We start from the raw sequence: 144,179 nt of genomic DNA on the forward strand, positions 1-144,179 counted from the left end.
CATAGGCTCAGGAGAGTGTACCTGGGGAGAGACGGATTTCTGAAAAGTAGGAGCTAGACGTGGAAACCTCCTCTCACGGGTGACCTCTTTGGCACGCTCCTGGAACCGTAGGTCAATCCGGGTGGCAAGAGTTATTAGGTCATCGAGAGTGGTAGGAATGTCCCGACCGGCAAGTTCATCTTTAATACGGCCGGACAGACCCTCCCAGAAGACGGATACCAGAGCGTCGTTATCCCAGGCCAGCTCCGAGGCAAGGGTACGGAACCGTATGGCATATTGGCCCACGGTGAGACTTCCCTGATGGAGACGTAGCAGAGATGTTGCGGATGAGGTCTTCCGTCCGGGTTCGTCGAAGACTTTCCGGAAAGCCATGAGAAAGGCAGGCAAGTTGGACACCAGGGGGTCTCCTCTCTCCCATAGAGGATTTAGCCAGGCCAGGGCCTCCCCGGTGAGATGGGACATGATGAAGGCAATTTTGGCCCGGTCGGAGTTAAACTGGTGGGACAGGAGTTCAAAGTGCAGGGTGCACTGATTTATGAAGCCCCGAGCCTGGGTGGAGTCGCCTCCGAAGCGAGGAGGTGCAGAAAGCCGGGGTCCGGGGTAGGATACCATGGTATTGGTGGTGGTTGCTGGTGGAGCAGTCAGAGTGTCCAGACGAGAATTGACATTCCGCAGGTGACCCAGGATGGACTCCTGTTGGGACCTCTGACGGGACAGTTCATGACAGAGGTCCGAGAGCGAGGGAGCTTGGGTGCCACCGGGTTCCATGGCCCGAGCAAACTGTAACGGGTCTGGGAGGCGGAACCTCTGAGCTACTATACAAGGGGGCGGTCCTTGTAAGGGAGCGGGTGGCGACCAGGCAGGCAGTCACAGCAGGTGACCGGGACAGTCTCTAGAAGAACGGGCAGGAGGTCACGGCAAGTGACCGGGGCAGTCTCTGGGTGAACGGGCAGATGGTCACGGCAAGTGACCGGGGCAGTCTCTGGGTGAACGGGCAGATGGTCACGGCAAGTGACCGGGGCAGTCTCTGGTTGAACGGGCAGATGGTCACGGCAAGTGACTGGGGCAGTCTCTGGGTGAACGGGCAGATGGTCACGGCAAGTGACCGGGGCAGTCTCTGGGTAAAGGGTTGGTACGACCTGTGGCGGCTGATGGTAGACGTGAGCTCCCAGGTGAGCAGGCGAGAGTCTCTGGATAAACGGGTGGTCACAGCATGTGACGGCGGAGCTCCCAGGAAGACCAACAGACAGGCGGCAGATAAGCGCTCCCAGGTGAGCGGGCAGAAGTCTCTGGACAGGCGGGTGGTCACAGCACGTGACGGCAGAGCCTCCAGGTAGGCTAGCAGACTGGCAACAGATGAGCGCTCCCAGGTGAGCGGGCAGGAGTCACTGGACAGGCGGGTGGTCACAGCACGTGACGGCAGAGCCTCCAGATAGGCTAGCAGACAGGTAGCTGGTGTGTGCTCCCAGGTGAGCGGGCAAGCTGGTCCATAGACAGACTGACAGGAGTTGGAAGGCAGACCGTCGGACCTCAGGCAAGCAGGCAGGTGGCTGATGTGCGCTCCCAGGCGAGCGGGCAGGCTGGTCCTTAGACAGACTGACAGGAGTAGTAAGGCAGACCGTCGGACCTCAGACTAGCAGGCAGGTAGCAGATAATCAAGCAGGAATCTGGCAGGTAACTGGCAACGGGACCTGAGGGCTGAAGCAGAGTAGAACAGTGCAACAACATTGCTCGGGCACCTCCATTTTGGAGGAGGTGCCTTATATATGGTAAAGTCCTCCGGCCATTGGCCGGGGACTCCTTAGGACGGCGCGCGCGGCCCCTTTAAGAGGGAGGAAGCGCGCGCCCTAAGCACAGTGGCAGGGAAGGAGCGCGCGCTGCCAGCAGAGCGGGAGGAGGACGCCAGGCTCGGAGCAGAGAGGTGAGGGGAACAGCGTCCCTGCCTAGCAGAGGGCAGGGACGCCGACGCTACACAGGCCTGTGTCTAGTGTCTCTGAGGGGGCAGCAGCCGCCTACAGGCCTGTGTCTAGTGTCTCTGAGGGGGCAGCAGCCGCCTACAGGCCTGTGTCTAGTGTCTCTGAGGGGGCAGCAGCTGCCTACAGGCCTGTGTCTAGTGTCTCTGAGGGGGCAGCAGCTGCCTACAGGCCTGTGTCTAGTGTCTCTGAGGGGGCAGAAGCCGCCTACAGGCCTGTGTCTACTGTCTCTGAGGGGGCAGCAGCCGCCTACAGGCCTGTGTCTAGTGTCTCTGAGGGGGCAGCAGCCGCCTACAGGCCTGTGTCTGGTGTCTCTGAGGGGGCAGCAGCCGCCTACAGGCCTGTGTCTACTGTCTCTGAGGGGGCAGCAGCCGCCTACAGGCCTGTGTCTAGTGTCTCTGAGGGGGCAGCAGCCGCCTACAGGCCTGTGTCTGGTGTCTCTGAGGGGGCAGCAGCCGCCTACAGGCCTGTGTCTAGTGTCTCTGAGGGGGCAGCAGCAGCCTACAGGCCTGTGTCTAGTGTCTCTGAGGGGGCAGCAGCCGCCTACAGGCCTGTGTCTAGTGTCTCTGAGGGGGCAGCAGCCGCCTACAGACCTGTGTCTAGTGTCTCTGAGGGGGCAGCAGCCGCCTACAGGCCTGTGTCTAGTGTCTCTGAGGGGGCAGCAGCCGCCTACAGGCCTGTGTCTAGTGTCTCTGAGGGGGCAGCAGCCGCCTACAGGCCTGTGTCTAGTGTCTCTGAGGTGGCAGCAGCCGCCTACAGGCCTGTGTCTAGTGTCTCTGAGGGGGCAGCAGCCGCCTACAGGCCTGTGTCTAGTGTCTCTGAGGGGGCAGCAGCTGCCTACAGGCCTGTGTCTAGTGTCTCTGAGGGGGCAGCAGCTGCCTACAGGCCTGTGTCTAGTGTCTCTGAGGGGGCAGCAGCCGCCTACAGGCCTGTGTCTAGTGTCTCTGAGGGGGCAGCAGCAGCCTACAGGCCTGTGTCTAGTGTCTCTGAGGGGGCAGCAGCCGCCTACAGGCCTGTGTCTAGTGTCTCTGAGGGGGCAGCAGCCGCCTACAGGCCTGTGTCTAGTGTCTCTGAGGGGGCAGCAGCCGCCTACAGGCCTGTGTCTAGTGTCTCTGAGGGGGCAGCAGCCGCCTACAGGCCTGTGTCTAGTGTCTCTGAGGGGGCAGCAGCCGCCTACAGGCCTGTGTCTAGTGTCTCTGAGAGGGCAGCAGCCGCCTACAGGCCTGTGTCTAGTGTCTCTGAGTGGGCAGCAGCCGCCTACAGGCCTGTGTCTAGTGTCTCTGAGGGGGCAGCAGCCGCCTACAGGCCTGTGTCTTATGTCTATTTGGGGCAGCAGCCGCCTACAGGCCTGTGTCTAGTGTCTCTGAGGGGGCAGCAGCTGCCTACAGGCCTGTGTCTAGTGTCTCTGAGGGGGCAGCAGCCGCCTACAGGCCTGTGTCTAGTGTCTCTGAGGGGGCAGCAGCCGCCTACAGGCCTGTGTCTAGTGTCTCTGAGGGGGCAGCAGCCGCCTACAGGCCTGTGTCTAGTGTCTCTGAGGGGGCAGCAGCCGCCTACAGGCTTGTGTCTAGTGTCTCTGAGGGGGCAGCAGCCGCCTACAGGCCTGTGTCTAGTGTCTCTGAGGAGGCAGCAGCCGCCTACAGGCCTGTGTCTAGTGTCTATGGGGGGCAGCAGCCGCCTACAGGCCTGTGTCTAGTGTCTCTGAGGGGGAAGAAGCCGCCTACAGGCCTGTGTCTAGTGTCTCTGAGGGGGCAGCAGCCGCCTACAGGCCTGTGTCTAGTGTCTCTAGGGGGGCAGCAGCAGCCTACAGGCCTGTGTCTAGTGTCTCTGAGGGGGCAGCAGCCGCCTACAGGCCTGTGTCTAGTGTCTCTGATGGGACAGCAGCCGCCTACAGGCCTGTGTCTAGTGTCTCTGAGGGGGCAGCAGCCGCCTACAGGCCTGTGTCTAGTGTCTCTGAGGGGACAGCAGCTGCCTACAGGCCTGTGTCTAGTGTCTCTGAGGGGGCAGCAGCCGCCTACAGGCCTGTGTCTAGTGTCTCTGAGGGGGCAGCAGCCGCCTACAGGCCTGTGTCTAGTGTCTCTGAGGGGGCAGCAGCCGTCTACAGGCCTGTGTCTAGTGTCTCTGAGGGGGCAGCAGCCACCTACAGGCCTGTGTCTAGTGTCTCTGAGGGGGCAGCAGCTGCCTACAGGCCTGTGTCTAGTGTCTCTGAGGGGGCAGCAGCCGCCTACAGGCCTGTGTCTAGTGTCTCTGAGGGGGCAGCAGCCGCCTACAGGCCTGTGTCTAGTGTCTCTGAGGGGGCAGCAGCCGCCTACAGGCCTGTGTCTAGTGTCTCTGAGGGGGCAGCAGCAGCCGCCTACAGGCCTGTGTCTAGTGTCTCTGAGGGGGCAGCAGCCGCCTACAGGCCTGTGTCTAGTGTCTCTGAGGGGGCAGCAGCCGGCTACAGGCCTGTGTCTAGTGTCTCTGAGGGGGCAACAGCTGCCTACAGGCCTGTGTCTAGTGTCTCTGAGTGGGCAACAGCTGCCTACAGGCCTGTGTCTAGTGTCTCTGAGGGGGCAGCAGCTGCCTACAGGCCTGTGTCTAGTGTCTCTGAGGGGGCAGCAGCAGTCTACAGGCCTGTGTCTAGTGTCTCTGAGGGGGCAGCAGCCGCCTACAGGCCTGTGTCTAGTGTCTCTGAGGGGGCAGCAGCCGCCTACAGGCCTGTGTCTAGTGTCTCTGAGGGGGCAGCAGCCGCCTACAGGCCTGTGTCTAGTGTCTCTGAGGGGGCAGCAGCAGCCTACAGGCCTGTGTCTAGTGTCTCTGAGGGGGCAGCAGCTGCCTACAGGCCTGTGTCTAGTGTCTCTGAGGGGGCAGCAGCCGCCTACAGGCCTGTGTCTACTGTCTCTGAGGGGGCAGCAGCCGCCTACAGGCCTGTGTCTAGTGTCTCTGAGGGGGCAGCAGCCGCCTACAGGCCTGTGTCTGGTGTCTCTGAGGGGGCAGCAGCCGCCTACAGGCCTGTGTCTAGTGTCTCTGAGGGGGCAGCAGCAGCCTACAGGCCTGTGTCTAGTGTCTCTGAGGGGGCAGCAGCCGCCTACAGGCCTGTGTCTAGTGTCTCTGAGGGGGCAGCAGCCGCCTACAGACCTGTGTCTAGTGTCTCTGAGGGGGCAGCAGCCACCTACAGGCCTGTGTCTAGTGTCTCTGAGGGGGCAGCAGCCGCCTACAGGCCTGTGTCTAGTGTCTCTGAGGGGGCAGCAGCCGCCTACAGGCCTGTGTCTAGTGTCTCTGAGGTGGCAGCAGCCGCCTACAGGCCTGTGTCTAGTGTCTCTGAGGGGGCAGCAGCCGCCTACAGGCCTGTGTCTAGTGTCTCTGAGGGGGCAGCAGCTGCCTACAGGCCTGTGTCTAGTGTCTCTGAGGGGGCAGCAGCTGCCTACAGGCCTGTGTCTAGTGTCTCTGAGGGGGCAGCAGCCGCCTACAGGCCTGTGTCGAGTGTCTCTGAGGGGGCAGCAGCAGCCTACAGGCCTGTGTCTAGTGTCTCTGAGGGGGCAGCAGCCGCCTACAGGCCTGTGTCTAGTGTCTCTGAGGGGGCAGCAGCTGCCTACAGGCCTTTGTCTAGTGTCTCTGAGGGGGCAGCAGCCGCCTACAGGCCTGTGTCTAGTGTCTCTGAGGGGGCAGCAGCCGCCTACAGGCCTGTGTCTAGTGTCTCTGAGGGGGCAGCAGCCGCCTACAGGCCTGTGTCTAGTGTCTCTGAGGGGGCAGCAGCCGCATTCTGCCACCCCTTTCAGACAGCTCCAACAAGCGCCTGGGGCAAGATGCTCATCTCACCTCATGACAGAAGCAGCCCTGGTTGACATATAGAGAATGAGTAGAAGGAATGATGGCGCAGAGAACCAGTACAGTACAGACACACCTTCTCATTTAAAGATTTTCCTGTATTTTCATGACTTTGAAAATTGTACATTCACACTGAAGGCATCAAAACTATGAATTACCACATGTGGAATTATATACTTAACAAAAAAGTGTGAAACAACTGAAAATATGTCTTATATTCTAGGGTCTTCAAAGTGGCCACCTTTTGCTCTGATGACTGCTTTGCACACTCTTGGCATTCTCTTGATCAGCTTCAAGAGGTAGTCACCGGAAATGCAATTCAGCATCGGTACCCGACAATTTAGAATAGAAGGAATAGAGAATCATACATAGATTAGATAGATAGAAACATGTCAGTCACATATATATGAAGTACAGTGACAGTGTTGGTTACTGTACTTGTCATTTAGTGTTAAAATAAAGGATTTATTTAAAAAAAAATTGGCGTGGGGTTCCCCGTAATTTTAGTCTCTAGCGGAGGTTAAGCAGACGGCTGGGGCAGATGTTTGAAGCCTGGGAAGGGGGTAATACCCACAGAGCTTCCCAGGCTACTAATATCAGCCCCCAGCTGAATACCTAGCCTTTACTAGCTATTAAAATGGGGGACCCCCCCCAAAAAATGACGTGGGGTCCCCCCTAATTTAATAGCTAGCAAAGTCTAGGCAGACAGCTGGGTGCTGATATTAATAGCCCAGGAAGGGTGCCATGAATATTGGCCCCCTCCCAGGCTAGAAACACCAGCCGTCAGCCACCTCAGAAATGCATGAGGTGAGCCGAGTTCATTGGACATGAACTCGGCTCATCTGGATGCCGTCACTGCGCTTCTCAGTGTCTGTGGGATGACAGGCTGGATGGTGGCGTTCTGCTGCGGTCCAGCCTGTCATCTCGATGTAGCAGAGCTGAAGCTGTCGTGGGAACCATGGAAAGGTAAGGATGAGGTTGCTTTATTATTTTTCTTTTATTGCAGGAGATCGTTGGCTTCAGCTGGAATGGGCGTGATGGTAAGTATGGTTTAATTTAGAACAATAAAGAATTGTGTGTTTATTTCAATTAAAGGACTTTTTTCTGGGTGTTTGTGTTTTTTTTAAATACTTTACTAGAAAATCATGGTGGTCATGTCTAATATTGGCGTGACCCCATGAATTTCAGGCTTAGGGCCAGCTGATAATACCAAGCTTGCCCTAACCCCTTTATTACCCAGTGAGCCACCGCACCAGGGCCCTAGATGAGCTGGGTACAGCGCCAGAAGATGGCGCTTCTATGAACGCGCCATTTTCTGGGGTGACTGCGGACTGCAATTTGCAGCGGGGGTGGCCCAGAAATCTTGGGCCTCCCAGCGCTGCGGATTCCAGCCCCCAGCTGCCTAGTTGTACCTGGCTGGACACAAAAACAGGGCGAAGCCCCACGTCAATTTTTTTTAAATTATTTCATGAAATAATTTAGAAAAAAAGGGCTTCCCTATATTGTTGTGTCCGGCCAGGTACAAATAGGCAGCTGGCAGTTGGGGGCAGCCCGTTCCTGCCTGCTGTACCTGGCTGGCATACAAAAATATGGCAAAGCCCACGTCAAAATTTTTGGGAGAAAATAATTAAAAAATAAATAACAATTTAGGGACTGCATCTTTATTAATCCCTCAAGTGTCATTTACTGTTAAAATAAAGGATTTATTAAAAATAAAATTGGCGTGGGATCCCCCATAATTTTAGTCTCTAGCGGAGGTTAAGCAGACGGCTGGGGCAGATGTTTGAAGCCTGGGAAGGGGGTAATACCCACGGAGCTTCCCAGGCTACTAATATCAGCCCCCAGCTGAATACCTAGCCTTTACTAGCTATTAAAATGGGAGACCCCCCAAAAAAATGACGTGGGGTCCCCCCTATTTTAATAGCTAGCAAAGGCTAGGCAGACAGCTGGGGGCTGATATTAATAGCCCAGGAAGGGTGCCATGAATATTGGCCCCCTCCCAGGCTTTAAACACCAGGCGTCAGCCGCCCCAGAAATGGCGCATCCATAGGATGCGCCAATTCTGGCACTTAGCCTCGCTCTTCCACGCTGCCCTGGTGCGGTGGCAGGGGGTAATAGTGGTGGGGTTCATGTCAGCGCCAGCTGCCATGAAGCCCAGGTTAGTAATGATGGGCGTCTATAAGACACCCCCATTACTAACCTACAAAGTGTTAAAAATAAAAAACTCACACTACACCCAGAAAAAAATAATTTATTTGAAATAAAACACACCATTTTATTTAATTCTTAGTTTACTAAAAAAAAAATAGTTACCTGTCCACGTTCCTGCGCTGATCTCCCATGCACAGCTGTCACATCTGGAGATGGTGACAGCTGTGCATGGCTGCTGTAAGCTCACACTGCCGGGAACACGTCCGCTCCCGGCAGCGGGAGCCCCTGACTGAGGTCACCGGAGTGCATTCAGTCAGCGCTGCTCCGGAGACCTCCTTTACGGCACTGCTGTACCGTGGGAATTTCTCACGATACAGCAGGGCCGTAAAGGAGCTGACCGGAGCAGCGCTGCCTGAACTCCGGCGAACCCGCTTATGCAATGACCGGGGCTGCTTTACGGCCCTGTCATTCTAGCGGCGGCAGCGGTTCAGAGCGGTCACATTCTATGTGGCTGCTCTAAACTGGAGATCATCGTGGGACACTCGTGGACTACTATGGAGGGGTAAGGATAAGGTTGTGGTTTATTATTTTATATTTTATTACAGGAGATCGATGGCTTCGGGGAATTAGGTGTCTAGGTGAGCATAGGTGTAGTTTTTTATTTTTTACTTTATTTTAGTTGGCGATCGGCGGGGACAGGTAATGTATGAACTAATTTATTGTAGGCAACCACTGGCCACCAATGACATGTATTTAAAATTTATTGGGGACACAGTAGGGCAATTTAAATAGCAGGATCAGGCTGATGGGAACTACTGCTCCCATCGAGCTGATCCTGCTGGCAGGAGTGGACGGGGGACAGACATAGGCCGATGGGAGTAGTAGTGTCACATCGGCCTATGTCTGCCTGCACGCGCACACCCGCAGACATCGCACAGACACCGCACACACTCGCAGACATCGCACAGACACCGCACACACCCGCAGACATCGCACAGACACCGCGCACACCCGCACACACTCGCAGACATCGCACAGACACCGCGCACACCCGCACACACTCGCAGACATCGCACAGACACCGCGCACACCTGCACACACTCACAGACATCGCACAGACACCGCGCACACCCGCACACACTCGCAGACACCGCGTTCACCCGCAGACATCGCACAGACACCACGCACACACCGCGCACACCCGCACACACTCGCACAGACACCGCGCACATCCGCACACACTCGCAGACATCGCACAGACAGCGCGCACACCCGCACACATCGCACAGACACCCACACACACCAATCATGACGGGCTGATGGTCTGGGAGGTGAGGCTGCCCTGTGCGGCCGTGGGAAAGTTCATGTGAGTTCATGCAATGCAGTCAAGCATGAACTCACATGAACCCTCTGAGGGCACCGCGGCTACTTCAATGAACAGCTGATCGGCATCACCTGATACCTCAGCTGTTCAGTTGAAATAACCGGCGGGAAAGCGCAGCACAGAACGGGAAAGCCGGCGGTGAAGTCTTTTCACTGCCGGCTTCCCCGCCCGGGTCCTTCGCTCCCCGCTCCTTGGTGCTGCACTCCCCGCCCGGTCCTAACTTATGATCGGGATGGGAGGTGGCGAGGGGAGCGGAGGATCGGGGTGGGAGGCTGCGGGGAAGCAGTATGGGGCTGTGTGATTGTTTAAAAGCCGGCGGCTTTTTACCGCCCACCAGCTTTTAACCCCTTAAGCCCCGCGGGTGGTTTGCACGTTAATGACCGGGCCAATTTTTACAATTCTGACCACTGTCACTTTATGAGGTAATTACTCTGGAACGCTTCAACGGATCCCCCTGATTCTGAGACTGTTTTTTCGTGACATATTGTACTTCATGATTGTGGAAAAATTTCTTCGATATCACTTGCGTTTATTTGTGAAAAAAACGGAAATTTGGCAAAAATTTTGAAAATTTTGCAATTTTCAAAATTTGAATTTTTAAGCCCTGAAATCAGAGCGATATGTCACACAAAAGAGTTAATAAATAACATTTCCCACATGTCTACTTTACATCAGCACAATTTTGGAACCAAATTTTTTTTTTGTTAGGGAGCTATAAGGGTTAAAAGTTGACCAGCGATTTCTCATTTTTCCAACAAAATTTACAAAACCATTTTTTTAGGGACCACATCACATTTGAAGTCACTTTGAGGGGTCTTTATGACAGAAAATACCCAAAAGTGACACCATTCTAAAAACTGCACCCCTCAAGGAGCTCAAAACCACATTCAAGAACTTTATTAACTCTTCAGGTGCTTCACAGGAATTTTTTGAATGTGGAAGAAAAAAATGAACATTTAACTTTTTTCACAAAAATGTTACTTTAGACCCAATTTTTTTTATTTTCACAGGGGTAACAAGAAAAAATGGACCCCAAAATTTGTTGTGCAATTTCCCCTGGGCACGCAGATACCCAATATTTGGGGAAAAAACACTGTTTGGGCGCACGGCAGGGCTCGGAAGGGAAGGAGCGCCATTTGACTTTTTGATTGTAAAATTTGCTTGAATAATTAGCGGACGCCATGTTGTGTTTGGAGAGTCCCTGTGTGCCCAAACTTTGGAGCTCCCCCACAAGTGACCCCATTTTGGAAACTAGACCCCCCAAGGCACCTTTCTAGATGCATAGTGAGCACTTGGAACCCCCAGGTGCTTCACAAATTGAGTCGTAAAAATGAAAAATTGAAAAGAAAAACAATTTTTCATTTTTATGAATCAATTTGTGAAGCACCTGGGGTTCCAAATGCTCACTATGCATCTAGATAGGTGCCTTGGGGGGTCTAGTTTCCAAAATGGGGTCACTTGTGGGGGAGCTCCAATGTTTGGGCACACAGGGACTCTCCAAATGCAACATGATATCCGCTAACAAATTGAATGGAAAATCGGCTCAAATTGTTAGCGGACACCACATTGCGTTTGGAGAGTCCCTCTGTGCCCAAACTTTGGAGCTCCACCACAAGTGACCCCATTTTGGAAACTAGACCCCCCAAGGCAGCTTTCTAGATGCATAGTGAGCACTTGGAACCCCCACGTGCTTCACAAATTGATTCGTAAAAATGAAAAATTGAAAAAAAAAACACTTTTTCATTTTTATGAATCAATTTGTGAAGCACCTGGGGTTCCAAGTGCTCACTATGCATCTAGATAGGTGCCTTGGGGGGTCTAGTTTCCAAAATGGGGTCACTTGTGGGGGAGCTCCAATGTTTGGGCACACAGGGACTCTCCAAATGCAACATGATATCCGCTAACAAATTGAATGGAAAATCGTCTCAAATTGTTAGCGGACACCACATTGCGTTTGGAGAGCCCCTCTGTGCCCAAACTTTGGAGCTCCCCCACAAGTGACCCCATTTTGGAAACTAGACCCCCCAAGGCACCTTTCTAGATGCATAGTGAGCACTTGGAACCCCAAGGTGCTTCACAAATTGATTCGTAAAAATGAAAAAGTGAAAAAAAAAACACTTTTTCATTTTTATGAATCAATTTGTGAAGCACCTGGGGTTCCAAGTGCTCACTATGCATCTAGATAGGTGACTTGGGGGGTCTAGTTTCCAAAATGGGGTCACTTGTGGGGAGCTCCAATGTTTGGGCACACAGGGACTCTCCAAATGCAACATGATATCCGCTAACAAATTGAATGGAAAATCGTCTCAAATTGTTAGCGGACACCACATTGCGTTTGGAGAGCCCCTCTGTGCCCAAACTTTGGAGCTCCCCCACAAGTGACCCCATTTTGGAAACTAGACCCCCCAAGGCACCTTTCTAGATGCATAGTGAGCACTTGGAACCCCCAGGTGCTTCACAAATTGATTCGTAAAAATGAAAAAGTGAAAAAAAAACACTTTTTCATTTTTATGAATCAATTTGTGAAGCACCTGGGGTTCCAAGTGCTCACTATGCAACTAGATAGGTGCCTTGGGGGGTCTAGTTTCCAAAATGGGGTCACTTGTGGGGGAGCTCCAAAGTTTGGGCACACAGGGGCTCGCCAAACGCAACATGGTGTCGCCGATCACCTCCCCTTGCCCCCACAATGCCGCGGTTAATGTGCTGGGAGCGGTGCAGGACCGCTCCCTGCACATAGTATCGGGTGTCAGCTGTGACAATCAGCTGACACCCGGCGGCGATCGCGCCCGCACAGTCTGTGTGCGCGCGCGATCGCCATGACGTACTAATACGGGTCTGGCTTTTAAGTCCCAGGGCACAGACGCGTATTAGTACGTCAGATGTTGTTAAGGGGTTAAACAATCAGGAGAATTCTCTCACGCTGGGATGGCATTCTGATGACAGGCTGGATCTCAGCTGAGCGCTGCCATCCAGCTTGTCATCCTTCAGAGACACTGCAGAGCGCAGGCATTATGGGAACTTCCGATTCCGGTATTCGATATTGTAAAAGTATCGGAATTAAGTATCGGAATTCCGATACCGCGAATATCGGCCGATACCCGATATTTCATTATCGGAATGCTCAACACTACTAATTATATATCTCACGGATATCTATCATCTATCTCGATCTTTGCACATGTAACACCTAAATATCATTTCTATTCTGCGCTCTCTTCCGGCACGTGTCACACAGACGTGTGTGCGGATGTCACACTTTATGTCATCTGTGTGCAGGACGTACTGACGTCTGAGCTGCCGGCAAAAAACGGACATGTCCGGTCCGTGTGACCATGTGCGCAGCCTATAGATTATAATGGGTGTACGTGTGTGTCTCCGGTACGTGTGAAGGGGGCCTAAAGGGTATGAGCACTTCTAGTATGAATTACCAGTAGGGGGCGTGACCACTTAAAGTGTCTAGGGCAGCATGAATGCCAGATACGGCCCTGAGCACAGCCCTAATAAAGTCATTAGAGCTGCAGATAAAGGGGGCTCGATCACAGCTCTGGATAGTGGGTTGTATGAGCCGGAGGTTATGAACATGGATGACGATACTAATATATGCCGCACTCTAGATGGAGATCCTACTAATTCATACAATACCCCCTTACATTGTCTTTTGGAGGAGGGTTTGGTATCGGCTGTACTTAATGCCAAACAAATAGAACGATTAAAGGAAAATCACCCACAATGTCCAATATTTCATACATTACCGAAAACGCACAAAGAAGGAAACATCCATCAGTCTAGAGTTACATTCAATACTGGCTGCAGAGAAGATTCCTATAATATAGTGAATATTACCAGAAAACATTTACCTATGTTATACACCGACAAGGATCCAGCAACAAGAAAGACAACTGACACGTGGAGGACAAACACCAAAGGTTTCATTGAATGTGGGAGAAATAAATGTGGTTTGTGCAAGTCTGTGCACAAAGCAAAAATGTCTGCATCTACTAACCATAATAAACCCTATAATATCCGACATCTCATTAGTTGTAGCTCCACACGTCATTGACACCATACAATGTGAAGCTTGTCTGCTGCAATATGTGGGGGGCACGGTCAGACCCTTACGTCACCGCATTGGGGGACACGTTAGGGACGTTCTTGGCCCCACAACACGTAATACATCTGCAGCATCACAACATCTCATACAACACAATAGGGATTAATCACTTTACAGTTGTGGGTATTGAATATGTCACCAGACCAGCTAAGGGGGAGATTGGTATAAAAAGTACACCCCCGAGAAGCCTTGTGGATTCTGGAATTGGCCTCCAGATTCCCCAGTGATATGAAGCTTCGTTCAGACCTTGTATCCATTTACTGAATTGTGTTTTTTCCTCTTTTATAGTAATTATACATAATATACACATTATAGATGCAGACACTTCATTCTTCTATTGCACGGATGCTTCTTGTTGTGGACATATGATCATCCATAGGGGTAATGTAGACATACTTGCACATGTCCATTTGGGGCTGGGGGTCTCCGCTGTGCATTAGACCCTATGATGTGTATGAGAAGCCGGTTACTGGTGATTTATTATGTCATGAAGAAGAACTGAACACAAATACCAGGTAGAAACGCAGAGATGTTTCGCTCCTATCTGTTTTTTAATGTTTCTATGATTTTAATTTGATTTGTTCAATAAAAGTTTTTGGTTTTATTCACACTGGAAAACAAGTGCTGGATTATCAGTAACTTTCTTTGTCCCGTCCATTCCTTCCCAACTGTGATTTTTCATCCAAGCATTGAGAGATGAGCTGAAAGCAGACAATGTTTTCTATAGAGGAATGGCAGACATGGGTGTTGTCCACATAGAAAGCCTCTCCTAAATCCCATGCACAAAAAAGCCGCCCTACAATCTGCCAGGACACATGCGGAAACATATGAAGACTCCTGGGACTTTATACTCTGGAGTGATGAGACCAAGATAAAGGTTTTTTTTGGAACTGATGGCTTCAAAACTGTATGACATTGAAGAGGTGAGGAATACAATGAGAATGCATGGTGTCTACAGTGAGACCTGGTGGCCGTGTCCTTATGTGCGGCTGCATGAGGAGCTACATTTCATTGATGGTATCTTGAATTCACAGATGTTTTGCTCTGTAGTGACAGAAAAGATGCTGCCATCACTCTGTTCCCTTGGTAGGCCACTGTTGCATTTCTGAAGAACAGGGTGACAGTAATTCAGTGGCCAAGTGTCTCCTGATCTGAACCCAACCAAACACCTATGGGGGATTCTGAAGAGACAAGTTGTCATCGCTCCCTCCAGCATCCAGGCTCTAAGAGCTCGTTATCGAAAGAGAGATAAAAGATAGATGTAGTATTGTCACTAACTTGTTCATTCCAGGCCTAGAAAACTTGGTGCCGTCCTTTAAAATTATGGAGGCCATACAAAATAATAGATGTAGTAGCTTTTAATGTGGGGTGTACTCATTTTTGCATCAACTATATTGAGTAAAACTGAAGATTTTCTAATGAGTTATATTATTACCCTTACTTTCATGTTTTGATTACAAAAAAATGTTCTATGAAACTTAGTGTTGGCAAAATTGTAGGAATTGATCTTGTGTTCAGTGAGCTATTAAATAAAATCTTACTCATCAAAGGGGGTGTACTCATTTATGCTGAACAATGTTTATTAAACTTTATAAAACACAGTGAACATAATTACACTTTCTTTCCCATATGACTTCTCTCATGTTTTACAAGGTGTGATTTATGTATAAAAGATTTCCCACATTCTGAACATGAATACGGCTTCTCTCCTGTGTGACTTCTCTCATGCTGCACAAGATAAGTTTTTTTTGTAAAGCATTTCTCACAGAATGAACATGAATACGGCTTCTCTCCTGTATGAATTCTCTTATGAGCAGAAAGATTTGATTTATGTATAAAAGATTTCTCACATTCTGAACATGAATACGGCTTCTCTCCTGTGTGAATTCTGTGATGTATAACAAGCTCTGATTGATATATAAAAGATTTCCCACATTCTGAACATGAAAATGTGTTTTCTCCTGTATGAATTCTCTTATGTGCAGCAAGTTGATATTTATGTATAAAAGATTTCCCACATTCTGAACATGAATACGGCTGCTCTCCTGTGTGAGTTCTCTGATGTCTAACAAGATATGATTTCTCTGTAAAACATTTTCCACATTGTAAACATGAAAACGGTTTCTCCCCGGTGTGAATTCTTTGATGTAAAACCAGATCTGATTTACTTTTAAAACATTTCCCACATTCTGAACAAGAAAATGGCTTTACTCCTGTGTGAATTCTGTGATGTTTAACAAGATCTGATTTATAACTAAAACACTTCCCACATTCTGAGCATGAATATGGCGACTTTCCAGTATGAATGTTCTGATGTCTATTAAAATGCCCTTTAGCTGTGAAGGTCTTCCCACATAGTGAACACAAAAATGTTTTTTCTCCTGTGTGATTTCTCTGATGTGTAATAAGATTCCCTTTATTTGTAAAGCATTTCCCACATTCTGAACACGAATATGGCTTCTCTCCTGTGTGAATTCGCTGATGTGGAATAAGACTCCTTTTATCTGTAAAGGACTTCCCACATTCTGAACATGAATACGGCTTCTCTCCTGTGTGAATTCTCTGATGTATAATAAGACTCCCTTTAAATGTAAAGCATTTCCCACATTCCGAACATGAATATGGCTTTTCTCCTGTGTGAATTCTCTGATGTATAACAAGCTGTGATTTATCTGGAAAGCACCTTCTACATTGTAAACATGAAAAAGGTTTTTCTCCTGTGTGAATTCTTTGATGTTTAACAAGGACTGATTTACTTCTACAACATTTCCCACATTCCGAACATGAAAATGGCTTCTCTCCTGTATGAATTCTCTGATGTGTAATAAGATCCCCTTTATGTTTAAAGGACTTCCCACATTCCGAACATGAAAATGTTTTTTCTCCTGTGTGAATTCTCTCATGTATAATAAATTGTGATTTATATGTAAAGCAATTCCCACATTCTGAACAGGAGTATGGCTTCTCTCCTTTGTGTTTTCTGTGTGTTAAAAAATCTGAGCTTTTTGTAAATTTCTTGTCACACTGAAATCTTGAATCTACTTTGCCCCCTGGACTTTTGGTAATAATGCGAGATTGCTCAGGAGATGATTCCTCATGATTAGGAGGATTATAAGAAAGTGAAGTGCTGTGAAGTCCAGGAGGTGCAGGAAGGGTGATGAGGTTTTCTCCATTAGAGTGCTCCCAGATATCTTCTTTTTTATAATTTAGGGATGAACTGTTATTCTCACAAGGATTTCCTATTAGGATGAAAGGATAGATTAGATGTGAGTTTTTTCTTCAACACAAAAGAGATTTCTGAATGTATTTTCTGGATCTCACAATGAAGACCCTCGTCAGTGAAAGTACCGGTAATAAGGAGGACAACTACATGCCATAACATTAACACAATGACGGGTAAAGTGAATGACACTTATAAACTGGTGACATTGGCACAAGTCAGGGGTGGCAGAGATTAGACAGCAAATAGTTCTTTAAGTGGTAATTACTGATGACAGGTTCCCTTAATGTACCTCCAGTGCCATTTCACTCTCTCAAGCTTCATATCTTGCCCTCAGTATAGAAAAGTGTCCACATAATTAAAGAAGTTGTCAACTACTATTAAAAATGCCCCCAATGTAATTAACCCGTTGAGAGATTTCTTTTAATTACCTAGCTTTGTCTTTATTGGCTGTGAGCGGCGCTATCGCTGGCCACTCACCGGCATCACGCGACCCCCGGCCTCAGCCGGCTCTTGCTTCCCCTGATGTCACGTCAAGTGAGGCGTGACTCGGTGATGCGATCCCCGCGGTGGACGCCGGGCTGTGGGTGGGGTTTCCCCGCGCGTCACACCCAGCATCCACCGCGCACTTTCCCAATGAATGCAAGGTAATCGTGATTCACAAAATGTTATACAATTGAACGGTGAAGAAAAAAAAAAATTACATTTTTACCACTATAATGTTATTTTAGCCCCAGATTTTACATTTTCACAAGGGAAAATGGGTAAAAATGACCACATAATTTTATACAATTTCTGCTGAACGGGGCAATACCCCATATGTGTCTGTACAGTACTGCTTAGCCATACGGTGAGACTCGGGAGGGACAGAGCGCTATTTGACTCTTGGAGAACAAACTTAAGTAGAATAGTTTGCAGACTCCATATACAAAGCCCCTAAGTGGCAGAAGAGCAGAATCCCCCCTCAAGTGACACCAGTTTGGAAATTACACCCCTATGGAAATGTATCTACAGGTGTAGTGATGAATCTGACTCCATGGGTGCTTTCCAGAAACGAGCAGTAATGGATGTTGCGAAGTGAAAATGCAAATATTCCCTTATAGTGGCCAGTACATTGTAGTGTCCGGTACATTGCAGTGCCCTTACGTTGTAGCGCCCAGTACATGATTCCCAGCTAGTGCTTTCTGGAGAAATAAATTGGCTCTCCTCGCTACAGTAATGCCAAACATGTGGATGCTAACTGCACACGGTGGGGCCCAGGAGGAGGGGGCATTTGGATTTGGGAGCGCAGATGTCACTGGATTTCTTTAAGTGGGAGCCAAGTCACTTTTCCAGAGCCTTTGTGCTACCAGTAATATGGACACCCCCTATATTACTGTTTACAGATGATGAACCTGAGTGGGGACTTGTTTTTTGTGGGTTGAGCAGAAGCTCTTAATGGTGGCATTTTGGGGTACAGAACATTTTGGAGCATATTTATCCTGTGCTGTACGCTGAACACTTACAGTGGGTACGGAAAGTATTCAGACCCCTTTACATTTTTCACTCTTTGTTTCATTGCAGCCATTTGGTAAATTCTAAACAGTTCATTTATTTTTCTCATTAAAGTCCACTCTGCACCCCATCTTGACTGAAAAAAAGCAGAAATGCAGACAATTTTGCAGATTTATTAAAAAAGAAAAACTGAAATATCACATGGTCATAAGTATTCAGACCCTTTGCTCAGACACTCATATTTAAGTCACATGCTGTCCATTTCCTTGTGATCCTCCTTGAGATGGTTCTACTCCTTCATTGGAGTCCAGCTGTGTTTAATTAAACTGATAGGACTTGATTTGGAAAGGCACACACCTGTCTATATAAGACCTCACGGCTCACAGTGCATATCAGACCAAATGAGAATCATGAGCTCAAAGGAACTGCCCAAGGAGCTCAGAGACAGAATTGTGGCAAGGCACAGATGTGGCCAAGGTTATAAAAGAATTTCTGCATTATTGAATTGAAGGTTCCTAAGAGCACAGTGGCCTCCATAATCCTTAAATGGAAAAAGTTTGGGACCACCAGAAGTCTTCCTAGACCTGGCCGTCCAGCCAAACTGAACAATCATGGGAGAAGAGCCTTGGTGAGAGAGGTAAAGAAGAACCCCAAGATCACTGTGGCTGAGCTCCAGAGATGCAGTAGGGAGATGGGAGAAAGTTCCACAAAGTCAACGATCACTGCAGCCCTCCACCAGTCGGGCCTTTATGGCAGAGTGGCCAGATGGAAGCCTCTCTGTTATGTTCTGCTACCAAAGCTAAGGAAAGAGAGGAGATCTGTCCCTACTATAAGACTCAGCTGAATCCCTACGATGTAACAGGGAACCTGATCCTGCGATCAGACCTGCTAAAGTCCTAATCTAGTCTGTACGGAGACCTATAGATTTGGGGAGGGAATCCCTACAAGTACTAAGGACTGGGAGGAATATGGGACACCTCCTAACAGAAATAGTAGCAGAAAGACGAACAAACAAAATAGATAGAACATAGAGGTCCGTAGACCAAGCAAACTAACAGAGTTAGATACAGAGCACAGGCTAGCTAGAAAGTAGATATACAATGAAGTCCAGCAAAGCCAGAAGGGCGGAGCAGGATTAAATAGGCCAACAAGGTCATGTGACCAGCAAAGGAAAAAAAACCTAACAGCAAGGTTCTAACAGTACCCCCCCTTCTAAGAGGATCCTCCGGATCCCCTAGGACCAGGCTTATCAGGAAATCTCCTGTGAAACGCTCTGATAAGTCTGGACGCGGAAACATCATCTGACCTCACCCAAGAGTTATCCTCGGGTCCGAAACCTTTCCAGGCCACAAGATACTGCAAACTACCTCTATACCGTCTAGAGTCAAGGATGCGAGAAATTTCATATTCCCCGTCCTCCACCACCGGAGGAACAGAGGCAGAGGCGTCACCATCCGACACAACAGCTTTTTTTAACAGGGAGACATGAAAGACCGGATTAATTCTCCAGGAGGTAGGAACCTCCAACCTAACAGCAGATTGGTTGACAACCTGAAGCACCTTAAAGGGCCCTACAAACTTGGGACCCAATTTCTTAGAAGGAATCCTCAACCGCAGATTCCTAGAGGACAACCAAACCATGTCACCAACAGCGAACAAAACCTCCTGTCGTTTCCTATCAAAGTAGTCTTTAGATTTTCTGTTGGCCTCCTGAAGATTACCACGCACATCCGTCCAAACTCTTTCCAAATCACCGGAAAAATTCTCCTCCTCAGGCACGGCAGATCCCAACTTGGAGAACGACCCAAACGACGGATGTCTCCCAGAACAACAAAAAAAAGGCGAACAACCAGCAGAAGAAGATGTATGATTGTTCAGAGCAAATTCGGCAAGTGGCAGAAACTCAGACCACCCCTCTTGATTGTCTGCCACAAAACAACGCAAGAACTGCTCAACATCCTGGTTTTTCCTTTCTGTCTGGCCATTAGATTCAGGATGATATCCGGACGAAAACGACAAATGAATTCCCAACCTGTCACAAAAGGCACGCCAAAAACGAGCCACGAACTGAGGACCCCTATCAGAAACAATGTCAGTAGGAACGCCATGAAGTCTGACAATTTCCTTGACAAAGGCCTTAGCGAGAGTTTTAGCGCAGGGCAGTTTGACGAAGGGAACCAAGTGACACATCTTGCTAAAACGGTCCACGACCACCCAGATGACAGTAAAACCCTCAGAGGGGGGAAGGTCAGTTATAAAGTCCATAGCCAAATGTGTCCAAGGAGCACTGGGGACCTCCAAAGGACAAAGCAACCCCGCAGCAGGAGTATGTGAGGACTTAGATCTAGCACATATAGTACATTGGCGCACCCACTTAATGACTTCCTTCTGCCATCCAGGCCACCAAAAACTGCGACCCACCAGTCTCTTGGTCTCAGAGATTCCGGGATGACCTGCCAACCGAGATTCGTGACACTCAACAAACAAATCTCTCCTAAAGGTCCCAGGCACAAACAACCTCCCATGAGGAGTGTTAGATGGGGCATTCTCCTGAGCTTTAAGAATCTCATCTTCCAAAACGGAGTCTAAAGCAGCTATCACAACACCTTCTTGTAAAATGTTTTCCTCTTTCTCAGCACCGACTATGGGAGAAAAACTGCGAGACAAGGCATCCGCCTTAACATTCTTAGTACCAGGGATGTAAGTAACGGAGAAATTAAACCGCGAGAAAAACAGTGCCCACCTAGCCTGACGGGCATTCAGGCGCTTGGCAGCGTCAAGATATATCAGATTTTTATGATCCGTAAGAACCTGAACGGGAAATTCCGCACCTTCCAAGAAGTGGCGCCAGTGTTCAAATGCGAGTTTAATAGCCAATAATTCCCGATTACCAATATCGTAATTCAATTCAGTCTCCGAAAATTTTTTTGAAAAAAATGCACAGGGATGTAATCCATCCCCGTTATCCTGAGACAATACTGCGCCAACCCCCACAGAGGAAGCATCAACCTCAACCAAAAACGGCTTAGTCACATCAGGCTGCATAAGGATGGGAGCAGAGGTGAACCTCTCCTTGAGATACACAAAAGCTTCAATGGCCTCAGAAGACCACTGAACCGCATCAGCACCTTTCCTGGTGAGATCGGTCAGAGGTTTGACAATACTAGAAAAATTTTTTATGAATTTTCTATAGTAATTGGCGAAACCCAAAAACCTCTGTATCGATTTCAAACCAATAGGCCTAGGCCATTCCTGCACAGCCTGAACCTTAACCGGATCCATCTCAAAACCTTTGCTGGAGATAATGTAACCCAAAAAACTAATTCTCTGTACAGCGAACTCACATTTCTCCAGCTTAGCAAAAAGCGAATTGTCCATTAATAACTGTAATACCTCACGCACGCTCCGCCAATGAGACTCCAGATCTGGCGAATAAATCAAAATGTCATCCAAATACACAACCACATTTTTACCGATCAAAGGTCTAAGGATGTCATTAATCAGATTCTGAAAAAATGCAGGAGCATTAGTAAGACCAAAAGGCATAACCAGATTCTCAAAATGACCCACAGGAGTGTTAAAAGCAGTCTTCCATTCATCACCCTCCTTCATGCGCAACAGATTGTATGCCCCCTTAAGGTCAATTTTAGAGAACCACTTGGCCCCCAATAACTGGTTAAACAGATCAGGAATCAATGGCAGTGGGTAAGGATTGCGTACCGTAATTTTGTTAATCTCACGAAAATCTAGACAAGGACGTAAACCGCCGTCCTTTTTTTTTACAAAAAAAAATCCAACCGCCACAGGAGACTTAGAGGGCCTAATGTGACCGGCGGCCAAACTTGTCTGTATGTATTCCTCCAAAGCCTTCCTCTCAGGAATAGTAAGGTTAAATAAACGACTTTTAGGAAGAGTCGCTCCAGGGACAAATTCAATAGAACAATCATAGTCTCTATGGGGAGGCAAAACCTGCGATTCTTTCTCAGAAAAAACTCTCCAAAAATCCTGAATAGGAACAGGCAATTCTCCCCTATCCAAAGCTGCAATACGCCCGTTACAACACTTGTCATAACATTTATGGCTCCAGGATTTAATTTCACTGGTAGACCAATCCAGTACAGGATTGTGAAATTTTAACCAGGGCAAACCCAATATTACTGGAGAAGGCAAGTTATTCAACACTACCAAATCCAATTTCTCATGGTGAACACCATTAATAGTGAGAGGAAATTCACTGACCTTGAGAGTAATATTCTTCAAAGGGGAGCCATCCACAGAAACCACAGCAATGGGGGATGATAAAGGTTCAGGTTTTAAATTGAGTTTTTCCACGAATCCCCCATCAATAACATTCAGTGTAGACCCGCAATCAACAAACACCCGAAATTCCATTAATTTTTCCTGAGCAATCGTGGAAGCAGCTAAAAATATACCCTTGGAATTTAAACAGGCAATACGGGCGTGACTGACCATTTTTTTTTCTTTCTTCATACGAAGCTCACAGCCTTTAATCAAATGACCAGATTTCCCGCAATAGAAACACAAGCCTTCTGAAAAACGACGGTGTTTTTCTTGAGAGCGAGGTGCCACCGATCCAATCTCCATCGGTTCACCACTGTTAGTACACACATTATCATAACCAGAAACTGACATAGCAGAGGATTTGCTCTCATTAACCCTAGCACGCAGTCTTCTATCCACCCGTATAGCTAATTGCATAGCCTGTTGCAAATCCTCAGGTGTAGGATAAGCAATTAGCAGGTCTTTAACCTTTTCACTGAGCCCAGCAAGAAATAGACTTTTCAGAGCAGAATCGTTCCACCCTGTTTGAGTGGACCAACGACGAAAATGTGTACAATATTTTTCCATATTACCTGATCCTTGTTTTAAACGTCTCAACTCAGTCTCAGCTGATGCCACACGGTCAGGATCATCATATAATAGTCCTAAAGCAGAAAAAAAACTATCCACTGATCTGAAGCATGCATCACTAGGTTGCAAAGAAAAGGCCCACTCCTGAGGCTCTTTGCGCAAAAGTGACATTATGATCCCTACGCGCTGGGATTCATCCCCAGAGGACTTGGGTCTCAAACGAAAATACAATAAGCAAGCATTTTTAAATGAAAAAAATTCTCGATGTTCACCAAAAAATAAATCCGGCAAACATACCTTAGGCTCCAAGAAATATGCTCCAGGACAGTTACTCACGTGCTGACGGAGCTCGGCCACTTCCAGAGAGAGTCCCTGCAGGTGTTTAGCCAAATCCTGAACCGACACCATGATGGAACAAAAAAAATCTTTCCTTAGAGAATTTACAGGCTGGACTTACTGTTATGTTCTGCTACCAAAGCTAAGGAAAGAGAGGAGATCTGTCCCTACTATAAGACTCAGCTGAATCCCTACGATGTAACAGGGAACCTGATCCTGCGATCAGACCTGCTAAAGTCCTAATCTAGTCTGTACGGAGACCTATAGATTTGGGGAGGGAATCCCTACAAGTACTAAGGACTGGGAGGAATATGGGACACCTCCTAACAGAAATAGTAGCAGAAAGACGAACAAACAAAATAGATAGAACATAGAGGTCCGTAGACCAAGCAAACTAACAGAGTTAGATACAGAGCACAGGCTAGCTAGAAAGTAGATATACAATGAAGTCCAGCAAAGCCAGAAGGGCGGAGCAGGATTAAATAGGCCAACAAGGTCATGTGACCAGCAAAGGAAAAAAAACCTAACAGCAAGGTTCTAACACTCTCCTCAGTGCAAGACATATGAAAGCCCGCATAGAGTTTTCTCAAAACACATGAAGGACTCACAGACTATGAGAAATAAGATTCTCTGGTCTGATGAGACGAAGATAGAACTTTTTGGTGATCATTCTAAGCGGTATGTGTGGAGAAAACCAGGCACTGCTTATCACCTGCCCAATACAATCCCTACAGTGAAACATGGTGGTGGCAGCATCATGCTATGGGGGTATTTTTCAGCTGCAGGGACAGGATGACTGGTTGTAAATGAAGGAAACATGAATGCAGCCAAGCACAGAGATATCCTGGATGAAAACCTCTTACAAAGTGCTCTGGACCTCAGACTTGGCCGAAGGTTCACCTTCCAACAAGACAATGACCCTAAGCACACATGTAAAATGACAAAGGAGTGGCTTCAGAACAACTCTGTGACTATTCTTGACTGGCCCAGCCAGAGCCCTGACCTCTCTGGAGAGACCTGAAAATGTCTGTCCACCAACTTTCACCATCCAACCTGACGGAACTGGAGAGGATCTGCAAGGAAGAATGGCAGAGGATCCCCAAATCCAGGGGTGAAAAACTTGTTGCATCATTCCCAAGAAGACTCATGGCTGTACTAGCTCAAAAGGGGGCTTCTACTCAATACTGAGCAAAGGGTCTGAATACGTATGACCATGTGATATTTCAGTTTTTCTTTTTTAATAAATTTGCAAAAATTTCTACATTTCTTGTTTTTTTCAGTCAAGATGGGGTGCAGAGTGTACTATAATGAGAAAAAAATGACTTTTTACAATTTACAAAATGGCTGCAATGAAACAAAGAGTGAAAAATCTAAAGGGGTCTGAATACTTTCCGCACCCACTGTACATCGGGGTTTCCATCTAAATCTACAAAATACATGATTCAGATGACACCCCCGAGGGATCCATTCAGAATAATGAGGCAGCAGAGTTACACCGGACTCCGTCTAGCCTCTGGTCGACTGCGCTTTTATGCACGCTGAAAAAGATGGACATCACTGGATCATAGGCCAGACGGCGTCCACAGCGCCTCATTATACGGAATCTTCCCCCGGGGTTCTGTCCGAATCGCAAGCTCAGTCATTTATATGGCAGCATGAGACTTGTGTAAGAATAATATGAAAATAAAAGATGGAAGTAATATTAAAAAACACAATTAGGAAAATTAAAAATGTGCTTATTAAATCATTAAGAAGAGGTGTGAATGCGGCCCAGTTATTCATCGGTGCGCAACCGGACTCTGTACAAGAGCAGCCGCGCCATCACCGGACGCTTCTGCTGTGATGTGGACGGCGGATAAAGCTTCACTGCACCGGAGACTTCATACAATATCACACACCGGTCATCGTCAGGCACCGCTAATCATAGTCACATGCCAATCATCATCGTCACACGCCAGTCATCATCATCACACGCCGCTAATCATAGTCACATGCCAATCATCATCATCACACGCCAGTCATCATCATCACACGCCGCTAATCATAGTCACATGCCAATCGTCATCGTCATACGCCAGTCATCATCATCACACGCCGCTAATCATAGTCACATGCCAATCATCATCGTCATACGCCAGTCATCATCATCACACGCCGCTAATCATAGTCACATGCCAATCATCATCGTCATACGCCAGTCATCATCATCACACGCCGCTAATCATAGTCACATGCCAATCATCATCATCATACGCCAGTCATCATCATCACACGCCACTAATCATAGTCACATGCCAATCATCATCGTCATACGCCAGTCATCATCATCACACGCCGCTAATCATAGTCACATGCCAATCATCATCATCATACTCCAGTCATCATCATCACACGCCGCTAATCATAGTCACATGCCAATCGTCATCGTCATACGCCAGTCATCATCATCATCACACGCCGGTCATTATTACACACCTGTGGAAACATCTACAGGAATCTCCTCCTTCCCGTCACTCACACACGGCTGATCCCCCCTCGTCATCGCTTCTTCTTCTGTCTCGTCCTTCACTTTATTCTTAGTTGGATCTTCCTCCTGATATATCAGATGTAACAATCAGCACAATACAAGAAACCACCAAAATCTGTGACATCTATGACCTCGATCAGAAATGTCCCCCCATTTACAGATCCGGTACAGGGCTCAGCACCGTCTACCTGATGACTCTCCGGGATGTTGTGATTCTCCTCTGGACAGTCCTGGGGATACAGAGGACGGGGACATCTCTCTGGTGGATTTCTTTCCATGAGTCCATCTGTAGGAAACACACAGTGACAGAATACAGTGACATGTAAAAGTTTGGGCACCAATGGTCAAAATTACTGTTATTGTGAACAGTTAAGTTGAAGATGAAATAATCTCTAAAAGGCCTAAAGTTAAAGATGACATTTCCTTTGTATTTCAGGCAAAATAATAAACTATATATACAGTGGTGGCCAAAAGTATTGGCACCCCTGCAATTCTGTCAGATAATACTCAGTTTCTTCCTGAAAATGATTGCAATCACAAATTCTTTGGTATTATTATCTTCATTTAATTTGTCTTCAATGAAAAAACACAAAAAGAATTGTCCTAAAGCCAAATTGGATATAATTTCACACCAAACCTAAAAAAGGGGGTGGACAAAAGTATTGGCACCCTTTTAAAAATCCTGTGATGCTTCTGTAATTGGTGTAATTAACAGCACCTGTAACTTACCTGTGGCACCTAACAGGTGTTGGCAATAACTAAATCACACTTGCAGCCAGTTAACATGGATTAAAGTTGCCTCAACCTCTGTCCTGTGTCCTTGTGTGTACCACATTGAGCATGGAGAAAAGAAAGAAGACCAAAGAACTGTCTGAGGACTTGAGAAACCAAATTGTGAGGAAGCATGAGCAATCTCAAGGCTAAAAGTCCATCTCCAAAGACCTGAATGTTCCTGTGTCTTCCGTGCGCAGTGTCATCAAGAAGTGTAAAGCCCATGGCACTGTGGCTAACCTCCCTAGATGTGGATGGAAAAGAAAAATTGACGAGAGATTTCAACGCAAGATTGTGCGGATGGTGGATAAAGAACCTCGACTAACATCCAAACAAGTTCAAGCTGCCCTGCAGTCCGAGGGTACAACACTGTCAACACGTACTATCCGTCGGCGTCTGAATGAAAAGAGACTGTATGGTAGGATACCCAGGAAGACCCCACTTCTTACCCCGAGACATAAAAAAGCCAGGCTGGAGTTTGCCAAAACTTACCTGAGAAAGCCTAAAACGTTTTGGAAGAATGTTCTCTGGTCAGATGAGACAAAAGTAGAGCTTTTTGGGAAAAATCATCAACATAGAGTGTACAGGAAAAAAAAAGAGGTATTCAAAGAAAAGAACACGGTCCCTACAGTCAAACATGGCGGAGGTTCCCTGATGTTTTGGGGTTGCTTTGCTGCCTCTGGCACTGGACTGCTTGACCGTGTGCATGGCATTATGAAGTCTGAAGACTACCAACAAATTTTGCAGCATAATGTAGGGTCCAGTGTGAGAAAGCTGGGTCTCCCTTAGAGGTCATGGGTCTTCCAGCAGGACAATGACCCAAAACACACTTCCAAAAGCACTATAAAATGGTTTGAGAGTAAGCACTGGAGACTTCTAAGGTGGCCAGCAATGAGTCCAGACCTGAATCCCATAGAACACCCGTGGAGAGATCTCAAAATGGCAGATTGGAGAAGGCACCCTTCAAATATCAGGGATCTGGAGCAGTTTGCCAATGAAGAATGGTCTACAATTCCAGCAGAGCATTGTAAGAAACTCATTGATGGTTACCGGAAGCGGTTGTTCGCAGTTATTTTGGCTAAAGGTTGTGCAACCAAGTATTAGGCTGAGGGTGCCAATACTTTTGTCGGGCCCATTTTTGGAGTTTTGTGTGAAATGATCAATGATTTCATTTTTGCTTCATTCTCTTTTGTGTTTTTTTCACTGAAGACAAATTAAATGAAGATAATAAGACCAAAGAATTTGTGATTGCCATCATTTTCAGGAAGAAACTGAGTATTATCTGACAGAATTGCAGGGGTGCCAATACTTTTGGCCACCACTGTATTTTCATCTTTTATATTTAAAAAAAATTTCAATGAGGAAAAATGGTTAAATGCAAAAGTTTTGGCACCTGGCAAGGTTAGTACCCAGTATCGCCCCCTTTTGAAAGTATCACAGCTTGTAAATGCTTTTTGTAGCCAGACAATAGTCTTTCAATTCTTGTTTGAGGGATTTTCATCCTTTCTTCCTTGGAGGAATTCTTCCAGTTCTGTGAGATTCTTGGGTCGTCTTGCATCCTCAGCTATTTTGAGGTCTAGCCACAGATTTTCAATGATGTTCAGATCAGGGGACTATGAGGGCCATTGTAAAACCTTCAGCTTGTGCCTTTTGACGTGTGTTTAGTACCATTATCATTTGCCATCCTCTTTTTACCTTCAGCTTTTTTGCAGATGGTGTTATGTTTGTATCAAGAATTTGCTGAAATTTCATGGAATCCATTCTTCCCTCTACCCGTTCCCTGTGCCATTGGCTGCAACACAACCCAAAAGCATGATTGATCCACCACCATGCTTAATGGCTGGCGAGATGTTCTTTTACTAAAATTCTGTGCCCTTTTTTCTCCACACAACTTTGATCATTGCTCTATTTTAACCTCATCGGTCCACAAGACTTGTTTACAAAATGCATCAGACCTTCTTAGATGTACTTTTGCATACTTCTGACGCTGAATTTTATGGTGAGGTCGCAGGAGAGGTTTTCTTCTGATGACTGTTCGATGAAGGCCATATTTGTGCAGGTGTCTCTGAAGAGTACAACAATGTTCCACAACTACAGAGTCTGCTAAATCTTTCTGAAGGTCTTTTGCAGTCAGGCGGGGGTTCTGATTTGCCTCTCTAGCAATCCTACTGAAAATTTGCTTGGTCTTCCAGACCTTATCTTGACCTCCATTCTTTCTGTTAACTGCCATTTCTTTATTACATTTTGAACCAAGGAAAAGGCAACTTGAAAACGCTTTGCTCATAGCCTTCTCCTGCTTTGTGGGCCTCCACCATTTTTAGAGTGCTAGACAGCTGCTTAGAAAAAGCCATGGCTGCGGTTATTTTGGCACAATGTTAGAGTAAGCTGTGTTTTTATAAAGCTGGAAATTTGCATCACCTGGCCTTTCCTAACGATGATAGTGAACGAGCCATAACCCTAACAGGCTAAGTAAGATCTGAATCATTGGTCAAAGTTATCTGAGCACACAAATGTCCAAGGGTAACACAAAGGAAATGTGTCATCTTTAACTTTAGGTCTTTTAGAGATCATTTCATCTTCAACTTGCTTAACTGGTCACAATAACAGTAATTTTGACCAGGGGTGCCCAAACTTTTACATGCCACTGTAGATTGTATCATGTGATCATGAGATGATGGGAGTAGTAGTAGATGGCCACAGAACCGACATGACAGTCTGCCCTCCTCACCCTGATCGGCCCATATTGCGGTCGCCTCTTGTGCTCCATGTATAACCTCAACCTTAATATCAATCAGATCTTCACCCTAAAAATAAAAATGTAAGATGAGCTCAGGTCCCATTACTTCATGGTCAGATGTTGTGGGGACTTCAGTGTCATCTACCTGATGATCCTCCGGGATGTGGTGATTCTCCTCTGGATAGTCCTGCGGATTCAGAGGACGGGGACATCTCTCTGGTGGATTTCTCCTCCTGGATCCATCTGTGGAGACACACAGACTGAATACATGACCTGCCGTGTATCTGTCTATATATGAGACTCGTCTCTCAGAACCGGTAATTCTATGTTTATGTATCTGGGAATAAATTACATTGTTGTGGTCCTCACCACCGATACAGAGGTCCCAGCACATTGTGGCCTCAAGTATGAAGTGATAATCAGCGAGGCCAAAGCCTAATGCTCTCTGCTCTGCACTCGGAGGATGAGGATCCTGAGGAGAGGGACAGAGAAGACCCTCGTCAGTCAGATGGAGCAGCCGTACTAAGAAACACAACTTCTCCAAGATTCAGCTCCACCAGGGATGGAACCACAGAGGAGCTGGAGAAAGCTCCACATTTCTATCCATTGGTTTCCTCTCCTGATTTACTGTATGGAGATTGGGGGAAGGATGGTGACCATTTACCAGTGATTGTTTTTTTGAGAGCTCATGACGTCACCATGTGGACACGGCCTCCCTCCTGGACAGGATCCTCTGGGATCACTCAGAGGAGAGAACCTGATCTATTAAAAGACGAGTTACCGTGTTTTTCTTCTCCTTTAAATAGAGATAAATCTCAACATCCGCCTCGGTATAAACACTAAAATAGGCAGCAAGTTCTGCGTTTGTCTCTAAAGGATGGAAAAAAAAGGCACATGTACGACTAATGTACGAAGTCACCGTACCCGGAAGGACGGTGTTGTGGGGAGCACCCGGTACACAGCGGTTAGTACCCATCAATGTGTAGAAAGGACAACTAGAGAGCAGGCACCGGGGTCATGGGCGCTTACTGATGCACACGGGGAGCCAAGGAGAGATTGTCTGGTCAGACTCCACAGAAAAGCTCCATAATACATATTCTTCTAAACAAACATCCCTGTAAGGGAGACTTACAATTATTATTACCACCAGACCAGGATCTCAGATTGAAGTCCCCATTATTTTTGCTTTGTCTCCCAAAATGAGAACGAATGTTTTTTTTTAATAAAAATAAATCTATCTATCTACACACATATATATATTTATTATTTGGCATTTTCATGTCAGGATTTATCTCGCACGGTAAATGCCAAAAGAAAAAAACACATCAGAAACACCTCCCCAAAACTGCAATGAAAAAACAATGATCAAAAAAAGTCACCAATAAAAAGGTCAACGGCCATTCAAGAAGAGAAGCCCTCACACAGCTCCGATAACGGAAGATAAAGCGATGGGTGTCAGGAACAGTTCTGAAAATGGCAGCGACATCGTTCTTACCGCCCAATAAATGCTGAGAAACAAAACCCAAAAAGCCAGAAGCCCGACCACGACTGATGACGACATTGAACCGGCACCGATTCTGAGGGACGGACAAGCGACAGCGGATTAGGGGGAAAATCATCAGTAAATTAACCCCGACTCTGCTGAGTAACAATCCACGACAGACTCAGGAACCGAAAGATCTCACAGGAGAGAACGGACAGAAGCGCTGGGACATCTGCAGACAAAATGTGACCGATGCTCTAAGGAAGGGGAAAGATTCTGAGAGAAGCCGCCGAGGACGAAGACTCAAGACTGATGAAGACGACAGCGGAGAAACCGCGACTCACAGATCAGAAGAGAAGAATCAGGGAATGAAAGCTGTGAGAAAATGTAGAGAAAACCAGAGCAAGTCTGGAGAAAACTCATCTATTATAGGACGAGGCCGAGAGACGTCATCACATCCACCGGAGCCAACAAGAGTCTCCTCTCACCTGGTGATGTCAGAGGCCGGAGCTCCTCCATCATCACCTCCTGGTACCGATCCTGGTGTCCTTCTAGATACTCCCACTCCTCCATGGAGAGATAGACAGCGACGTCCTGACACCTTATAGGAGCCTGACAACAACGACACCGTCATCACCCAGAATCCTCCAGTGCTGCCCTGTATAATGTCCCAGCAGTCACCTCTCCGCTCATCACCCAGAATCCTCCAGTGCTGTCCTGTATAATGTCCCAGCAGTCACCTCTCCGCTCATCACCCAGAATCCTCCAGTGCTGTCCTGTATAATGTCCCAGCAGTCACCTCTCCGCTCATCACCCAGAATCCTACAGTGCTGTCCTGAATAATATCCCAGCACTCACCTCGCCGCTCATCACCCAGAATCCTCCAGTGCTGTCCTGTATAATGTCCCAGCACTCACCTCGCCGCTCATCACCCAGAATCCTCCAGTGCTGTCCTGTATAATGTCCCAGCAGTCATCTCTCCAGTCATCACCCAGAATCCTCCAGTGCTGTCCTGTATAATGTCCCAGCAGTCACCTCTCCGGTCATCACCCAAAATCCTCCAGTGCCGTCCTGTATAATGTCCCAGCAGTCACCTCTCCGCTCATCACCCAGAATGCTCCAGTGCTGTCCTGTATAATGTCCCAGCAGTCACCTCTCCGGTCATCACCCAAAATCCTCCAGTGCTGTCCTGTATAATGTCCCAGCAGTCACCTCTCCGCTCATCACCCAAAATCCTCCAGTGCCGTCCTGTATAATGTCCCAGCAGTCACCTCTCCGCTGATCACCCAGAATCCTCCAGTGCCGTCCTGTATAATGTCCCAGCAGTCACCTCTCCGGTCATGACCCAGAATCCTCCAGTGCTGTCCAGTGTAATGTCCCCGCAGTCACCTCTCCGGTCATCACCCAGAATCCTTCAGTGCCGTCCTGTATAATGTCCCAGCAGTCACCTCTCCGCTGATCACCCAGAATCCTCCAGTGCCGTCCTGTATAATGTCCCAGCAGTCACCTCTCCGGTCATCACCCAGAATCCTCCAGTGCCATCATGTATAATGTCCCAGCAGTCACCTCTCCAGTCATCACCCAGAATCCTCCAGTGCTGTCCTGTATAATGTCCCAGCAGTCACCTCTCCGGTCATCACCCAGAATCCTCCAGTGCTGTCCTGTATAATGTCCCAGCAGTCACCTCTCCGGTCATCACCCAGAATCCTCCAGTGCTGTCCTGTATAATATCCCAGCAGTCACCTCTCCACTCATCACCCAGAATCCTCCAGTGCTGTCCTGTATAATGTCCCAGCAGTCACCTTTCCACTCATCACCCAGAATCATCCAGTGCCGTCCTGTATAATGTCCCAGCAGTCACCTCTCCGCTCATCACCCAGAATCCTCCAGTGCTGTCCTGTATAATGTCCCAGCAGTCACCTTTCCACTCATCACCCAGAATCATCCAGTGCGGTCCTGTATAATGTCCCAGCAGTCACCTCTCCGCTCATCACCCAGAATCCTCCAGTGCTGTCCTGTATAATGTCCCAGCAGTCACCTTTCCACTCATCACCCAGAATCATCCAGTGCGGTCCTGTATAATGTCCCAGCAGTCACCTTTCCACTCATCACCCAGAATCCTCCAGTGCTGTCCTGTATAATGTCCCAGCAGTCACCTCTTCGGTCATCACCCAGAATCCTCCAGTGCGATCCTGTATAATGTCCCAGCAGTCACCTCTCCGGTCATCACTCAGAATCCTCCAGTGCCGTCCTGTATAATGTCCGAACCGTCACCTCTCCGCTGATCACCCAGAATCCTCCAGTGCCGTCCTGTATAATGTCCCAGCAGTCACCTCTCCGGTCATGACCCAGAATCCTCCAGTGCTGTCCAGTATAATGTCCCCGCAGTCACCTCTCCGGTCATCACCCAGAATCCTCCAGTGCCGTCCTGTATAATGTCCCAGCAGTCACCTCTCCGCTGATCACCCAGAATCCTCCAGTGCCGTCCTGTATAATGTCCCAGCAGTCACCTCTCCGCTGATCACCCAGAATCCTCCAGTGCCGTCCTGCATAATGTCCCAGCAGTCATCTCTCCGGTCATCACCCAGAATCCTTCAGTGCCGTCCTGTATAATGTCCCAGCAGTCACCTCTCCGCTGATCACCCAGAATTCCCCACTGCCGTCCTGTATAATGTCCCAGCAGTCACCTCTCCGCTGATCACCCAGAATCCTCCAGTGCTGTCCTGTATAATGTCCCAGCAGTCACCTCTTCGGTCATCACCCAGAATCCTCCAGTGCGATCCTGTATAATGTCCCAGCAGTCACCTCTCCGGTCATCACTCAGAATCCTCCAGTGCCGTCCTGTATAATGTCCGAACCGTCACCTCTCCGCTGATCACCCAGAATCGTCCAGTGCCGTCCTGTATAATGTCCCAGCAGTCACCTCTCCGGTCATGACCCAGAATCCTCCAGTGCTGTCCAGTATAATGTCCCCGCAGTCACCTCTCCGGTCATCACCCAGAATCCTCCAGTGCCGTCCTGTATAATGTCCCAGCAGTCACCTCTCCGCTGATCACCCAGAATCCTCCAGTGCCGTCCTGTATAATGTCCCAGCAGTCACCTCTCCGCTGATCACCCAGAATCCTCCAGTGCCGTCCTGCATAATGTCCCAGCAGTCATCTCTCCGGTCATCACCCAGAATCCTCCAGTGCCGTCCTGTATAATGTCCCAGCAGTCACCTCTCCGCTGATCACCCAGAATTCCCCACTGCCGTCCTGTATAATGTCCCAGCAGTCACCTCTCCGCTGATCACCCAGAATCCTCCAGTGCCATCCTGCATAATGTCCCAGCAGTCATCTCTCCGGTCATTACCCAGAATCCTCCAATTCTGTCCTGTATAATGTCCCAGCAGTCACCTCTCCGGTCATCACCCAGAATCCCCCAGTTCTGTTCTGTATAATGTCCCAACAGTCACCTCTCCGATCATGACCCAGAATCCTCCAGTGCTGTCCTGTATAATGTCCCAGCAGTCACCTCTCCGGTCATCACCAGAATCCTCCAGTGCCGTCCTGTATAATGTCCCAGCAGTCACCTCTCCGGTCATCACCCAGAATCCTCCAGTGCTGTCCTGTATAATGTCCCAGCAGTCACCTCTCCGGTCATCACCCAGAATCCTCCAGTGCTGTCCTGTATAATGTCCCAGCAGTCACCTCTCCGGTCATCACCAGAATCCTCCAGTGCTGTCCTGTATAATGTCCCAGCAGTCACCTCTCCGGTCATCACCAGAATCCTCCAGTGCTCTCCTGTATAATGTCCCAGCAGTCACCCAGAATCCTCCAGTGCTGTTCTGTATAATGTCCCAGCAGTCACCTCTTCGGTCATCACCCAGGATCCTCCAGTGCTGTCCTGTATAATGTCCCAGCAGTCACCTCTCCGGTCATCACCCAGAATCCTCTAGTGCTGTCCTGTATAATGTCCCAGCAGTCACCTCTCCGGTCATCACCCAGAATCCTCCAGTGCTGTTCTGTATAATGTCCCAGCAATCACCTCTCCGGTCATCACCCAGAATCCTCCAGTGCTGTCCTGTATAATGTCCCAGCAGTCACCTCTCCGGTCATCACCCAGAATCCTCCAGTGCCATCCTGTATAATGTCCCAGCAGTCACCTCTCCGCTCATCACCCAGAATCCTCCAGTGCTGTCCTGTATAATGTCCCAGCAGTCACCTCTCCGCTCATCACCCAGAATCCTCCAGTGCTGTCCTGTATAATGTCCCAGCAGTCACCTCTCCGCTCATCACCCAGAATCCTCCAGTGCTGTCCTGTATAATGTCCCAGCAGTCACCTCTCCGGTCATCACCCAGAATCCTCCAGTGCTGTCCTGTATAATGTCCCAGCAGTCACCTCTCCGGTCATCACCCAGAATCCTCCAGTGCTGTCCTGTATAATGTCCCAGCAGTCACCTCTCCGCTCAGCAGCTCAATCATCTTGTTGCTGAGCTCTAGGATCTTCTCCTTCCTCCTCTCATGTATCGGGGGGTGCGGGGGAGGCTCTGTGATGGGGCCCGGGCTCCGCCCTCCTGACTCCTGGAGATGGATGATGGGAGTCACACCCTCCCCCGGTGTCTTTCTCACTATTGTGTAATCCTGTGTATGAAGAGAGACACTTAGGGAGAAGAATTCCTTCCCGACTCCAGATCTGACAATCGGTAGAAATCCTGGGATCAATAACCGTCTCCAGTAATCTGGGGCCATAACCTGGAATATTATTACACTCAGGACAGACATCCAGGCCCCTCTACAGCTCTTATAGGGAATCCCCATGACAACTCCTCCTGGCAGAGAGCTGCACACAATCACTGCTCTTACAGTAAAGAATCCTTCTCTTCCTCTTCTGGATTTCCTCTTCCCGATGTCGGACTTGTTCCATAACACAATAAAGCTGATAGAAATGTAGAGGAGTTACCTCTCCGCTCAGCAGGGAGATGATCTCCAGGGTGAAGTGTAATAATCTTCTGGTGGTCTCGTCCTCGTCCATCCTCGGGGTCATTCAGGAGAAGGAGGGATGAGCACTGGATCAGCTGGAGGGATCTCGTCCTGCCGGCGTCTTCATCATAAAGGAGAAGATGGAGATCACAGGGGACGATATAACGACAATCACTGAATTCTGCACCAAATATCCGACATTTATCAGGAAGAATCTGGAGGAAAAGACACAAACTCCACCGCGGCCTCCTCCGCCGACCTGACCGCTCATTATCAGCCTTGTAGGAGGACGGTCACCGTGGTAACTACACAGCCAGCGGAGGACGGTCACCGTGGTAACTACACTGCTAGTGGAGGAAAGTCACTGTGGTAACTACACAGACAGCGGGGGACGGTCACCGTGGTAACTCCACCTCCAGCAGGGGTCGGTCACCGTGGTAACTCCACCTCCAGCGGGTGATGGTCACCGTGGTAACTCCACCTCCAGCGGAGGACGGTCACCGTGGTAACTCCACCTCCAGCGGGGGACGGTCACCGTGGTAACTCCACCTCCAGCGGGGGCGGTGAGGTGAGGAGGAGCCGCTGCACATCCCCCATACAACACTGAGGAGCCGCAGTCACATGGAGCAGGAGCCTCCACAGGAACAGCTCTGATCTCACCCCACACTCTCCTCTCACAGATTCACCACAAACCCTCCCTGTAATCTCACCGGAATGGCGGGAAGCGGAAACCTGCTGCTGGCTGATACCAGAGAGCAAGAGCTGCGCACAACCAGGACGGAGCTGCTGCACTGAGAGCTGGAGGCCCTGTGGTGACGTCACCGCCATGTGATCAGAGGGCGGAGCTCAGGACAGAAGTGTTGAAGGACCTGTGGTGACGTCAACGCCATGTGATCAAGGGGCGGAGCTCAGGAGAGAAGTGTTGAAGGACCTGTGGTGACGTCAACGCCATGTGATCAGGGGGCGGAGCTCAGGAAAGAAGTGGTGAAGGACCTGTGGTGACGTCTGCTGCAATATGTGGGGGGCACGGTCAGACCCTTACGTCACCGCATTGGGGGACACGTTAGGGACGTTCTTGGCCCCACAACACGTAATACATCTCCAGCATCACAACATCTCATACAACACAATAGGGATTAATCACTTTACAGTTGTGGGTATTGAATATGTCACCAGACCAGCTAAGGGGGAGATTGGTATAAAAGTACACCCCAGAGAAGCCTTGTGGATTCTGGAATTGGACTCCAGATTCCCCAGTGATATGAAGCTTCGTTCAGACCTTGTATCCATTTACTGAATTGTGTTTTTCCTCTTTTATAGTAATTATACATAATATACACATTATAGATGCAGACACTTCATTCTTCTATTGCACGGATGCTTCTTGTTGTGGACATATGATCGTCCATAGGGGTAATGTAGACATACTTGCACATGTCCATTTGGGGCTGGGGGTCTCCGCTGTGCATTAGACCCTATGATGTGTATGAGAAGCCGGTTACTGGTGATTTTTTGTTCCATGACTATGAATCAAACACATTTCAATCAGTCAAAATCTGCAGCAGAGACCCAGAAATTGATTTTCTGCAGGTGAATTTGGGTATGCCCATGATCAGGAGCCGCTGTGGGTTTGGAGCTGTGTATTTATGCAGAGTCAAACCCGCAGTGTTCAGATGTTACAGCTCAGTGGATGGGTTTTCTAGAAATCCTATTTCCACTATGTGTGCATCTGAGGCTGCGGATCACCCGCGGACACTGACATGCGGTGCGTTTTTCAGGACCGCAGCATGTCAAATTCTCCTGTGGAGTCGCTTGTCTCCGCAACATAAATTTTACCACTAGAATGTATTGTATTGTATTCAGTGAACACATGCGTATTTACCTGCGTTCAATAGAAGCAGTATTTTGCCACGTCCGGATCGTGGGCACATAGCCTTATATTTAAAAAAAAAATGTCGTGGGCTCCATTATTTTCATAATCAGCAAAGGGAAAGCCAACTACTGCGAGGTGATATTAGTAGCCGGGGAAGGGGCCATTAGCCAAAAATGTTTCCTGGCTATTAACAGCACACAGCTGATTGCTTAGCCTTTACTGGCTAGATTACATGGGGACCCCAGAAAAAAATTGACGTAGGGTCCCCTATAAAATCTAACCAGCAAAGGCTATACAGACATCTGCAGGTTCATACTAAAAGCCAGGGAAGGGGCCATGGATCCTGGCCCCCTCCGCGGCTAATAATATCAGCTCTTAGCTGCCCCAGAACTGGCGCGGTGTTCATGTCAGCCTTGTATTGACAGCTGCCATGAAGCCCAGGTTATAGACGCCCCCATTACTAACCCCGTAGTAATGTTTTTGTCATTTTTCATTAAAGACACAGCTAGAATAAAGTGTTTTATTGAAATAAAATTATAAACGGTTTTAATCTTTTATTTGAAAATAAAGAAAAACTATACTCACCTAACACCCAGTTCCTGAAGCCCTCGTCTCCTGTAAGAAACCAAAAATAACCATATCCCTTACCTGCCGTCATGACGTAATCCCAGTGTCCCACGGCAATCCGGTTAACTTCTACAGCATCCACATCAATCACTGATGTGACTGTTGTAGAAGACAGCTCTGTATACACCGACAGGGGTGTAATCACTGCTATCAGTGTACATCGCTGCGCTGCTGGGACTGAGTTCACTGGAGTTCATCAGCTGATAAGCCCAGGTGCCCTCATACACTGCATCAGTGTTGCGTGGGAAAATTCCCAAGCAGCACTGAAGCCGTATGTGAGGTCACCGGAGCTCGTCAGCTGATCTCAGCTGATGAACTCTCGTGAACTCAGTCCCAGAAGCACAGCGATGTACACTGCCGGGAGCGATTGTCGGGTGGCCGGGTTGCCGTGAGACATCGGGAGGATGGCGGACAGGTGAGAATACAGTGTTTTTATTTTAATATTGATTTTTTACTTTTTTTTTTTTTTTTTTTTTACATTGCGCACAGACGCTGGCTGAGGAGACTACTTCTCCCCTCAGCTGCGCCTGCTCCCACTGTTATCAGCGGGATCGGCCATCGGAAGATAGGAGGTGTAGTCTTCCGCGGTCCATTCTTTGTGCGGTTTTGCGGCGTTTTTGACTCATTGACTTGAATTGAGTCAGTCAAATATGCAGCAAATCCGCAGATATATTTATACCTGAAGTTTTTGTTGCGGATTTGACTGACTCAATTCAAGTCTATGGGTGAAAAACGCTGCAGAAACGCACAAAGAATTGACATGCTGCAGATTTAAACACAATGACAATCCGGTCAAGATAATTCCTGATCATGTGCACAGCACTTCAGGATTGTCATTGCATTAGCTGGCACACGGATTACCTAGCGTTTTTGGTGCATTTCCGAGCAGAAATAACGCAGCGAAAACACATCAAAAACGCACAGTGTGCACATTGCTTTTTAATGTTTCTGCGATTTTAATTTGTATGTTTCCATATAAGGTTTTGTTTTTATTCACACTGGAAAACAGGTGCTGGATTATCACTAACTTAATAAATCCCGTCCATTCCTTCCCAACTGTGATTTTCCCTCCGAGCACTTCCCACGGATCTCACCAATCACTGAGAGGTGAGCTGAAAGCAGACATATTTTTCTATAGAGGAATGGCAGACATGGGTGTTGTCCACATAGAAAGCCTCTCCTAAATCCCATACACAAAAAAGCCGCCCTACAATCTGCCAGGACACATGCGGAAACATATGAAGACTCCTGGGACTTTATACTCTGGAGTGATCAGACCAAGATAAATGTGTTTGGAACTGATGGCTTCAAAACTGTCTCAAAGGTGAGGAATACAATGAGAATGCATGGTGTCTACAGTGAGACCTGGTGGTGGCCGTGTCCTCATGTGGGGGCTGCATGAGCGCTGCTGGTGTCGGGGAGCTACAGGTCATTGATGACATCATTTATTCACAGATGCTCTGCTTTGTTACGCCCACTGGTGGCGCTAGTGGACTTCTGGATCCACCGGGCCGACCCTGGAGGGGCGTAACTAAGCAACTACTTTGGTGTTCACTGGAGCCTCTAGTGGTGAGGTCAGGCTTGTGCGGCAGGTAGCTGCCAAGTACAACTCCAGGGTGTTGTCCGGCAGTAGCTGCTGATCCCAGGGGTCAGGTTAGCTGACACTGATTACAGCTCCATTCAGACTCAGTAAATAATGTCCAGGATCACTGACACGGAGACTTAGGGGAATGTTCAGACACTCGATGCACTGTGACCAGGGGACTTCAGGAACAGGAATGGCCACACTAGGACCAGGGGACAACGTTCAGGGCTCTGGCAGAACCAGGACCATTTGACAAGGGTTCAGGCACTGACTGCTCCGGGACCAAGGGACGAGGGTACAGGCACTGGCCGCTCTGGAACCAGGGGATGAGGGTTCAGGCACTGGCCGCTACAGGACCACGGGACGAGGGTACCGGCACTGGTCTCTCCAGGTCCAGGGGATGAGGGTACCGGCACTGGTCTCTCCAGAACCAGGGGACAAGGGTAAAAGCATTGATCTCTCCAGGACCAAAGGACGATGGTACAGGCACCGGCCACTCCAGAACCAGGGAATGAGGGTTCAGGCACTGGCCGCTCCAGGACCAGGGGGCAAGGGTTCAGGCACTGGCTGCTCCAGGACCAGGGGACGAGGTTTTCGGCACGGGCTACTCTAGGACTAGGGATTCAGGTACAGGACTCAGGACCCTGGCCACGCCAAGACCAGGGGACCTCACAAGTCACAAGCGGTACACCTTAGTAAGGAGAGAGTGAGTCTTTTTATACCACATGCCTCCCAGCTATTGGTTGGGAGCCATCTTGCAGGTGTACTACTTATGCTAAATGCCTCTCAGCTACCAGTTGAGGCATTTAGCATAAGGCGCACGCTGCCCCTTTAAAAACAGGGAAACACGCGTGTACTAGACGCCGCCGGTAGCTGCAACGCAGTCACAGGAACAGAGGACAAGGAGAGCGCCAGGAACCACGCCTACGGCCGGAGCAGTGAGAAAGCGTCTTTGCATGGAGGGAGAAGGGGACACCATGCGAGGGCACCGGCATCAGCGTTACACTATAGTGGAAGAAAAGATGCTGCCATCACTCCATGCCCTTGATAGACCTGCACTTCTCCAACATGACAATGATCCAAAGCACACATCTAAGGCCACTGTTACATTTCTGAAGAACAGGGTGACAGTGATTCAGTGGCCAAGTGTCTCCTGATCTGAACCCAACCAAACACCTATGGGGAATTCTGAAGAGACAAGTTGTCATCGCTCCCTCCAGCATCCAGGCTCCAAGAGCTCGTTATTGAAAAAGAGAAAAACTATAGATGTTGTATTATGTTACTAATTTGTTCATTCTATGACTAGAAGGTTTGGTGCCGTCCTTAAAAAATCATGGAGGCCATACAAAATTCTAGATGTAGTAGCTTTTGATGTGGGGTGTACTCATTTTTGCACCAACTAATTTGAGTAAAACTGAAGATTTTGTAATGAGAGTTATATTATTACTTTCATGTTTTGATTACAAATAAAATGTTCAATGAAATTCAGTGTTGGCAAAATTTTAGAAATTTATTCAGGAAGATATTAAATAAAATCTTACTTATCAAAGGGGGTGTACTTATTTATGCTGAGCAATGTTTATTAAATTTATGAAACACAGTGAACATAATTACAGTTTCTTTCCTGTATGACTTTTCTCATGTTTTAAAAGATATGATTTATGTATAAAAGATTTCCCACTTTGTGAACATGAATACGGCTTCTCTCCTGTGTGACTTCTGTGATGTTTAACAAGATCCGATTTATATATAAAACATTTCCCACATTCTGAACATGAAAATGTGTTTTCTCCTGTATGAATTCTCTTATGTGCAGCAAGTTGATATTTATGTATAAAACATTTCCCACATTCTGAACATGAATACGGCTTCTCTACTGTGTGAGTTCTCAGATGTCTAAAAAGATCTGATTTACCTGTAAAGAATTTTCCACATTGTAAACATGAAAACGGTTTCTCCACGGTGTGAATTCTTTGATGTTCAATAAGATTTGATTTTTTTCTAAAACATTTCCCACCTTCCGAACATGAATATGGCTTCTCTCCTGTGTGGATTCTCTGATGTCTAATAAGACTCCCTTTAACTGCGAAGGACTTCTCACATAGTGAACATGAATACGGCTTCTCTCCTGTGTGGATTTTCTGATGAGTAACAAGATGTGATTTATCTGTAAAGAACCTTCCACATTCTAAACATGAAAAAGGTTTTTCTCCCGTGTGAATTCTTTGATGTTTAACAAGCTTTGATTTACTTCCAAAACATTTCCCACATTCTGAACATGCAAATGGCTTCTCTCCTGTATGAATTCTCTCATGTGTTGCAAGATTTGATTTATATATAAAACATTTCCAACATTCTGAACAGGAAAATGATTTTTCTCCTGTATGAATTTTCTCATGTGCAACAAGGACTGATTTATATATAAAAGATTTCCCACATTCTGAACATGAATATGGTTTCTCCCCGGTGTGAATTCTCTGATGTGTAACAAGATCTGATTTATATCTAAAGCATTTCTCACATTCTGAACATGAAAATGGCTTCTCTCCAGTATGAATGCTCTGATGTCTTCTAAGATGCCCCTTACCTGTGAAGGATTTCCCACATAGTGAACATGAATATGGATTCTCAACTGTGTGAGTTCTCTGATGTCTAATAAGACTACTTTTATATGTAAAACATTTCCCACATTCTGAACATGAATACAACTTCTCACCTGTATGAATTCTCTGATGTGTAATAAGATTCCCTTTATCTGTGTAGGATTTATCACATTCTGAACATGAAAATGGTTTTTCTCCTGTGTGAATTCTCTCATGTATAACAAATTGTGATTTATATGTAAAACATTTCCCACATTCTGAACAGCAGTATGGCTTGTCTCCTTTGTGTTTTCTTTGTGTCTGAGCTGAGCTTTTAGTAAGTTGCTTGTCACACTGAAATCTTGAATCCACTGTGTCACCTGGACTTTTGGTAACAATGTGAGATTGCTCAGGAGATGATTCCTCATGATCAGGAGGATTATAAGAAGGTGAAGTGCTGTGAAGTCCAGGAGGTGCAGGAAGGGTGATGAGGTTTCCTCCATTAGAGTGCTTCATGAGATCTTCTTTTTTACAATTTAGTGATGAACCGTTATTCTCACAAGGATTTCCTATCAGGATGAAAGATAAATTAGATGTGAGTTTTTTCTTCAACACAAAAGAGATTTCTGAATGTATTTTCTGGATCTCACAATGAAGACCCTCGTCAGTGAAAGTACCGGTAATAAGGAGGACAACTACATGCCATAACATTAACACAATGACGGGTAAAGAGAATGACACTTATAATCTGGTGACATTGGCACAAGTCAGGGGTGGCAGAGATTAGACAGCAAATAGACAGTTCTTAAGGGAACCTGTCATCAGTAATTACCCCCTTAACCCTTTCGCAACCCTGGGATTTTCCATTTTTGCGATTTCGTTTTTTCTCCCCTTGTTCCCAGAGCCATAGCGTTTTCATTTTTTGGTCAATATGGTCATGTGAAGGCTTATTTTTTGCGGGACGAGTTGTACTTTTCAACGCCATTACTAGTTTTACCATATCCTGTACGGGAAAATGGGAAAACAATTCCAAGTGCGGTGAAATTGCAAAAAAAGTGCAATACCACAGATGTTTTTTTTTTTTACCACGTTCACTGACTGCTAAAACTGACCTGCTATTCTTATTTTCCAGGTCATTACGAGTTCGTAGATACCAAACATGTATAGGTTCTTTTTTATTTAAGCAGTGAAAAAAAATTCCAAAGTTTGGTAAAAAAAAAAAATAATGGCGCCATTTTCCAAGTCCTGTAGCGTCTCCATTTTCTGGGATCTGGAGCCGGGCGAGGGCTTATTTTTTGTGCACCGAGCTGAAGTTTTTATTGATAACATTTTGGGGTAGATCCGATGTTTTGATCGCCCGTTATTGCATTTTATTTCAATTTTGCGGCGACAAAAAAACGAAATTCTGGCGTTTAGAATTGTTTTCTCGTTACGCCGTTTACCCATCGGATTAATTCTTCTTTTATATTGATCGGGCGATTCTGAACGCGGCGATACCAAATATGTGTATGTGTTTTTTTTTTTATTATTTTATTTTGAATGGGGCGAAAGGGGGGTGATTTACACTTTTATATTTTTTTAAATAATTTTTTAAAACATTTTTTTTACACTTTTTGCTTGTTTCTATAGTTTCCATAGGAGACTGGAAGCAGCAACTGTGCGATCGCCTCTGCTACATACAGGGGACGAGTGACGCGCTTCCGGCGCGGCGATGTTAAATGCCGCTGTCGGAGATTGACAGCGGCATTTAACTAGTTACCAGCCGCGGGTGGATCGCGATTCCACCTGCGGCTGTTGCGGGCGCCTGTCAGCTGTAATAATCAGCTGACATGTGCTGAACCGGGGGATTACAGCCTGTCCGTACTATTACATGTGAACAATGGTGCAGCGGTCTCAGCGGGCGCCAAAGGAATACTGGACAATTTAGTAGATAATAACTGACCTTTATTCTTCCTCCAATACCACTGCCACAACTCGTTTCCACGGTCTAAACCGTCTTCATCAGGGGTGGTAATTTGCATAATTTAGACCACGTGTTGTAATCAATTAACCCTTTCATTGCAAAACGCCATATAATGCATTCTTTACCAATTAACCTCTTATTTCCCCTTGAAACAACATTGTGCATTAAAAAATCCCTACATGGATTCATAAAATCACAATTCTTAATAAAAACTTCCTATTTATATTAAAAAAAAAAGAAATTTTTATTTTTATTTATTACCCACTGTTAAAATCATCCCGGGGACCTTCTTAGGGTGTCCTGACAGTGCTATGCTGCGATTTCCAGCCCCCAATTCAAAAGTTATGTTTCTTAAAGAGACAGTACACGTTCAAGAAATCCTTGTTCCCCCAAGATGTGGAATTTACAAAGAAATGAGATGAATATTCCACATCTTGTTCAATAGGATTTATGAAAATGTTAATTTGTAAGAGGGACACTCACTAGCTGTGATAGCCTTGGAGGGGGTTAAACGTCTTAGGGATAACCTGGAAACGTATTCCCCGTCCCCTGACTTCAAAGAATTTGATTTGGCATTAAAAGTCAAATTAAATAAATTTGAAGAAGATCTAATTAGAAAGAAAACTATGAAATTACGGAGGGATAGAAAGGAAAGGAGAAGTGAGTGTGAAAAAATGGATACCACCCCCCCAATGAATGCATCTGAGGGGGGATGAAGAGCACAATTAGATGTTGAAGGGAGGGATAAAAAAGGGAAAGGAGAAAAAATGGATAAACTCACCAATTCCAATAAAGAAAGGTCATTTACTCTCCTCACGACAGAGAGAGTATTATGAACAACATATGAATAAAATCACCAACAATCAGAAAAAGAAAAAAGAAATGAAATCAACAGCAAGTAACTAGTATGGCAAATGATTTCAATGTGAGAGCAGAGAATAGAACTAGCACTAATACATTTTCTCCAAATAAAGAGAGAAAAGCATGCGCACATGGAAAAATAGCAACACTGGACATGCAAGTAATAAAGAGAGAAAAGCATGCGCACATGGAAAAATAGCAACACTGGACATGCAAGTAATAAAGAGAGAAAAGCATGCGCACATGGAAAAATAGCAACACTGGACATGCAAGTAATAAAGAGAGAAAAGCATGCGCACATGGAAAAATAGCAACACTGGACATGCAAGTAATAAAGAGAGAAAAGCATGCGCACATGGAAAAATAGCAACACTGGACATGCAAGTAATAAAGAGAGAAAAGCATGCGCACATGGAAAAATAGCAACACTGGACATGCAAGTAATAAAGAGAGAAAAGCATGCGCACATGGAAAAATAGCAACACTGGACATGCAAGTAATAAAGAGAGAAAAGCATGCGCACATGGAAAAACAGCAACACTGGACATGCAAGTAATAAAGAGAGAAAAGCATGCGCACATGGAAAAATAGCAACACTGGACATGCAAGTAATAAAGAGAGAAAAGCATGCGCACATGGAAAAATAGCAACACAGGACATGCAAGTAATAAAGAGAGAAAAGCATGCGCACATGGAAAAATAGCAACACTGGACATGCAAGTAAAGAGAGAAAAGCATGCGCACATGGAAAAATAGCAACACTGGACATGCAAGTAATAAAGAGAGAAAAGCATGCGCACATGGAAAAATAGCAACACTGGACATGCAAGTAATAAAGAGAGAAAAGCATGCGCACATGGAAAAATAGCAACACTGGACATGCAAGTAGTAAAGAGAGAAAAGCATGCGCAGATGGAAAAATAGCAACACTGGACATGCAAGTAATAAAGAGAGAAAAGCATGCGCACATGGAAAAATAGCAACACTGGACATGCAAGTAATAAAGAGAGAAAAGCATGCGCACATGGAAAAATAGCAACACTGGACATGCAAGTAATAAAGAGAGAAACGGAGACTATTACCAGACACGAGGTGACTTCAACCCAAACAACGGGAATTCCAATTACAGATTCTCCCAGTGAAACATACATTTTAGAATTGGACACCAATACAGATAAAATTGAAAAAAAATATAGAAAATATAGATCAGAACATCGAAATATGTACACAGGAAATAATAATAAATGAAAAGGAAAATAGTGATATAGAAAACATGGATGAAAATGAGTATATAGACAGCTTCACAGGTATTACGGTTGGGGGTCAATTGGAAATTTTACCTGTAATCACAGAGACATCAAATGTAAATATGTATGCACCTCAAAAGGAAAGAAACTCCAATGAAGGTAACTTACCAAAATCTATTATCCAAACAAACCTGAAAGACTCAAAAATCACTAAATTTTTTCGGGTGGTCCCAGGGCGACACCCCAAAAGAAAAAGAGAACAAGAGGGTGTAGAGGTAGTGGAAGAACTAGAAGAAGAGAACCCCACGGCACAGAGCACCACTCTGAAAAAGACAAAATCAGGGTAAACCCCATAAGCATGATACAAATAGGGAATCCGGATGATCAGGATAGTGGAATATACAACTTATCGAGCTACACGCTTACTAATGATGAACGCTCCCTTCTAAGTAAGGGGCTCTCATTTTGCTCCACAGCAGAAATAGACACATTCTCGCTTTACCTTGACTTTAATGAGTTTTTTAGGAAACTCACGGTACAAAGACATTTCTTACTTGAAGAAAAAAAATGGTAAAAATGTTAAGAGGAAACCACCCCATGATGAACAAGAGACAGAAAAGGATAGAACCACGATAGATGAAATAGTACATGTAGAGATCAAACACCCAAATAAAAAATTTATCCTCTACACCAGGGTTCCCCAACTCCAGTCCTCAAGGCCCACCAACAGGTCATGTTTTCAGGATTTCCTTAGTATTGCACAGGTGATGGAATTATTGCCTGTGCAGGTGATGCAATTATCACCTGTGTAATACTAAGGAAATCCTGAAAACATGACCTGTTGGTGGGCCTTGAGGACTGGAGTTGGGGAATTCCAACAACTAATATTAAAGGAAGTAAGATCAATTCCCCGCATGAAAATGAGAGATAATTTGAAAATGGTCCTTTTGGATAGATCTTGGTTTGCGGAGGAGGGCATGAGAATATTGAGTGATACAGAATTTTATGAAAAATTGGAGGATGATCCTAATATAAGTATCTTTATAAAGTATAATCTTCTAATTAAGAAGGCTTATGAAAAGGGGATACTCAATAAAAAAGAAAATAACTTTTTAGATATTGCGCAATATAGAATACCTTTTTTCTATTTTCTGCCCAAACTGCATAAAGACCTAAAATATCCTCCTGGACGCCCAATAATATCAGGGATCCAATCCATTACAAGTAATCTATCGCATTATGTAGATTTATTTTTGCAGATATATGTGCTGAGATTAACATCATATCTAAAGGACTCGTCACAATTAATTAAAGAATTAAGGGCTCTACCACCCATGGAGGGATGCGTCTTCCTCTCTCTGGATGTAGTGGCCCTCTACAATAATATTTCACATATATTGGGAATAAAGGTCATCGAAGAAGTTTTAACTGGAGACACTAATATGCCTATAGACCAAAGAGAATTCATTCTGAGCGCAATAGCGTTCATATTGGAGAACAATGTGTTTTCTTTTGAGGATGGATTATATAAACAGATCAAGGGCTGCGCGATGGGGACGAGATTTGCACCAAGCTATGCCAATCTGTTTATGGGTGCGGTGGAATTCGTCCTCATCGCGCAGCTGTACTTTTCTATAGGCGCTTTATAGATGATTTATTCATTATATGGCACGGATCAATGGAGGAGGCATTGAGCTTTGCGGACAAACTAAATATCAATGATTGGGGGATAAAATTCACGGCCACAGCATCATCCACTTCTCTCCAGTTCTTGGATCTATGGGGGCAGTTCGACCACCTGGGGAGAATATTCACATCCACGCTTTTTAAACCAGTGGATGTGAATAGTTACCTCAAATTCAACAGTGGACACCTTCCCGGATGGATCAAAAATGTGCCCTGTGGGCAGTATTGGAGAGTCAGGAAAAACTGTACTCTGGATTCTGACTTTAAGGTGGAATCCAAGATCCTCAAAAAGAGATTCTGGGAAAAAGGCTATCCAAAAAAACTTTTAAAAGATGCATATAAAAGAACATGCACCCTATCACAGGACTCGTGCTTGGACAGAAGGGAGAATCCGGATAGGGCTTCTTTAAGAACTGAGGAAAAGACAAAGTGGAGTTTAATTAATACATTTTGCCAATCCAGGTCGGTGGTACGGGAGTTATTACAGAAACATTGGTTTATTTAAAAGGTGACCCCATTCTCTCCAAAAGTATTCCAGAGAAACCAAATATTATCTTCAGGAAGAATAGAAGTGTAAAAACCTTGCTTGCTCCCAGCAACACGAATAGAAAGAAAAAAATAAGGGATGTGACGACTAATACTAACACAGGAGGCGGTTTCACATGCAATACACCTAAATGTATGTGCTGCGGCGTTATAACCAATAATGCAAAAACCTTTCCATCTAATACCACTAATGAGGTTTTCCAGATCAAACAGAGATTAACATGCCAATCCACCTATGTAGTGTACCTGCGGGAGTGCCCTTGTGGCTTGCAATACATCGGCCGGACAATTCAGACCGCCCATGCCCTATTACATAAACCCAGATCTAATATAAGGGCAGGATATCCATTACATAGAGTCTCCAGACACTGCAAACCATCATCACAAAGACCCGAGCAAAATGAAAATAACCATCATCGACCATATTGTGGATAATGGACAAGAACGAGTGAGTACACTGATAAAGAAAGAAAGTTTTTGGATATACAAAATGGCCACTTTGTACCCTGAGGGTTTGAACCTTACGATTGAAAACACATCAAACCATTAAATCCGAGTAGGTTTAATGTTGTCCGTCTCATATCTTTCCCGGGTTGTCATCAGCCGTTTAATGACGGCTTGCGGGGTCACCTGCACAGGATTGAAGGTATGGTATGAGGCAGCCTGGCAGGAGACTTGCTCACCCTTTCGGGTTGTCATTTAGCTCATTTTTCCTATTGTTGTCGGTCACTTGGTCTACTGGAAGCATAGGTTCCGATTATGATAATGGATAGTATTGGGTTTTAGGACCTTCAAAATAGTAGTGGGCAACCGTACAAGGTTATTTTATATGAAAGTGTACTGTCTCTTTAAGAAATGTAACTTTTGAATTGGGGGTTGGTAATCGCAGTATAGCATTGTCAGGACACCCTGGGAAGGTTCCCAGAGTGATTTTAAAAGTTTATGGGGTTTATAATCGTAGTGGGCAATGGTACAAGGTTATTTTCGGCCATTTTATATGAAAGTGTACTGTCTCTTTAAGTAAGTTAACTTTTGAATTGAGGGCTGGAAATCGCAGCATAGCACTGTCAAGACACCCTAAGAAGGACCCCGGGATGATTTTAACAGTGGGTAATAAATAAAAATTAAAATTTCTTTTTTTTTTAAATATAAATAGGAAGTTTTTATTAAGAATTGTGATTTTATGAATCCATGTAGGGATTTTTTAGTGCACAATGTTGTTTCAAGGGGAAATAAGAGGTTAATTGGTAACGAATGCATTATATGGAGTTTTGCAATGAAAGGGTTAATTGATTACAACACGTGGTCTAAATTATGCAAATTACCACCCCTTTATAAAGCTGTATTGTAACATTCTCCTTTACCCCACCTGATGAAGACGGCTTAGACCGTGGAAACGCGTTGTGGTATTGGAGGAAGAATAAATTGTCCAGTGTTCCTTTGGCGCCCCCTGAGACCGCTGCACCATTGTTTCCATGTGAAACATCTCCATACGGAGCTAAAGCGGCAGGAGCAGCCGGGCATATTTGAATGTTGAGGACCTGCGGTGACGTGGTGTCCGGTCCGGCAGGATCGCGTGACCACTCGAGGAGCACGGAGTTGCGATGCAAACACCGACAGGACGGTATTACAAATAGAGGTGACCCGGAGCCTCATTAATCACACGCTTAATCTTGGTTGTGGAGACCTACACAACCATCACAGCAGAGTGCACTGGCACTTTTTAATTGATATAAATAGCCCTGTGAGTCTACACATGCGCCCTTTCCCTTTTCTTTTTGCATGTGCGCACTAATACGTCACAGGCTGTAAAGAGGTTAATGTACCACCAGCGCCATTTCACTGTCTCAAGCTTCCTATCCTGCCCTCAGTGTAGAAAAGTGTCCACGCAATTAACAATTACTTTTTAATATTTCAGTATCATATATAAATGAGATTGACTAATCACAAAGGCGGCCGTACATCCAGGAGCAGTGGAGCTCCGGCCTCAGTAATGACGTCACAGAAGATGTGGTATCCAGCTCCAAGGAAAAAGATGCTTTTAATTACTCCATGTTAAAAATTACACCCATGAGGAAAGGGTATGGGGGGTAGGTGGACAGTGCTACACGTTTTTAACGATCTGGCGTTCTTTGTCACAGCTTCTGGAACAGTGTGTGATTTAATCAGATGGTTCGCCATGTCCACAGACCTCATCACTGAGAAGAAATCAGCATGGATTCCGGAACAGTGTGTCAGCGCATCCTGAATGATCTAAAAACAATTGCAGACTGGTGAAATAATTAGTTCACATTTTTTATTTATTTTGCTCACTTATATAGCACCACTAATTCCACAGCGCTTTCCAGACATTATGGGCACTGTCCCCATTGGGGCTCACAATCTAAATTCCCTATCAGTGTGTCTTTGGAGTGTGGGAGGAAACCGGAGAACCCGGAGAAAACCCACACAAACACGGGGAGAACATACAAACACCTTGCAGATGTTGTCCTTGGTGGGATTTGAACCTAGGACCCTAGTGCTGTAAGGCTGCAGTGCTAACCACTGAGCCACCATACAGTGCTATCCACTGAGCCACCGTGTAGTGCTAGCCACTGAGCCACTGGGCAGTGCTAACCACTGAGCCACCATACAGTGCTATCCACTGAGCCACCATGCAGTGCTAGCCACTGAGCCACCGTGCAGTGCTAACCACTGAGCCACCATGCAGTGCTAGCCACTGAGCCACCGTGTAGTGCTAGCCACTGAGCCACTGGGCAGTGCTAACCACTGAGCCACCATACAGTGCTATCCACTGAGCCACCATACAGTGCTATCCACTGAGCCACCATGCAGTGCTAGCCACTGAGCCACCGTGTAGTGCTAGCCACTGAGCCACCGTGCAGTGCTAACCACTGAGCCACCGTGCAGTGCTAACCACTGAGCCACCGTGCAGTGCTATCCACTGAGCCACCGTGCAGTGCTAACCACTGAGCCACCGTGCAGTGCTAACCACTGAGCCACCGTGCAGTGCTAACCACTGAGCCACCGTGCAGTGCTAACCACTGAGCCACCGTGCAGTGCTATCAACTGAGCCACCGTGCAGTGCTAACCACTGAGCCACCGTGAAGTGCTAACCACTGAGCCACCGTGCAGTGTTAACCACTGAGCCACCGTGCAGTGCTATCCACTGAGCCACCGTGAAATGCTAACCACTGAGCCACCGTGCAGTGCTAACCACTGAGCCACCGTGCAATGCTATCCACTGAGCCACTGTACAGTGCTAACCACTGAGCCATCGTTCAGTGCTAACCACTGAGCCACCGTGCAGTGCTAACCACTGAGCCACCGTGCAGTGCTAACCACTGAGCTACCGTACAGTGCTAACCACTGAGCCACCGTACAGTGCTAACCACTGAGCCACCGTGCAATGCTATCCACTGAGCCACTGTACAGTGCTAACCACTGAGCCACTGTACAGTGCTAACCACTGAGCCACTGTGCAGTGCTATCCACTGAGCCACCATACAGAGCTAACCACTGAGCCACCGTGCAGTGCTAACCACTGAGCCACGTGCAGTGCTAACCACTGAGCCACCGTGAAGTGCTAACCACTGAGCCACCGTACAGTGCTAACCACTGAGCCACCGTGTAATGCTATCCACTGAGCCACCGTGCAGTGCTAACCACTGAGCCACCATGAAGTGCTAACCACTGAGCCACCGTGCAGTGCTAACCACTGAGCCACCGTGCAATGCTATCCACTGAGCCACCGTACAGTGCTAACCACTGAGCCACCGTTCAGTGCTAACCACTGAGCCACCGTGCAGTGCTAACCACTGAGCCACCGTGCAGTGCTAACCACTGAGCTACCGTACAGTGCTAACCACTGAGCCACCGTACAGTGCTAACCACTGAGCCACCGTGCAATGCTATCCACTGAGCCACTGTACAGTGCTAACCACTGAGCCACTGTACAGTGCTAACCACTGAGCCATTGTGCAGTGCTATCCACTGAGCCACCATACAGAGCTAACCACTGAGCCACCGTGCAGTGCTAACCACTGAGCCACCGTGCAGTGCTAACCACTGAGCCACCGTACAGTGCTAACCACTGAGCCACCGTGTAATGCTATCCACTGTACAGTGCTAACCACTGAGCCACCGTGCAGTGCTATCCACTGAGCCACCATACAGAGCTAACCACTGAGCCACCGTACAGTGCTAACCACTGAGCCACCGTGCAGTGCTAACCACTGAGCCACCGTGCAGTGCTAACCACTGAGCCACCGTACAGTGCTAACCACTGAGCCACCGTGCAGTGCTAACCACTGAGCCACCGTGCAGTGCTAACCACTGAGCCACCGTACAGTGCTAACCACTGAGCCACCGTGCAGTGCTAACCACTGAGCCACCGTGCAGTGCTAACCACTGAGCCATCATACAGTGCTAACCACTGAGCCACCGTGCAGTGCTATCCACTGAGCCACCGTGCAGTGACAACCACTGAGCCACCGTGCAGTGCTAACCACTGAGCCACTGAGCAGTGCTAACCACTGAGCCACCGTGCAGTGCTAACCACTGAGCCACCGTGCAGTGCTAACCACTGAGCCACCGTACAGTGCTAACCACTGAGCCACCGTGCAGTGCTAACCACTGAGCCACCGTGCAGTGCTAACCACTGAGCCACCGTACAGTGCTAACCACTGAGCCACCGTGCAGTGCTAACCACTGAGCCACCGTGCAGTGCTAACCACTGAGCCATCATACAGTGCTAACCACTGAGCCACCGTGCAGTGCTATCCACTGAGCCACCGTGCAGTGACAACCACTGAGCCACCGTGCAGTGCTAACCACTGAGCAGTGCTAACCACTGAGCCACCGTGCTTGCCATTATCAAAATATGAACCGACATCGGTGCCAGAAGAAAACACAATTATACAGCGGCACATAGAGAATAAGAGCAAATACAAAAAGGGAAAAACAAATATACAATGAAAAATGGGAATGAGTATAAAAAAACATCCAAAACCCCATCTAAGGAGAAACATACAGAGGAGAGATGCATACCTCTCTGGATTATTGAGTAGTGAAGCATTATCTCTCTGGATTATTGAGCAGTGAAGCATTACCTCTCTGGATTATTGAGTAGTGAAGCATTACCTCTCTGGATTATTGAGCAGTGAAGCATTACCTCTCTGGATTATTGAGTAGTGAAGCATTACCTCTCTGGATTATTGAGCAGTGAAGCATTACCTCTCTGGATTATTGAGTAGTGAAGCATTACCTCTCTGGATTATTGAGTAGTGAAGCATTATCTCTCTGGATTATTGAGCAGTGAAGCATTACCTCTCTGGATTATTGAGTAGTGAAGCATTACCTCTCTGGATTATTGAGCAGTGAAGCATTACCTCTCTGGATTATTGAGCAGTGAAGCATTACCTCTCTGGATTATTGAGCAGTGAAGCATTACCTCTCTGGATTATTGAGCAGTGAAGCATTACCTCTCTGGATTATTGAGTAGTGAAGCATTACCTCTCTGGAATATTGAGTAGTGAAGCATTACCTCTCTGGATTATTGAGTAGTGAAGCATTACCTCTCTGGATTATTGAGCAGTGAAGCATTACCTCTCTGGATTATTGAGCAGTGAAGCAATACCTCTCTGGAATATTGAGTAGTGAAGCATTACCTCTCTGGATTATTGAGTAGTGAAGCATTACCTCTCTGGATTATTGAGTAGTGAAGCATTACCTCTCTGGATTATTGAGTAGTGAAGCATTACCTCTCTGGATTATTGAGCAGTGAAGCATTACCTCTCTGGATTATTGAGCAGTGAAGCATTACCTCTCTGGATTATTGAGCAGTGAAGCATTACCTCTCTGGATTATTGAGCAGTGAAGCATTACCTCTCTGGATTATTGAGCAGTGAAGCATTACCTCTCTGGATTATTGAGCAGTGAAGCATTACCTCTCTGGATTATTGAGCAGTGAAGCATTACCTCTCTGGATTATTGAGCAGTGAAGCATTACCTCTCTGGGTTATTGAGCAGTGAAGCATTACCTCTCTGGATTATTGAGCAGTGAAGCATTACCTCTCTGGATTATTGAGCAGTGAAGCATTACCTCTCTGGATTATTGAGCAGTGAAGCATTACCTCTCTGGATTATTGAGCAGTGAAGCATTACCTCTCTGGGTTATTGAGCAGTGAAGCATTACCTCTCTGGATTATTGAGCAGTGAAGCATTACCTCTCTGGATTATTGAGCAGTGAAGCATTACCTCTCTGGATTATTGAGCAGTGAAGCATTACCTCTCTGGATTATTGAGTAGTGAAGCATTACCTCTCTGGATTATTGAGCAGTGAAGCATTACCTCTCTGGATTATTGAGCAGTGAAGCATTACCTCTCTGGATTATTGAGCAGTGAAGCATTACCTCTCTGGATTATTGAGTAGTGAAGCATTACCTCTCTGGATTATTGAGCAGTGAAGCATTACCTCTCTGGGTTATTGAGCAGTGAAGCATTACCTCTCTGGGTTATTGAGCAGTGAAGCATTACCTCTCTGGGTTATTGAGTAGTGAAGCATTACCCCTCTGGATTATTGAGCAGTGAAGCATTACCTCTCTGGATTATTGAGCAGTGAAGCATTACCTCTCTGGGTTATTGAGCAGTGAAGCATTACCTCTCTGGGTTATTGAGCAGTGAAGCATTACCTCTCTGGGTTATTGAGCAGTGAAGCATTACCTCTCTGGGTTATTGAGCAGTGAAGCATTACCTCTCTGGGTTATTGAGCAGTGAAGCATTACCTCTCTGGATTATTGAGCAGTGAAGCATTACCTCTCTGGATTATTGAGCAGTGAAGCATTACCTCTCTGGATTATTGAGCAGTGAAGCATTACCTCTCTGGATTATTGAGCAGTGAAGCATTACCTCTCTGGATTATTGAGCAGTGAAGCATTACCTCTCTGGATTATTGAGCAGTGAAGCATTACCTCTCTGGATTATTGAGCAGTGAAGCATTACCTCTCTGGATTATTGAGCAGTGAAGCATTACCTCTCTGGATTATTGAGTAGTGAAGCATTACCTCTCTGGATTATTGAGTAATGAAGCATTACCTCTCTGGATTATTGAGTAGTGAAGCATTACCTCTCTGGATTATTGAGTAGTGAAGCATTACCTCTCTGGATTATTGAGTAGTGAAGCATTACCTCTCTGGATTATTGAGCAGTGAAGCATTACCTCTCTGGATTATTGAGCAGTGAAGCATTACCTCTCTGGATTATTGAGTAGTGAAGCATTACCTCTCTGGATTATTGAGCGGTGAAGCATTACCTCTCTGGATTATTGAGCAGTGAAGCATTACCTCTCTGGATTATTGAGCAGTGAAGCATTACCTCTCTGGGTTATTGAGTAGTGAAGCATTACCTCTCTGGATTATTGAGTAGTGAAGCATTACCTCTCTGGATTATTGAGTAGTGAAGCATTACCTCTCTGGATTATTGAGTAGTGAAGCATTACCTCTCTGGATTATTGAGCAGTGAAGCATTACCTCTCTGGATTATTGAGCAGTGAAGCATTACCTCTCTGGGTTATTGAGTAGTGAAGCATTACCTCTCTGGATTATTGAGCAGTGAAGCATTACCTCTTTGCGCAGGTTCAGACCGGGGAACACACGAGCCCAAACTGTAACTCCAGAAGGCTTCTGTGGTGCACAGTCGTCTCATACGATCGCCGCCCCGGGTAGATGTAATAACTCCTTCTATACCCATAACACGTAAAGATGAGATCTGTCTATTATGTGGAGACATTAAATGTTTAGATGCCAGTCTGCAGCTTGTTGAGAGCATTCAGGCTGCGCTGACACACTGTTCCGGAATCCATGCGGGTTTCTTCTCGGTGATGACGTCTGTGGACGCGCCTAACCGTCTGATACATCAGCACCGGTTTGTCATTATCAATGGAATGTAAGATGCACCGACATCGGCTCCGCAAAACCAGCAGAATTAGATGAAGAAACATCTGAAGATAGTAACAATACTCCGTCCAATTACATATAACCGGTGGAAGTGATAATAACATTTATATTAATTTTCAAAGAAGCTTCATTTGAGGCATCGTATAAACGTAACTCAGAGCAAGCGAAAGCCCCTCAGGTCTCTAGATGTCAGACCAGAGCCGTCACTCCATAGACCCCAGATCTTGTCACATTTACAGACAGCATCTCCTTTTAGGTATATGCCTTTAGTATAAGTTTACTAGCCCGTTACCTTTATCATTCTGATATCATGGGCTCCTGATCTGCTATCTATTTTCTTGCCATATATAACATACGTGCCGCCGCAATTTTGCCGAACTCCTCAATAGTCAGATCTTCAACATATCCCAGTATACATAGTAATGGTGAAAGCTCTACGTCAACTGAATAAACCCTGTTAATCATTGCTCTTCCAGAAGGACACCAGGTTAGGACCGTTCCACATCATATGAAGCAGTTCTGCTATGGTAGTTTTGCATCTAGGACAGTGGGGACTTGAACGAAATCCGATGTTAAATAAGAATTGAGGTGTCCTGTATACCCGGTGTATCACATATATATGGGACAGTCTATGGGATTCTCTTACAGACAATTGTGGGACTCTTTCCAGTAGATCTGACCAGTGATTTTCCTCTATGGTCCCATTACACTCTCCCATTTCTCCTTTGATCGCGTCGGCTGGTTTGTCAATATAATGTTATAAAGTCATGAGATCAGTCCATGAGAACTGTGTAGATTAGCTATTCTCTGTATTATTGAGTTTCGGGGTACCCCTCCTTCCAGAACAATGCCTTCCCCCCGATACGCGCGCCTAAATTGTAAGTATCTATAGAATTCAGAGGAGGTAACTCATATTCGTTTTGTAGCTGTGAGAATTCCTTAATCACATCACCTATCAGCACTTGATTAAGTCTGTTTAAACCCTTGGAGCTCCAGGAGGTAAATCCCACCAGTTGCTGTAGATTTGGAAGCCATGGAGTGTTCCATAATGAAGAAAATTGTGAAACACCTTCTATTCCTTGTAATTCTTTCACCGTCCCCCAAAGTTTGTGACATAACAGCATAGTCGGTATTTTGCCTCCAAGTGTCCCAAACTTATGCGCCTCCAATACCTCATAGAGTTTATCTGATTGGAAATAATGCTGTAGCAACATAAGCTGAGCTCCCCCTCCCCCAGGGTCGTCCCATCTCCACATACGCTGAGCTCCCCCTCCCCCAGGGTCGTCCCATCTCCACATACGCTGAGCTCCCCCTCCCCCAGGGTCATCCCATCTCCACATACGCTGAGCTCCCCCTCCCCCAGGGTCGTCCCATCTCCACATACGCTGAGCTCCCCCTCCCCCAGGGTCGTCCCATCCCCACATACGCTGAGCCCCCCCTCCCCCAGGGTCGTCCCATCCCCACATACGCTGAGCTCCCCGTCCCCCAGGGTCATCCCATCCCCACATACGCTGAGCCCCCCCTCCCCCAGGGTCGTCCCATCTCCACATACGCTGAGCTCCCCCTCCCCCAGGGTCGTCCCATCCCCACATACGCTGAGCCCCCCCCCCTCCCCCAGGGTCGTCCCATCCCCACATATGCTGAGCCCCCCCTCCCCCAGGGTCATCCCATCCCCACATACGCTGAGCTCCCCCTCCCCCAGGGTCGTCCCATCTCCACATACGCTGAGCCCCCCCTCCCCCAGGGTCGTCCCATCTCCACATACGCTGAGCCCCCCCCTCCCCCAGGGTCGTCCCATCTCCACATACGCTGAGCTCCCCCTCCCCCAGGGTCGTCCCATCCCCACATACGCTGAGCCCCCCCCTCCCCCAGGGTCGTCCCATCCCCACATATGCTGAGCCCCCCCTCCCCCAGGGTCATCCCATCCCCACATACGCTGAGCTCCCCCTCCCCCAGGGTCGTCCCATCTCCACATACGCTGAGCTCCCCCTCCCCCAGGGTCGTCCCATCTCCACATACGCTGAGCCCCCCCTCCCCCAGGGTCGTCCCATCTCCACATACGCTGAGCCCCCCCCTCCCCCAGGGTCGTCCCATCCCCGGATAGGTTGAAGCTGAGATGCCGGATAATACACCCATGGGTTAGGAACTGCAAGCCCTCCCATTGTTTAGTTTCTTTGCAATGTTTTCAGTTTAATTCTCGGAGTCTGTTTGCCCCATATTAATTTTCTAAACTCCTGACCGACTTTAAAGAAAAGCCTCTGATTTATCCATATTGGGGGGTTGTGTAGAACATACAGCAGTTGTGGCATCCGGATCAGTGTGACCAGGTTAGCACGGCCCACCACCGACAATGGTAACTTAGACCAGGCGCCTCGTTTACCTATAAATTTAATCAAGACTGGGTCAAGGTTCAACTTCTCATAATCATTTATTTTTGCCGATATATTGATGCCTAAATATTTAAACTCCGACACCAATTGTGAACCCGAGTTAATGTAGTGGGAAGCATTCTCATCTGTATTATCCAATGGAAGTATGACTGATTTGCTCCAGTTTATCTTCAGACCGGAGTATTTTCCAAATGTTTCTATCGTTTCCATTGCTATAGGAAGGGACTCAGAAGTTTTAGCCAGAAATAATAAAGAGTCATCAGCGTATAAAGCGACCTTCTCTTCACTGATCCCTCTACGAAACCCAACTATTCCTGGATGTTCCCTGATAACCGATGCCAGGGGTTCAATGCCCAGTGCAAAGAGCAGGGGGGACAATGGGCACCCCGGCCTCGTACCTCTACTCAGTCCAAAAGCCGGGGAGAGGTGTCCATTTACCTGTATTCTAGCCACCGGCTTACCATACAGCAATCTAACCCATGAAATAAAACTATGTGCTATACCAAACTTTTCCAACACCGCCCATAAATATTCCCACTCAACAGAATAGAACACCTTAGCGGCGTCCAGAGAACATACAGCCCTGTCCCCATCACCATCCACCGGCAACTGAAGATTAAGAAACAATCTGCGGATATTAACAGCTGTGGATCTAGCCGGCATGAAGCCTGACTGGTCGGTATGAATTACTGTAGAAATTATTGTATTCAATCCAGACGCCAGAACCTTCGCAATGATTTTAACGTCAGTTGACAATAAAGATATGGGCCTGTATGAGTCAGGGATTAAAGGGTGTTTACCTGGCTTAGGTATGACTACTATCACCGCCTGTCACGGGTGTGTCGCAACGAAGATCGTCACGATTACACAGCCTGACTTCTCGCAGCTGAGTTTTTGGTGCTTTGTGTTTTTCGGCAGTAAGGGAGTTAACTCTCTCTCTCTCTCTGTGCTAGACAGGTCCAGCCTCGCCCAGCTGCAATCAATGCTGCTGTAGTGGGACTCCTTCAAATGCCTGCCGGTCTGTTAGGGAAGTGTCGGTGAAAGCATTTCATACAGACAAACAGAGCGGATCGTGGTGTTTTGGAGTTCTGAGCTAAGTGTATTTGGTGTGATTTTTCCCTTCCTCGCTTTATCATTTATCTCCTTTCCCGTTGGTGTTCCCTCTGTTGTTGTGAGTAGTTTTTGTATGCAAGGTAGTTTTTGGTTTGACCCTTGTACTGTCTCGTTCGTCTAAGTACTGAGTGTTGGCATATTATTTCCTGTCCCCTATTGTTGTGATCGGGGTCCTTCTCAGGACTAGATTACTGAGGTGCAGGGATCCTCAGGAGGTAGGGGTTACGCTGGCGGCCTGGACCTCTGTACCTTTAACAGTACCTCCAGGTAGAGGGATTAGTCAGGGCCCCAGCTTAGGGTCAGCTTAGGCCCCTGACCTCCTGTACGCAGAGACAGCGTGACATTTTCACCGACCAACTAAGATTCTCTCCAGCTACCATGGATCCAGTAGCCAGTCTAGCTCGGCAGTTGCAGAGTTTATCCATGGAGCTGGCGGACGTTAGGTCTAAGGTTTTGTATCCCCAGGAGCAAGCCGGACCAGAACCTAAAGTAGCTCTCCCTGACAGGTTCACTGGGGGGCGGGACAAGTTTTTTGTTTTCCGGGAGGCATGCAAGTTGTACTTTCGGCTGCGGCCTCGGTCATCGGGGAGTGAAGAACAAAGGGTGGGAATTGTCATCTCGCTCCTACAAGGGGACCCACAATCTTGGGCGTTCTCTCTTCCCCCGGGCTCCCCGGCTCTCCAGTCAGTGGATAGGTTTTTTGCAGCTCTGGGTCTCGTATATGATGACCCGGATCGGATCTCCCTTGCTGAATCTAAGTTACGTAGGATCCAGCAGGGAGATCGTCCGGCGGAGGAATTCTGTTCGGAGTTCCGTAGGTGGGCCACGGACACCCAGTGGAATGACCCGGCTCTTAGGAGCCAGTTTTGTCAAGGTTTATCCGACAAATTAAAGGATGTGTTGGCACAGTATGACCCTCCCGCGTCACTGGAAGCCGCTATGGCCCTTGCTATTCGCATTGACAGACGGCTTCGGGAGAGCAGCGGGGTAACTCCACCCCCTGTGATGACTCCACCTCCTACAAGGTCCTCTCATATGGAGGTTCCCCTGGTCAGTCCAGAGGAGCCTATGCAATTAGGAGGGACATCATTTGGGGGAAGGGGACCGGTGGTGCGCCATAAGACAGGAAGGTGTTTCTTCTGCGGGAGAAAGGGACATTTTATTGGGGGGTGTCCATCCTGTCCCTTGCAGAGTGAAGAGTCGTCGGAAAACTGTTGATCCCAGGTTGTGTGGTGGACGGCAATCTGGGAGTAGGTATTTCGTCCCTAGGTTCGTCTCAGTTTCTCGTACCGGCGGAGGTGGTGGTGGGTACGAGAACTGAGAGGATATCTGTTCTTCTGGATAGTGGGGCCGGGGCTAATCTGGTGGACGCTCGGTTTGCCCGGGTTCAAGGTATGCGATTGAGTGAGTTGGCTAAACCCATCCCCATATTCTCGATCGATGCCAGGCCTCTCAGTCAGGGAAGTTTTTTGCAAGCTGTGCATAACGTAAAACTTCAAGTGGGGGCGATACATAAAGAACTGTTGTCTTGCTACGTGTTGGAGGGTCTTCCCACTCCTATAGTGTTGGGCCTTCCTTGGTTAACTAAGCATAACCCGGTTATTAATTGGCAATCCAGAGAGATAAGCCAATGGAGTAAATTCTGTAATAAAATCTGCATGAATACGGTCATCGGTGCGGTTACTCCTAGGGTCTTACCTCCATTTCTGGCGGACTTTGAGGATGTATTCTCGGAGAAAGGGTGTCAGGAACTACCTCCTCATCGCGAGTATGACTGTTCTGTAAAACTGCTCCCTGAGGCCAAGTTACCTAAAGCTAGGTTGTATAACCTTTCTGGTCCTGAGAGGCAGGCCATGAAGGATTATACTTCAGAAAGTCTGGCTAAGGGGCATATTAGACCTTCATCTTCACCGGTGGCCGCGGGGTTCTTCTTTGTTAAGAAGAAAGATGGAGGCCTACGCCCTTGCCTGGATTTCCGTGAACTTAATCGGATTACGGTCCGAGATCCGTATCCGCTCCCACTTATTCCCGATCTCTTTAATCAGATCGTGGGCGCCAAATGGTTCTCTAAGTTGGATCTCAGGGGGGCGTACAATCTGATTAGGATGAAGGAGGGGGATGAGTGGAAGACGGCGTTTAACACTCCTGAGGGGCATTATGAGAACCTTGTCATGCCATTCGGTCTGACTAATGCCCCGGCGGTGTTCCAACACTTTGTTAATGACATTTTTCGCCGCCTGGTGGGACAGTTTGTTGTCATATATCTGGATGATATCCTAATTTACTCGCCGGATCTGGTGTCTCATCAGGAGCACGTTAGGCAGGTGTTACAGATCTTGCGGGATAATAAACTGTATGCCAAATGGGAAAAGTGTGTGTTCGCCGTACAGGAACTCCAGTTTTTAGGCTTCCTGGTTTCAGCGTCCGGTTTTCGTATGGACCCTGGGAAAGTGCGGGCAGTTCTTGAGTGGGATCGGCCAGAGAATCTTAAGGCACTACAACGTTTCCTGGGGTTTGCTAATTATTACCGGAAGTTCATTCGTAATTTCTCGTCCACGGTTAAGCCTCTCACAGACATGACTAAAAAGGGGACTGATTTTTCTAGGTGGTCTGACAAGGCTTGTCAAGCATTCTCCTCCTTGAAAAAATGTTTTGCCTCGGCACCCATACTCATTCAACCTGATGCGTCACAGCCATTCATTGTAGAGGTAGACGCTTCCGAGGTAGGGGTGGGAGCAGTATTGTCACAAGGTTCGTCCCCTGGTAAGTGGCATCCATGCGCCTTTTTCTCTAAAAAATTGTCGTCCGCTGAGAGGAATTACGATGTCGGCAATAGGGAACTCTTGGCCATTAAGTTAGCTTTTGAGGAGTGGCGCCATTTTTTAGAGGGGGCAGTCCATCCGGTCACCGTCATCACCGATCACAAGAACCTGCTATATCTGGAGTCCGCAAAACGTCTGAATCCCAGACAAGCCAGGTGGTCATTGTTTTTTACCAGGTTTATTTTTGTCGTTACATATCGTCCTGGGTCAAAAAATGTAAAGGCGGATGCCTTATCTCGTAGTTTCCCTGGGGCCGGGAATACGGACGACCCGGTTCCTATCCTTCAGGAGGGGGTGGTGGTGTCGGCAGTATGCTCTGAGCTTGAGGAGGAGGTATTGGAGGCTCAGGGGGACGCCCCTGTTGGACCTCCGGGGAGACTGTTTGTTCCAGATCAGTTGCGACAAAAGGTGATCGAGGCACACCATAACTCAGTTTTTGCAGGACACCCGGGGAGTAAAGCAACGGTGGATCTCCTCTCGCGTCGGTTTTGGTGGCCTAACTTACATAAGGAGGTGGTAACTTTTGTCGCGTCCTGTGGGGTTTGTGCGCGCTCTAAGACCTCACATACCCGTCCGTCTGGGGCCCTCTTACCTTTGAAGATCCCGGAGCGTCCTTGGACTCATCTGTCTATGGACTTTATTACGGACCTCCCGCCGTCTTCGGGTAAAACGGTCATACTCGTTGTAGTGGACAGGTTCAGCAAGATGGCACATTTTATCGCTCTTCCTGCTCTTCCTAACGCTAAAACTCTTGCGCAGGTGTTCATTGGGGAGATTGTGAGGCTTCACGGGGTACCCTCCGATGTGGTGTCAGATCGGGGGTCTCAGTTTGTGTCCAAATTCTGGAAGGCGTTTTGTACACGGCGGGGGATGCATTTATCGTTCTTATCGGCTTTTCATCCTCATACCAATGGTCAGACGGAACGTATGAACCAGAGCTTGGAGACATATCTCCGGTGTTTTGTGTCAGAGAACCAGGAGGACTGGGCTTCTTTCTTACCTCTGGCAGAGTTTGCTCTTAATAATAGGCGGAGCGAGTCCACTGGTAAGTCCCCGTTTTTTGGGGCATATGGTTTTCACCCCCAGTTTTGTACTTTCAGTAGGGGGGGCTCTTCGGGGGTTCCTGAGGAGGAACGATTTTCCTCATCACTCGCTTCAGTATGGAGAGGGGTGCTGAAGAATCTGAATACTATGGGGAACCGATACAAACGTATGGCTGATAGGAGGAGAGTGTCTGGTCCGGACCTAAGTGTGAACGATCGGGTATGGTTGTCTACCAGGAATATAAAACTTAAGGTTCCCTCCTGGAAACTGGGTCCCAGGTTCATCGGGCCGTACAGGATCAGTTCTATAATTAATCCGGTGGCATTCCGTCTTGACCTCCCCCCTACGTTTAAAATTCACAACGTGTTCCACAGATCGTTGCTTAAGAGGTATGTGGCGCCGGTGGTACCGTCACCTTTACCTCCCCCTCCAGTGGTGGTCAATGGTAACTTGGAGTTCCAGGTATCGAGGGTCATCGATTCACGCTTTAATCGCCGGTCCCTTCAGTACCTGGTTCATTGGAAGGGGTATGGTCCTGAGGAGAGGATGTGGGTTCCTGCGTCGGATATTAACGCAGACCGATTAGTTCGGGCCTTCTACACGACTCACCCGGATAAACCTGGCCCTGAGGGTCCGGAGGCCCCTCGTAGAAGGGGGGGTACTGTCACGAGTGTCTCGCCACGAAGATCGTCATGATTACACAGCCTGACTTCTCGCAGCTGAGTTTTTGGTGCTTTGTGTTTTTCGGCAGTGAGGGAGTTAACTCTCTCTCTCTCTGTGCTAGACAGGTCCAGCCTCGCCCAGCTGCAATCAATGCTGCTGTAGTGGGACTCCTTCAAATGCCTGCCGGTCTGTTAGGGAAGTGTCGGTGAAAGCATTTCATACAGACAAACAGAGCGGATCGTGGTGTTTTGGAGTTCTGAGCTAAGTGTATTTGGTGTGATTTTTCCCTTCCTCGCTTTATCATTTATCTCCTTTCCCGTTGGTGTTCCCTCTGTTGTTGTGAGTAGTTTTTGTATGCAAGGTAGTTTTTGGTTTGACCCTTGTACTGTCTCGTTCGTCTAAGTACTGAGTGTTGGCATATTATTTCCTGTCCCCTATTGTTGTGATCGGGGTCCTTCTCAGGACTAGATTACTGAGGTGCAGGGATCCTCAGGAGGTAGGGGTTACGCTGGCGGCCTGGACCTCTGTACCTTTAACAGTACCTCCAGGTAGAGGGATTAGTCAGGGCCCCAGCTTAGGGTCAGCTTAGGCCCCTGACCTCCTGTACGCAAAGACAGCGTGACACCGCCTCTTGCATTGAATGGGGTAGGGTTTTACCCCCTCACCGTCTCCGCAGGTAGCCAGTAAGTGGGGAAGTAGAATATCTCCAAATTTCTTATATATTTCTGTGGGAAGCCCGTCTAGTCCTGGCGATTTGTTATTAGCCATAGAGGCTACTGCCATTTGTACCTCCTCCAGCTGTAGTGGTCTGTTTAATAATTCTTCATCTTTACCGCTGAATGTCGGTAGTTTGATTTCCCTCAAGTAAGATAAGATTTGTTCTCTATTAAATTGCAGTTTGGGTGTATATAGATCTTTATAAAATTCTAGCAGAGTGTTTGAGATCTGGTCAGTCTGGTTTACTACCGCTCCTTCCCAGTCCTTCAGCACCAATAATAGACCTCCCCGTCTGGGCTCTTGCCATCACGGCCAATAAGTCTCCTGCCTTCTCCCCATCCTCGATGAAGTGTGTCTGGGTGAAACATGCGTTTGTTTTTAGCTTTTTTCCTAATATGTGTGGTGTATGCTTCTTGTGCCTCTCCCCACTCCATCAGGTCCTCTTTTACACGGTTAGTACAAATTTCTCTTCTGTAGATCTAACTCTATCCCGTAAAAACTCCCCAAACTGTTTTGTCTTAGTTTTGGATCTGTTAATGGCCTGTATTAAGACTCCTCGTAAGCCGCTTTCATGGCATCCCATAATGTGTTTGCGACACTCGTTTGTCGTTTTCCTTAAAATAATGTTCTAAGGTCGATGTGATCCGTGTAATATCTATAATTTGAAGCCAGAAGGGATTCATGGCCGATATAGTCAGAGAATCCAGCGGCCTGGGTAACAAACAGAGAGTAGTCAGCGAGGGTGAATGATCTGATAGCGTCTGGGCAGATAGTCCACTGTTCTCACCAAGGGGGAAATATGTTCTGTGCCCAATACCAGATCTATACGCCATAATGTTTATGTGTCTTAGAATAGCAAGAAAATTGTCTAGCGTTAGGATATGTGAGACGCCATATGTCCACTAATGATAGTTCTGATAGTATTTCTCCTAACTTAGTTATGGGGCAGTTTTTGTAGCAGTCTCTGATTTATCTCTATCCCAATATGGATGGACACCATTATTGAAATCTCCCATACAAAGGACTGGAACTCCCGGTCTCTTATTCATTAGTGAAGCCATATTTTTCAGACTAATGTTGTTATATGGAGGAGGAACATAGACGGCCACAAGTAGAATTTCTTTTGTAAATATTTTTACAGTGGATCCCCACAAATCTGCCTTCTCCATTTATCTTGGAATCAATTAATTCAAAAGGGATCGTCCTATGTACTAGGATGCTGACCCCCCTAGAGTATGTGGAGAAGGCAGAGTGGAAGCTGTGGCCGATCCATGAGTATTTCATGCCCACAACACTGTTTTTCCCAAAGTGCGTTTGCTGCAAACACCACTGCAGGCAGATGATCCCGGATATCCTCCATGACCGCCGCTCTCTTTAAGGAGTCCCCCAGACCTCTGACCCGGGCAGCCTTAAGGATTGCACCACTGCAGGCAGATGATCCCGGATATGCTCCATGACCGCCGCTCTCTTTAAGGAGTCCCCCAGACCTCTGACCCGGGCAGCCTTAAGGATGGCACCACTGCAGGCAGGTGATCCCGGATATGCTCCATGACCACCGCTCTCTTTAAGGAGTCCCCCAGACCTCTGACATTCCACAAAAGGAATTTTACTTTATCAGCCATTATATATGGTTATAAGGGATTGAAGAATACAGGTGACTTGTAAGGTATCTCGCCTTTCTCTTCCCTTTTATAACCCTCTTTACAGTATTTCCACTTAGTCGGCTTGACCGCTAGTATTTGCAGAAGCAAACAACAAGTTATAGAAACAAAATCCCCCAAACACATTTAAACAAGAAAACATTAATCCATCCATTCAATCTGGATGAAGAAAGTCACCAGTCCATCCTGTAGCCGTATACAAGGCAAGCGAATGAAGAAAGGCACCAGTCCATCCTGTAGCCATATACAAGGCAAGCGAATGAAGAAAGGCACCAGTCCATCCTGTAGCCGTATACAAGGCAAGCGAATGAAGAAAGCCACCAGTCCATCCTGTAGCCGTATACAAGGCAAGCGAATGAAGAAAGCCACCAGTCCATCCTGTAGCCATATACAAGGCAAGCGAATGAAGAAAGTCACCAGTCCATCCTGTAGCCGTATACAAGGCAAGCGAATGAAGAAAGGCACCAGTCCATCCTGTAGCCGTATACAAGGCAAGCGAATGAAGAAAGGCACCAGTCCATCCTGTAGCCGTATACAAGGCAAGCGAATGAAGAAAGTCACCAGTCCATCCTGTAGCCGTATACAAGGCAAGTGAATGAAGAAAGGCACCAGTCCATCCTGTAGCCATATACAAGGCAAGCGAATGAAGAAAGGCACCAGTCCATCCTGTAGCCGTATACAAGGCAAGCGAATGAAGAAAGGCACCAGTCCATCCTGTAGCCATATACAAGGCAAGCGAATGAAGAAAGGCACCAGTCCATCCTGTAGCCGTATACAAGGCAAGCGAATGAAGAAAGGCACCAGTCCATCCTGTAGCCGTATACAAGGCAAGCGAATGAAGAAAGGCACCAGTCCATCCTGTAGCCGTATACAAGGCAAGCGAATGAAGAAAGCCACCAGTCCATCCTGTAGCCGTATACAAGGCAAGCGAATGAAGAAAGTCACCAGTCCATCCTGTAGCCGTATACAAGGCAAGCGAATGAAGAAAGGCACCAGTCCATCCTGTAGCCGTATACAAGGCAAGCGAATGAAGAAAGGCACCAGTCCATCCTGTAGCCGTATACAAGGCAAGCGAATGAAGAAAGGCACCAGTCCATCCTGTAGCCGTATACAAGGCAAGCGAATGAAGAAAGCCACCAGTCCATCCTGTAGCCGTATACAAGGCAAGCGAATGAAGAAAGCCACCAGTCCATCCTGTAGCCGTATACAAGGCAAGAGAATGAAGAAAGGCACCAGTCCATCCTGTAGCCGTATACAAGGCAAGCAAATGAAGAAAGGCACCAGTCCATCCTGTAGCCGTATACAAGGCAAGAGAATGAAGAAAGTCACCAGTCCATCCTGTAGCCGTATACAAGGCAAGCGAATGAAGAAAGTCACCAGTCCATCCTGTAGCCGTATACAAGGCAAGCGAATGAAGAAAGGCTCCAGTCCATCCTGTAGCCGTATACAAGGCAAGCGAATGAAGAAAGTCACCAGTCCATCCTGTAGCCGTATACAAGGCAAGCGAATGAACAAAGCCACCAGTCCATCCTGTAGCCGTATACAAGGCAAGCGAATGAAGAAAGTCACCAGTCCATCCTGTAGCCGTATACAAGGCAAGCGAATGAAGAAAGCCACCAGTCCATCCTGTAGCCGTATACAAGGCAAGCGAATGAAGAAAGCCACCAGTCCATCCTGTAGCCGTATACAAGGCAAGCGAATGAAGAAAGGCACCAGTCCATCCTGTAGCCGTATACAAGGCAAGCGAATGAAGAAAGGCTCCAGTCCATCCTGTAGCCGTATACAAGGCAAGCGAATGAAGAAAGTCACCAGTCCATCCTGTAGCCGTATACAAGGCAAGCGAATGAAGAAAGGCTCCAGTCCATCCTGTAGCCGTATACAAGGCAAGCGAATGAAGAAAGTCACCAGTCCATCCTGTAGCCGTATACAAGGCAAGCGAATGAACAAAGCCACCAGTCCATCCTGTAGCCGTATACAAGGCAAGCGAATGAAGAAAGTCACCAGTCCATCCTGTAGCCGTATACAAGGCAAGCGAATGAAGAAAGCCACCAGTCCATCATGTAGCCGTATACAAGGCAAGCGAATGAAGAAAGCCACCAGTCCATCCTGTAGCCATATACAAGGCAAGCGAATGAAGAAAGCCACCAGTCCATCCTGTAGCCGTATACAAGGCAAGCGAATGAAGAAAGGCACCAGTCCATCCTGTAGCCGTATACAAGGCAAGAGAATGAAGAAAGGCACCAGTCCATCCTGTAGCCGTATACAAGGCAAGCGAATGAAGAAAGGCACCAGTCCATCCTGTAGCCGTATACAAGGCAAGCGAATGAAGAAAGCCACCAGTCCATCCTGTAGCCGTATACAAGGCAAGCGAATGAAGAAAGCCACCAGTCCATCCTGTAGCCATATACAAGGCAAGCGAATGAAGAAAGCCACCAGTCCATCCTGTAGCCGTATACAAGGCAAGAGAATGAAGAAAGGCACCAGTCCATCCTGTAGCCGTATACAAGGCAAGAGAATGAAGAAAGGCACCAGTCCATCCTGTAGCCATATACAAGGCAAGAGAATGAAGAAAGGCACCAGTCCATCCTGTAGCCGTATACAAGGCAAGCGAATGAAGAAAGCCACCAGTCCATCCTGTAGCCGTATACAAGGCAAGCGAATGAAGAAAGGCACCAGTACATCCTGTAGCCGTATACAAGGCAAGAGAATGAAGAAAGTCACCAGTCCATCCTGTAGCCGTATACAAGGCAAGCGAATGAAGAAAGGCACCAGTCCATCCTGTAGCCGTATACAAGGCAAGCGAATGAAGAAAGCCACCAGTCCATCCTGTAGCCGTATACAAGGCAAGCGAATGAAGAAAGGCACCAGTCCATCCTGTAGCCGTATACAAGGCAAGCGAATGAAGAAAGGCACCAGTCCATCCTGTAGCCGTATACAAGGCAAGCGAATGAAGAAAGGCACCAGTCCATCCTGTAGCCGTATACAAGGCAAGCGAATGAAGAAAGTCACCAGTCCATCCTGTAGCCGTATACAAGGCAAGCGAATGAAGAAAGGCACCAGTCCATCCTGTAGCCATATACAAGGCAAGCGAACAATCAACCTAAAACTAAAAGGGTTAAACACTTCCTGGGGGCCTGCAATATTCAGATATAGCTCAGGATAGTTGTGTCCACTGGGTGATGGGCTAGGCAGTAAAGGATATGACCCCAACAGTCAATCGGGAAACTCTGATCGTATATATCTTTAATTATCCAGGTTCAAAGTTACTGATTTTGATGGATCCTCTGCTCATTCAGATCAATCCAGCGGAGTGCGTCTTTCAGATGTTCAAAAAAGAAAGTCTCTCCCAGAGCCGCCGCTCTAAGTTTCGCAGGGTAAATCATGGAGTATGAGGTTTGCAGACTACGCAGCCTTCAGTTTACATCAAGAAACTGCGCCCTGCGTTTTGAAACTTCAATGGAGTAATCCGGAAAAAAGAAATTCTTTGGCCGTTAATAGAGATGTCCCCTTTATCACGGGCGGCCTTAAGGGTGGCATCTCTGTCTTTGTAGTGCAGCAGCTTTATTAATACTGGACGTGGAGGGGACCCTGGTGACAGTGGCCGGGTTGGCACCCTGTGCGCCATTTCCACAGCAAAGAAGGCAGACAGGCAATCAGCCCCAAACAAAGAACGTAACCATGTCTCAAAGTACTCATTCGGATTATTGCTCACAGTTTTTTCAGGGACACCCATCACTCTTATATTATTTCGCCGGAGTCTGTTCTCCAATCATCAGTTTTAGGTAATAGGGCCATGATCGGCTGTCCATGTCTGTGGCTGTCCTGTGATATCTGAGACTGTTTATCCTCCAGATCACTGGTTCTGCCCTCTGCTGCTGTAGTGCGGTTGTTAACCTTTTGTAGCCCTTGCCTCATAAAACAAAGTTCCTCTTTAATCTCTCCCATCTGGCTGTTAAGTGAGGCTAAAGCAGCTTCATACTGTGTTACAGCCACAAACACATCCTTTATCGTGGGCTCATTAATGTTCTGATCTGTATTATGGTGGGAAGCAGTGATTTCTGGCTGAGGCTGCGGGCACGGGAACTTGCAGGAGCTTATCAGCAGTGTTATTGAATTCCTCTGAGAGCACAGAGAAAGGATTAGACACCTCAATGATTTGTGTCTGTGCCTCATTGTCAGTGCAGGCTCCTGTGTCTGAAGCTCTAACAAATCCAGCCAGCCTCAGTGCTGTGCCTGCAGCCACTGACTTCCCTGTTCTGCTACCTGCTGCAGAGGAGCCTGCGCCATCTTGGGTGCCTCCATTCCCTCCTGCTCCCCGTCGTCTCGCTGCTGCTCCTCTGGCCATGATCGCTCCTCCTATGCACACCGGTAAGTGCTAGGACGTGTATAGAAGGGGCAATACCGCTTTTTATTAAGTTAGGGGACCAATGGATCCTCCGGCAGGCTAGTTATCCCAGGGGCTCTCCTAGCACACTTCCACTCACATGTCCGTCCACGCCACGCCCCATGGGTGTAATTTTTACACATGGACTAATTAAACGCATGTTTTTACTTGGAGCTGGATACCGCATCTTCTTTGGCTATTCATCACGCTTTGATCAGAACCTTCTCCCGAGCTCCAATCATGAACCACACAGGTGAGCTGGATTTACTTTATCTCTTATCAGTAATCATGTCCACAGTATGTCTACGAGCATGATAGGAAACCTTAGAAGACTGCAATAGCACTGAAGACACATTAACCACTTAAGGACCGAGCCACTTTGTATGTTAATGACCCGGCCTCATTTTACAATTCTGACCGGCGTCACTTTATGTGGTAATAACTCTGGAGCTTCCGCACATCCCAGCGATTCTGAGAATGTTTTTCGTGACACATTGCACTTCATGTTAGTGGTAAATTTTGGTCGTTATTATTTGCATTTATTTATGAAAATATCAAAAATTGTACAAAAAAAAATTGAGAATTTTGCAATTTTATAACATTGAATTTTTATGCCCTTAAACCAGATATTTATTAACTATTTTTGGTGGTAAAACTAACATTTACTACATGTCTACTTTACATCAGAGTCATTTTTAAATCATATTTTTTTTGTTACGAAATTAGAGGGTTAGAAATTTATCAGAAGTTTCTCATTTTTTCAAGAAAATTTACAAAACCTATTTTTTAGGGACCACATCATGTTTGACTTTGAGGGGCCTATGTGACAGAAAATACCCAAAAGTGACACGATTTGAGAAACTGCACCAATCAAAATTGCTCAAAACCACATTCAAGAAGTTTATTAACCCTTTAGGTGCTTTACAGGGATGAAAGCAATGTGGAAGAGAAAAATGAAAATTACATTTTTTCACACAAAAATGTTGCTTTAGCCCCAAATTTTGCATTTTTAAAAGGATGAAAGGAGAAAATGCATCATACAATTTGATGTGCACTTTCTCCTGAGTACACCGATACCCCATATGTGGGGGAAAACCTACTGTTTGGGTGCATGGCAGGGCTCAGAAGGGAAGGAGCGCCATTTGACTTTTGGAGTGTAAAATCGTCTAAATAGATAGCGGACGCCATGTCACGTTTGCAGAGCCCCTGATGTGCCTAAACAGTGGAAACCCCACACAACTGACCCCATTTTGGAAACTACAACGCTCAAGGAATTTATCTAAAGGTATGGTGAACATTATAAAACCACAGGTGCTTCACAGAATTTTAAGAAATTGGACTGTGAAAATTAAAAATTATGTTTTTTCTCCAAAAATGTTGTTTTAGCCACGAAATTTTCATTTTCACAAAGAAATCATCCGGTGGTGCAGTGATCATATTGACTCCATATGTGTTTCACAAAATGTTATACCATTGAACGGTGAAGAACATAAATGACATATTTACCACTAAAATGTTGTTTTAGCCCCAGATTTTACATTTTCACAAGGGGAAATGGGCAAACATGACCACGTAATTTGTTACACAATTTCTGCTAAACGTGGCGATACCCCATATGTGGCTGTACTGTACTGCTTAGCCACATGGCGAGACTCGGGAGGGAAGGAGCGCTATTTGACTCTTGGAGAACAAATTTTCATAGAATAATTTGCAGACTCCATATACAAAGCCCCTAAGTGGCAGAAGAGCAGTATCCCCCCCTCAAGTGACCCAAGTGACCAGAAACAAGCAGCAATGAATGTTGCCAAATGAAAATGGAAATATGTCATTATAGTGCCTGGTACATTGTAGTGACTGGTACATTGTAGTGCCTGGTACATTGTAGTGCCCGGTACATTGTAGTGACTGGTACATTGTAGTGCCTGGTACATTGTAGTGACTGGTACATTGTAGTGCCCAGTACTTTGTAGCGCTCAGTACTTTGTAGCGCCCATTACATTATGCCCGGCTCGTGCTTCTGGAGTCACGCACCCTGGAAATTATGTGGGCTCTTCTATCTACAGTAATGACAAACATGTGGACGCTAACTGTGCTTTCAGCACACTGTGGGGCTCAGGAGGAGGAGGGTTTTTGGATTTGGGAGCGCAGATTTTGCTGGATTTCTTTTAGTGGGAGCCACGTCACTTTTCCAGAGCCTTTGTTCTACCAGTAATGTGGACGCCCCCTATATTACTGTTTACAGATGATGAACCTGAGTGGGGACTTGTTTTTTTGTGGGTTGAGTAGAAGCTTTTATTGGTGGAATTTTGGGGTACAGAACATTTTGGATCATTTATCCTGTGCTGTACACTGAACACTTACATCGGGGTTTCAATCTAAATCTATAAAATACGTGTTTCAGATGACACCGCCGAGGGATCCATTCACTATAATGAGGCAGCAGAGTTGCTCTGGACTCTGTGTTGGCTCTGATCAGCGGTGTTCTTCTTTTCAAAAGTGCACAAAGCTGTGGCGGATCGTGCTTTTGTGTACGCTTAAAAAAACGGACAACGACGGATCACAGGTCAGACGGCGTCCACAGTGTCTCCATCTGTCTCATTATAGGGAATCTTCCCCCGGGGTTTTGTCTGAATCACTAGCTCAATCATTTATATGGCAGCATGAGACTTGTGTAAGAACAATATGGAAGTAAAGGATGGAAGTAATATTAAAGCCAGTAATTATTATACACTGGACATTATTACACACCTGTGGAAACATCTACCGGAATCTCCTCCTTCCCGTCACTCACACACGGCTGATCCTCCCTCGTCATCGCTTCTTCTTCTGTCTCGTCTTCCTCTTTATTCTTAGTCGGATCTTCCTCCTGATATATCAGATGTAACAATCAGCACAATACAAGAAGCCACCAAAATCTGTGACATCTATGACCTCGATCAGAAATGTCCCCCCATATACAGATCCGGTACAGGGCTCAGCACCGTCTACCTGATGACTCTCCGGGATGTTGTGATTCTCTTCTGGACAGTCCTGGGGATACAGAGGACGGGGACATCTCTCTGGTGGATTTCTTTCCATGAGTCCATCTGTAGGAAACACATAGTGACAGAATACAGTGACATGTAAAAGTTTGGGCACCAATGGTCAAAATTACTGTTATTGTGAATAGTTAAGCTGAAGATGAAATGATCTCTAAAAGGCCTAAAGTTACAGGTGACACATTTCCTTTGTATTTTAGGCAAAAAATAAATAAATAAATAAATAATGCAAAAGTTTAGGCACCCTGCATGGTTAGTACCTAGTAGAGCCCCCTTTTGCAAGTATCACAGCTTGTAAACCCTTTTCTGGCCAAATTCTTATTTGAGGGATTTTCATCCTTTCTTCCTTTGAGAATTCTTCCAGTTCTGTGAGATTCTTGGGTCATCTTGCCTCCTCTGCTATTTTGCAGTCTAGCCACAGATTTTCAAGATGTTCAGATCAGGGGACTGTGAGGGCCATTGTAAAACCTTTAAGCTTGCGCCTTTTCAGATCGTCTATTGTGGATTGTGACGTGTATTTAGCATCATTATCCATTTGTAGAATCATCCTCTTTTCACCTTCAGCTTTTTTACAGATGGTGTTATGTTTGCATCAAGAATTTGTTGAAATTTCATTGAATCCATTCTTCCCTCTACCAGTGAAATGTTCCCAGTCCCACTGACTGCAACAGAACCCCAAAGCATGATTGATCCACCACCATGCTTAATAGTTGGCCAGTTGTTCTTTTCCTGAAATTCTGTGCCCTTTTTTCTCCACACATACCTCTGATCATTTTCTATTTTACCCTCATCAGTCCACAGGACTTGTTTCCAAAATTCATCAGGCTTGTTTAGATGTTCTTTTGTACTTCTGACACTGAATTTTATGATGAGAATGCAGGAGAGGTTTTCTTCTGATGACTCTTCCATGACGGCCATATTTGTGCAGGTGTCTCTGAACAGTAGAACAATGTACCACAACTCCGGAGTCTGCTAAATTTTTCTGAATGTCTTTTGCAGTCAGATGGGTGTTCTGATTTGCCTCTCTAGCAATCCTACGAGCAGCTATCACTGAAATTTTGCTTGGTCTTCCAGACCTTAAATTGACCTCCACTGTGCCTGGTAACTGCCATTTCTAAATTACATTTCTGAGGAAAGGGAAACTTGAAAACGCTTTGCTATCTTCTTATAGCCTTCTCATGCTTTGTGGTCTCCACCATTTTCAGAGTGCTCGGCAGCTGCTTAGATGAACCCATGGCTGCTGGTTTTGGCACAATGTTAGAGGGGGCTGGGTTTTTATAAAGCTAAGAAATTTGCATCACCTGGTCTTTACTATCGATGATAGTGAACGAGCCATAACCCTAACAGGCTAAGTAAGGTCTGAGACCTAGGTTGAAGTTATCTGAGCACAAATCTCCAAGGGCGCCCAAACTTTTACATCAGCCCATTTTCCTTTTTGTAGCTTTTAAAATGTAAAAAATGTCAATATTTCTTATTTTTTTCCTAAAATAAAAAGGAAATGTGTCACCTTTAACTTTAGGTCTTTTAGATCATTTCATCTTCAACTTGCTTAACTGTTCACAATAAGTCATTTTGACCAGGGGTGCCCAAACATTTACATGACACTGTAGATTGTGTCATGTGATGATGAGATGATGGGAGTAGTAGTAGGTGACCACAGAACAGACATGACAGTCTCCCTCCTCACCCTGCTGATCGGCCCATATTGCGGTCGCCTCTTGTGCTCCATGTATAACCTCAATCTTAATATCAATCAGATCTTCACCCTAAAAAGAACAATGTAAGATGAGCTCAGGTCCCATCACTTCATGGTCAGATGTTGTGGGGACTTCAGTGTCATCTACCTGATGATCCTCCGGGATGTTGTGATTCTCCTCTGGACAGTCCTGGGGATACAGAGGACGGGGACATCTCTCTGGTGGATTTCTCCTCCTGGATCCATCTGTGGAGACACACAGACTGAATACATGACCTGCCGTGTATCTGTCTATATATGAGATCCGTCTCTCAGAACCAGTAATTCAATGTTTATGTATCAGTGAATAAATTACATTGTTGTGGTCCTCACCACCGGTACCGAGGTCCCAGCACATTGTGGCCTCAAGTATGAAGTGATAATCAGCGAGGCCAAAGCCTAATGCTCTCTGCTCTGCACTCAGAGGATGAGGACCCTGAGGAGAGGGACAGAGAAGATCAAGGCTGTGGAGTCGGAGCCCATTTTGCTGGAGTTGGTATAAAATGGACCGAGTGACCCCTAAAATATATAATAAATTGGGTATAGTAATTCAATGCAGTTTGTGGGGAATATTTTTTCTAAGAATTTGGGAAAGTTATGAAATGTCCTACAAATGTCTGTCCTATGCCTGATCTAAGGGTCTAGACTTTTAGCTGAGATTAATCTGTGCTACAGTAAATTTATCACTTAAACATGAGCCATGTATGAGGGAGTCGGAGTCGGTGTCATGGAAATTGAGGAGTCGTAGTCGGAGGTTTGGCTTACCGACTCCACAGCCCTGGAGAAGACCCTCGTCAGTCAGATGAAGGAGCCGTACTAAGAAACACAACTTCTCCAAGATTCATCTCCACCAGGGATGGAACCACAGAGGAGCTGGAGAAAGATCCACATTTCCATCCATCGGTTCCTTTCCTAATTCGCCATTATGGAGATTGGGGGACGGATGGTGACCATTTACCAGTGATTGTTTTTTGAGAGCTCACAATGTCACTATGTGGATGTGGCCTCCCTCCTGGACAGGATCCTCTGGGATCACTCAGAGGAGAGAACCTGACATCCTCCTATTAAAAGATAAGTTACTGTGTTTTTATTCTCCCTTACATAGAGAGAAATCTCAATATCCACCTCGATATAAACACTAAAATAGGCAGCAAGTGTGCGTAAAAGTCTGACTTTGTCTCTGAGGGAGGAAAAAAAGGCACATGTACGGCTGACGGATGAAGTCACAGAACCCGGAAGGACGGTGTTGTGGGGAGCACCCGGTACGCAGCGGTTAGTGCCCATCAATGTGTAGAAAGGACAACTAGAGAGACGGCACCGGGGGCATGGGCGCTTACTGATGCACACGGGGAGCCAAGGAGAGATTGTCTGGTCAGACTCCACAGAAAAGCTCCATAATACATATTCTTCTGACAAACATCCCTTTAAGAGAGACTTACACTTATTATTACCACCCTTGGGCAGCCCGATGTTCCTGCAGGGCCAACACCTGCGTCATCATCCCACTTATATCGTTCTGATCAGACCCCATGAAGAGGAGGAGCGGACCACCTGACATTTTGCTATTGTTGAGCCCTTGAGGCGAGAACACCCCGTCCCGCGCATTCTGATGTCATGTGATAACGCTCTTTAACCCCTTGCTGATATCTGGTGTTCATGCATGGAGCATGCCAGGTGCACGTATGTGGAGCGAGCTCCAATTGCTGCCATTTAACCACTTCACTGCTGCTGACAGCCTAACAGTGCCATTTAAAGGGAACCTGTTATGTAAAACAATGCTATTAACCTGCAGACATCAGGCCAATCTACAGGTTAATAGCATTTTGAACCTGCTTGGCGCCCACATTTACAGCCACGCTGCCGGTAGGAGATGAACCTTATTCCACTCCAGTGTTTGGCTTCCGGTCATAGAGTTTGGGCCGGAGCAGCTACAGTCACTGCTCAGTGTAAAGAGAGCGGCAGCACTTACCGCACCCCGGCACTGACTGACAGCCGGCTCAGCATTAGAGCTGGCAGTCAGTCAGTGCCGCTGCTCACTGTATACTGAGGAGAGACTGAAGCTGCGCCCCCAGGTACTGACTGATAGCCAGCTCAAATGTAGACCCGGCTGTCAGTCAGTGCCGGGTGCGCAGTAACAGCCGCTGCTCTCTATACACTCAACAGTGACTGTAGCTGCGCCGGCCGAAACTCTATGACTGGAAACCGAACACTGCTAGGGAACATCTGCAGGTTAATAGTGTTATTTTACATGACAGGTTCCCTTTATGTGGTTTGGTGTCCCATTCTCCTGCCAATCAGTCAATAAATCGCAGAATCCCAACAACGGTTTGCCATGACTACCAACGGCCTGCAGAAGACCCCCGTCTCTGCCTCCATGGTTTTCCTATGAAGCCCGGTATGAATAGGATTGTAGCATCGGCGTCTCTACCAGTTACCTGTTGTGCCTGCCAGCTTGCCTACCCGGAGCTCCCGTCTGGATATCAGCCGAATCAGCCTGCTTGTCTACCCGGACCACCAGTCAGCTTGCCTGCCGTGCTCATCCGCTGTACCGGTCAGTTCCTGCCATCTGACCCGTGGAAGTCACCTGCTCTCATACAAGGTCGGACCCAGAGTGGCACCTGGTCCCTCTGCTCAGTTCCTCCCTGGTTCACGGAGTCGACTGAGCCGCCGTGCTAACCTTGGTCAGGCCGAGTAGATACTTAGTCACGCCCCTCTGGTCCCTCCTTGCACCACAGCACAGAGGTTCCACCACCCGGATCCGTAACAGTTTGCACGGGCCATGAAACCCGGTGACCCCCAGGCTCCTTCGCTTTCTGACCTGTACCAGGAGGTTTCTCATCAGAGATCCCAAAAGGAAACTATCCTGACCTACCTGCGGTCTGTCAACTCCCGCCTGGACACGCTGTCCATCCCACCTGTATCCGCTCCAACGGCGCCTCTGCCTACTAGTGCCATGGCATCTGGCCCTGGTCCCCGGCTCTCTGCGCCTCCAGAGGTGGTGGTGGTGACCCCTTTGGGGTTTTCTAAACCAGTGCACGCTGCACTTTGAACTCCTGGCAGATCAATATCCTTCCGACCGGGCCAAGGTGGCGTTCATCTTGTCTCACCTCACCGGGGAAACATTGGCATGGCTAAACCCTCTATGTGAGAGAGGGGATTCCCTGGTGTACGATCTTCCGGCTTTCCTCGCTGCCTTCCGGAAGGTCTTCGATGAGCCCGGACGAAAGACTTCTACTGCCTCTTCTCTTCTCCGTCTCTGCCAAGGGAGTCTCACCGTGGGCCAGTATGCCATATATTTCCGCACTCTCGCATCTGAGCTTGCCTGGAACAACGAGGCGCTGGTGTCCACCTTCTGGGAGGGTCTTTCCAGACGGATCAAGGACGAGCTAGCCAATTGGGACATTCCTTCCACCCTGGAGTCATTAGCTACCCGGATTGACATCCGTTTCTTTGAACGAGTTAAGGAGACTAACCGGGAGAGAAGATTTCCTCATCTCGCTCCTGTATTCCAGAAACCTGTCTCCCAACCCGCAATTCCCCGGGCATGCTCGCCCGAACCCATGCAAATTGACCAGACCAAGATGGTCAAGTCTCGCCAAGAGACGCGCCGAGCCGAGGGGAGCGGATTCTACTGTGGCAGTAAGGAACATCTGATCCGCTTCTGTCCGGTGAAGCCGGGAAACTCCAGTGTCTAGGACCGCTCGGAGAGGTCGTCCTAGGCAAGAGTAAATCCTCTCCGTCCTTGACGCCATCCGTTTCTATTTCCAGTGCTGAGACCCGCTTCTTTGAGACTGCCCATCTGGATTCCGGAGCCGCTGGGAATCTCATTTCTCAGGCCCTTGTGGAGCGGTATCAGATTCCTACCAAACGTCTGGCCTAACCATTGGCAGTCGCTTCCGTGGATGGGAGACTCCTTCCGGAGACCATCTTGCTCGTCATAGAGCCTGTAACCCTTCAGGTGGGAATGTTGCACTTGGAGAGGATCTCTCATGTGCTATCCGGACTCTCTCACTCCCTTTCGCTAGGTCTACCCTGGCTACAAAGACATGAACCCGTCCTGAGTTGGCGATCTGGTGAGGTGCTCCGTTGGGGGCAGGATTGCCATGAGACCTGCCTGGCTCCGGTTTGTCCGGCTCGACCTCCGTCTACTCAGGCTAATCTACCTGGTCTGCCGGCACCCTACTGGTCCTATGCGGACGTCTTCGACAAGAAAGAAGCTGAGACTCTACCACCTCATAGGCCGTATGATTGCCCAATCGACCTGGTACCCGGTGCTTCTCCTCCCCGCAGGCGTATCTACCCCTTGTCGCTGGCTGAGACCCGGGCCATGTCTGAGTACATTGAGGAGAATCTTGCTAGGGGTTCATTCAGAAATCTACTTCCCTGGCTGGAGCAGGATTCTTCTTCGTTAAAAAGAAAGACGGCTCGCTACGGCCGTGTATCGACTACAGGGGTCTTAACCAGATTACCATCAAGAATAGGAACCCCCTGCCTCTCATCTCGGAGCTGCTCGACCACCTTAAAGGCACGAAGATCTTCACTAAGCTTGATCTTCGTAGGGCGTACAATTTGGTCCAGATCCGCCAGGGAGACGAGTGGAAGACGGCAATCAACACCCGAGACGGTCACTATGAATACCGCGTTATGCCCTTTCATCTCTGTAATGCCCCAGCCATCTTACAGGAGCTGGTTAATGACATCTTCCGTGATCTCTTGTATTCTTGCGTAGTGGTGTACCTGAATGATATCTTGGTCTTCTCTCCGGATCTGCCCACACACCGGAGGGATGTTCGTCAGGTTCTGCTTAGGCTCCATCAGAATCGTCTCTACGCAAAATTTCAGAAATGTCACTTCGGGCAGACTTCCCTTCCGTTCCTGGGATATATTATATCCGAGACTGGTCTTTGGATGGACCCCAAGAAGTTTTCTGCAGTCTTAAAATGGCCCCGACCGGAGGGGTTGAAGGCGATTCGGCGATTCCTGGGCTTTGCAAATTAATACCGCCTCTTCATCCCTCTTTTCGCCTCCCGGACCGCCCCCAACTCCGTCCTCACCCGTAAGGGAGCAAACCACAAGCAATGGACTTCCGAAGCGGAGGAGGCCTTCGTCTCCCTAAAACAAGCTTTCTCCTCCGCCCCTGTGCTGCACCGTCGGGATTGCAACAAGCAGTTCTTCCTGGAAGTTGATGCTTCCTCCTCCGGAGCCGGAGCGGTGCTCACCCAGAAATCTCCATTTGAGAAAATGGTAACCTGCGCCTTCTTCTCCAAAGCTCTTCTCCTCATCTGAGTGCAACTACTCCATAGGAGATCGTGAGCTGCTTGCCATCAAATTGGCACTGGAGGAGTGGCGCTACCTGCTGGAAGGGGCTCAGCACTCGGTGATCATCTACACAGACCACAAAAACCTAGCCTATTTACAAAACGTCCAGAGACTCAATCCGTGTCAGGCCCGGGAGTCTCTATTCTTTGCCCGATTCAGCTATACTCTACATTACCGCCCTGCGGACAAGAACATTAAGGCCGACACTCTATCCCGCTCATTACCGTCCTATGACCAAGAGGAGGAGCCTCTGCATATCACCAACCCCTCGAGAGTAATGACTGTAGTCCCGTTTGACCTGTCTCGTCTTCCACCCGGTAAGACTTTTGTAGCTCTTCCGGATCGTAAGAAGGTTCTTCTCTGGGGTCATTCGTCCAAACTAGTCGGCCATGCAGGCCAGAGGAAGACCTTCCTGCTCATCACCCGGCATTACTGGTGGCCTTCTCTACGCAAGGATGTTGCGGATTTCGTCAAGACTTGTTCCTCCAGTGCCCGTAACAAAGTTCCCAGGCATCTTCCCGCCGGCCGTCTCCTGCCTCTACCCGTACCTTCCATTTCGTGGCAACACATTGCTGTAGACTTTATTACAGATCTCCCTGTTTCTGCCGGTTGTACTGTCATTTGGGTGGTCGCTGACCGCTTTTCTAAAATGGCCCACTTCATCCCTCTGCCTGGTCTCCCGTCCGCATCTGTGCTGGCTAAGGACTTCATCCACCACATCTTTCGTCTCCACGGCCCACCCCCCCCCATTGTGTCTGATCGCGGGGTCCAGTTCAGTTCACGCTTCTGGAGAGCTACGTGTAAGTGCTGGATGTCACCCTGTATTTCTCCTCTTCTTATCATCCTCAGTCCAATGGTCAAGTGGAACGTATCAACCAGGTCCTTACCAGCTTTCTCCGGCATTTTGTCACTGCTCACCATAATGATTGGGTTGAGCTCCTACCATGGACTGAGTTCTCCTATAACAACCATGTGAGTGAGTCTTCTTCCAAATCCCCGTTCTTTGTGGTCTACGGGCAACACCCCCAGATTCCGTTTCCCATCTCCGCTTCTGTGGACAATCCTGCCGCGGAGACTCTGGCCAGCGAATTTTCTACTATTTGGGAGGACACTAGATCCGCACTCCTTCAGTCCTCTGAGCACATGAAGAAACATGCCGATAAGAGAGTCTGGATCCGCCTCAATTCCATCCAGGAGACAGGGTCTGGCTCTCCTCCAAACATGTTCGGCTCAAAATACCATTGTATAAGTTGGGTCCGTGTTCATTGGTCCGTTTGAGGTTCTCAAGCAAATCAATCCCGTGGCTTACAAGCTAAAACTCCAGGCCACCTTAAGGATTCCCAACTCCTTCCACGTATCTCTCCTCAAACCAGTTGTTCTTAATTCTTTTTCTGACGATCCAGGTACCACTCCAGCTCCAGTCTCCGCTAAAGACGTCTATGAGGTAGAGAACAGTTCGACCACCAAAAGGGTAAGAGGAAAAAAACTTTTATTGGTGGATTGGAAGGGGTTTGGCCTGGAGGAGAGGTCTTGGGAACCCAGGGAGAACATCCATGCCCCTCTTCTTCTTAAAGAATTTCTTGCTGGCCTAAAAATAAGGGGGCGTAAAGGGGGGTTACTGTAGCATTGGCGTCTCTGCCCCCTTACCGTTGCGGTCCTGCTCCGGCGTCTTCCGGCCTCTGTGCTGCTGCTTGTGCACGCAGCTTCCCTGGCACTGTGCTTAGGGCACGCGCGCTCCCTCCCTCTTAAAGGGGCCGTGCGCGCCGTCCTAAAAAGTCCCCGGCCGATGGCCGGAGGACTTTCTCTATAAAAGGCACCTCCTCCAACATGGAGGTGCCCGTGCAAGGTTGTTGCTCTGTTATACTTACTTTGCTTCAGCCCTCAGGTCCTCTGCAAGTCAGTCCTGTCCGCCAGTCTGTTCTTCCGTCCAGTCCGCCAGTCTGACTACTATCCAGCCCGACAGTCTGCCTACAGTCCAGTCCGCCAGTCTGTCTATGGGCTCTGCCCGCCCGGTTACCTGGAAGCTCCTGCCTGTACCTGCCGTGTCTGCCCGCCTGCTTACCTGGAAGCACCTGCCAGTTACCTGTTGTGTCCGCCAACTTGCCTACCCGGAGCACTCGTCTGGCTATCAGCCTGCTTGTCTACCCGGACCACCCGTCAGCCTGCCTGCCGTGCTCATCCGCTGTACCGGTCAGTTCCTGCCATCTGACCCGTGGGAGTCACCTGCTCTCATACAAGGTCGGTCCCAGAGTGGCACCTGGTCCCTCTGCTCGGTCCCTCCCTGGTTCACGGAGTCGACTGAGCCGCCGTGCGACCTTAGTCACGCCCCTCTGGTCCCTCCTTGCACCGCAGCACAGAGGTTCCACCACCCGGATCCGTAACAAGGATCTTAGGTTGAAGTCGCCATTATTTTTGCTTTGTCTCCCAAAATGAGAAGAATTTTATTTTTTTAAAAAAAAAAAAAAAAACATATTTGGCATTTTCACTTCAGGATTTATCCCACACAGTAAACGCCATAAGGAAAAAAACATCAAAACATGAAAAACACCTCCCCAAAACTGCAATGAAAATACAAAGATCAAAAAGTCACAGACACCCCTAAAATGGTACCAATAAAAAGGTCAGCGGCCATTCAAGAAGAGAAGCCCTCACACAACTCCGATAAAGGAAGATAAAGTGATGGGTGTCAGGAACAGTTCTGAATATTTAACCCATAAAATATATTCTAAAAAAAAAAAAGGAAGTTTGGAATCACCGTAACTATAATGACCTGGAAATTCACAGCGAGGTCACAAAACCCAAAACATAAATGTGGAATAGAGTTTTTTTTTATATTAACTGTTTGGCCTCATCTGGAATTTTTCCTGTTTTTCGGCACATTATATGGTAAAATGCACAATTTATTATGTAAAAAACAGAAGAGCGCAAACATCTGTGGATGGAAAAATATAAATATTATGGCCTATAGAAGAAGGGGAGGAAAAAAATGAAAAAAATGGAAATTTGCCCTATTGGGATGGGATTGAAACTTTTGACATTGACTCCTAGGATTTCTGAATCCTGTAGGTGGCGCTAAGAACCCTGTTCTCAGCATCTAGCAAAAGGAAATTTGCATATCGTATTTCCGATGGGGAATTGCATGGCCTATAACTCTCCGTACTCAGAATCTCCGCTCTCCTCCAGGAGACACATTACCCTTATAGAGAGGAGTGCGCGGTGGTCCGACCTTCTCCTCCAGGAGACACATTCCCCCTATAGAGAGGAGTGCGCGGTGATCCGACCTTCTCCTCCAGTACGGAAAGTTCTGAGCTTCTCCGCCTGCAGAGCGAGTGGTGAATAGACGCGGGGGCCGAGAACTGCTGGAGCCCCCATGTCTGGCTCTGGGGGGTGATCGGCTCCACCACGCTCCATCTTCATGTCAGGACTCGTGTTTCGGGGTCTGAGGGACGGTCCGGTGCCGATATTTATCCAGGACTTTGTGCTCAGTACGGAGAAAGTGATTTGTCACAAAGAAGAAGAATGAACGGAGGAGACCAGGGAAGGTCACACAAGTGTCAGCCAAGAGGGAGGAGCCGGACGCCCGACCACGACTGATGACGACATTGAGCCTGCACCGATTCTGAGGGACGGACAAGTGACAGCGGATTAGGAGGAAAATCATCAGTAAATTAACCCCGACTCTGCTGAGTAACAATCCACGACAGACTCAGGTACCGAAAGATCTCACAGGAGAGAAAGGACAGAAGCGCTGGGACATCTGCAGACAAAATGTGACCGATGCTCTAAGGAAGGGGAAAGATTCTGAAAGAAGCCGCCGAGGACGAAGACTCAAGACTGATGAAGACGACAGCGGAGAAACCGCGACTCACAGATCAGAAGAGAAGAATCAGGGAATGAAAGCTGTGAGAAAATGTAGAGAAAACCAGAGCAAGTCTGGAGAAAAATCATCTATTATAGGACGAGGCCGAGAGACGTCATCACATCCACCGGAGCCAACAAGAGTCTCCTCTCACCTGGTGATGTCAGAGGCCGGAGCTCCTCCATTATCACCTCCTGGTACCGATCCTGGTGTCCTTCTAGATACTCCCACTCCTCCATGGAGAGATAGACAGCGACGTCCTGACACCTTATAGGAGCCTGACAACAACGACACCGTCATCACCCAGAATCCTCCAGTGCTGCCCTGTATAATGTCCCAGCAGTCACCTCTCCGGTCATCACCCAGAATCCTCCAGTGCTGTCCTGTATAATGTCCCAGCAGTCACCTCTCCGTCATCACCCAGAATCCTCCAGTGCCGTCCTGTATAATGTCCCAGCAGTCACCTCTCCGTCATCACCCAGAATCCTCCAGTGCTGTCCTGTATAATGTCCCAGCAGTCATCTCTCCGTCATCACCCAGAATCCTCCAGTGCCGTCCTGTATAATGTCCCAGCAGTCACCTCTCCGGTCATCACCCAGAATCCTCCAGTGCTGTCCTGTATAATGTCCCAGCAGTCACCTCTCCGCTCATCACCCAGAATCCTCCAGTGCTGCCCTATATAATGTCCCAGCAGTCACCTCTCCGCTCATCACCTAGAATCCTCCAGTGCTGTCCTGTATAATGTCCCAGCAGTCACCTCTCCGGTCATCACCCAGAATCCTCCAGTGCCATCCTGTATAATGTCCCAGCCGTCACCTCTCCGGTCATCACCTAGAATCCTCCAGTGCTGTCCTGTATAATGTCCCAGCAGTCACCTCTCCGGTCATCACCCAGAATCCTCCAGTGCTGTCCTGTATAATGTCCCAGCAGTCACCTCTCCGCTCATCACCCAGAATCCTCCAGTGCTGTCCTATATAATGTCCCAGCAGTCACCTCTCCGCTCATCACCCAGAATCCTCCAGTGCTGTCCTGTATAATGTCCCAGCAGTCACCTCTCCGCTCATCACCCAGAATCCTCCAGTGCTGTCCTGTATAATGTCCCAGTAGTCACCTCTCCGCTCATCACCCAGAATCCTCCAGTGCCATCCTGTATAATGTCCCAGCAGTCACCTCTCCGGTCATCACCCAGAATCCTCCAGTGCTGTCCTGTATAATGTCCCAGCAGTCACCTCTCCGCTCATCACCCAGAATCCTCCAGTGCGGTCCTGTATAATGTCCCAGCAGTCACCTCTCCGGTCGTCACCCAGAATCCTCCAGTGCCGTCCTGTATAATGTCCCAGCAGTCACCTCTCTGGTCGTCACCCAGAATCCTCCAGTGCTGTCCTGTATAATGTCCCAGCAGTCACCTCTCCGCTCATCACCCAGAATCCTCCAGTGCTGTCCTGTATAATGTCCCAGCAGTCACCTCTCTGTTCATCACCCAGAATCCTCCAGTGCTGTCCTGTATAATGTCCCAGCAGTCACCTCTCCGCTCATCACCCAGAATCCTCCAGTGCTGTCCTGTATAATGTCCCAGGAGTCACCTCTCCGCTCATCACCCAGAATCCTCCAGTGCTGTCCTGTATAATGTCCCAGCAGTCACCTCTCCGCTCAGCAGCTCAATCATCTTGTTGCTGAGCTCTAGGATCTTCTTCTTCTTCTTCCTCTCATGTATCGGGGGGTGCGGGGGAGGCTCTGTGATGGGGTCCGGGCTCCGCCCTCCTGACTCCTGGAGATGGATGATGAGAGTCACACCCTCCCCCGGTGTCTTCCTCACTATTGTGTAATCCTGTGTATGGAGAGAGACACTTAGGGAGAAGAATTCCTTCCCGACTCCAGATCTGACAATCAGTAGAAATCCCGGGATCAATAACCGTCTCCAGTAATCTGGGGCCATAACCTGGAATATTATTACACTCAGGACAGACATCCAGGCCCCTCTACAGCTCTTATAGGGAATCCCCATGACAACTCCTCCTGGCAGAGAGCTGCACACAATCACTGCTCTTACAGTAAAGAATCCTTCTCTTCCTCTTCTGGATTTCCTCTTCCCGATGTCGCACTTGTTACATAACACAATAAAGCTGATAGAAATGTAGAGGAGTTACCTCTCCGCTCAGCAGGGAGATGATCTCCAGGGTGAAGTGTAATAATCTTCTGGTGGTCTCGTCCTCGTCCATCCTCGGGGTCATTCAGGAGAAGGAGGGATGAGCACTGGATCAGCTGGAGGGATCTCGTCCTGCCGGCGTCTTCATGATAAAAGGAGAAGATGGAGATCACAGGGGACGATATAACGACAATCACTGAATTCTGCCCCAAATATCCGACATTTATCAGGAAGAATCTGGAGGAAAAGACACAAACTCCACCGCGGCCTCCTCCACCGATCTGACCGCTCATTATCAGCCTTGTAGGAGGACGGTCACCGTGGTAACTCCACCTCCAGCGGGGGACGGTCACCGTGGTAACGCCACCTCCAGCAGAGGACGGTCACCGTGGTAACTCCACCTCCAGCGGGGGACGGTCACCGTGGTAACTCCACCTCCAGCGGGGGACGGTCACCGTGGTAACGCCACCTCCAGCAGAGGACGGTCACCGTGGTAACTCCACCTCCAGCGGGGGACGGTCACCGTGGTAACTCCACCTCCAGCGGGGGGACGGTCACCGTGGTAACGCCACCTCCAGCAGAGGACGGTCAGCGTGGTAACTCCACCTCCAGCGGGGGACGGTCACCGTGGTAACTCCACCTCCAGCGGGGGACGGTCACCGTGGTAACGCCACCTCCAGCAGAGGACGGTCACCGTGGTAACTCCACCTCCAGCGGGGGACGGTCACCGTGGTAACTCCACCTCCAGCGGGGGACGGTCACCGTGGTAACTCCACCTCCAGCGGGGGACGGTCACCGTGGTAACGCCACCTCCAGCAGAGGACGGTCACCGTGGTAACTCCACCTCCAGCGGGGGACGGTCACCGTGGTAACTCCACCTCCAGCGGGTGACGGTCACCGTGGTAACGCCACCTCCAGCAGAGGACGGTCACCGTGGTAACTCCACCTCCAGCGGGGGACGGTCACCGTGGTAACTCCACCTCCAGCGGGGGACGGTCACCGTGGTAACTCCACCTCCAGCGGGGGACGGTCACCGTGGTAACGCCACCTCCAGCAGAGGACGGTCACCGTGGTAACGCCACCTCCAGCGGAGGACGGTCACCGTGGTAACTCCACCTCCAGTGGGGGACGGTCACCGTGGTAACGCCACCTCCAGCAGAGGACGGTCACCGTGGTAACTCCACCTCCAGCGGGGGACGGTCACCGTGGTAACTCCACCTCCAGCGGAGGACGGTCACCGTGGTAACTCCACCTCCAGCGGGGGACGGTCACCGTGGTAACTCCACCTCCAGCGGGGGACGGTCACCGTGGTAACTCCACCTCCAGCGGGGGACGGTCACCGTGGTAACTCCACCTCCAGCGGGGGACGGTTACCGTGGTAACTCCACCTCCAGCAGAGGACGGTCACCGTGGTAACTGCACCTCCAGCGGGTGATGGTCACCGTGGTAACTCCACCTCCAGCAGAGGACGGTCACCGTGGTAACTGCACCTCCAGCGGCGGACGGTCACCGTGGTAACTCCACCTCCAGCGGGGGATGGTCACCGTGGTAACTCCACCTCCAGCGGGGGCGGTCACCGTGGTAACTCCACCTCCAGCGGGGGCGGTCACCGTGGTAACTCCACCTCCAGCGGGGGCGGTCACCGTGGTAACTCCACCTCCAGCGGGGACGGTCACCGTGGTAACTCCACCTCCAGCGGAGGACGGTCACCGTGGTAACTCCACCTCCAGCGGGGGGCGGTCACCGTGGTAACTCCACCTCCAGCGGGGGACGGTCACCGTGGTAACTCCACCTCCAGCGGGGGACGGTTACCGTGGTAACTCCACCTCCAGCAGAGGACGGTCACCGTGGTAACTGCACCTCCAGCGGGTGATGGTCACCGTGGTAACTCCACCTCCAGCAGAGGACGGTCACCGTGGTAACTGCACCTCCAGCGGCGGACGGTCACCGTGGTAACTCCACCTCCAGCGGGGGATGGTCACCGTGGTAACTCCACCTCCAGCGGGGGCGGTCACCGTGGTAACTCCACCTCCAGCGGGGGCGGTCACCGTGGTAACTCCACCTCCAGCGGGGGCGGTCACCGTGGTAACTCCACCTCCAGCGGGGACGGTCACCGTGGTAACTCCACCTCCAGCGGAGGACGGTCACCGTGGTAACTCCACCTCCAGCGGGGGGCGGTCACCGTGGTAACTCCACCTCCAGCGGGGGACGGTCACCGTGGTAACTCCACCTCCAGCGGGGGACGGTCACCGTGGTAACTCCACCTCCAGCGGGGGACGGTCACCGTGGTAACTCCACCTCCAGCGGGGGCGGTCACCGTGGTAACTCCACCTCCAGCGGGGGACGGTCACCGTGGTAACTCCACCTCCAGCGGGGGACGGTCACCGTGGTAACTCCACCTCCAGCGGGGGCGGTGAGGTGAGGAGGAGCCGCTGCACATCCCCCATACAACACTGAGGAGCCGCAGTCACATGGAGCAGGAGCCTCCACAGGAACAGCTCTGATCTCACCCCACACTCTCCTCTCACAGATTCACCACAAACCCTCCCTGTAATCTCACCGGAATGGCGGGAAGCGGAAACCTGCTGCTGGCTGATACCAGAGAGCAAGAGCTGCGCACAGCCAGGACGGAGCTGCTGCACTGAGAGCGGGAGGACCTGTGGTGACGTCACCGCCATGTGATCAGGGGGCGGGGCTCAGGAGAGAAGTGGTGAAGGACCTGTGGTGACGTCACCGCCATGTGATCAGGGGGCGGAGCTCAGGAGAGAAGTGGTGAAGGACCTGTGGTGACGTCACCGCCATATGATCAGGGGGCGGAGCTCAGGAGAGTAGTGGTGGAGGACCTGTGGTGACGTCACTGCCATGTGATCAGGGGGCGGGGCTCAGGAGAGAAGCTGTGAAGGACCTGTGTTGACGTCACCGCCATGTGATCAGGGGGCGGAGCTCAGGAGAGAAGTGGTGAAGGAGCTGTGGTGACGTCACCGCCATGTGATCAGGGGGCGGGGCTTCGGGTGGTGATTGGCTCCGCAGTGTTTCCTCACAGACTGTAATGATTCTATAAACTATAAAGTTATTATAATGGTGAAGGAGCTGTGATGAGGCTGCGGTCATGTGACAGTGATGACGTCACCGCAGCTCCTCCCCCTCAGGGTCAATGCCCCGCCCAGATCTGCAGATGATCCCGGCGCAGTCGCTCCTCCGGCTCCTCCTCCCTCTGACGTCACATAGTGGCCGCTTTCTCCACTGATGAGGATTTCTCTGCTCCCGGAGGTTCTGTAAGTCCAGTAGTCTCATCAGGTCCACATCTATAGTAAGTTCACCTGTTTCCCCAGTCAGGGCTCGCTCTCACTTCAATCTGATAAAACCCCAGACTGCGTCCGGACCCAGTAATCCTCGGATTCTCTGCTCAGCGGCGTTTTGTTTTCCAGCTCCGATCAGATCGCACGCATCCATATAATCTACGGGTGTGTGTGAAACATCGCGCTGCACTCAGATACCACCCGAGTGCAGTGCGATTCCCGCCAATGCCAGCAGCAGAGGAGATGGAGATAGTGATTTCCCCGTCCCCTCCGCAGCCGTGCGAGAGGATCAGAGCATGGAGCACTGACATTCGGCTCCCGCTCGCAGCAGAGCAGCAGCGAGTGTCATTAGCATATCGCATCGGGGGGTCTCGCATCGCATACCGTACGCTAGTGGGACCCCGGCCTAAGAGATACGTCTGTGTCTTGTATAGCAGAGCGGAGTTGTACAGATACCTGTCTTTACGTAGGCTCAGGTTCTCCCGGGGGCGACTCAGCCTCAGCATCCTCCCGCGCCATCTCCTCCTCTCCATGTTGTTGTGCAGAGTTCTCGGCGCCATCTTGTGATCAGGGTCTGGAGAATTTTTAATATTGTAATTATTATTTTTTTCTCCTATTTTTTAATTTTATAAAATGTTATGTAAATGTTCTAATGCTGATAATTTAGTCGTCCGTTCAGATATTAAAATATTCACCCAATGAGAAATGAAAGCAATTCTAAATCCATAACCCTTCTATGACCTGATCACTGTTAAATGGTACGATGATTATTATCTTGTTTTAACTTCTGCTTTCTCACATCTCGCCCGCCTTTTAACACATTCTATGCACTCTCTCCATATCCACCCCTCCCTTCTCCCCTCTCTCATGTATAACTCTGAGGCTCTACTGACATTTCTCACCGACTCCAAACCATCCACTACCTCCATACAGCACTCAAAATGTTCATACAAATCATTGCACCACCTGCTCTTTCTCTTTTTTCTCCTTCTCCTAGTCGCTGGCAACATCTCTCCCAACCCTGGGCCTCCGTGTGCTAGCATACACCACTCTCCTCCAGCGGCATATAGAAACCCTGCTAATCTTATTAACATTCAGTGCATGCCCTCTCCTATTGCTTTCCACTATGCTCTCTGTAACGCACGGTCTGTGTGTAACTAACTTACACTCACGATTTTTTCCTCTCTAATTCCCTTCACCTTCTGGCTATTACAGAAACCTGGATCCAGCATTCAGACACCACCGCACCTGCTGCTCTCTCATTTGGTGGGCTGAAATTTTTGCATACCGCCAAACCTGAGAACAGACAAGGTGGAGGTGTTGGTTTGCTCCTTTCACCACAATGTGCTTTCCAGGTCATCCCCCCAGTTCCCTGACTTATGTTTCCTTCCTTTGAAGTCCACACCGTCAGACTCTTAAAACCCTTCTCCCTGTGAGTGGCAGTTGTATATCGCCCTCCAGGCTCCTGCCGCCAGTTACTGGATCACTTTGCCTCCTGGCTTCCTCACTTTCTATCCTGTGACATCCCCATCCTCATCATGGGAGACTTTAACATCCCCATCAATGATCCCCTCTCCCAATCTGCCTCTCATCTACTTTCTCTAACCTCCTCATTCGGCCTCTCACAGGTTACTAACTCTGCTACACATGAAGACGGGAATACTCTGGACCTGGTTTTCTCCCGTCTCTGCTCGCTGCATGACTTTACTAACTCCCCTCTCCCGCTGTCGGACCACAACCTTCTTTCCTTCTCTGTCAAGAACCGTCTCCTCACCCGGGACACCCCCACTTACCACACTTATAGGAATATACGTACCATTAATACCCAGCAGCTTATGGACAATCTCCACACATCTTCAGCCCCCATCTCCTCCCTCTCCTGCCCGGACTTGGCATTGTCACACTACAATAATACACTGAAGAGCGCCCTAGATGAAGCAGCACCTTCTACACGCAGAAAGACCCGACACAGACAACGGCAGCCCTGGCACACGATGCAAATACGTTTTCTTCAGCGTTGCTCAAGGTGCACTGAGCATCAGTGGAGAAAATCTCTTTTAGCAGAGGACTTCATCCACTATAAATTCATGCTCAAAACCTATAACTCTGCCCTTCATCTGGCCAAACAATCCTACTTCACCCCCCTCATCACTTCACTGTCCAACAATCCAAAATGACTTTTTGAAACCTTAAACTCCCTCCTGAAACCTAATGCACAGGCCCCCACCACCAACCTCAGCGGTGAGGATCTGGCCACTTATTTCCTAGAAAAAATCAACCACATCCATCAGGACATCTCAGCCCAATCTCCTCAGTGCCTGGATCCCCTTCCCTGCTGCACTTCAAGCTCACTAGCCATCTTTGAGCCTGTTACAGAAGAAGAGGTTACCCAGCTTCTCACTTCTTCTCGACCTACAACCTGCAACAGTGACCCCATTCCCTCACATCTCCTGCAGTCTCTCTCACCGGTGGTCACCACTCACCTGACTAAAATATTTAACCTCTCTCTTTCGTAAGGTATCTTTCCCTCCTCATTTAAACATGGCATCATAACCCCTTTACTTAAAAAGCCATCCCTGGACCAGAACTGCACTGCTAACTACAGACCCGTCTCTAATCTTCCTTTCATCTCTAAACTCCTGGAACGCTTGGTCCACTCCCGTCTAATCCGCTATCTCTCAGATAACTTTCTCCTCGACCCTCTGCAATCTGGTTTCCGCTCCTTACACTCCACTGAAACTGCCCTCACTAAAGTCTCTAATGATCTACTAACAGCCAAATCCAAAGGTCACTGCTCCCTGCTGATTCTCCTGGATCTCTCTGCTGCATTTGACACTGTGGATCACCAGCTCCTCCTCACTATGCTCCACTCTATCGGCTTCAAGGACACTGTTCTCTCCTTGTTCTCCTACCTCTCTGACCGCTCCTTCACTGTATCTTTTGCTGGCTCCTCTTCCCCTCCTCATCCCCTTACTATCGGGGTCCCGCAGGGCTCAGTCCTAGGCCCCCTCCTCTTCTCTCTATACACTGCCCCTATTGGACAAACAATCAGCAGATTTGGTTTCCAGTATCCTCTCTATGCTGACGACACCCAACTATACACCTCTTCACCTGACATCACCCCTACCCTAATACAAAATACCAAGGATTGACTGTCTGCTGTCTCTAACATCATGTCCTCCCTCTATCTTAAACTGAATCTCTCCAAAACTGAACTTCTTGTGTTTCTCCCCTTTACCAGCCCAACTCTACCTAACATCGAAATTACCTTGGATGGTTCAACCATAACCCCCAAGCAGCACGGCCGCTGCCTTGGAGTCATATTCGACACTAACCTTTCCTTTACTGCCTATATCCGATCACTCACTCGCTCTTGTCACCTGCATCTTAAAAACATCTCCAGAATCCTTCCTTTTCTCACCTTTGAAACTGCTAAAACTCTTACTGTCACTCTTATTCACTCCCGTCTGGACTACTGCAACTCTCTTCTGATCGGTCTCACTCTTACCAAACTTTCTCCTCTCCAATCCGTCCCGAATGCGACAGCCAATGTCGTATTTCTGTCCAGCCGCTTCACCGATGCTTCCATCTTGTGCCAGTCATTACAATGGTTACCCATTCGCTACAGGATCCAATATAAACTCATCGGTCTCACCCACAAAGCTCTCCACAGTTCTGCACCGCCTTATATCTCCTCTCTCATCTCTATCGCCCTACACGTGCCCTCCGTTCTACAAATGACCTAACATCCCTCATAATCCGAACCTCGCACCTCCGTCTCCAAGACTTCTCTCGTGCTGCGCCAGTTCTCTGGAATGCTCTACCCCAGACGATCCGACTGATGCCTAGCCCCCATGTCTTCAAGCGCGCTTTTAAAACCCATCTCTTTAAACAAGCCGACCACCTCAACTACTCAGTAAAATAACTTTCCCCTGTCCCCTCCTTCTAAATATTATTCAGAATCTGCTCCCTACTCTTCATCTGTCTCCACACCCTCCATGCACACGATAACTGCACTCGATACTTGATTATTGCACTTATACATACGGGCTGATGACCGGATCATGCAGCTTTATATGAAAATCCCTATTTATTATAATTGTCAGACCTGAAATAACAAGCACTTTTCACCTATTGTGTCCCCCCATTTCCTTGTAGATTGTAAGCTTGCGAGCGGCCGGACCCTCGCTCCTAATGTAACTGTTTAAACTGTCTTACCTTGTATTGAATTTATTGTCTGTACATGTCCCCGCTGAATTGTAAAGTGCTGCGGAATATGTTGGCGCTATATAAATAAAAATGATTGTTTTTTTTGCATTTCCTATATATATATTTGTGGCAATGTGTATTGGTGTAAAATTACATATTTTATTTGATAGTTAATATACTTTGTTATGGACGTTTTTTCATTTTTGTGTATATACACTGCTCAAAAAAATAAAGGGAACACTGAAATAACCCATCCTAGATCTGAATGAATGAAATATTCTCATTGAATACTTTGTTCTGTACAAAGTTGAATGTGCTGATAACAAAATCACACAAAAAGCATCAATGGAAATCACATTTATTAACCAATGGAGGCCTGGATTTGGAGTCACCCCCAAAATGAAAGTGGAAAAACACACTACAGGCTGATCCAACTTTAATGTAATGTCCTTAAAACAAGTCACAATGAGGCTCAGTATGGTGTGTGGCCTCCACGTGCCTGTATGACCTCCCTACAACACCTGGGCATGCTCCTGATGAGGCTCAGTATTGTGTGTGGCCTCCACGTGCCTGTATGACCTCCCTACAACGCCTGGGCATGCTCCTGATGAGGGTCAGTATTGTGTGTGGCCTCCATGTGCCTGTATGACTTCCCTACAACGCCTGGGCATGCTCCTGATGAGGTTGCGGATGGTCTCCTGTGGGATCTCCTCCCAGACCTGGACTAAAGCATCCGCCAACTCCTGGACAGTCTGTGGTGCAACGTGACGTTGGTGGATGGAGCGAGACATGATGTCCCCGATGTGCTCAATCGGATTCAGGTCTGGGGAATGGGCGGGCCAGTCCATAGCTTCAATGCCTTCATCTTGCAGGAACTGCTGACACACTCCAGCCACATGAGGTCTGGCATTGTCCTGCATTAGGAGGAACCCAGGGCCAACCGCACCAGCATATGGTCTCACAAGGGGTCAGAGGATCTCATCTCGGTACCTAATGGCAGTCAGGCTACCTCTGGCGAGCACATGGAGGGCTGTGCGGCCCTCCAAGAAATGCCACCCCACACCATTACTGACCCACTGCCAAACCGGTCATGCTGAAGGATGTTGCAGGCAGCAGATCGCTCTCCACGGCGTCTCCAGACTCTGTCACGTCTGTCACATGTGCTTCGTGTGAACCTGCTTTCATCTGTGAAGAGCAGAGGGCGCCAGTGGCGACTTTGCCAATCCTGGTGTTCTGTGGCAAATGCCAAGCGTCCTGCATGGTGTTGGGCTCTGAGCACAACCCCCATCTGTGGACGTCGGGCCCTCATACCACCTTTATGCAGTCGGCTCCTAACCGTTTGTGCAGACACATGCACATTTGTGGCCTGCTGGAGGTAATTTTGCAGGGCTCTGGCAGTGCTCCTCCTGTTCCTCCTTGCACAAAGGCGGAGGTAGCGGTCCTGCTGCTGGGTTGTTGCCCTCCTACGGCCCCCTCCACTCCCCTCCCCTCTCCTGGTGTACTGGCCTGTCTCCTGGTACCGCCTCCAGCCTCTGGACACTACGCTGACAGACACAGCAAACCTTCTTGCCACAGTTCGCATTGATGTGCCATCCTGGATGAGCTGCACTACCTGAGCAACTTCTGTGGGTTGTAGAGTCCGTCTCATGCTACCACGAGTGTGAAAGCACAACCAACATTCAAAAGTGACCAAAACATCAGCCAGAAAGTATTGGTACGGAGATGTGGTCTGTGGTCCCCACCTGCAGAACTACTCCTTTATTGAGGGTGTCTGGATAATTGACAATAATTTCCATCTATTGTCTATTCCATTTGCACAACAGCATGTGAAATTGATTGTCAATCAGTGTTGCTTCCTAAGTGGACAGTTTGATTTCACAGAAGCTTGATTCACTTGGAGTTATATTCTGTTGTGTAAGTGTTCCCTTTATTTTTTTGAGCAGTGTATATTTTATATAATGAGACTAATATGATTATATGACTGTTTGTAGTTTTCTTCATTTTTTATTTCATTGTGATGTCATTTCCTTTTTTTCTATATAAATGTTGTATTTCTATGTGATTGGTCACAATTGAGAAAAGCTCTGGAGGAGCTGAAACGTTTTGCAGATCTGTGGATGTGGAATAAATGATTGACTACAGGCGAGTGTCGGGATCTCTTTCCTTTCCCTCTCCATTACTAACCTGAGGGCTTGAAGACAGCGGTGTTTTATGACAAATCACAGCTGTCATCAACCCTAACCACCATTACCCCGATTGCCACCGCACCAGGGCAATCGTGAAGAGCCGTGCAAAGCACCTGAATTGGTGCGCCATTTCTGAGGCGGCTGAGGGCTGGTATTTTTAGGCTGGGAAGGGCCCAGTAACCAAGGACCTTCCCACCCTGATAATATCCGCTCACAGCTGTCTGCTTTACCTTTGCTGGTTATCAAAAATAGGGAGGACTCCACATCTCTTTTTTAATTTATTAGCTAAACACAAGTACAGTAAACTCCACACACAGGGCAGTAATTATATACAGTACAGACCAAAAGTTTGGACACACCTTCTCATTTAAAGATTTTTCTGTATTTTCATGACTATGAAAATTGTGCATTCACACTGAAGGCATCAAAACTATGAATTAACACATGTGGAATTATATACTTAACATAAAAGTGTGAAAAAACTGAAAATAAGTCTTATATTCTAGGTTCTTCAAAGTAGCCACCTTTTGCTTTGATGACTGCTTTGCACACTCTTGGCATTCTCTTGATGAGCTTCAAGAGGTAGTCACCGGAAATGGTCTTCCAACAATCTTGAAGGAATTCCCAGAGATGCTTAGCACTTGTTGGCCCTTTTGCCTTCACTCTGCGGTCCAGCTCACCCCAAACCATCTCGATTGGGTACAGGTCTGATGACTGTGGAGGCCAGGTCATCTGGTGTAGCACCCCATCACTCTCCTACTTGGTCAAATAGCCCTTACACAGCCTGGAGATGTGTTTGGGGTCATTGTCCTGTTGAAAAATAAATGATGGTCCAACTAAACGCAAACCGGATGGAATAGCATGCCGCTGCAAGATGCTGTGGTAGCCATGCTGGTTCAGTATGCCTTCAATTTTGAATAAATCCCTAACAGTGTCACCAGCAAAGCCCCCCACACCATCACACCTCCTCCTCCATGCTTCACGGTGGGAACCAGGCATGTAGAGTCCATCCGTTCACCTTTTCTGCGTCGCACAAAGACACGGTGGTTGGAACCAAAGATCTCAAATTTGGACTCATCAGACCAAAGCACAGATTTCCACTTGTCTAATGTCTATTCCTTGTGTTCTTTAGCCCAAACAAGTCTCTTCTGCTTGTTGCCTGTCCTTAGCAGTGGTTTCCTAGCAGCTATTTTACCATGAAGGCCTGCTGCACAAAGTCTCCTCTTAACAGTTGTTGTAGAGATGTGTCTGCTCCTAGAACTCTGTGTGGCATTGACCTGGTCTCTAATCTGAGCTGCTGTTAACCTGTGATTTCTGAGGCTGTTGACTCGGATAAACTTATCCTCAGAAGCAGAGGTGACTCTTAGTCTTCCTTTCCTGGGGTGGTCCTCATGTGAGCCAGTTTCTTTGTAGCGCTTGATGGTTTTTGAAACTGCACTTGGGGACACATTCAAAGTTTGCCCAATTTTTCAGACTGACTGCCCTTCATTTCTTAAAGTAATGATGGCCACGCGTTTTTCTTTACTTAGCTGCTTTTTTCCTGCCATAATACAAATTCTAACAGTCTATTCAGTAGGACTATCAGCTGTGTATCCACCTGACTTCTGCACAACACAACTGATGGTCCCAACCCCATTTATAAGGCAAGAAATCCCACTTATTAAACCTGACAGGGCACACCTGTGAAGTGAAAACCATTTCTGGTGACTACCTCTTGAAGCTCATCAAGAGAATGCCAAGAGTGTGCAAAGCAGTCATCAAAGCAAAAGGTGGCTACTTTGAAGAACCTAGAATATAAGACATATTTTCAGTTGTTTCACACTTTTTTGTTAAGTATATAATTCCACATGTGTTAATTCATAGTTTTGATGCCTTCAGTGTGAATGTACAATTTTCATAGTCATGAAAATACAAAAAAATCTTTAAATGAGAAGGTGTGTCCAAACTTTTGGTCTGTACTGTATCTCACGGATATCTATCATCTATCTCGCTCTTTGCACATCTAACACCTAAATATCTGTCATTTCTATTCTGCGCTCTCTTCCGGCACGTGTCACACAGACGTGTGTGCGGATGTCACACTTTATGTCATCTGTGTGCAGGACGTACTGACGTCTGAGCTGCAGACAAAAAACGGACATGTCCGGTCCGTGTGACCATGTGCGCAGCCTATAGATTATAATGGGTGTACGTGTGTGTCTCCGGTACGTGTGAAGGGAGCCTAAAGGGAATGAGCACTTCTAGTATGAATTACCAGTAGGGGGCGTGACCACTTAAAGTGTCTAGGGCAGCATGAATGCCAGATACGGCCCTGAGCACAGCCCTAATAAAGTCATTAGAGCTGCAGATAAAGGGGGCTCGATTACAGCTCTGGATAGTGGGTTGTATGAGCCGGAGGTTATGAACATGGATGACGATACTAATATATGCCGCACTCTAGATGGAGATCCTACTAATTCATACAATACCCCCTTACATTGTCTTTTGGAGGAGGGTTTGGTATCGGCTGTACTTAATGCCAAACAAATAGAACGATTAAAGGAAAATCACTCACAATGTCCAATATTTCATACATTACCGAAAACGCACAAAGAAGGAAACATCCATCAGTCTAGAGATACATTCAATACTGGCTGCAGAGAAGATTCCTATAATATAGTGAATATTACCAGAAAACATTTACCTATGTTATACACCGACAAGGATCCAGCAACAAGAAAGACAACTGACACGTGGAGGACAAACACCAAAGGTTTCATTGAATGTGGGAGAAATAAATGTGGTTTGTGCAAGTCTGTGCACAAAGCAAAAATGTCTGCATCTACTAACCATAATAAACCCTATAATATCCGACATCTCATTAGTTGTAGCTCCACACGTCATTGACACCATACAATGTGAAGCTTGTCTGCTGCAATATGTGGGGGGCACGGTCAGACCCTTACGTCACCGCATTGGGGGACACGTTAGGGACGTTCTTGGCCCCACAACACGTAATACATCTGCAGCATCACAACATCTCATACAACACAATAGGGATTAATCACTTTACAGTTGTGGGTATTGAATATGTCACCAGACCAGCTAAGGGGGGAGATTGGTATAAAAAGTACACCCCCGAGAAGCCTTGTGGATTCTGGAATTGGCCTCCAGATTCCCCAGTGATATGAAGCTTCGTTCAGACCTTGTATCCATTTACTGAATTGTGTTTTTCCTCTTTTATAGTAATTATACATAATATACACATTATAGATGCAGACACTTCATTCTTCTATTGCACGGATGCTTCTTGTTGTGGACATATGATCATCCATAGGGGTAATGTAGACATACTTGCACATGTCCATTTGGGGCTGGGGGTCTCCGCTGTGCATTAGACCCTATGATGTGTATGAGAAGCCGGTTACTGGTGATTTATTATGTCATGAAGAAGAACTGAACACAAATACCAGGTAGAAACGCAGAGATGTTTTGCTCCTATCTGTTTTTTAATGTTTCTATGATTTTAATTTGATTTGTTCAATAAAAGTTTTTGGTTTTATTCAAACTGGAAAACAAGTGCTGGATTATCAGTAACTTTCTTTGTCCCGTCCATTCCTTCCCAACTGTGATTTTTCATCCAAGCATTGAGAGATGAGCTGAAAGCAGACAATGTTTTCTATAGAGGAATGGCAGACATGGGTGTTGTCCACATAGAAAGCCTCTCCTAAATCCCATACGCAAAAAAGCCGCCCTACAATCTGCCAGGACACATGCGGAAACATATGAAGACTCCTGGGACTTTATACTCTGGAGTGATGAGACCAAGATAAAGGTTTTTTTTGGAACTGATGGCTTCAAAACTGTATAACATTGAAGAGGTGAGGAATACAATGAGAATGCATGGTGTCTACAGTGAGACCTGGTGGTGGCCGTGTCCTTATGTGCGGCTGCATGAGGAGCTACATTTCATTGATGGGATCTTGAATTCACAGATGTTCTGCTCTGTAGTGACAGAAAAGATGCTGCCATCACTCTGTTCCCTTGGTAGGCCACTGTTAAATTTCTGAAGAACAGGGTGACAGTGATTCTGTGGCCAAGTGTCTCCTGATCTGAACCCAACCAAACACCTATGGGGGATTCTGAAGAGACAAGTTGTCATCGCTCCATCCAGCATCCAGGCTCTAAGAGCTCGTTATCGAAAGAGAGATAAAAGATAGATATAGTATTGTCACTAACTTGTTCATTCCAGGCCTAGAAAACTTGGTGCCGTCCTTTAAAATTATGGAGGCCATACAAAATAATAGATGTAGTAGCTTTTGATGTGGGGTGTACTCATTTTTGCATCAACTAATTTGAGTAAAACTGAAGATTTTGTAATGAGAGTTATATTATTAACCTTACTTTCATGTTTTGATTACAAAAAAAATGTTCTATGAAACTTAGTGTTGGCAAAATTGTAGAAATTGATCTTGTGTTCAATGAGCTATTAAACAAAATCTTACTCATCAAAGGGGGTGTACTCATTTATACTGAACAATGCTTATTAAACTTTATAAAACACAGTGAACATAATTATACTTTGTTTTCCGTATGACTTCTCTCATGTTTTACAAGGTGTGATTTATGTATAAAAGATTTCCCACATTCTGAACATGAATACGGCTTCTCTCCAGTGTGAATTCTGTGATGTTTAACAAGATCCAATTTATATATAAAACATTTCCCACATTCTGAACAAGAAAATGGCTTCTCTCCTGTATGAATTCTGTTATGTGCAGCAAGAATTGATTTACGCATAAAAGATTTCCCGCATTCTGAACATGAATACGGCTTCTCTCCTGTGTGAATTCTGTGATGTTTAACAAGATCTGATTTATAACTAAAACACTTCCCACATTCTGAGCATGAATATGGCGACTTTCCAGTATGAATGCTCTGATGTCTACTAAGATGCCCTTTATTTGTGAAGGACTTCTCACATAGTGAACATGAAAATGTTTTTTCTCCTGTGTGATTTCTCTGATGTCTAATAAGATTCCCTTTATTTCTAAAGCATTTCCCACATTCTGAACACGAATATGGCTTCTCTCCTGTGTGAATTCTGTTATGTGCAGCAAGAATTGATTTACGCATAAAAGATTTCCCGCATTCTGAACATGAATACGGCTTCTCTCCTGTGTGAATTCTGTGATGTTTAACAAGATCTGATTTATAACTAAAACACTTCCCACATTCTGAGCATGAATATGGCGACTTTCCAGTATGAATGCTCTGATGTCTACTAAGATGCCCTTTATTTGTGAAGGACTTCTCACATAGTGAACATGAAAATGTTTTTTCTCCTGTGTGATTTCTCTGATGTCTAATAAGATTCCCTTTATTTCTAAAGCATTTCCCACATTCTGAACACGAATATGGCTTCTCTCCTGTGTGAATTCGCTGATGTGGAATAAGACTCCTTTTATCTGTAAAGGACTTTCCACATTCTGAACATGAATACGGCTTCTCTCCTGTGTGAATTTTCTGATGTGTAATAAGAGTCCTTTTATCTGTAAAGCATTTCCCACATTCTGAACATGAATATGGCTTCTCTCCTGTGTGAATTCTCTCATGTCTAATAAGACTTCCTTTACCTGTGAAGGACTTTCCACATTTTGAACATGAATACGGCTTTTCTCCTGTGTGAATTCTCTGATGTATAACAAGCTGTGATTTTTCTGGAAAGCACCTTCTACATTGTAAACATGAAAAAGGTTTTTCCCCGGTGTGAATTCTTTGATGTTTAACAAGGTCTGATTTACTTCCAAAACATTTCCCACATTCCGAACATGAAAATGGCTTCTCTCCTGTGTGAATTCTCTCATGTATAATAAATTGTGATTTATAGGTAAAGAATTTCCCACATTCTGAACAGGAGTATGGCTTTTTACCTTTGTGATTTCTGTGAGTGAAAAAATCTGAGCTTTTTGTAAATTGCTTGTCACACTGAAATCTTGAATCCACTTTGCCCCCTGGACTTTTGGTAATAATGTGAGATTGCTCAGGAGATGATTCCACATGATTAGGAGGATTATAAGAAAGTGAAGTGCTGTGAAGTCCAGGAGGTACAGGAAGGGTGATGAGGTTTCCTCTATTAGAGTGCTTCCTGATATCTTCTCTTTTACAATTTAGTGATAAACCGTTATTCTCACAAGGATTTCCTGTAAGGAGGAAAGATAGATTACATGTGATTTTTTCAACAACACAAAAAGGATTTTTAAATGTTTTTTATGGATCTCACAATGAAGACCCTCGTCAGTGAAAGTACCGGTAATAAGGAGGACAACTACATGCCATAACATTAACACAATGACGGGTAAAGTGAATGACACTTATAAACTGGTGACATTGGCACAAGTCAGGGGTGGCAGAGATTAGACAGCAAATAGTTCGTTAAGTGGTAATTACTGATGACAGGTTCCCTTAATGTACCTCCAGTGCCATTTCACTCTCTCAAGCTTCGTATCTTGCCCTTAGTATAGAAAAGTGTCCACGTAATTAAAGAAGTTGTCCACTACTATTAAAAATGCCGCCAATGTAATTAACCCGTTGAGAGAAGGTTTTTTCTAATTACCTAGCTTTGTCTTTATTGGCTGTGAGCGGCGCTATCGCTGGCCACTCACCGGCATCACGCGACCCCCGGCTGCAGCCGGCTCTTGCTTCCCCTGATGTCACGTCAAGTGAGGCGTGACTTGGTGATGCGATCTCCGCGGTGGATGCCGGGCTGTGGGTGGGGTTTCCCCGCGCGTCACATCCAGCATCCACCGCGCACTTTCCCAATGAATACAAGGTAATTGTGATTCACAAAATGTTATACAATTGAACAGTGAAGAAAAAAAATTACATTTTTACCACTATAATGTTATTTTAGCCCCAGATTTTACATTTTCACAAGGGAAAATGGGTAAAAATGACCACATAATTTGTTATACAATTTCTGCTGAACAGGGCAATACCCCATATGTGTCTGTACTGTACTGCTTAGCCACATGGCGAGACTCGGGAGGGACGGAGCGCTATTTGACTCTTGGAGAACAAACTTTAGTAGAACAGTTTGCAGACTCCATATACAGAGCCCCGAAGTGGCAGAAGAGCAGAATCCCCCCTCAAGTGACACCAGTTTGGAAATTACACCCCTATGGAAATGTATCTACAGGTATAGTGATGAATTTTACTCCATGGGTGCTTCCCAGAAACGAGCAGTAATGGATGTTGTGAAGTGAAAATGCAAATATTCCCTTATAGTGGCCAGTACATTGTAGTGTCCGGTACATTGCAGTGCCCTTACGTTGTAGCGCCCAGTACGATTCCCAGCTAGTGCTTTCTGGACAAATAAATTGGCTCTCCTCGCTACAGTAATGCCAAACATGTGGATGCTAACTGCACACGGTGGGGCCCAGGAGGAGGGGGCATTTGGATTTGGGAGCGCAGATGTCACTGGATTTCTTTAAGTGGGAGCCAAGTCACTTTTCCAGAACCTTTGTGCTTCCAGTAATATGGACACCCCCTATATTACTGTTTACAGATGATGAACCTGAGTGGGGACTTGTTTTTTGTGGGTTGAGTAGAAGCTCTTGGTGGCATTTTGGGGTACAGAACATTTTGGAGCATATTTATCCTGTGCTGAACACTTACAGTGGGTACGGGAAGTATTCAGACCCCTTTACATTTTTCACTCTTTGTTTCATTGCAGCCATTTGGTAAATTCGAAAAAGATCATTTATTTTTCTCACTAAAGTACACTGTGCACCCCATCTTGACTGAAAAAAAGCATAAATGCAGACAATTTTGCAGATTTATTAAAAAAGAAAAACTGAAATATCACATGGTCATAAGTATTCAGCCCCTTTGCTCAGACACTCATATTTAAGTCACATGCTGTCCATTTCCTTGTGATCCTCCTTGAGATGGTTCTACTCCTTCATTGGAGTCCAGCAGTGTTTAATTAAACTTATAGGACTTGATTTGGAAAGACACACACCTGTCTATATAAGACCTCACGGCTCACAGTGCATATCAGACCAAATGAGAATCATCAGCTCAAAGGAACAGCCCAAGGAGCTCAGAGACAGAATTGTGGCAAGGCACAGATCTGGCCAAGGTTACAAAAGTATTTCTGAATTACTCGAGGTTCCTAAGAGCACAGTGGCCTTCATAATCCTTAAATGGAAGAAGTTTGTGACCACCAGAAGTCTTCCTAGACCTGGCCGTCCAGCAAACTGAGCAATCGTGGGAGAAGAGCCTTGGTAGGAGAAGTAAAGAAAAACACCAAGATCACTGTGGCTGAGCTCCAGCGATGCAGTAGGGAGAAGGGAGAAAGCTCACAAAAGTCAATGATCACTGCAGCCCTCCACCAGTCGGGCCTTTATGGCAGAGTGGCCAGATGGAAGGATCTACTCAGTGCAAGACATATGAAAGCCCGCATAGAGTTTGCTCAAAAACACATGAAGGACTCACAGATTATGAGAAATAAGATTCTCTGGTCTGATGAGACGAAGATAGAACTTTTTGGTGATAATTCTAACCGGTATGTGTGGAGAAAACCAGGCACTGCTCATGACCTGCCCAATACAATCCCTACAGTGAAACATGGTGGTGGCAGCATCATGCTATGGGGGTATTTTTCAGCTGCACGGACAGGATGACTGGTTGCAAATGAAGGAAACATGAATGCAGCCAAGTACAGAGATATCCTGGATGAAAACCTCTTCCAGAGTGCTCTGGACCTCAGACTTGGCCCAAGGTTCACCTTCCAAAAAGACAGTGACCCTAAGCACACAGCTAAAATGACAAAAGGAGTGGCTTCAGAACAACTCTGTGACCATTCTTGACTGGCCCAGCCAGAGTCCTGACCTAAACCCAATTGAGCATCTCTGGAGAAACCTGAAAATGGCTGTCCACCAACGTTCACCATCTAACCTGATGGAACTGGAGAGGATCTGCAAGGAAGAATGGCAGAGGATCCCCAAATCCAGGGGTGAAAAACTTGTTGCATCATTCCCTAGAAGACTCATGGCTGTACTAGCTCAAAAGGTGCTTCTACTCAACACTGAGCAAAGGGTCTGAATAATTATGACCATGTGATATTTCAGGCTTTTTTTTTTTATAAATTTACAAAAATTTCTACATTACTGTTTTTTTTTCAGTCAAGATGGGGTGCAGAGTGTACTTTAATGAGGAAAAAAATGAACTTTTTCAATTTACAAAATGGCTGCAATGAAACAAAGAGTGAAAAATTTCAAGGAGTAAGAATACTTTCCGCACCCACTGTACATCGGGGTTTCCATCTAAATCTACAAAATACATGATTCAGATGACACCCCCGAGGGATCCATTCAGAATAATGAGGCAGCAGAGTTACACCGGACTCCGTCTAGCCTCTGGTCGCCTGTGCTTTTATGCACGCTGAAAAAGATGGACATCACTGGATCATAGGCCAGACGGCGTCCACAGCGCCTCATTATACGGAATCTTCCCCCGGGGTTCTGTCCGAATCGCAAGCTCAGTCATTTATATGGCAACATGAGACTTGTGTAAGAATAATATGAAAATAAAAGATGGAAGTAATATTAAAAAACACAATTAGGAAAATTAAAAATGTGCTTATTAAATCATTAAGAAGAGGTGTGAATGCGGCCCAGTTATTCATCGGTGCGCAACCGGACTCTGTACAAGAGCAGCCGCGCCATCACCGGACGCTTCTGCTGTGATGTGGACGGCGGATAAAGCTTCACTGCACCGGAGACTTCATACAATATCACACACCGGTCATCATCAGGCGCCGCTAATCATACTCACATGCCAATCATCATCGTCATACGCCAGTCATCATCATCACACGCCGGTCATCATAGTCACATGCCAATCGTCATCGTCATACGCCAGTTATCATCATCACACGCCACTAATCATAGTCACATGCCAATCATCATCATCACACGCCAGTCATCATCATCACACGCCGCTAATCATAGTCACATGCCAATCATCATCGTCATACGCCAGTCATCATCATCACACGCCGGTCATCATAGTCACATGCCAATCATCATCGTCATACGCCGCTAATCATAGTCACATGCCAATCATCATCGTCATACGCCAGTCATCATCAGGAGCCGCTAATCATAGTCACATGCCAATCATCATCATCACACGCCGCTAATCATAGTCACATGCCAATCATCATCGTCATACGCCAGTCATCATCATCACACGCCGGTCAACATAGTCACATGCCAATCATCATCGTCATACGCCAGTCATCATCATCACACGCCGCTAATCATAGTCACATGCCAATCATCATCGTCATACGCCAGTCATCATCATCACACGCCGGTCATCATAGTCACATGCCAATCATCATACGCCAGTCATCATCATCACACACCGCTAATCATAGTCACATGCCAATCATCATCGTCATACGCCAGTAATCATCATCACACGCCGCTAATCATAGTCACATGCCAGTCATCATCGTCATACGCCAGTCATCATCATCACACGCCGGTCATTATTACACACCTGTGGAAACATCTACAGGAATCTCCTCCTTCCCGTCACTCACACACGGCTGATCCCTCCTCGTCATCGCTTCTTCTTCTGTCTCGTCTTCCTCTTTATTCTTAGTCGGATCTTCCTCCTGATATATCAGATGTAACAATCAGCACAATACAAGAAACCACCAAAATCTGTAACATCTATGACCTCGATCAGAAATGTCCCCCCATATACAGATCCGGTACAGGGCTCAGCACCATCTACCTGATGACTCTCCGGGATGTTGTGATTCTCTTCTGGACAGTCCTGGGGATACAGAGGACGGGGACATCTCTCTGGTGGATTTCTTTCCATGAGTCCATCTGTAGGAAACACACAGTGACAGAATACAGTGATATGTAAAAGTTTGGGCACCAATGGTCAAAATTACTGTTATTGCGAACAGTTAAGTTGAAGATGAAATAATCTCTAAACGGCCTAAAGTTAAAGATGACATTTCCTTTGTAGTTTAGGCAAAACAATGAATAATAAATTATATATATTTTCATCTTTTACATTTAAAAAAAATTCAATAAGGGAAAATGCAAAAGTTTTGGCACCCGGCAAGGTTTGTACCTAGTAGCGCTCCCTTTTGAAAGTATCACAGCTTGTAAATGCTTTTTGTAGCCAGACAATAGTCTTTCAATTCTTGTTTGAGGGATTTTCATTCATTCTTCTTTGGAGAATTCTTCCAGTTCTGTGAGATTCTTGGGTCGTCTTGCATCGTCTGCTATTTTGAGGTCTAGCCACAGATTTTCAATGATGTTCAGATCAGGGGACTATGAGGGCCATTGTAAAACCTTCAGCTTTTGACGTGTGTTTAGTATCATTATCATTTGCCATCCTCTTTTTACCTTCAGCTTTTTTTGCAGATGGTGTTATGTTTGTATCAAGAATTTGCTGAAATTTCAAGGAATCCATTCTTCCCTCTACCCGTTCCCTGTGCCATTGGCTGCAACACAACCCCAAAGCATGATTGATCCACCACTATGCTTAATGGTTGGCGAGATGTTCTTTTCCTAAAATTCTGTGCCCTTTTTTCTCCACACAACTATGATCATTGCTCTATTTTAACCTCATCGGTCTACAAGACTTGTTTACAAAATGCATCAGACCTTCTTAGATGTACTTTTGCATACTTCTGACGCTGAATTTTATGGTGAGGTCGCAGGAGAGGTTTTCTTCTGATGACTCTTCCATGAAGGCCATATTTGTGCAGGTGTCTCTGAAGAGTACAACAATGTTCCACAACTCCAGAGTCTGCTAAATCTTTCTGAAGGTCTTTTGCAGTCAGGCGGGGGTTCTGATTTGCCTCTCTAGCAATCCTACTGAAAATTAATTTGGTCTTCCAGACCTTATCTTGACCTCCACTGTTTCTGTTAACTGCCATTTCTTTATTACATTTTGAACCAAGGAAAGGGCAACTTGAAAGTGCTTTGCTCATAGCCTTCTCCTGCTTTGTGGCCTCCACCATTTTCAGAGAGCTAGACAGCTGCTTAGAAGAAGCCATGGCTGCGGTTATTTTGGCACAATGTTAGAGTAAGCTGTGTTTTTATAAAGCTGGAAATTTGAATCACCTGGCCTTTCCTAACGATGATAGTGAACGAGCCATAACCCTAACAGGCTAAGTAAGATCTGAATCATTGGTCAAAGTTATCTGAGCACACAAATGTCCCAGGGTAACTCAAAGGAAATGTGTCATCTTTAACTTTAGGTCTTTTAGAGATCATTTCATCTTCAACTTGCTTAACTGGTCACAATAACAGGAATTTGGCCAGGGGTGCCCAAACTTTTACATGCCACTGTAGATTGTGTCATGCAATGATGGAAGTAGTAGTAGATGACCATAGAACCGACACGACAGTCTTCCCTCCTCACCCTGCTGATCGGCCCATATTGCGGTCGCCTCTTCTGCTCCATGTATAACCTCAACCTTAATATCAATCAGATCTTCACCCTAAAAAAGAACAATGTGAGATGAGCTCAAATCCCATCACTTCATGGTCAGATGTTGTGGGGTCTTCAGTGTCATCTACCTGATGATCCTCTGGGATGTTGTGATTCTCCTCTGGACAGTAATGGGAATACAGAGGACGGGGACATCTCTCTGGTGGATTTCTCCTCCTGGATCCATCTGTGGAGACACAGAGACTGAATATATGACCTGCCGTGTATCTGTCTATGTGGCACCCCAGGGGTCTGGTTACCACAGTAATAGAGATATTATGTCTGAGAGCAAGTGGGAGGTTTCTCTGGTCAGGAGCCCTAAGCATGCAACATGGCCCACCCAGACCTGGGAGGGGAGGAATCTGCCCTTATAAACTGGGTCTGGGGCGGGATTAGTGAGTGAAGTCCCAGACAGAGACGCAGCCAGGTCTGGAGAACAGCAGACACAGGGAAAGTTACAACAGGAGCTCTGTAGGAGCAGGAGCGAGTGCCAGAGGCTGGAAGCTAGAAAGCTCGCCTTGGCTGAAGACACTAACCCGGACACGGAGTCCGAAGCTGTGGGGACATCCAGGTCCAGCAGCAGAATCCAACCGGCAGGGGATTCCATGTCCTCTGGCCTTAGAAACCCGAAGGCATGGTCACAAGCAAGGGACCAGCACCGCCATCGTGAAGCGGAGGCTAACGGAAGGCCCCAAGTCACAGGCCATACGGGTGAGCACCACACGGTATACTCAGGGACGTGGGCTACTTCTACCCGCATAGAGCAAGGTAGCCAGGAAAGAGTGCAGATAGTCGGGGAGGCCTACAACTCCACCTGGCCAGGGGAGATCCTGCTTGATCACAGACTGACCAGGCCCCTACTGCTAACCAGTACTCCCGGGAGGGTCTGCCTTATACCATCAGTAAAGACCCTGAACTGCACCACACGTCTCTGTGTTTCATCGCCACACCAGCACCATTACTACTGGGACGCTCACACCATCACTCCCATCATCCACACTAGCTGCCCTGAGGCAATACTTCTCCCGTGGGGAGTTATCCCATACTCAGCTGCACAAACAACATCAGCCTCAGCGGTCGGCAGCGCAGCGGCGGTCCCCACTGACCGCAATCCACGGGTGGCGTAGTCGGACATTTGTTATTACCTAAGACTGCCACTGGTTTGACCGCCCTGGGGACGGACCGGGTCACCACCACACTGAGACTACAACCCCCAGCGATCCGGCTCCGGGTATCCCCTGCACAGCACAGGCCCAGGGGGCGCGTCAACTTTGGCGTAGTCGGCAGGATTTCGTGCCCGCAACCACCGGGTACTGCGTGCCTGAAAAAGACTTTTGAACTTACCTGTGGCGAAGTTTCCCGCCGTCCGGAGTCGTTTCCCGCCATCGGACGCCATCTTGGACCGTTTCCCGCCTTCTTCCCGCCATCCGCAGCTGCTTCCCGCCTTCGGACGCCATCTTCGGGACGCCGCGCGGGAAGAAGAGGGGCGTGGACGCCGAAAGCGCGCGAGATCCGAAGCTCCGCCCCACGCTCCGACGCTGCGTAAGGTCCTGGAAGGGAGGAAGAGCGACGCTGACGTCATCGGAGCGCGACGCCAGGTCCTCTACCCCGACGATTGATTGCGGAGCCGCGGCCTACAGAAGAAGAGCATCGCAAGGTAGGCCACGGTCCACTAGGGGGGAAGGAGGATGTCGGACACCGAGGGGAGCTCCACCGCCACACCGGCCACCAGCGCAACCACTGCAGCGGTCATGCCATTCACCATGCCTTATATCCCGGGGGCAACCTGGCTACCCCAGTACTCAGGGGAGTCACATACCCTGAGTGACTTTAGGGAAAGACTTGATAGCCTCTTCCAGGTATACCCCCTCACAGAAGAGCAAAAAGTGAGCATTCTGGTGGCCCAGTTAATCGGGGCAGCCCAAAGGGAGATAAAGTCCTGGTCACCTGGGAAGAAGAGGACTGTCAGAGAGATACTAGCCCGGCTGAAAGACACATTTGATACCCGCACCTCAGCCGAAATAAAGCTCAGATTTTACGGGTGCAAACAACGGGCACATGAAAGTATAAGAGACTATGCTCTAAACCTACAAGAGGCCCTGAGAGCCATTAAGCAGGCAGACCCTGACAGCGTGGGAAATGAAGACAAGTTGCTGACCGAACAATTTATTGAGGGTCTACTGTGCAATGCCCACCGAACCCAGTTGCGGGCAATGGCTTTACAGGACCCTGACGTGGACTTTGCACAGTTCAAGGACAGAGCCATCCGGGTGCTCCGAGAACCAGCACCAGGTGGCGCTGTGACCCACAGGCGCCCTGCTATCACTTATCACCAGGACGCGGCGCCCTTGTCTGCAGGGCCTGTGGGAGCTGATGCACAGGCTTTGAACAATAACCCGGCAACAGACCAGCACCATCAGGTCCAAGAACTGACTAAGAGCGTTGCCGCGCTAACCAGAACTGTGCAGTCTTTACAGGTCTCTTCTCCAGGAAAGATCTAGCTGGCATCCGGACCGGAGGACGTCCCGTGGCGCCGACTGAGGAGGACCCCACCGGCCAGAGGAAGACCCAGCGACAGATACAACGAGGACGGACGACCCATCTGCCGCCGCTGCGATCAACCTGGACATATGGCAAGGTACTGTCATTTAAACGGGCACAACCTGGGGTAGAGGGCCAATCCCCAGGCATAAGATCATCAGGCCCATCAAACTGGCGTGACAAATACGTAGGGGGACGTCCGGTCTTGCCCATGGTACTGGATGGCATTCCTATGAGTGCCCTACTAGACACCGGGTCACAGGTCACCACCATCCCGTACGTGCTCTTCAAGCGGTACTGGAATGACACGGACATAACCCGCTACCCAGATGACGACCTGACATTATCGCCAGCAATGGTCAGCCCGTGCCACAGATGATCATTTCCTTAAATCCTATCAAGGTCGGTAAAGTTGAACTGCCGGCACAAGGACTTATCATTGTGGACATTGACCGTCGCGAGAGTCACCCAAAAATCACCCTAGGTACTAACGTAATTGAAAACTGTCTTGCAGAGGTGATTCTTATTTTGCAACAGGTTGCCAAGAACGCCAGTTCCAGCCAGCAGCGTGTGCTCCAGAAAGAGATCCGGGCACTGATGAAGCGGCAACAAGTGGAACTATCTGGTGGTGAGATAGGTAGCGTGAGAATGTGTGACCCGTTCCCTATTGCCATGCCCCCAAAAAGTGAGATGATGATTTGGTGCCGGGCAGCTATTGGTCTAAGAGGTAGAGACTACCAAGCAATGGTAGAACCCGTCTACTCAGACAGTAGGCCCACCATTTTGACAGCACGGGGGGTGGTCGATGTACGCCATGGGAGGGTGCCCGTCCGCATCATAAATATCGGGGAGAGAGAAGTACACCTGCCCCGGTATGCCACGCTAGCCAAATTGTTCACCATCAACCAGAACTCTGTACAGGCCGTGGAACCCTTGCCTCCATCTCAACCAGAGGAAGGTAGAATCATAGAATGGTAGAGTTGGAAGGGACCTCCTGGGTCATCTGGTCCAACCCCCTGCTCAAAGCAGGATTCACTAAATCATCTCAGACAGATGTCTGTCCAGCCTCTGTTTGAAGGCGTCCATTGAAGGAGAACTCACCACCTCTCGTGGCAGCCTGTTCCACTCATTAATCACCCTAACTGTCAAAAAGTTTTTTCTAATATCTAATCTGTGTCTCCTCCCATTTAGTTTCATCCCATTGCTTCTAGTCTTTCCTTGTGCAAATGAGAATAAAGATGATCCTTCTACAATGTGACAGCCCTTGACATATTTGTAGACAGCTATTAAGTCTCCTCTCAGTCTTCTTTTTTGCAAGCTAAACATTCCCAAATCCTGCAACCGTTCCTCATAGGACATAGTTTGCAGACCAGTCACCATTCTGGTCGCTCTTCTCTGAACTTGCTCCAGTTTGTCTATGTCTTTTTTAAAATGTGGTGCCCAAAACTGTACACAGTATTCCAGATGAGGTCTGACCAAAGAGGAGTAAAGACCGATAATGACTTCACGTGATCTAGACTGTATGCTTCTGTTAATACATCCCAGAATTGTATTTGCCTTTTTTGCTGCTGCATCACACTGTTGACTCATGTTCAGTCTATGATCTATTAGTATACCTAAGTCTTTTTCACATGTACTGTTGCTTAGCTCTATTCCTCCCATTCTGTATATGCTTTTTTCATTTTTATTGCCCAGATGTAGTACTTTGCATTTTTCCCTGTTAAAAATCATTCTGTTGGTTGCTGCCCACTGCTCCAGTTTATTTAGGTCTTTTTGAATCCTCTCTCTCTCTTCTCTAGTATTAGCTATCCCTCCTAGCTTTGTGTCATCAGCAAATTTAATCAGTTTACCCTCAATTCCTTCATCTAAATCATTGATAAAGATGTTGAACAATACAGGTCCCAGGACGGAGCCCTGTGGTACCCCACTTGAGACATTCATCCAGCTGGATGTGAAGGTAACGGCTCTAAGAAACCAATGGAGGACTGGTGTCAGCAACTGCATTTGGGTGCTGACTCCACTCCCTCACACCAAAAACAGGGAGTCTATCGGGAGGTTCAAGAGTACGAAAGAGTGTTTAGCAAACACCCGTTAGACTTAGGGCGAGTAAATGGGGTAGAACATCACATCCCAACCGGAGACCATCCTCCCATAAAAGAGAGATACCGACCCGTACCCCCTGCACACTATCAACACGCCAAGGGGATGCTAAAAGACATGAAGGAGGCTGGGGTAATTAGGGACAGCTGTAGGGACAGCTGTAGCCCTTGGGCAGCTCCACTAGTCTTAGTGAAAAAGAAAGACAACACCATGAGAATGTGTGCAGACTACAGGAAGGTCAACCGTATCACACACAAAGATGCGTACCCGTTACCAAGGATAGAAGAGTCCTTAGCTGCATTAAAATCTGCTAACTTCTTCTCTACTTTGGATCTCACTAGCGGGTACTGGCAGGTTCCTGTAGCAGAGGCGGACCGGGAGAAGACCGCATTCACCACCCTGATGGGACTCAGCGAATTTAACTGTATGCCGTTCGGGCTCTGCAACCTTCCAACGGTTGATGGAATGCTGTCTGGGACACCGGAACTTCGAGATGGTCCTGTTATACCTGGACGACGTCATCGTCTATTCTAAGACCTATGAGGACCATCTGGAACACCTGGCAGAAGTGTTTGAAGCCCTGGCAAACTATGGCCTAAAGGTAAAACCCTCAAAGTGTCATCTACTGAAGCCAAAGGTACAGTACCTGGGACACGTGGTGAGTGCTGACGGAGTAGCCCCCGACCCTGACAAGATCACCGTAATTAAGGACTGGCCAAGACCATCCAGCATAAAGGAAGTGCGGCAGTTCCTCGGGTTGGTAGGCTACTACCGAAGATTCATTCCCGGTTTTACCAAGAAGGCAGCTCCTATGCAGGACCTCCTGATAGGCCAGTCCAGGAAGGCCAAAAACCAGAAGCCACCCTTCAAATGGGAAAAGCTGGAAGAGGAGTCATTCCGCCAGCTGAAGATGGCCCTCACGGGGGATGAAATCCTGGCGTACCCTGATTACAGCCAGCCCTTTATCCTCCACACGGACGCAAGCAACATCGGGCTAGGGGCCGTACTGTCCCAGATCCAGCAGGGGAGAGAACGGGTAATTGCTTACGCCAGCCGAAAACTGCGACCCACGGAAAGAAACCCTGAGAATTACAGCTCGTTCAAGCTAGAGTTCCTGGCAGTGGTGTGGGCAGTAACCGAACGTTTCAAGCATTACCTTGCCTCTTCCAGGTTCACCGTGTACACGGACAACAACCCGTTGACACACCTGGACACTGCAAGACTGGGTGCCCTGGAGCAGAAATGGATGGCCCGCCTGTCCAATTTTGAGCTCACGATCAAGTACCGGGCAGGACGCTCCAATACCAACTTGGACGCCCTGTCCAGGATGCCAAACCTACCGGACGAAGGGGAGGATCCAGAAGAATTGGAAGAGATCGAACTCCCTGCGTTTCACAGTCATGGGATTACCCAGTATTCCCACCGTGTGAGGGGCTAGCGATCCGCTACGTTCAACCCCTTACCCCACTACAACTGGGCGGAGACACAAGACAGCGACCCCGCAGTCCGTCTGGTGAAGGAGATGCTGACCCAGGCTGACGCCCGCCTGGACCCAGACGCTCCGGAAGAGACCAAGCAACTGTGGACGGAGAAGAGCAGACTGTTTCTCTACAAGGAGAAGTTGTGCCGCAGATTGGTCAATTCCCGGACACATGAACTGATCTGGCAGGTGGTGGTACCGAGACGGGACGCAGCTATGGTGCTGGAGGCCTACCACAATGGGGCAGGGCACTTCGGATGGAAGAAGCTGGAGTTCCTGCTGCGTGAACGGTTCTACTGGATAGGCATGAGAGGAGCCATTGAGAGGTGGTGTAGAGACTGTGGCCCGTGCAATCTAAGAAGAAGGGACCGTGCCAGCCAGAGGACTCCCCTGCAGCCCATCATCACCAGGCAGCCGCAGGAACTGGTCGCTCTGGACCATGTTAAACTGGCTCCAAGCAGAAGCGGGTATGTCTACACCTTAACCATCGTGGATCACTACTCCCGGTTCCTGGTGGTGGTCCCTGTCAAAGACCTGACGGCTCAGACAGCAGCCAGAGCCTTCCAGCTGCACTTCTGTCGCCCACACGGGTACCCGGACCAAGTGCTGACGGACCAAGGACCAGCCTTCGAAGCGGAGGTCTTCCAGGAGTTCTGCAACCTGTATGGCTGCAAGAAGATAAGAACAAAGCCCTATCACCCCCAAACCAATGGACTCTGCGAGAAGATGAACCAGGTGGTGATAGATCTGCTAAAAACATTGCCCCTGGAAGAACGCAGTCTGTGGCCTGAGAAACTGCCCGATCTGGTGGACCTGTATAACCACATCCCGGTAGGTTCCACCAACTGTACCCCGGCTTACCTAATGCGAGCAAGACCTGGTAAGCAGCCTGTTGACCTGGATATGGGAGTCCTGACACCCGAGGACACCTCGCCAGAAGCAGACTGGGATACAGAACGGCAGCAGCAGTACCGGAAAGTACAGGAGAGCGTCGAGCGAAGTCTCTGTCAATCAAGAGAAAGGCAGGAGAGGACTTACAACCAACATGCTCCCGCTGTTCCCTTGGTACCTGGAGAGCAGGTCTTGAAAAGAAAAAGGCGGCTCCATAAGTTGGATGACCAGTGGGAAAAGGACCCGTACACCGTACTGCCCTCAAGCCACAATAATCCAAAGGTGTACGTCATCAGTAAGGATGGAGGAGAGACCACAGCCACTGTCTCCAGAGACCACCTGAAAAAGTGCCCCGAGAAGTTACAAAGCACGGATGAAGATCAGGAAGACCCTCAACCCGTAGAGGAAAAGGAGGAAATGATCAGCACCGTACTCGGAGACTTTCCCTGGTCCTGGACACAAGTAAACAACGCTATCGTGGTGCCCGTCCTCACCTTTCTCCAGCTAGCCCCTCAAGTGCCTACAGAAGACCAGGTAGAGCTGGAAGAGCAGCCGGCCCAGGAGGCAGAAGAATCCACACCAGCAGCCCAGGAGAATCAACCCTCTGCTAGTAGTGAGCCTGCCGTGCCCCTAGTGAGCCAAAGAGTGCGCAGAAAGCTGCCCAGCTTGCCCATAACACCTCCTACACCCTGTAGTGCAGGACCAGTTAGTGAGCTCCGTAGGTCCACTAGAGTCACTAGAGGTCAAATGCCCGCGCGCTGGAGAATATAAGTAATGCACTGTGAATTTACCTGTTTCTTGAAAATATTTATGGTTTATGTTTGTTGCCTGTTATTAATTATGTTTCTCAGTTAACCTGCAGATTTATTTGGACTAACAGGTTATGGACACTGGATAACCGGAACAATTTTGTAGATAGTTGCACCTTGGTGCCTCTTGCGAAGACGGCCGCGGAAGAGAAAACCTGTCTGGCGTGGCCTACTTGCGGCCCAAAGTAGCTAGCTCCAGCCTTGCAGCCACGCCCAAGGCCAACGCAAGGGGTTTGCTTTGAACAGGTCCCCTACTTCGCTTAAAACTTCACCTTGGGTGATATGGACACCCGGTTGCAGACACGCCGTGACCTTTAAAGAACTAAAGCTTCCTGTAAATATGTTATTGTATTATTGTTATACCCTGCATTTATGTTTCTTTAAAAAAAAAAATGTGTTTAGTCCCAGAGTACTAAAATTTACAAGGGGGGAATGTGGCACCCCAGGGGTCTGGTTACCACAGTAATAGAGATATTATGTCTGAGAGCAAGTGGGAGGTTTCTCTGGTCAGGAGCCCTAAGCATGCAACCCGGCCCACCCAGACCTGGGAGGGGAGGAATCTGCCCTTATAAACTGGGTCTCGGGCGGGATTAGTGAGTGAAGTCCCAGACAGAGACGCAGCCAGGTCTGGAGGACAGCAGACACAGGGAAAGTTACAACAGGAGCTCTGTAGGAGCAGGAGCGAGTGCCAGAGGCTGGAAGCTAGAAAGCTCGCCTTGGCTGAAGACAATAACCCGGACACGGAGTCCGAAGCTGTGGGGACATCCAGGTCCAGCAGCAGAATCCAACCGGCAGGGGATTCCATGTCCTCTGGCCTTAGAAACCCGAAGGCACGGTCACAAGCAAGGGACCAGCACCGCCATCGTGAATCGGAGGCTAACGGAAGGCCCCAAGTCACCGGCCATACGGGTGAGCACCACACGGTATACTCAGGGACGTGGGCTATTTCTACCCGCATAGAGCAAGGTAGTCAGGAAAGAGTGCAGATAGTCGGGGAGGCCTACAACTCCACCTGGCCAGGGGAGATCCTGCTTGCTCACAGACTGACCAGGCCCCTACTGCTAACCAGTACTCCCGGGAGGGTCTGCCTTATACCATCAGTAAAGACCCTGAACTGCACCACACGTCTCTGTGTTTCATCGCCACACCAGCACCATTACTACTGGGACGCTCACACCATCACTCCCATCATCCACACTAGCTGCCCTGAGGCAATACTTCTCCCGTGGGGAGTTATCCCATACTCAGCTGCGCAAACAACATCAGCCTCAGCGGTCGGCAGCGCAGCAGCGGTCCCCACTGACCGCAATCCACGGGTGGCGTAGTCGGACATTTGTTATTACCTAAGACTGCCACTGGTTTGACCGCCCTGGGCACGGACCGGGTCACCGCCACACTGAGACTACAACCCCCAGCGATCCGGCTCCGGGTATCCCCTGCACAGCACAGGCCCAGGGGGCGCGTCATCTATATATGAGATCCGTCTCTCAGAACCGGTAATTCTATGTTTATGTATCTGGGAATAAATTACATTGTTGTGGTCCTCACCACCGGTACCGAGGTCCCAGCACATTGTGGGCCTCAACTATGAAGTGATAATCAGCGAGGCCAAAGCCTAATGCTCTGCACTCGGAGGATGAGGACCCTGAGGAGAGGGACAGAGAAGACCCTCGTCAGTCAGATGGAGGAGCCGTACTAAAAAACACAACTTCTCCAAGTTTCGTCTCCGGGGATGGAACCACAGAGGAGCTGGAGAAAGCTCCACATTTCTATCCATTGGTTTCTTCTCTCCTAATTCACTGTATGGAGATTGGGGGAAGACTATTTACCAGTGATTGTTTTTTTGAGAGCTCATGATGTCACCATGAGGACACGGCCTCCCTCCTGGACAGGATCCTCTGGGATCACTCAGAGGAGAGAACCTGACTTCCTCCTATTAAAAGACGGGTTACCGCATTTTTCTTCTTCTTTAAATAGAGATAAATCTCAACATCCGCCTCGGTATAAACACTAAAATAGGCAGCAATATCTGCGTTTGTCTCTAAAGGAGGAAAAAAGGGCACATGTACGGCTGACGGATGAAGTCACAGAACCCGGAAGGACGGTGTTGTGGGGAGCACCCGGTACGCAGCGGTTAGTACCTATCAATGTGTAGAAAGGACAACTAGAGAGCCGGCACCGGGGTCATGGGCGCTTACTGATGCACACGGGGAGCCAAGGAGAGATTGTCTGGTCAGACTCCACAGAAAAGCTCCATAATACATATTCTTCTGAACAAACATCCCTTTAAGGGAGACTTACAATTATTACCACCAGACCAGGATCTCAGATTGAAGTCCCCATTATTTTTGTTTTGTCTCCCAAAATTAGAACAAATGTTTTTGTTTTATAAAAATAAATCTATCTATCTATCTATCTATCTACATACATATACACACACACATATATATATTATTATTTGGCATTTTCACGTCAGGATTTATTGCACACGGTAAACGCCAAAAGAAAAAAACACATCAGAAACACCTCCCCAAAACTGTAATGAAAAAACAACAATCAAAAAAAGTCACCAATAAAAAGGTCAACGGCCATTCAAGAAGAGAAGCCCTCACACAGCTCCGATAACGGAAGATAAAGTGATGGGTGTCAGGAACAGTTCTGAAAATGGCAGCGACATCGTTCTTACCGCCCAATAAATGCTGAGAAACAAAACCCAAAAAGCCAGAAGCCCGACCACGACTGATGACGACATTGAGCCTGACCGATTCAGAGGGATGGACGAGCGACAGCGGATTAGGGGGAAAATCATCAGTAAATTAACCCCGACTCTGCTGAGTAACGATCAGACTCCGGTACCAAAAGAAATCATAGGAGAGAACGGACAGAAGCGCTGGGACATCTGCAGACAAAATGTGACCGATGCTCTAAGGAAGGTGAAAGATTCAGAAAGAAACCGCCGAGGACGAAGACTGAAGACTGATGAAGACGACAGCGGAGAAACCATGACTCACAGATCAGAAGAGATGAATCAGGGAATGAAAGCTGTGAGAAAATGTAGAGAAAACCAGAGCAAGTCTGGAGAAAAATCATCTATTATAGGACGAGGCCGAGAGAAATCATCACATCCACCGGAGCCAACAAGAGTCTCCTCTCACCTGGTGATGTCAGAGGCCGGAGCTCCTCCATCATCACCTCCTGGTACCGATCCTGGTGTCCTTCTAGATACTCCCACTCCTCCATGGAGAGATAGACAGCGACGTCCTGACACCTTATAGGAACCTGACAACAACGACACCGTCATCACCCAGAATCCTCCAGTGCTGTTCTGTATAACGTCTCAGCAGTCAGCTCTCCGGTCATCACCCAGAATCCTCCAGTGCTGTCCTATATAATGTCCCAGCAGTCACCTCTCCAGTCATCACCCAGAATCCTCCAGTGCCGTCCTGTATAATGTCCCAGCAGTCACCTCTCCGGTCATCACCCAGAATCCTCCAGTGCTCTCCTGTATAATGTCCCAGCAGTCACCTCTCCGGTCATCACCCAGAATCCTCCAGTGCTGTCCTGTATAATGTCCCAGCAGTCACCTCTCCGCTCATCACCCAGAATCCTCCAGTGCCGTCCTGTATAATGTCCCAGCAGTCACCTCTCCGCTCATCACCCAGAATCCTCCAGTGCCATCCTGTATAATGTCCCAGCAGTCACCTCTCCGCTCATCACCCAGAATCCTCCTGTGCCGTCCTGTATGATGTCCCAGCAGTCACCTCTCCGGTCATCACCCAGAATCCTCCTGTGCCGTCCTGTATAATGTCCCAGCAGTCACCTCTCCGGTCGTCACCCAGAATCCTCCAGTGCTGTCCTGTATAATGTACCAGCAGTCACCTCTCCGGTCATCACCCAGAATCCTCCAGTGCTGTCCTGTATAATGTCCCAGCAGTCACCTCTCCAGTCATCACCCAGAATCCTCCAGTGCTGTCCTGTATAATGTCCCAGCAGTAACCTCTCCGCTCATCACCCAGAATCCTCCAGTGCTGTCCTATATAATGTCCCAGCAGTCACCTCTCCGCTCAGCAGCTCAATCATCTTGTTGCTGAGCTCTAGGATCTTCTTCCTCTTCCTCTCATGTATCGGGGGGTGCGGGGGAGGCTCTGTGATGGGGTCTGGGCTCCGCCCTCCTGACTCCTGGAGATGGATGATGGGAGTCACACCCTTCCCCGGTGTCTTCCTCACTATTGTGTAATCCTGTGTATGGAGAGAGACACGTAGGGAGAAGAATTCCTTCCCGACTCCAGATCTGACAATCAGTAGAAATCCCGGGATCAATAACCGTCTCCAGTAATCTGGGGCCATAACCTGGAATATTATTACACTCAGGACAGACATCCAGGCCCCTCTACAGCTCTTATAGGGAATCCCCATGACAACTCCTCCTGGCAGAGAGCTGCACACAATCACTGCTCTTACAGTAAAGAATCCTTCTCTTCCTCTTCTGGATTTCCTCTTCCCGATGTCGGACTTGTTACATAACACAATAAAGCTGATAGAAATGTAGAGGAGTTACCTCTCCGCTCAGCAGGGAGATGATCTCCAGGGTGAAGTGTAATAATCTTCTGGTGGTCTCGTCCTCGTCCATCCTCGGGGTCATTCAGGAGAAGGAGGGATGAACACTGGATCAGCTGGAGGGATCTCGTCCTGCCGGCGTCTTCATCATAAAGGAGAAGATGGAGATCACAGGGGACGATATAACGACAATCACTGAATTCTGCCCCAAATATCCGACATTTATCAGGAAGAATCTGGAGGAAAAGCCACAAACTCCACCGCAACCTCCTCCGCTGATCTGACCGCTCATTATCAGCCTCGTAGGAGGTCGGTCACCGTGGTAACTACACCGCCAGCGGAGGACGGTCACCGTGGTAACTACACCTCTAGTGGGGGGCGGTCACCGTGGTAACTCCAGCGGGGGCGGTCACCGTGGTAACTCCACCTCCAGCGGGGGATGGTCACCATGGTAACTCCACCTCCAGCAGAGGACGGTCACCGTGGTAACTCCACCTCCAGCGGGGGATGGTCACCGTGGTAACTCCACCTCCAGCGGGGGACGGTCACCGTGGTAACTCCACCTCCAGCAGAGGACGGTCACCGTGGTAACTCCACCTCCAGCGGGGGACGGTCACCGTGGTAACTCCACCTCCAGCGGGGGCGGTCACCGTGGTAACTCCACCTCCAGCGGGGGACGGTCACCGTGGTAACTCCACCTCCAGCGGGGGACGGTCACCGTGGTAACTCCACCTCCAGCGGGGGGCGGTCACCGTGGTAACTCCACCTCCAGCGGGGGCGGTGAGGTGAGGAGGAGCCGCTGCACATCCCCCATACAACACTGAGGAGCCGCAGTCACATGGAGCAGGAGCCTCCACAGGAACAGCTCTGATCTCACCCCACACTCTCCTCTCACAGATTCACCACAAACCCTCCCTGTAATCTCACCGGAATGGCGGGAAGCGGAAACCTGCTGCTGGCTGATACCAGAGAGCAAGAGCTGCGCACAACCAGGACGGAGCTGCTGCACTGACAGCGAGAGGACCTGTGGTGACGTCACCGCCATGTGATCAGGGGGCGGAGCTCAGGAGAGAAGTGGTGAAGGACCTGTGGTGACGTCACCGCCATGTGATCAGGGGGCGGAGCTCAGGAGAGAAGTGGTGAAGGACCTGTGGTGACGTCACCGCCCTGTGATCAGGAAGCGGAGCTCAGGAGAGAAGTGGTGAAGGACGTGTGGTGACGTCACCGCCATGTGATCAGGGGGCGGAGCTCAGGAGAGAAGTGGTGAAGGACGTGTGGTGACGTCACCGCCATGTGATCAGGGGGCGGAGCTCAGGAGAGAAGTGGTGAATGACCTGTGGTGACGTCACCGCCATGTGATCAGGGGGCGGAGCTCAGGATAGAGGTGGTGAAGGACCTGTGGTGACGTCACCGCCATGTGATCAGGGGGCGGAGCTCAGGAGAGAAGTGGTGAAGGAGCTGTGATGACGTCACCGCCATGTGATCAGGGGGCGGGGCTTCGGGTGGTGATTGGCTCCCGCAGTGTTTCCTCACAGACTGTAATGAGTCTATAATCTATAGGCAGCGTCTAGATTGGAGTTGATTTCTGGAGGGGGAGGAGTGATTTCATTCTATCATGACGTCACCGGAAGGGGCGGGGTCTTCTCAGTCCAGTGGACAGTATCCTTCGTGCAGCTGCAGCAGTGCACATTGTGCCGGGACAGGAGGATGGTGATGAGGAGCTCGTGTTCAGCCGTCTGCTGTGAGGACTGAGGTGGGGAGAACTGACCATGTGAATAAATGTTGTAGAGGCATAAAGGGGTCAGCGTGGGTGGTGTGAGGAGGCATGGGGTATGTAGAGTGGCATCCAGGGGGCTGTGTGGGTGGTGTGAGGGGGTATGTAGAGGGGCATCCAGGGGGCTGTGTGGGTGGTGTGAGGGGGTATGTAGAGGGGCATCCAGGGGGCTGTGTGGGTGGTGTGAGGGGGTATGTAGAGGGGCAACCAGGGGGCTGTGTGGCTGGTGTGATGGAGTATGTAGAGGGGCATCCAGGGGGCTGTGTGGCTGGTGTGAGGGGGTATGTAGAGGGGCATCCAAGGTGCTGTGTGGCTGGTGTGAGGGGGCATGGGGTATGTAGAGGGGCATCAAGGGGGCTGTGAGGGGGTACGTAGAGGGGCATCCAGGGGGCTGTGTGGCTGGTGTGAGGGGGTATGTAGAGGGGAAACCAGGGGGCTGTGTGGGTGGTGTGATGGGGTATGTAGAAGGGCATCCAGGGGGCTGTGTGGCTGGTGTGAGGGGGCATGGGGTATGTAGAGGGGCATCAAGGGGGCTGTGAGGGGGTATGTAGAGGGGCATCAAGGGGGCTGTGAGGGGGTATGTAGAGGGGCATCCAGGGGGCTGTGTGGCTGGTGTGAGGGGGTATGTAGAGGGGCATCCAGGGGGCTGTGTGGCTGGTGTGAGGGGGTATGTAGAGGGGCATCCAAGGTGCTGTGTGGCTGGTGTGAGGGGACATGGGGTATGTAGAGGGGCATCCAGGGGGCTGTGTGGCTGGTGTGAGGGGACATGGGGTATGTAGAGGGGCATCCAGGGGGCTGTGTGGCTGGTGTGAGGGGGCATGGGGTATGTAGAGGGGCATCCAGGGGGCTGTGTGGCTGGTGTGAGGGGGCATGGGGTATGTAGAGGGGCATCCAGGGGGCTGTGTGGCTGGTGTGAGGGGGCATGGGTATGTAGAGGGGCATCCAGTGGGCTGTGTGGCTGGTGTGATGGGGTATGTGGAGGGCATACAGGGGGCTGTATGGCTGGTGTGATGGGGCATGGGGTATGTAGAGGGGCATCCAGGGGGCTGTATGGCTGGTGTGAGGGGGCATGGGGAGAACTGACCATGTGAATAAATGTTGTAGAGGCATAAAGGGGTCAGCGTGGGTGGTGTGAGGGGGCATGGGGTATGTAGAGTGGCATCCAGGGGGCTGTGTGGGTGGTGTGAGGGGGTATGTAGAGGGGCAACCAGGGGGCTGTGTGGGTGGTGTGAGGGGTGTATGTAGAGGGTCAACCAGGGGGCTGTGTGGGTGGTGTGATGGAGTATGTAGAGGGGCATCCAGGGGGCTGTGTGGCTGGTGTGAGGGGGTATGTAGAGGGGCATCCAAGGTGCTGTGTGGCTGGTGTGAGGGGGCATGGGGTATGTAGAGGGGCAACCAGGGGGCTGTGTGGGTGGTGTGATGGAGTATGTAGAGGGGCATCCAGGGGGCTGTGTGGCTGGTGTGAGGGGGTATGTAGAGGGGCATCCAAGGTGCTGTGTGGCTGGTGTGAGGGGGCATGGGGTATGTAGAGGGGCATCAAGGGGGCTGTGAGGGGGTACGTAGAGGGGCATCCAGGGGGCTGTGTGGCTGGTGTGAGGGGGTATGTAGAGGGGCAACCAGGGGGCTGTGTGGGTGGTGTGATGGGGTATGTAGAAGGGCATCCAGGGGGCTGTGTGGCTGGTGTGAGGGGGCATGGGGTATGTAGAGGGGCATCAAGGGGGCTGTGAGGGGGTATGTAGAGGGGCATCAAGGGGGCTGTGAGGGGGTATGTAGAGGGGCATCCAGGGGGCTGTGTGGCTGGTGTGAGGGGGTATGTAGAGGGGCATCCAGGGGGCTGTGTGGCTGGTGTGAGGGGGTATGTAGAGGGGCATCCAAGGTGCTGTGTGGCTGGTGTGAGGGGGTATGTAGAGGGGCATCCAAGGTGCTGTGTGGCTGGTGTGAGGGGACATGGGGTATGTAGAGGGGCATCCAGGGGGCTGTGTGGCTGGTGTGAGGGGACATGGGGTATGTAGAGGGGCATCCAGGGGGCTGTGTGGCTGGTGTGAGGGGGCATGGGGTATGTAGAGGGGCATCCAGGGGGCTGTGTGGCTGGTGTGAGGGGGCATGGGGTATGTAGAGGGGCATCCAGGGGGCTGTGTGGCTGGTGTGAGGGGGCATGGGTATGTAGAGGGGCATCCAGTGGGCTGTGTGGCTGGTGTGATGGGGTATGTGGAGGGCATACAGGGGGCTGTATGGCTGGTGTGATGGGGCATGGGGTATGTAGAGGGGCATCCAGGGGGCTGTATGGCTGGTGTGAGGGGGCATGGGGAGAACTGACCATGTGAATAAATGTTGTAGAGGCATAAAGGGGTCAGCGTGGGTGGTGTGAGGGGGCATGGGGTATGTAGAGTGGCATCCAGGGGGCTGTGTGGGTGGTGTGAGGGGGTATGTAGAGGGGCAACCAGGGGGCTGTGTGGGTGGTGTGAGGGGTGTATGTAGAGGGTCAACCAGGGGGCTGTGTGGGTGGTGTGATGGAGTATGTAGAGGGGCATCCAGGGGGCTGTGTGGCTGGTGTGAGGGGGTATGTAGAGGGGCATCCAAGGTGCTGTGTGGCTGGTGTGAGGGGGCATGGGGTATGTAGAGGGGCATCAAGGGGGCTGTGAGGGGGTACGTAGAGGGGCATCCAGGGGGCTGTGTGGCTGGTGTGAGGGGGTATGTAGAGGGGCAACCAGGGGGCTGTGTGGGTGGTGTGATGGGGTATGTAGAAGGGCATCCAGGGGGCTGTGTGGCTGGTGTGAGGGGGTATGGGGTATGTAGAGGGGCATCAAGGGGGCTGTGAGGGGGTATGTAGAGGGGCATCAAGGGGGCTGTGAGGGGGTATGTAGAGGGGCATCCAGGGGGCTGTGTGGCTGGTGTGAGGGGGTATGTAGAGGGGCATCCAGGGGGCTGTGTGGCTGGTGTGAGGGGGTATGTAGAGGGGCATCCAAGGTGCTGTGTGGCTGGTGTGAGGGGGTATGTAGAGGGGCATCCAAGGTGCTGTGTGGCTGGTGTGAGGGGGGTATGTAGAGGGGCAACCAGGGGGCTGTGTGGGTGGTGTGATGGGGTATGTAGAGGGGCATCCAGGGGGCTGTGTGGCTGGTGTGAGGGGGCATGGGGTATGTAGAGGGGCATCAAGGGGGCTGTGAGGGGGTATGTAGAGGGGCATCAAGTGGGCTGTGAGGGGGTATGTAGAGGGGCATCCAGGGGGCTGTGTGGCTGGTGTGAGGGGGTATGTAGAGGGGCATCCAGGGGGCTGTGTGGCTGGTGTGAGGGGGTATGTAGAGGGGCATCCAGGGGGCTGTGTGGCTGGTGTGAGGGGGTATGTAGAGGGGCATCCAGGGGGCTGTGTGGCTGGTGTGAGGGGGTATGTAGAGGGGCATCCAGGGGGCTGTGTGGCTGGTGTGAGGGGACATGGGGTATGTAGAGGGGCATCCAGGGGGCTGTGTGGCTGGTGTGAGGGGGCATGGGGTATGTAGAGGGGCATCCAGGGGGCTGTGTGGCTGGTGTGAGGGGGCATGGGGTATGTAGAGGGGCATCCAGGGGGCTGTGTGGCTGGTGTGAGGGGGCATGGGTATGTAGAGGGGCATCCAGGGGGCTGTGTGGCTGGTGTGATGGGGTATGTGGAGGGCATACAGGGGGCTGTATGGCTGGTGTGATGGGGCATGGGGTATGTAGAGGGGCATCCAGGGGGCTGTATGGCTGGTGTGAGGGGGCATGGGGTATGTAGAGGGGCATCCAGGGGGCTGTGTGGCTGGTGTGAGGGGTCGTGGGGTATGTAGAGGGGCATCCAGGGGGCCTTATGGCTGGTGTGAGGGGGCATGGGGTATGTAGAAGGGCATCCAGGGGGCTGTGTGGCTGGTGTGAGGGGGCATGTAGAGGGGCATCCAGGGGGCTGTGTGGCTGGTGTGAAGGGGCATGTAGAGGAGCATCCAGGGGGCTGTGTGGCTGGTGTGAGGGGCATCCAGGGGGCTGTGTGGCTTGTGTGAGGGAGCATGTAGAGGGGCATCCAGGGGGCTGTGTGGCTGGTGTGAGGGAGCATGTAGAGGGGCATCCAGGGGGCTGTGTGGCTGGTGTGAGGGGGCATGTAGAGGGGCATCCAGGGGGCTGTGTGGCTGGTGTGAGGGGGTATGTAGAGGGGCATCCAGGGGGCTGTGTGGCTGGTGTGAGGGGGCATGTAGAGGGGCATCCAGGGGGCTGTGTGGCTTGTGTGAGGGGGCATGTAGAGGGGCATCCAGGGGGCTGTGTGGCTGGTGTGAGGGGGTATGTAGAGGGGCATCCAGGGGGCTGTGTGGCTGGTGTGAGGGGGTATGTAGAGGGGCATCCAGGGGGCTGTGTGGGTGGTGTGAGGGGGGCATGTAGAGGGGCATCCAAGGGCCTGCGTGGTTGGTGTGAGGAGGCATGGTCTGTGCATGTAGAGGGGCATCCAAGGGCCTGCGTGGCTGGTGTTAGGGGGCATGGGTTGTGCATGATGTACAGGGGCATCCAAGGGCCTGGGTGGTTGGTGTGAGGAGGCATGGGCTGTGACTTACAGGATCCATCGGTCGTGGTCTGTGACGTCTTGTAGATGTGATCGGCACCTTAGTTACAGGATCCATTGGTCGTGGTCTGTGACGTCTTTTAGATGTGATCGGAGCCTTAGTTACAAAATCCATCGGTCGTGGCCGGAGCCGTCTTATAGATGTGATCGGAGCCTTAGTTACAGGATCCATCGGTCGTGGTTGGTGACGTCTTGTAGATGTGATCGGAGCCTTAGTTACAGGATCCATCGGTCGTGGTCTGTGACGTCTTTTAGATGTGATCGGAGCCTTAGTTACAGGATCCATCGGTCGTGGTCGGTGACGTCTTGTAGATGTGATCGGAGCCTTAGTTACAGGATCCGTCGGTCGTGAGCGGTGACATCTTGTAGGTGTGATCGGAGCCTTAGTTACGGGATCCATCGGTCGTGGTCGGTGTCATCTTGTAGATGTGATCGGAGCCTTAGTTACAGGATCCATCGGTTGTGATCAGTGACGTCTTGTAGATGTGATTGGAGCCTTAGTTACAGGATCCATCGGTCGTGTTTGATGTCTTCTTGTAAATGTGATCGGAGCCTTAGTTACAGGATCCATCGGTCGTGGTCGGTGACGTCTTGTAGATGTGATTGGAACCTTAGTTACAGTATCCATCTCTTGTGGTCGGTGACATCTTGTAGATGTGATCGGAGCCTTAGTTACTGGATCCATTGGTCGTTGTCGGTGACGTCTTGTAGATGTGATCACAGCCTTAGTTACAGGATCCATCGCTTGTGGTCGGTGACATCTTGTAGATGTGATCGGAGCCTTAGTTACAGGATCCATTGGTCGTGGTTGGTGACGTCTTGTAGATGTGATCGGAGCCTTAGTTTCAGGATCCATCGGTTGTGGTCGGTGACGTCTTGTAGATGTGATCGGAGCTTTTGTTACAGGATCCATCGGTCGTGGTCGGTGACGTCTTGTAGATGTGATCGGAGCCTTAGTTACAGGATCCATCGGTCGTGGTCGGTGATAGCCCTTCGAAGAAGAGCTAATTTGGATTGAGATAATTATCTCTAAATCTGGCTGCCATTTTTGGTTCAAATTAGATAAATAGAATCAATACGATGCATCAGAGAAAAGAGAATAACAAACAGCCAGTGTCTGAGTGTACAATTATACCTGAGTCTCAGAAGCACAGTCACATATCTTTATTACAACAACAGAGAAGGGGAAGGTCTTTACAGGCTTTACATTACCTCATGCTGCAGATATTTTAATTGGGGAAAGAAAGCATTTTAATTGAAAATAATAAAATTGTAATTATGGAAACATCTGCAGATGTCCTTGAAACTAAAACTCTCTCTATCCAGTTAACTGTACTTAAAAAAACAGAGGAAATTGTAACAGAAACACAGCGCTACACCCTGTGTTATCGCTTTTTTGAATAACACTTATAAAACTAATATTAAAATTATCAAATATATAGGTAGATTTGTGTAAAATAATAATCAAAGTATAAATATTTACCACAACAATTCCTCCCTTTTTATTATTTACAGATAATTTATCCATCAGCTACTTCCCCATGCTATGGGATCCTGCAGGGGACAGATCCCGTTCACTGAGAGATACAGTGGGTACGGAAAGTATTCAGACCCCTTTAAATTTTTCACTCTGTTTCATTGTAGCCATTTGGTAAATTCTAAAAAGTTCATTTTTTTTCTCATTAAAGTGCACTCTGCACCCCATCTTGACTGAAAAAAAACTGAAATGTAGAAATTTTTGCAAATTTATTAAAAAAGAAAAACTGAAATATCACATGATCATAAGTATTCAGACCCTTTGGTCAGACACTCATATTTAAGTCATATGCTGTCCATTCCCTTGTGATTCTCCTTGAGATGGTTCTACTCCTTCATTGGAGTCTAGCTGTGTTTCATTAAACTGATAGGACTTGATTTGGAAAGGCACACACCTGTCTATATAAGACCTCACAGCTCACAGTGCTTGTCAGACCAAATGAGAATCATGAGCTTAATGGAACTGCCTGGCCAAGGTTACAAAAGAATTTCTGCATTACACAAGGTTCCTAAGAGCACAGTGGCCTCCATAATCCTTAAATGGAAGACGTTTGGGACCACCAGAAGTCTTTCTAGATCTGGCCGTCCACCCAAACTGAGCAATCGTGGGAGAGGAGCATTGGTGAGAGAGGTAAAGAAGAACCCCAAGATCCCTGTGGCTAAGCTCCAGAGATGCAGTAGGGAGATTGGAGAAAGCTCCACAAAGTCAACGATCACTGCAGCCCTCCACCAGTCGGGCCTTTATGGCGGAGTGGCCCAACGGAAGCCTCTCCTCAGTGCAAGACATATGAAAGCCCGCATAGAGTTTGCTCAAAAGCACATGAAGGACTCCCAGACTATGAGAAATAAGATTGTGTGGTCTGAAGAGATGAAGATAGAACTTTTTGGTGATAATTCTAAGCGGTATGTGTGGAGAAAACCAGGCACTGCTCATCACATGCCCAATACAATCCCAACAGTGAAACATGGTGGTGGCAGCATCATGCTATGGGGGGGTGTTTCAGCTGCAGGGACAGGACGACTAGTTGCAATTGAAGGAAACATGAATGCAGCCAAGTACAGAGATATCCCGGATGAAAACCTCTTCTAGAGTGCTCTGAACCTCAGACTTGGCCGAAGGTTCACCTTCCAACAAGACAATGACCCTAAGCACACAGCTAAAATAACAAAGGAGTGGCTTCAGAACAACTCTATGACCATTCTTGACTGGCCCAGCCAGAGCTCTGGCTATGGGTATTATTATTTCTATTGTAACCCTAATGTTGGTGCATACTTCCTACTGAGGCTGTTAAATCTTACCCAAATATACAGGGTGGTATCTTGATGGTATGGTGTGGTTAATGGGGTACAAAGATAGTGGGGCCATTCTTCATCAATGGAATCCTCAATGCCACTGGATATCTGAAATTGCTCCATGATGATGTGTTGCCCTCTTTATGCACTGAAGATGGCACGTTCCCTGAGTTTTTCCAACAAGATGGTGCACCACCACATTATGAGTGTCAGAGCCGAGAATTCCTACATGACCAGTTTCCTGGAAAGTGGATTGGTCATCGTGGGCCAGTTGAATGGTCACCAAGGTCTCCCGATCTGACACCCTTAGACTTTTATCTTTGTTTTCATCTAAAGGCAATTGTCTATGCTGTGAAGATACGAGATGTGCAGCATCTGAAACAACAGATACTGGAAGCCTGTTCTAGCATTTCTTCTGTGGTGTTGCTATCAGTGTGTCAAGAGTGGGAGAATAGGGTTGCATTGACAATCCAAGACAATGGGCAGCACTTTGAACACATTTTATAAGTGGTCATAAACTTGTAAAAAACTCATGAAAGAATAAAGTTATGTTAAAACCAAGCACACCGTCTGATATCGAACATATATGGTCTAATTAACACTCCCCGGGGGGATCCACCTCCTAAACACTCATACATGACTAAGTGGGAGAGGTTTCTGGGAAAGGAACTAACACTGCGGTGTTGGCAGTCCATCTGGGATAAAGCATCCAAAACCTCTCTTTGCACTTTGTACAAGGAGAACCAATTATAAATTAATGATGTTTTAGGATCATATCCCTGAACTATTACACAAATTAAACCCCTCTGTCCCGGATGGATGCTGGCGCTGCGGAGCTGCTAAGGGGTCCCTTATCCACATTTTCTGGACATGCCCGATCCTGACCCCATTATGGGGAAATGTCAGATCCCTCCTGCGGGAAGTATTGTTCACTGAAATCCCTCTAGACCCGGCTATATATTTATTAAATGTTACTCCAAGAGGGATGGGTAAAAAGTCCTCAAAGCTGCTTCTACACATCCTAACAGCAGCTAGATGCCTCATAGCTCTTCATTGGAAAAAAACGCTCCCCCCCCCCCCCTCTAATAGAGATCTACTAAGTAGAATTGTGGATATACGAAGAATGGAACACCTGACGGCAGTAATAAACGCCAAATTAGATGTATTCAATAAGGTGTGGGGACCATGGGACTATTAATGGGCCCAATTTAATACCTGATATTTGTTCAAGGAAAGGAGAACAGAGTTTACTGCTGAAATCTTCCAGTATTTTGCCTTATTACCCTTCCCCTTCCCCCTGTTGTTTTCCTGTCTGTGTCATAAAGGTTAGTAGTGTTTCTGAAATTGTAAACCAATATAGATTATAGCAAATGATTGAGTAAGCGAGCAGCTCCTACAGTTACACCAACTATGGAAATATTCAGCTCCTCGTATAATAGTGCATGGACTAAACACTGTTTATTAGGAGTCTGCAAGTAGAACGCAGATAAGTGTATGATCCATAGCGGATTTCCAACATGCTCTATTAATTTCAGTTTATGCCTTATTTCTTTGGTTCTATTGTTAAGCTTATACATTTTCAATAAAATTTACAGTATTAAAAAAAAAACAACCAAGCACACCATTGTTTTTCTTATGAAATTCTCAATAAGTTTGATGTGTCACATGACCCTCTTCCCATTGAAAAAAAAATAAAGTTGGATCCAAAATGGCCGAATTCAAAATGACCGCCATGGTCACCACCCATCTGGAAAAGTTTCCCCCTCCCATATACTAATGTGCCACAAACAGGAAGTTGATATCACCAACCATTCCCATTTAACTTGGGTGTATCCATATAAATGGCCCACCCTGTAGTAACTCATACACATATATATTTACCTGTGTTATCCATATTGGATATATTGGGGCCCCCTGTATATGGACATGGTGTCGCTTGACTTGATCCATTTTTCCCATGCTTTGTTGTTTCTACTATATACTTTACACTATTGTCATTTTAATAAGAATATTTTCTAATAAAATCTATTTTATGCCATAATTACTCATGTTTCTCCTTTACGATATCTTGCTGTTTGAGTTGGCTTCTTTGTGATTTGGGCCCGGCCTTGCTTTAACGGTTCCTTATTCCACTTTGTATACATTATGTTGGTCTTTTTTTGTTTAGAAATATGGGGACGTGGTTGTCCCTGGGTGAGTGTGGGGTGCTGTAGTTTGGGCCGTATGCTGTGGAAGTCTTTACTCACTTTCATCCTTGGTTCAGACGGGTTCAGATCTTCTGCGCTTTGAATAAAAGATGACACAGTTCTTTAAAAACAAAACAGTCCAGTTTACTTGTTCAGCACGGCCTTAGAAACGGGATTACAGGTACAACACTTGTTGCAAAACATGGCATTCACAGATGGTAAAACACAGTCTTAATCCCCACACGGTGCTAATCACGGTGTGACTCGTACCTAGGGGAAACTGCCTCTGGACTTTCTCGTGGAGAAGTTCCTGTTTCACTCCACGGCTCCCAATACCTAACTCTAGCAGGGACTACCTTGCTCCTGAGGCTCCCTAGTCCAGGCACGTCCGTTACTGCCTATCGCCTGGAAGAGGCCAGGATCCACAAATTGACCTTTAGAGTATAGATTATACTGTGGTGTGCCCGTTCCTTTTAATCTTCCTGGTTTCTCCCACATACACGGTTCTCTCTTCTTCTCTGTCCTTCCTCACTCACTGTTACTTCTTAAATAACCAAGATGGCCAAATCTCACTCCCAGAGATCCCTCAGTCTCTAGCTTGTCACTGAGGACAGCCCCAAAACTAGTTAACCCTGTGTCCCACTGACATAAGGGTACTGTAGTATCAAACAGTACCTCTCCTGCCATCTAATGCCCATACCTGAAAATAACACCTTTTCAGATGACTAAAACACGCATAGAATTACTAAAACAGTACAGTTCTACAGGGGAGTGGAGTAGACATCCCCCACACAACCCGCACAATATGACAGTGTATCAGAGGATATTGGGCTATGGGTGCATATCCAGTAGTTCTTAGGACAGTCTTTATAAACTGTGTCTCAAAGCAGGACTTGGTGATACTTATGAGTTTGTTGTCCCAGTCCTCTCCTCTTTTTTTACGTCATTGAGAGTTAGGGCAAGGGATGCAATTGCCATCAGAATGGTCCAAAGGGGCAGGGTCATCATCTTTGCTGCTGCCGGGGATCAAGACCATTTTCCAGTGGCTGGCATTGATCCAAGTATCTTTGCCTTGGAGGTTGACAGAAATAGCAGTGGTCAGTACTTAAAATGGCTCACTGTATCTGGGTTCATTAGTCTCCTCATATGTCTCTTGACCACGACCCAGTCTCCTGGTACCAGTGTGTGTGCCATTTATACAGTTGAGGTCTGGGATGGAGGAAAAAACACGGTTGTGAGTAACAGTCAGATGTTTGTGCAACTCCACGACATATTCAGTGAGTGACCTGTATGAGATCGGCAGCTGCTGCTGGAAATACAAGATCCCGACCGACTAGGGAACACCTTTTATGAGTAAGGTGATGAGGGAGTTCCGCAAGGTCCTACAAATCTCCCAACTGAGAACTTCAGTGTACCATTCTCAGACAGATGGCCTGGTGGAAAGATTTAATAAAACATTGAAGAGTATGCTAAGGAAGGCCATAGAACAGGATGGTAGAGACTGGGACTGTCTCTTACAGTATCTGTTGTTCTCCATCCGAGATGTTCCACAGTCATCTACGAGGTTCTCGCCATTCGAACTTCTGTATGGCCGACATCCACGAGATCTCCTGGATATAGCCAAGAAAACCAGGGAAGCTGAGGTCACGCCCCACAGAAGCATCATCGAGCATGTGACACTGATGCAGCAGAGGACCGAGAAGGTGATGCCCATCGTAAAAGGTCATCTCTTGCAGGCACAAGAAGCTTAGGCCAGGTTCTACAACCGGTCAGCCAGAGTGAGGAAATTCAGTACCAGAGACCAAGTGCTCGTGTTAATTCCTACTGTAGAGAGTAAGTTCTTGGCCAAATGGCAAGGGCTGTATGAGGTGGTGGAGAAGCTTGGTTATGTGAAATACAAGGTTCATCAACCAGGACGACGTAAGCAGTACCAGATATACCACTTCAACTTCATCAAGCCGTGGCAAGACAGGGAGGCTGTGGAAGCTCTAAGCTTGCTGGGCAAGCCTGAAGGTGACGTTGGAGGAGTCGCAATAGCGGAAACGCTAACGAAGGCCCACAAACAGCAGTGTTGGGAGTTATTGCAGAAGAACCGGGATCTGTTATCGGAATTGCCGGGCTGTACAAGGGTCATAGAACACAAGGTTCTGACAGAGCCACCTGTGCGGGTGAACTTGAAGCCCTATCTGATTCCTGAGGCCCAACGAGAGTTGATCTCCAAAGAGGTGGCTGGTACGCTGAAACTCGGTGTCATTGAAGAATCCAAGATCGGTTGGTTGAGCCCGATCATCTTGGTCCCAAAGCCCGATGGTGAGTGGAGATTTTGCAACGACTATCGGAAGTTGAATGAAGTCTCCAAATTCGATGAATATCCCATGCCACGCGTCGTTGAGCTGATCGAGAGGCTTGGGACAGCAAGGTACATAACCACCTTGGATTTGATGAAGGGATATTGCAGATCCCCATGGAACAGGGAGCCAAGGAGAAGACTGTGTTTTCCACGCCGGATGGATGCTTCCAGTATATCCAGATGCTGTTTGGACTGCAAGGGGCCCCTGCAACCTTCCAGAGAGTTATGGATTGAATTCTTGCACCCCATAAACAATACGCTGCGGCATACCTGGACAATATTGTTATCGTCAGCTTGGACTGGCAGAGTCATCTGGAAAAAGTCCAGGTGGTGTTTGAAGGCGGGGTTTTGAATAAACCCGAAGAAATGTGCTATGGGGAAAGAAGAAGCCAAATACCTAGGTTATGTCGTTGGTAGAGGTGAGATCAAACCCCAAATCAGTAAAGTGGAGGCAATCTAAACCTGGCCGAGACCCCTGTCAAAAAAACAGGTTAGAGCCTTCCTGGGGATCGTGGGATACTACAGAAGGTTCATCCCAAACTTCGCCATGATGGCCATACCCCTGAATGACCTTCTTAAGGGGACAAAATCAGCCATGGACTGCAAAGGCGGAGACGACCTTTAAAGAAATGAAAGTGGGTCTGTGTAGGCAACCGGTCATTGTTGCCTCTGACTTCAAGAGAGTTTTTACTCCAGACAGATGCCTCAGATGTGGGTTTAGGAGCTGTCCTTTCCCAAGAGATACACGGGGAGGAGCACCCTGTCCTCTACCCGAGTAGGAAGCTGTCCTCCTGCGAGAAAAATTATGCGGTCATAGAGTAGGAGTGCTTGACCATAAAGTGGGTGGTGTAAACGTTGTGGTACTATCTGCTAGGTCGAAAATTTAGACTGGTATCCGACCAAGCCTCACTCGGATGAGGGAAACAAAAAGGAAAAATGCCAAGGTCACCCGCTGGTTTTTAGCCCTACAGTATTTCAACGATCATGTAGAACATAGAGCAGGGAAGCTACATGGTAATGCTGATGCCCTCTCGAGAATCCCCTGTCTAGTGGTAGAAGGTGCCAAGCCCCACGGCTTTAGGCAGAGGGGGGAGGTATGTAAAGTGGCTAATGGTCACATAATCTATGGGAAGTATGTGTCACAGAGATGGCTGGTCTCTGTGATGTAGCCCGGAGTGTTTCTCTAGTGTACCCACGCACTAAGAGGACTAATTGGTGCACCTGGGAGCCGGCTTACGGGTTGTTAGGAGAGAATGGACGGGTCCAACAACCCACATACCTCACCTCTGGGTGTGGTTAACAGCCTATAAAATGGAGGCTATTTGGCACATTGTCTGTGTGTTTGGAGGGAGAAGGCCTTCTGTGTGTGGTTGGCTCCTGACAGAGTCAGGATACTGGACATTACACAACCTTTGTGCCCACAGGACTGATTAAGCAGAGACCTGCTAAGGACACTTTACTTTGTTTGTCTGAACTAAAGGCTGTTTGTTTTCTTTTTCTTGCTTGTCTGTTTATGAAGCAATAAACCGACATGGACTCTTAAAGGAACATGCTCACTGTTTTCCTCCCTTCGCATCCAAGTGAGTAAAACCCCTATAAGAGGTAGACTTGCTGGTGTGTTTTGGATCATTGTCCTGCTGCATAACCCAAGTTTGCTTCAGCTTGAGGTCACAAACAGATGGCCGGACATTCTCCTTCTGGAATTTTTGGTAGACAGCAGAATTCATGGTTCCATTTATCACAGCAAGTCTTCCAGGTCCAGAAGTAGCAAAACAGCCCCAGACCATCACACTACCACCACCATATTTTACTGTTGGAATGATGTTACTTTTCTGAAATGCTGTGTTACTTCTACGCCAGATGTAATAGGACATACACCTTCTAAAATGTTACATTTTTGTCTCGTCAGGGCACAGAGTATTCTCCCAAAAGTCTTGGCGATCATCAAGATGTTTTCTGGCAAAACTGAAATGAGCCTTTATGTTCTTTTTTCTTAGCAATGGTTTTCGTCTTGGAACTCTGCCATGCATGCCATTTTTGCCCAGTCTCTTTCTAATGGTGGAGTGAACACTGACCTTAACTGAAGCAAGGTGTGGCAGTAATCAGCCCTGTGTGTGGCTAGAGAAATTGTACTCAGCTTCCCAAAGATGTTATAAACCACAGTTAACTTATGTTTTATGGGGGCAATCGCTTTTTCACACAGGGCCCTGTAGGTTTGGATTTCTTTGACCCTTAATAATAAAGATCTTCATTTGAAAACTTAATTTTGTGTTTACTTGTGTTATCTTTGTCTTTTATTTAAAATTGTTTTGTGATCTGAAACATTTAAGTTTGACAAACATGCAAAAAAAAAAGAAATCAGGAAGGGGGCAAATACTTTTCACAAGACTGTAAAATTTTTTGGACTAACTGCTATGTGTGGTGGAAAACAAACACTGGGGGTACATGGGGTGCAGGCTGTATATGGGCAGGGCATGTTGGGCTATACGCTGCATGTGGGGGATACATGGAGTGCAGGCTGTATATGGGGTGCTGCCTGTATGGGGAGTACATTGGGGTGGTGAGTAAATGAGGATGTTGGCTGTGTGGTGAATACATGGCACGTTGGCTGTGTGGGGGGTACATGGTGCGCTGGCTGTGTTGTGAGTACATGGCACGTTGGCTTCTCATGGGGTGCTGGCTACATAGGGTGTTAACTGGGTAGTGACTACATAGGGTGTTTGCTGTGTGGGGGTACATGGGATGTTTGCTGTTATGGTTGGTACATGGGGTGCTGGCTGCATGGGGAGTACATGGGGTGCTGGCTGTATTTGGGAGGTACATGTGGTACTAGCTGTGTGATATAGCGACATAAATGAGGGGAAGCTAAGTGCTCCTAAGTGGAGCTGAATATTCAGTAAGGGCACAGTATGGGAGGCAGTATATAGGAGGGACATTATGTAGGCACAATATGGAGGGAGTACAGTGTGAAGATGGGGCACAGTATGGAGAGGGCGCATTGTGGGGAGGGGCACTGAAGATGGGGACAGAGTGGAGGCTATAGGTCATAACGTAGGTATAGTGTGTAGGATGGACAGTGTATAGGTCATAGTTGTTAAGGGGCGATGGTGTGGTGGATATCTATAATATAACGGGAGATGCGTGTCTCTGTCTGAAGCCTTTATAGACTGCGCAAGCGCGACACGCCTGTGCAATCTGGCTCCAGACAGAAGACCGCATGGAGCCGTTACAGGTAAGAAGAGTGTGTGGCGTCGGAGATCACGGTATGCGTAGACACTGAATGCATACCGCGATCTCCGGCGCCATACTTACATACTTACCTGACCAGTAGGAGTGTTGCCGCGGCGCCTCTCTTTGCCGGAGACTGGGGCAGGAGTGAGGTGTCGGAATCGGCGCATGCGCATAGCGCTATCCGGCGCCATTTTACTGAAGACACATTTGCAGTGTGTCTTCAACAAAATGGCGCCAGACAGCGGGGTATGGGCACGCGCGTACTGCGGTGCCACACTCCTACCCCGGCCTCCGGCAGAACAGGACACCTCAGCGCTGGAGCACAGGGAAGAAAGGTGAGTACAAGTGTTTATTTTTTGTATGTGTGCAGCGTGAAAGGGATGAGGGGTACCATACATACCAGGATTGGGGTGTGAGGGGGCCACACATACCAGGATTGGGAGGATGAGGGGTACCATGCATACCAGGATTATGGGGTAAGGGGACCATACATACCAGGATCGCGGGTGAGGGGACCATGCATACCAGGATGAGGGGTACCACACATACCAGGATTGGGGGGTGAGGGGACCGTGCATACCAGAATTGGGGGGTGAGGGGACAATGCATACCAGGATTGGGGGGTGAGGGGTACCGCCCATACCAGGATTGGGGGGTGAGGGGTACCACACATACCTGGACTGGGGGGTGAGGGGACCATGCATACCAGGATGAGGGGTACCACAAATACCAGGATTGGGGGGTGAAGGGACCATGCATACAAGAATTGGGGGGTGAGGGGACCATGCAAACCATGATTGGGGGATGAGGGGTTCCATGCATACCAGGATTGGGGGATGAGGGGTTCCATGCATACCAGGACTGGCGGGTGAGGGGACCATGCATACCAGGATGAGGGGTACCACAAATACCAGGATTGGGGGGTGAGGGGACCATGCATACCAGGATTGGGGGGTGAGGGGACCATGCATACCAGGACTGGGGGGTGAGGGGTGCCATGCATACCAGAATAGGGATGAGTGGTACCATACATACCAGGATAGGAATGCAGGGTACCATGCATACTAGGATGAGGGATTGGGTGCCATGCATACCAGGATGAGAAATGGGGTGCTATGCATACCAGGATGAGGGGTACCATACATATCAGGATTGGGGGATGAGTGGTGCCATGCATACCAGGATGAAGGACTGGGTACCATACATACCAGGATTGGGGGATGAGGGGTGCTATACATACCAGAATTGGGATGAGGGGTGCCATGCATACCAGGATAAGGGATGGGGTGCCATGCATACCAGGATAGGGATGAGGGGTGCCATGTATACCAAATTTGGGATGAGGGGGCCATGCATACCAGGATTGGGATGAGGGGTGCAATGTATACCAGATTTGGAATGAGGGGTGCCATACATACCAGGATTAAGAATGAGGGGTGCCATGCATACCAGAATTGGGGATGAGGGGTGCCATGCATACCAGGATTCAGATGAGGGGCGATGCATACCAGGATAGGAATGAGGGGTACCATGCATACCAGGATTGGGGATGAGGGGTGCAACGCATACCAGGATAGGGATGTGGGGGGGGCCATGCATACCAGGATTCGGATGAGGGGCCATGCATACCAGGATAAGGATAAGGGGTACCATGCATACTAGGATGTGGGTGAGGGGCCCATGCATACCAGGATGAGGGATATCATACATACCAGGATAGGGAAGAGGGATGGGGTACCATGCATACCAGGATAGGGATGAGGAGTACCACACATACCAGGATTGGGGATGAGGGGTGCCACGCATACCAGAATTGGGGGTGAGGGGTGCCACGCATACCAGAATTGGGGGTGAGGGGTGCCATGCATAACAGGATTGGGGGTGAGGGGTGCCATGCATACCAGGATTGGGGGTGAGGGGTGCCATGCATTCCAGGATTGGGGATGAAGGGTGCCATGCATTACAGGATAAGGATGAGGGGTGCCATGCATACCAGGATAGGGATGAGGGGTGCCATGCATACCAGGATAGGATGGAGGGGACAGGAGGGGGGCAGCACAAATACCAGGAGGGGGGCAGCACATGCCTGCATGGGAGACCATATACCTATAAAAATGCTCGCCACCTGGGCGTAGAACAGGTTCAATAGCTAGTAGTATATAAGGGAGGATGGTGTGGAGGCAATATTTTATAGGAGAGGAGGCCATGTATCATAAGAGGGACAGTGTGGATGTCATTTTTTGTGTATGGAGCACAGGGAGGCGCTATTATTTATTCAGGGGCACAGCACAGGCTTAATTACGGCACAGCAGGGGCAGCTATTTTTATTCAAGCGGCATTATAATGACACTTTTATTATTAAGGGCACTGTGTCGACATGTGCTGCCGAAGACTGAAGAAAAGAACATCTGTTGAGACGAGCTACGGATGTAAAAACTTACCCTGGAATCAGGGTCAGATGAAGAAGAAAAGGATGTGAGCAACCAGAGAAGACGTCTCCTATAAGGTACCGGGATCTAAGGCTGCATTTACAATGGACAAACGCGGCACCTAAATGCCCCCTGACTGGTTATATGGAGCCGATCGGCAGTCGTTTAATCGCCTGTGAACCTTATTATGATGGTTCTGTGGGCAGAGAATAACACTGTCCTCGGCAGCACGTTTACACAGGATGATCTGCTGCCCAGAACAGGAATATTTAAGCTTAATGATTTCACCTGATGAACTAATGTTTTGCTCGTACATCGGGTGACTGTCAGCCTGTTTAGATCGGCCGATCAGTATCCGATTATTGGCCGGTGTAGATGCACCTTAAAGAGTCGCCCTGTGTTCCCCCAGGATTCCAAAGAATTCATGTAACCAGTCTCGCCCCTATCTGAACCTAGCGGCGTGCGTGTAACATTGATGGCCCGTACGGGGAGTCCTGAGCAGGAATTAGCGTGTAGAGGGAGAAGAGGAAAACTGTCTGGAAAAAAACAGCAGCACAGCACCTCAACTCTACTCTGCTACACCAGTTAAAGGGGACCAGCCCTAAAGAAAACTCACTAGCAGCAATGGATGTGGAAATACAAATGGACAGAATTAGTGAGCTGCTTCTTCAGTTAACCTGTGAAAAATTGAGAACAGTAGCAGAACATATAAAGATGTCAGAAGAACAGATTTCGAAAGCACACAACCGCAGACAACTGTTAGCTGCCATTAATTAAAAAATGGATGAGCTGGGGGAGAAAGAAGCTGAAGACGTCATGGGGACTGTCCTCCAGGAGCTAACACAGTTTCTAACCAGGTTGAAGTTGGAGGATGGAGGGACAGCACCAAATACCAAAAGCGGGAATCTCTGTCCGCAGACTGAACTACAGGTATTGGAAGAACTAGTAGACTACCTGGTAAAACCACCCATCTTGGGATATCCTGATTTCAATTTACCATTTGTTCTTCATTGTGACGCCTCTCAAGTTGGACTGGGAGCTGCCCTGTATCAGCATCAAGATGGAAAAATGAGAGTGATTGGTTACGGTTCTAAAACGTTGATAGACGCCGAGAAGAATTACCATCTACATTCCGGAAAATTGGAGTTCCTGGCATTGAAATGGGCTATCTGTAAACAATTTAGAGATTATCTCTACTATAGCAAAGAGTATGAGGTATACACTGACAACAACCCTTTGACCTATGTCCTTACTACAGCCAAACTGAATGCAAAGGGTCAGAGATGGGTCGCTGAACTAGCTGACTTCAATTTCAGCATCAAGTACAGGCCAGGAAAATGCAATGCGGATGCTGACCCGTACACAAATCGCAGAAAAGAGAGGTAATATTGTACAGTAAAAAATACATTTTAATCGGCCCTGGAGAGTTTTTTTCGGACGTGGCAAGAACAAACTGATGTATTCGACGACAATGAACACTCATCTCCAGATGATGATACCTTGCACCTGTCCATATTGCAAATGGAGCTGACAGCGGTATCAATAGGGAATAAGATAGATTTTTACAAATATTTTGCAGCACGCAGTATAAGGTAATAACACCTGGCTGTATCGGTGTAATATGCTTTCCATACTGCGATAGCTCACCCATAAACAAATTTCAGATAAGAGAGGTAATTTTGTAGAATATGGAATCAATTTGAATTGGCCTTTCCATTATTAAATGTAAAAATAGTGAAAAAAACAAGACAAAACAAGCCAAACAAAGTTGGCAAGAAAAAGAGGGTATATATATTATGTAAACCAAACAGAAAAAAATACCCAGTAAAATTTAACTTTTAATAATTAACATTAAAGGTGTACTAAATAGTCCAAATGGGACAAAAACATAACTACACCTATCAATAAAAACATATATGGGGAAGGATAGTCAGGGTAGAAAAAATATGTATGCAATCAGACTTACCCTAAATAACCCTTGTGGGATGGAATACCCTACCTACCAGCGGAGTATTTTCACCTTAACGATACGAGTTGGTGTCCCCGCTCCATGGAGGCTGTCCCTAACCTGTCCCTAGATCTCCCTAAACAAACACACAGATGACAAAGTTTGACCAGCATCGAATACAATCATGTCATAATTGACATGCTAAATATCACACAACATGTATGTAAATAGGGAAAAAAAAAAAAAAAAAATGCAAAGACAGAGGAAATGTTATCCCCTAAATATAACAGGGAACAGGAACTAGCCTCCCAACACTAGTATATATAAGTGGGAGCCCCACAATAGCCACTCACAGGATCCCACACAATTAGACAGAAATACACTGGTCAAAGACAAGTAAATGGACTTATCTGGTCTCTAGTCCATCTGGGGGTCCCGACAGATGTCTTAGAAGATAGTTCTTTAGGCCCTTTGATAGGTGGCTATATAGTCCCAATCACAGGATAAATTCACACTTGTGGACTTCACACAAAATTTTCAGTCGAGCCGGGCATCCACTTTCTTGGTCACTCAGGGTGATATAGACCCAGCAGCAAACAATGTCCCTTTTAAAGTAGTCCCAATGTGTTTCGCCCCCTCCTCGATCCAGGGC

The 144,179-nt window shown here is 48.1% G+C and overlaps 2 protein-coding genes and 1 long non-coding RNA gene across 3 annotated transcripts; 1 reads left to right on the plus strand and 2 right to left on the minus strand.

Annotated features, from left to right (window-relative positions):
- Positions 1 to 15,027: 15,027 nt before the first annotated feature.
- Positions 15,028 to 76,343, minus strand: LOC141241678 (uncharacterized). The gene is made up of 5 exons (XM_073668791.1): positions 76,269 to 76,343; positions 74,532 to 74,629; positions 74,292 to 74,409; positions 42,056 to 43,060; positions 15,028 to 16,326 (listed from the first exon to the last, which is right to left on the minus strand). The coding sequence occupies exons 2-5, from the start codon at positions 74,619 to 74,621 to the stop codon at positions 15,035 to 15,037; spliced, it is 2,505 nt and encodes an 834-aa protein (XP_073524892.1). The 5' UTR covers positions 74,622 to 74,629; positions 76,269 to 76,343; the 3' UTR covers positions 15,028 to 15,034.
- A 25,090-nt stretch (positions 76,344 to 101,433) lies between these two features.
- LOC141241675 (uncharacterized) lies at positions 101,434 to 120,345 on the minus strand. Its single transcript, XM_073668789.1, has 6 exons — positions 120,281 to 120,345; positions 119,621 to 119,678; positions 109,779 to 109,857; positions 108,126 to 108,223; positions 107,886 to 108,003; positions 101,434 to 103,516 (listed from the first exon to the last, which is right to left on the minus strand). The coding sequence occupies exons 1-6, from the start codon at positions 120,343 to 120,345 to the stop codon at positions 101,889 to 101,891; spliced, it is 2,046 nt and encodes a 681-aa protein (XP_073524890.1). The 3' UTR covers positions 101,434 to 101,888.
- A 3,365-nt stretch (positions 120,346 to 123,710) lies between these two features.
- On the plus strand, positions 123,711 to 138,176 carry LOC141241679 (uncharacterized). Its single transcript, XR_012306385.1, has 3 exons — positions 123,711 to 123,978; positions 130,070 to 130,147; positions 137,829 to 138,176. It is a non-coding gene; the product is annotated as an uncharacterized lncRNA (long non-coding RNA).
- Positions 138,177 to 144,179: the final 6,003 nt, after the last annotated feature.

This window comes from Phyllobates terribilis, unplaced genomic scaffold (genome assembly GCF_046119375.1).
Source record: "Phyllobates terribilis strain yellow unplaced genomic scaffold, ASM4611937v1 Scaffold_1019__1_contigs__length_468203, whole genome shotgun sequence".
Lineage (NCBI taxonomy): Eukaryota > Metazoa > Chordata > Amphibia > Anura > Dendrobatidae > Phyllobates > Phyllobates terribilis.

Excerpts from the sequence above, each read along its gene's own strand:
- LOC141241678 (XM_073668791.1), bottom strand. The coding sequence starts at position 74,621 with ATGGAAAGAAATCCACCAGAGAGATGTCCCCGTCCTCTGTATCCCCAG. Across the intron at positions 43,061-74,291 it reads TCCGGTAGATGTTTCCACAG|GAAATCCTTGTGAGAATAAC; the intron begins GTGTGTAATAAT and ends TCATCCTGATAG. Across the intron at positions 16,327-42,055 it reads TAAATCACATCTTGTTACTC|ATGAGAGAATTCACACAGGA; the intron begins ATCAGAAAATCC and ends AATTTATTATAC.
- LOC141241675 (XM_073668789.1), bottom strand. The coding sequence starts at position 120,345 with ATGTCGCTGCCATTTTCAGAACTGTTCCTGACACCCATCACTTTATCT. Across the intron at positions 119,679-120,280 it reads TCTTCCGTTATCGGAGCTGT|TGTTTATACCGAGGCGGATG; the intron begins GTGAGGGCTTCT and ends TGCCTATTTTAG. Across the intron at positions 109,858-119,620 it reads TAAAGAAGAAGAAAAATGCG|GGTGAAGATCTGATTGATAT; the intron begins GTAACCCGTCTT and ends GTTCTTTTTTAG.